Source organism: Podarcis vaucheri (assembly GCF_965113315.1).
Source record: "Podarcis vaucheri genome assembly, chromosome: 3".
Lineage (NCBI taxonomy): Eukaryota > Metazoa > Chordata > Lepidosauria > Squamata > Lacertidae > Podarcis > Podarcis vaucheri.
In genome coordinates, this window is record NC_138761.1 from 99,779,966 (window position 1) to 99,924,144 (window position 144,179).

At 44.0% G+C, this 144,179-nt stretch overlaps 1 protein-coding gene and 1 long non-coding RNA gene across 7 annotated transcripts; one reads left to right on the plus strand and one right to left on the minus strand.

The window, feature by feature from the left end:
- Window positions 1-35,135: 35,135 nt before the first annotated feature.
- Window positions 35,136-113,489, minus strand: TPO (thyroid peroxidase). 6 transcript variants are annotated; one of them, XM_082215498.1, is made up of 18 exons: window positions 113,313-113,489; window positions 110,337-110,430; window positions 108,379-108,463; window positions 101,680-101,849; window positions 100,786-100,918; window positions 98,401-98,530; window positions 97,040-97,246; window positions 84,816-85,331; window positions 73,729-73,987; window positions 71,955-72,125; window positions 68,965-69,202; window positions 66,797-67,005; window positions 66,069-66,239; window positions 62,587-62,718; window positions 57,409-57,508; window positions 37,992-38,133; window positions 36,845-36,922; window positions 35,136-35,312 (listed from the first exon to the last, which is right to left on the minus strand). In XM_082215498.1, the coding sequence occupies exons 1-17, from the start codon at window positions 113,457-113,459 to the stop codon at window positions 36,887-36,889; spliced, it is 2,940 nt and encodes a 979-aa protein (XP_082071624.1). In that variant the 5' UTR covers window positions 113,460-113,489; the 3' UTR covers window positions 35,136-35,312; window positions 36,845-36,886. The 6 variants fall into 6 exon arrangements, with proteins under 6 accessions (XP_082071624.1, XP_082071627.1, XP_082071625.1 ...); XM_082215497.1 differs by lacking the exon at window positions 35,136-35,312 and having other exon boundaries at window positions 36,457-38,133; XM_082215496.1 differs by lacking the exons at window positions 35,136-35,312; window positions 36,845-36,922 and having other exon boundaries at window positions 38,048-38,385.
- A 9,873-nt stretch (window positions 113,490-123,362) lies between these two features.
- On the plus strand, window positions 123,363-133,455 carry LOC309528365. Its single transcript, XR_014217712.1, has 4 exons — window positions 123,363-123,850; window positions 124,031-124,218; window positions 128,125-128,285; window positions 133,340-133,455. It is a non-coding gene; the product is annotated as an uncharacterized lncRNA (long non-coding RNA).
- The last annotated feature ends 10,724 nt before the right edge of the window (window positions 133,456-144,179 follow it).

A 144,179-nucleotide genomic window follows, 5' to 3' on the forward strand; every position in this document is an offset into this window, starting at 1 on the left:
ACAACTGCTTGCACACATATACTAGGGGCCACTTCTAAATTACAAACAGGAACGCCTGTTTTAACAAGTACCAAAGAGACATACTATGCAACAGAGGGTGTTTTTTTAAAAAAGAATGCAATAAAAATTGAAATACTGGCATACGGTATTTGCTGATAGTGCAACATTTTAATGTTATCTGGGGAACAATGAGGTTTGCTCATTTCCAGATGTTAGGCCAGCTGGTGTGCATCAATGCACCTGCCTGAGCAAGAGTTTGCAACCTTTATACATGTCAAAATTATGTGGAGGATTGAGGCTGAAATCATAGACCCTATTACCTGATGTCAAGCCACAATAAAATGAATGGACTTTACTTCTGAGTAGATAAGTATAGAGCTGCACTGGAAGTCACTTGGCATCTAAAAGCAGATCCATCCCACTGCATTTTAATCCTTTATGGATTATTAGTTTGCCAGATTCTGGCTGTGTTGTATACGGTGGCAAAATGTTTACTAGGGATATTTCTAGACTGACACTATTTTGCAAGTGGGATTCAATCCCATACTGGCAAATTTCAGTTTGTACAATTAAAGTAGATTTTGCACTTTTGCACAACAACCCCTCTTCCTGCTTCAAAAATTTTCATACTAGTAAATTCAGGTGCTGCAAATTCAAACACTGCAGGTAAAAACAGGTTACCTGAAGTCATTGTGGTGTCAGGAGATTCACAAACTTAGCCCTTTGGTGCACGTGGAGATAAGGATTTAGCTTGCCGCTTATATCACTATGATGTGTCCACACTAATACAAACTAACATGAAGAGGAGCTGTAGTTGTTGGCACCTGTCTCAAGACACAATGGAATGTGCCTCTGGGGGTGAAGTCAAACCGCCGCATTAGCAGCACCAAAATGGCCTCCCTGGCTCATAAGCCTAGGCAGTGTGTATGGAGGTCCTGGGTTGCCCAGATGTCAAGTCTCGATGTGGTCCAAAGGAAAGCAGAGCAATAAGTTTGGCATCAGCTTGGCTGCTCAAGTTGCCAGAAGGCAGTGTACAAGGCACCACCCAACCACCGTACAGACTCCACTCCAGATTTGTACAGGGTTCACTCCTTAGCCAGTGTGGTGTAGTGGTGAAGAGCGGTAGACTCGTAATCTGGTGAACCGGGTTCGCTTCCCCGCTCCTCCACATGCAGCTGCTGGGTGACCTTGGGTTAGTCACGCTTCTCTGAAGTCTCTCAGCCTCACTCACCTCACAGAGTGTTTGTTGTGGGGGAGGAAGGGAAAGGAGATTGTTAGCCACTTTGAGACTCCTTAAGGTAGCGATAAAGCAGGATATCAAATCCAAATTACTACTACTACTACTACTACTACTATTCTTCTTCTTCTTCTTCTTTCTCTTCTTCTTTCTTCTTCTTCTTCTGATATCCCACAAGACAGCAGAGGCTTAGGATTAGAATTTTCCTTGGTGGACTACCTTCCCAGGCTGACAAGCCCCATTTGCCCTTCACTTCCCAGAAACCGCCATCTTGACTGTTGGACCCACTGTTGGTCTTGTCTGCGCAATCCACCAGAGTCTGTCTTTGCATGCAGGGGAAGCCCCAAACTCACCAAAGGTTTGAGACCCAGTGGCCACCCTCACCTCGTTTAACTGGATCAGGCATGGCCAAACCCGGCCCTGCAGATGTTTTGGGACTACATTTCTCATCATCCCTAGCTAACAGGACCAGTGGTCAGGAATGATGGGAATTGTAGTCCCAAAACATCTGGAGGGCTAAGTTTGGCCATGCCTGAGCTGAAAGCCATTTCCTGGGTGTGGCTGCTGTCACATGCTGACAGCTTCTAGCAGCCACAGGAGCAAGTTGAGTGTTGGGTGGGACCATAGGTGGACAAAAATACCCAAGAAGGAGCACAGAAGAACATGTCTCCCACCAGGGGTGCTACCCCTCCTCTAACACCCCTGGTTGTTCTTCGTGCTTGGCTCATTAATACACTCTTTTCCTTCTAGAAAGAGGGAAATGTGACTTTCCAAAACTGGTGCATGTACCTTCCAGCACTGTGGGGTAGCACTCGTTTGACACACCATCACATTACCTCCTCACTAAAAAAAAAATATCAAAACGAATGCTTATTAAATAGCCAAAGTGGTCAAAAATTCATGAAAATGTGTGTGAGCAAATCAGAATGAACACTCAGTAAACAAATTGTCTGGAAGCAACCTTTGTTTAATAGCAGAAGCAGACATTCTGACAGGGATTATATCTGCCTCTGAAACGTTTTTACTTCAGTTTGACTTTCATAGTAAGGACTTTAATGTGTCACTTTTGAAAGTGTATGTTTGTTAAACTGTATCTTTTACTGAGAAGGCTGGGGAAAAAAGCCTGACCCGAAACACTCCTCATTAAGGGTTTGTAGCCTTCCTTTGCAGTAGCATCCATTTGCAAAAAATGGGCCTCTTCTGTTCGTCATTTCCTTATTGCTTTGAACTAGGAATTTATTACCCTGAGACAGAGTGTGATCAAAGTAATTTCATGTTGGGATGATGTCTGCAAAGTTTACAGGGAATGGCTCCATCATTACTATGGCATAGTCATCAAATAGCACTATGTCCTGGATATCTGTGAAGCAAGACTCATTGTTGCTATTGCATTTTCCATTTTTGTCCCAAGCTCCATTTCAGTGGGCTGAATCCAAAAGGCAGAAACCCGCTTGTGCAAGCAGGGTCTTCTTATCTAGTGATTCCAGTTGCAGCTCTGTGTCCCAAACCATTCCAGTGGGTTGCCTGATCCAACAGGAGTCACTTTTTGGGGTGGCTACAGCAGGATGCGGGTGGCACTGTGGGTTAAACCACAGAGCCTAGGACTTGCCAATCAGAAGGTCGGCGGTTCAAATCCCCACGGCGGGGTGAGCTCCTGTTGCTCGGTCCCTGCTCCTGCCAACCTAGCAGTTCGAAAGCACATCAAAATGCAAGTAGATAAATAGGTACCACTCCGGTGGGAAGGTAAACGGTGTTTCCGTGTGCTGCTCTGGTTCACCAGAAGCGGCTTAGTCATGCTGGCCACATGACCCGGAAGCTGTATGCCAGCTCCCTCGGCCAATAAAACGAGATAAGCGCCACAACCCCAGAGTCAGCCACGACTGGACCTAATGGTCAGGGGTCCCTTTACCTTTACCTTACAGCAGGGCTGAAGTGAAAAAGTCACATTTCACAAGACAAGCTCTATTCATAGTTCATAGACTCCAATCCAGTAGCCTTCCTATAGGATTACTCTTTCCCATGCTACATTTCAAAAATGAACTTTCTAAAACTCTCTCAAAGTTGACACTATTGCTTGCACAGACAAAAGGCACAATGCCATCCAAGTGAAACCTTGTGAAATAAATGAAAGTGAGGCAGCAATCTTATTTAGCTGGGAGCAAGTCTCACTGAACACAAGGGATGGACCAATCTATAAATTTCAGTTTCTCTCTGTTTCTCATTTCCCCCCATCTTAAGTAGAATGTAGAATATAATGTTGTGTGTACACAACTGTAGTTCTAAAATCTCTAAGAGGAGAGTTCCAGCCCTTTACTAGACTGTACAGTGGTACCTCTGGTTAAGTACTTAATTCATTCCGGAGGCCCGTTCTTAACCTGAAACTGTTCTTAACCTGAAGCACCACTTTAGCTAATGGGGCCTCCTGCTGCCACTGTGCCGCCAGAGCACGATTTCTGTTCTCATCCTGAAGCAAAGTTCTTAACCTGAGGTACTATTTCTAGGTTAGTGGAGTGTGTAACCTGAAGCGTATGTAACCTGAGGTACCACTGTAGTTCATAGAATTCATATAAACTCAACCTTGATAATGGAAGGGGAAATAGTTATACAAGGTGCCTGCAATTCTACAGTATCTTGTTTTTAATACTTTTTAAAGGAGATGCTGATTTTTGGGGTCCATCTGTATTTCCTGCCTCCATTTATGCTTCCTCCAGCAGGTTTATTGTTTCAGAAATATTTTCCTGCAGCATGTTGATTTAGATGATTTGACAGCATTGTATCTGGTAGTTAAAGAAGATATGTGGATTTTATGACAAGAGTGCGTCGCGTCGCTGAGCTCCTTTTACAGATGTGGTCATGTCTTGCTACTAATGCTTGTTCCATTATCAGATGCCTTGGAAGTCTGGGAATTTTCAGCTCAGTTGGTTTGGGAACTAGCAAACCTTGGAGCATTGTAAATCATTGCTGCTGAAATCCTCTTGTCTCTCCATTCTAATCACTACCAGCAGGAGAGCCTTCTAGATGTTCAGCCAGTTGGCTGCAGTGATATTTAACCATATCATCAGCCACCTGGCAATGTGTGTCACAAGGATAGACTGACAAAGCAGATACATTAATAAAGTATCTACCAAATACCCGAAATGAGCCGGGCCTTCAAACACCTGGTTTGAGTGGCAACCCTATTTTCCTACTTAAATAGCCTATACTGTATCTCTGTTTTCTCACATCCAGCAATACAGGGAAGTTTGGGAGCATAACCAGCAACAATTGTGGGGACGGGGTGAGGGTGTGGGTTGAAGATTAAAATCTCGAGAAGTATTAATGGTATCTTTATAACTGATTACCAGTGTATCCAGATTTGTCTCTATAAGCTTCAAAATACAGTGAACTGGACCATATGTCTATGTCCTGGGGACTGTTCCATTTGTTACTGACTAAGAGCATGGTGATTCATTCAGAAGATCTTGCCAAAACATTGAGTCAGCATACATGGAGTTATTCCACTTTAAAGGAGGTACTAGAGGGCAGACACACACCATACATTTGAAACAAAGCCAACATTCCTTTTGAAACACATGACTTCCCTGTACCCCACAAATCCTGGGGGTGGCAGTTTCCCCCTAACAAAGCTGCAGTACCCAGCATCCTTAACAAACCACATTTCTCAAGATTTGGCTCATTCAAGACTAGGCCTGGGGGCAATCATGGCTCTGACCCCAGGTCTGCTGTGTCTAGTCCAACACCCCATTGCCTCTGCCACATCGCCTCTGTTATGAAAGCAACAATGTCACTAGAGCAATTTTTTTGTTCAAATAAACTGAAAAAAATTATTTGCTCAAATAAAGTCACAAACTGAACGGCCCTTGCTATGCAAGTTATAAAATCTTGTCTCTCTTGACGACATGAGAATAGTGCTGTTGATAAATGTGGGGTTGACTTTTGAGCAAATTGAGAGGGCTGCTGTCCAGACTTTTTCTGCAAAACAATGTCACCAAGAGGTGTTCACGGGACGGAGGTCAAAGTAGAAAGAGTACTAAAATTTCAGTGTGCAGTTCCCAATATTTTAATGAGTGGGCTTATAATCATGGCAAACCACTGGCTCCAACTTTCTTTGACCTTTCCTGTTTTGCTCTGGAATGTTGCCCCTGCACTGCTTGGATAATGGGATAAACTTGCCAGATGGTCCGCATAAGAAGCAACTTCCTGTTTGGGGAGTTCTTGCCTTTGCGTGCAAGCGAATGAGAGAATGTACCTTTGTTTTACAATTAAAGCCTGTATTTTAACAAGACAGGACTTCTGTCAAGTGCAGCTGCAGCAGTGTTAAGACCCGCAGAAGCAGTTAACTTTCAGACTGGCATCCTTCAAGTATGACCCTTCTGTATCCTAATCATCTCTCCCTTGAGGGCAGGACTGGGGAATCCAGTGGTCATTGGACTACAACTCTCATAATCCCTGACCTTTGACCATCTTGGGAGTTGTGGTCCCACAATGTCTGGAGGAACAGGTTCCCCAACTGTACCATAGAGGGAAAGGAGTCAATTCTGCTTTTCTGTGATTTGCGGAGTACAACCTCAGAATCACATATAAACAACTAACCGTCACTGTAGTGTATAGAGCTAGTCAATATTTATTTAGGCACAGTTCATCCCCCCCCCCCCAGTTTATCAACTTGAAGGCACCTACCAAATGTTTGCATGTTGATTTTTAAATGAACATTCCGATTCACACTAGTAATTGTTCCATTGCTCTTGGTTCATAGGATGAGGGTCATAAAATTATTGCCTTTTTAAAAAAGACTTGACGATGAAGCGAATTGCAACTGTCATTCTTGTATGAGGCACAGCACCAAAAAAGGGGGTTGAAAGGTGTTTAAAGAAACAGGTGTTTTAACATCAGAATTTGGCCTCTTGCTGTTGTCAGTCTGCCAAATGGTTGGACTAGAATATCTTGTGTTTTTCAAACATGACGTCTTGTATCTCAGTGCTGCCTCTTGGCAGGCTGCCACGTTTGCAAAACAATTTGGATGGCTACGTATTAATGGTGGACATAAAGTCTCACCAACTTAACACGATGCACATCAAGATGCCAAGATGACAGTACAAGCACTGAAAATTGGGGTGAGGGGAACTCAGATGGCGCAGCCAATATGTTATGCTACTTGGAAAAAAAGTCTTTTTTTCACTATCTGTGTGATCCATAGGGACTAAATATTGATAGCTCAGCAAATGTGCTTCAAAAGAAGATAAAACTTAATTCATTTTGTAATAATAATAATAATAATAATTTATTATTTATACCCCGCCCATCTGGCTGGGCCTCCCCAGCCACTCTGGGCGGCTTCCATAAAAACCAAAAATACAATAAAATATCACACGTTAAAAACTTCCCTGAACAGGGCTGCCTTAAGATGTCTCCTGAATGTCAGGTAGTTGTTTATCGCCTTGACATCTGCTGGAAGGGTGTTCCACAGGGCGGGCGCCACTACCGAGAAGGCCCTCTGCCTGGTTCCCTGTAGCTTTGCTTCTCGCAATGAGGGAACCGCCAGAAGGCCCTCGGCGCTGGACCTCAGCGTCCGGGCAGAATGATGGGGGTGGAGACGCTCCTTCAGGTATACTGGACCGAGGCCGTTTAGGGCTTTAAAGGTCAGCACCAACACTTTGAATTGTGCTCGGAAACGTACTGGGAGCCAATGCAGGTCTTTCAAGACCGGTGTTATATGGTCTCGGCGGCCGCTCCCAGTCACCAGTCTAGCTGCCGCATTCTGGATTAGTTGTAGTTTCCGAGTCACCTTCAAAGGTAGCCCCACGTAGAGTGCATTGCAGTAGTCCAAGCGGGAGATAACCAGAGCATGCACCACTCTCGCGAGACAGTCCGCAGGCAGATAGGGTCTCAGCCTACGTACCAGATGGAGCTGGTAAACAGCTGCCCTGGACACAGATTTGACCTGTGCCTCCATGGACAGCTGTGAGTCCAAAATGACTCCCAGGCTGCGCACCTGGTCCTTCAGGGGCACAGTTACCCCATTCAGGACCAGGGAATCCTCCACACCTGCCCGCCTTCTGTCCCCCAAGAACAGTACTTCTGTCTTGTCAGGATTCAACCTCAATCTGTTAGCCGCCATCCATCCTCCAACCGCCTCCAGACACTCACACAGGACCTTCACCGCCTTCACTGGTTCTGATTTAAAAGAGAGGTAGAGCTGGGTATCATCCGCATACTGATGAACACCCAGCCCAAACCTCCTGATGATCTCTCCCAGCGGCCGCATGTAGATGTTGAAAAGCATGGGGGAGAGGACAGAACCCTGAGGCACCCCACAAGTGAGAGCCCAGGGGTCTGAACACTCATCCCCCACCACCACTTTCTGAACACGGCCCAGGAGGAAGGAGCGGAACCACTGTATAACAGTGCCCCCAGCTCCCAGCCCCTCAAGACGGTCCAGAAGGATGCTATGGTCGATGGTATCGAACGCCGCTGAGAGATCCAGCAGAACTAGGAAACAGCTCTCACCTTTGTCCCTAGCCCGCCGGAGATCATCAACCAGTGCGACCAAGGCAGTTTCAGTCCCATGATGAGGCCTGAATCCCGACTGGAAGGGATCCAAATGGTCCGCTTCTTCCAGGCGTGCCTGGAGTTGTTCGGCAACCGCTCGCTCAATCACCTTGCCCAGGAATGGAAGATTTGAGACTGGGCGATACTTGGCCATCGTGGCCGCATCTAGAGATGGTTTTTTAAGAAGCGGTTTAATAACCGCCTCTTTCAGCGGGTCTGGGAAGGCCCCCTCACGGAGGGAAGCATTCACCACCCCACGAAGCCCATCGCCCAGCCCTTCCCGGCTTGCTTTTATTAGCCAGGATGGGCAAGGATCCAGGAGACAGGTGGTTGGTTTCACTCGTCCAAGCAGCCTGTCCACATCCTCGGAGGCAACAGATTGGAATTGATCCCACTCAACTTGACCAGACAGAACTCTTGCACTCTCCCGCCCCGGCCCTGCTCCCACGGTGGAGTCTACTTCTTCCCGAATCTGAGCGGTTTTATCTGCAAAAAACTTTGCAAAATCATTGCAGGAGAACATGTGGCCCGTACTGGGCCCCGATGTTGCAGGTGGTTCCGCTAAATTGTGAACCACCTGAAAAAGTCTCCTGCTGCTGTTTTCTGCAGATGCAATAGAGGCGGTGAAGAAATTCTTCTTCGCCGTCGCTATCACCACTTGGTAGGCTCGACGTTGAGCTCTAACCAGTGTCCGGTCAGATTCGGAATGAGTTCTCCGCCACCGGCACTCTAGCCGTCTCAACGATTGTTTCATTGCCCTCAGATCCGTGGAAAACCACGGGGCTGTCCGGGCTCCATGCAATCGGAGAGGGCGCTTCGGAGCCAAACAGTCAATAGCCCCGGTTAACTCCACATTCCAGCGGGCCACCAGGGAATCAGCTGAAAGGCCATCAACATGGGATAAAGCATCCCCTACCACTCTCTGGAAACCATTTGGATCCATTAAGTGGCGGGGGCGGACCATCCGAATTGGTCCCACCTCCCTGCAGAGGGGATGGGTCGCAGAGAAGTCCAGTTGCACCAGGAAGTGATCTGACCATGGCACTTCTTTCATTTCGCTTTTACTTAGTGTCAGATCACCAACATCCATAGAGGTAAACACCAGGTCCAAGGCATGTCCACGGCTATGGGTTGGGCCAGACTTATTCAGGGACAGCCCCATGGAGGCCATGCTTTCCACGAAGTCCCGAGCGGCCCCTTGTAAGGTCGTGTCGGCATGGATGTTAAAATCCCCTAGGACGACCAAGCTAGGTGTCTCCAGGAGAACATCCGCCACGACCTGAAGCAGCTCGGGCAGGGAATCCTTGGCGCAGCGGGGAGGTCGGTACACCAAAAGGAATCCTGTACTGCCCCTATTGCCCAACTTCCAGAACATGCACTCAGAAAACTGGGTCTTCCCAATAGGACGCCTGGTGCAAACTAATGACTTCCTAAAAATCACTGCAACCCCCCCTCCCCGCCCACATGACCTGGGTTGCTGTGCGTAAGAGAAACCTGGTGGACAAGCAGCGGCAAGAACAGGCCCATCTGCTTCATCCAACCAAGTCTCTGTTACACATGCCAGGTCAAATCCTCCATCCATGATCAAGTCATGGATGGCAGTGGTCTTCTGAATCATTGACCTGGCATTGCACAGCAGCACCTTCAGGCTATGTGGGTATCCCTTGCTGATTCTAGTATCCGTCCGGACAGGACCAGACCCGGAGGCAGGGATAGTCCTCAGACAACGACTAAACCTGCCTCCTCTGTAATGACATGGTCTGGTCTTAGCGTAACTCCTCCTCCTACCCGTGATCACTGAGATCGGTTGTCCCAGTGCATCCCCCCCTGTGGAACATGCCCCAGCCATTTTGTGGGCTGGGGCCCACTCCCCGGCAGCAAGGTAAAGGTAAAGGTAATGACAATCCACTACTGTATAAAAAAGTGTAAATAATATCAGTGTTCGCATCCTAACAAATTAAGCTCTGAGTTGGATTTTGCAATTTTTCCACATTTCTCTCCTGAAAGCCAGTAGTATGTCCAGAGATTTGTGGTTAAGAGGGAATTGAAATCACTTCCCAGATGTTGTAATCTTTAAAAATGCCTAGACAGACCCATGCAGAAAGCTAATTTTGTCTGGAAAACATTTTCTACACATTAGGAGCATATTTCTAACTTCTTGTGAACTGCACGTCGGAGGCACATTAAACCAATACTTAATAGTGTTCCTTGACTTAGAACGAAAAGTTCAGATCTTGTCTTGTATAATAATAGTGTGGATGGAATTGAGGGGCTTGCATAAGGATTGTCTAAATGGATATAGGTTGAGGTTACTTGATAGATAAGAGATTTTAAGAGTTCCATGGGAATTTTAAAGAAAAAACTGAATGTTTTTTTTTTTAAAGCTGTTGTAGCTCAGCTACTTTGAACCTAAGGCAATGTGAAAGATATGGATGTATTTCCCCCCCTCTATTTTATTTTTAGAAATATTTGTGTACCACTTAATCACAAAACTCTCTAACACTGTTGAGAAAACACAACTAGATGTCATGAAACTGATTTTTAAAAAACCAAGTTAATTCTCAATAAAACACAGTTGATAGAGTGTTTTTAAAACAAACCTAGGGAACCTAAATAGGTCTGGGTAGGCTTGCTGAAATTAAGTTTCCAGCAAGTCTCTAAAACCATGTAGTTAGGACACATGGCTTCTACCATGCCAGTCAAAAAGAGTCCCAGCAGCATGAATGCAGTAGATTTACTGATCTCACGGTGAGCTGTTCCCCACATACACCTGGCCAGTTGTGTGCCCCAGTCTCCCTGAACATGGCAGGCTCTGAGGCGTAGGGATCCGTTGGCATTTTACAGTTTTATTCTCAAAAATCTGTTTTATATGAAGCACATTATTATGTGAAACACTTTGAGAGGTTTTTCACAGGAGTGAAAAGTGCTGTGTGAACTTTGTAATAGATAAATAAATTTGAAGGCCTGTGATGAGAGGACAGGAGCAGGGGGTGGGGGTGGGAATTTGCTTTTGACCGCCACAGAGTCTGTGAAATGCTGGAGAATTGAAGGGTTCCAGGTCATGAAGAATGAGCAAAATCAGTGAAGCTGAGAATTCCTGGACAGGGTTTAAGACACACAACCTTGATAAAGCTAAGCAGGTCTGGGTCTAGACCTAATTTGAGAGCCTTTGTCTCATATGTGTAACCTTCTGGAGATATGTTGGTGGCAGTGCCGGATTTACATATAAGCTAAACAAGCTATAGCTTAGGGCCCCACTCTCTTGGGGGCCCCAAAAAAATTTAAAGGAAAAAACAACACTGGATGTACATTTCCAAAATATAGGATAAAAAACAAATAAAATAAAATAAAACCTCCATACAGCAACAGTGTTTGTGTTGTGTAGGCTCCTATGATGTAAGTAATGGGCCCCGCCTGCTAGCCTGCTCCCTAAAATATCACTGGTTTGCTCATTTCTATATAAAGGGTGCCTACATTCTGCATGGACTGCTTGCATGGAAACATGTTAGCATGCAGCTGCAGACTGCAGTGCAGCACAGTTGAATGTAGGTCAAGCTGTTGTACCTGTTATCTAATATTAAAATACATATTTTGTTATGTGCAAATAGCTTTAGATGCCTATTAGGTCCATAAATTACCATATAGCCTATATTCAACACAAAAACAGTGACAATTTGTTGTTTACAAAGAACAGCTGGACATATAAAGGGCCCCATTACCTTCAGTAGCTTAGGCCTCATCAAACCTAAATCTAGCCCTGGTTGGTGGTTGAATAGGCCAGAGGCAAAAGTGGCAGTAGACACTAGCACAGTGCCATGAACTGGCAGGACAATGGGGAAAAGGAAGAGGATCCCAGCAAGGAATGTAGTGGGACTGGGACACAGTGGGACTATGGGACGCAAGCTGGGGTTGGGGAGGGAGAGGTTGGTGAAGGAAGTACTCACGGGGTGATGGAGGATGATGAGGAGATGGGGGTCAGGGCATAGGAACCAAGGTAGCAGGACCCATCACAGAGAGACCCCAGTCTCCCTGAACATGGCAAGCTCTGAGGTGTAGGGAGCAGTGGAAAGGATACTCTCTAGAAGGACCCACAGCCTAGCTTACTAGCTGGCCAGGTGGGGCTCGCTAGCTCTGGGAGGAGATGTGGAGGAGGATTGGAACAGGTGAGGGTCACTTGGCTCATCAAGCCCAGATGCTGCAATCAGCAGGCAAAGTACAAAAGAGCAGCAGAGCTGAGGTGCTATGTCTGCTCAACTGCCCGTGTTGGTGGGCCTCAGCTTGGATGCTCCAGGATCTCTGCAGGACTTTGGACTTGCGGATTGACCCTGGACTGGGGACTTGACATACCCACTTGCTGCCAGGTAGGCACACAGTTCAAGAACACTTTCCAGCTAGGCAAGAGCACTCAAGGAGTGCAGGAAGCAGGGCAGGTGAGAGTTGTTTGGCCTACGTCTTGGTAAAGAATTTTCAGCCAGTGAGTGGCTCCTTCAGCTGTATTCAGAAAGAGTGTAAGAGTATGGTTTGTGACCACTTCAAATCTGTGGACAATTAAGGAAAATGGGCTCCTGGGAATTATTGAATTGATGGTCAGCCTTTTATTCCATTTGCTTATTGAGTCATAGACCAGAGATCCTAAGAGACATCAGCTCTTGAGGCATAAACAGTTGTCATCTCTACATTCTCTGTGGTACCAGGTCCATTATAAGCATTGCATCAGGGTTAATCCGTAGCAATCCTGTGAGCCCTTCAGCTAAAGAATATATGCTGTGGTGCACTGTATTACATGGAGACTTTTGAGGTTCTGTTTTCGCAGAAGTAAACACTTCTGTAATTCTTCTGCTGATGCTGGTTTCCAAACTCCCTTTATTGCTACTGTCAAGTTTTGTTCCATTTTCCCAGAAAGCTTCTGTGCAAACAGAATAACAGCATCTCTTTGTTTGCCTTATCGGACAAAACGGCTGTGCTGTTAGTCCCAGGAGAAACCATTCTGTTAGAGATGGAAAACCTCACAGGATAAACAGACAAAATGAATATCAATTTTTTTTGCAGACGAGGCGGAGAAGTCCTAGGAAAATGATTTGGGAAAGCCAAGAATTTGCTGTTTTGGATCTCAATGTTCCTTAGCCTCAATGCCATTCTCTTTGCATTTGCTGCTGTCAGACAGCATTAGAAATCTGCTTCCCTTTTGTGATGTGTTAGGCGGAATCTTTCCAATTCCTGGAGTTCCATTCCTGAAGTTGCCTTCTGCTACTGATTAGCCCATTATCTCTAATTAGCAGGACAGATACCAAGAGTCCCAGCTGTAACTTGCAGTTCCATACTGTCATATTTGGTCATGTTTTCCTTTCAAAATCATGTGTTAACATGTATTTGGGTAGCAGTGAAGTGGAATGGGGCAGGTGAAGAATGTAGCTGCATTCTCCCAGGTTTACTAAACTGATGACCTGAGGACTTGAAGACCATAGCTGTCAACCGTCCCTTATTTAGCGGGAAAGTCCCTTATCCCAGCGCCGTGTCCCGCTGCTGTCCCTTATTGATGATGTCCCTTAAATTTCCCGGGTTTCAAAGGAAGCAGCTCCTCTCCCTCCCTCCCTGCCAGCCAGGGAGGAGGGAGGCTCCAGCTGTGATGCTTGGCTGCGTTGCTCACCCAATAAGGAGTCTACGAACGACTGGGGGGTGGAGCTTGCATGCCTTGTGCTGATCAAATCGGCCACGTTGCCTGGGGACTCGCCTTTGCTCAGCGCTTTGCAGTGGAGAGGTGATGGTGGTTTTCTTTGCTGCAGCCCCTTTGCTGGGTTGTTATGCTGTGGGAACCACTGCTTGAGGCTTTGTTTGGCTGCTGGCTGGGCTTTCTGCCTTTGGCTTGGAGGGGCTCAGAAGCTGAACATACCTGTGCTAGGAAAATCCCTTATGTTGGCTGCTGATCCCTTATTTTCGAGGCTGCTGGTCCCTTATTTTCGAATCTGTAAGTTGACAACTATGCTTGGAGACTATTCCTCCTTGTGGAATTACCTGTGTTCTGTTAGTTTACACCAGGGGTCTGCAACCTTTAAGACAAAAAGAGCCACTTGGACCCATTTCCGAAGGGGAAAAAAAACTGGGAGCCGCAAAACTCATCATTATAAAAATAACTTTTTTGTCACTTTTTATTATTTCTTTGTTTGACCCCTCAGAATTACTCCTCCTCATAGAAATAAATGTTAAATTAACAAGTTACCTTTTTTGTGTGTGTGTGTTCTTCACTCCCCTTCAAAACAGTGACCAGCGTACATGCCCCCTTTCAATGCAGTGACCAGCGTACATGCCCCTTACAATGTAGCGGGCGGGAAGGTGACATCAGGACGGTGCGTGACTAACTCACGCACCTCCCCCATGCGACGTCACAGCCAGTACAGCGCCCGCCACAGTGGGGAGTGTCGGGGCGCACAATGCGCCTCCTCCCCTCGCTAGTATCCGCCCCGGAGCCGCAGCAAAGGTGTAAAAGAGCCACATGCGGCTCCGGAGCCGCGGGTTGCAGACCCCTGGTTTACACCATGAGCCTCTCTCCCTCTCACTATTAGAGATGCCATACAATTATCAACCTTAGGGCTTTGGTGATAAAGATCACAGCTGTAGATTGACATATGTGATTTCATATGTTAAGAACATGTCTATTGTTTGATTATAAGGGATGGAATTCACTGAAATTCCTTCCCCCTGGAATTGCTATCCTTTGTTCACTTCATAGGAAAAGAGGAAGCTGCTTATACTGACTGGAGTATAACTAGAATTACATGAACAAGACTTTTTGCCTCAAACTCTGGAGAGCTGCTGCTACTCTTAGCAGATTCTCTTGGAACATAGGAACCTGCTTTATCAAACTATTGGTCCATCCATCTCAGTATTGTCCACACTGATTGGCAGCAGTTCTCCAGGGTTTCCAGCAGAGAGTGTTTCCAAAGCCTACCAGGGATAAACTTGTGACTTACTGCATGCAAAGCAGATGGAAAATTCAGGTGATGTCACTGCCAAGTTGTTGAATTCCAGTGTTTTTTTTTGCTGTCCATTCGTGTTTTTTCAGATCTGTTCTGACATGGTTGTGGCAGAGGGGATCCCAATGCAATCATAGCACCAGCCTGTTCAGAATAGACAGGCAAAGTGTTGCTGAGGCTTTTAAGAGCTCGTGTCCATTTAAATTAATATCTTCCTGTTTGCCCATTCAGCCTGCTTTGTGGCTTCCTGTTCAGCGTGACTGAGGGATTAGTGATAAATTGCTTCTGAGCTGCTCCTTCATCAATCAACTTCTGTTGCTTATGTGGCTAAAACCCAAGTGTGGGAGGACCAGTTACCTAAACCAGCACATGGCTGATTAAACCCTAATACTTTGGATTCTGAATTTATTTTACTTTATGGGAAGAAGGATGTTGTCTCAAAGGTGGACGGTTCTGACAATTACAGTGATTGAAGAATAGATGGAAGTAAATACCTGATTGTCTGGAGATATATCTGGGTGTGTAATTTCTTAAACCTGTGGGAACCAACTTGGGATTTCTCGTGCACCAACTGCAAAAGACTTCTGAACTGAGCAGTGTGGGCTGGTATTTTTAGGCTGAAATACAAGAGCAGGAGTTTGGTAGTTCTGCTGAAAACAGACATGTGACTGAAGCATAATTTGGAGTCTGAGACCTAAAAGAACTGACTATAGACTGGTTTCTCAAATTAGTAGTGCTTTCAGGTTATTGACTTTAACAGTAATTGGATTTAGACTGCATAATCTAGAAGCTGATATTATATGCACTGATTGCCAAGGGCATTATTTGCCTACCATTTATTGCTGGGGTTCAACCTGCCTCTGCATTATGCCTCATACTTGCACCCATGATTTCTTGATTTGTTTGTGCTTTTTCTGTGCACTTTATTATTATTATTATTATAAAATTTCTATATCAGACCCTCCAAGTGTCCCTATTTTTCAGGGACATCCTTGATTTAGAGAAGCCATCCTGGTTTCTGATTTGATCCCAGAATGTCCCACTTTTCCTTAGGATATCCCTATTTTCATTGGAGAAATATTGGAGGGTATGGAGTTATCCGGCTCCTCAAGCCATCTGAAGGCAATCCTGTATAGGAAAGGTATTTTAAATGTTTTATTATGTTTTTTATATACATTGGAAGTTGCCCAGAGTGGTTGGAGCAACCCAGTAAGATGTGTGGGGTATAAATAGTAAAATTATCAATATGGAATGGGGCGCTCCTATTTTCATCAGAGAAATGTTGAAGGGTATGGTATAAGCCTTTTATTTGAGGATCACAGGGAAGTTTACAATATAAAAACACAGAAATACATACCATAATAACAAACAAACATTAGCCAAAGGCCTGGGAGAAGAGGAATGTTTTTGCCTAGTGCCTAAATATATGTAATGAAGGTGCCAGGTGAGCCTTCCTGGGGAGAGCATTCCACAAGTGGGGAGCCACTGCAGTAAAGGCCTGTTCTTGTGTTACCACCCTCTGGACCTCTTATGGAAGAGGCACACAAAGATGGTCCTCAGATGATGATCGCAGAGTCCGGGGCAGTTCACATGGGGAGGGGTGGTCCATGAGGTATTGCGGTCCTGAGCTGTTAATGGTTCAAAACAAGCACTTTGAATTGGGCCCAGAATCTAATTGGTAGCCAGAGCAGTCAGACCAGGATCAGTGTAATATGCTCAAACCATCCTGCCCCAGTGAGCAAAATGGACACTGAACTTTCACCAGCTGAAGTTTCCATACGATCTTCAAAGGCAGCTCCATGTACAATTCATTGCAGTAATCTAGTGATAGGGACGCGGGTGGTGCTATGGGTTAAACCACAGAGCCTAGGGCTTGCCGATCAGAAGGTCGGCGGTTCAAATCCCTGTGACGGGGTGAGCTCCCGTTGCTCAGTCCCAGCTCCTGCCAACCTAGCAGTTCAAAAGCATGTCAAAGTGCAAGTACATAAATAGGTACCGCTATTTCCGTGTGCTGCTCTGGTTTGCCAGAAGCGGCTTAGTCATGCTGGCCACATGACCCGGAAGCTGTACTCTGGCTCCCTCGGCCAATAAAGTGAGATGAGCGCTGTAACCCCAGAGTTGGTCACGACTGGATCTAATGGTCAGGGGTCCCTTTACCTTTACCTTTTAATCTAGTGATAGAGAGATGTAAGGAACCAGTTCCATGTTGCCTAAGTAATACATCAGTTGCTGCTGTTTCCTAGCATTTTGGAGCTTGACGGATTGTGGAAAACACTTTACACAACATCTTAAACACAAAAGGTTTTTGTTTTTTTGTGAATTGAATGTGCATGTGTTTCCTGCTTACAAATTGAGAAATCCTGTTTGCAGACATAAGTAGGTATTTTGGCAACATCGTAGGAGCTGATTAGAAAACATGACTAATGCTGCAAATGTGTTAATGCTCCCACTTTGATGAGATTTTACAAAGAGCAAATGTTTTGGATTTGTGCGAGAGACAGCATCTTTTGTGATGAGCAATGCTTTTCTTTGCTAATGTTTTAATCAGTCTCCCTCTCTGCCCCTCACTCAATCCAGCTTGGTGTTTTGACAGCCTCCTGAAACATGCCCTTATCACTGAGCAATGCTTCCATACGCCAACAAATGGTATGGGAAACATTCTAATATACACTGCGTCGAGTCGTGCATCTGCAAGAGTCAGCAAAATCTTCTCATTCATAGTTTCCCACACAACCCCTCCGCCCCAAGCCCTCCCAGTTCCCCTCTTCAGCTTTCTCAAAAATTGGCACAGTGTTTACTATGTATAATGAACTAGTTCATTGTCAGTGATTAAATACAATGTCTGGCAAGACTTGTGGGAATCCTTCAATCCCAGAGCAAGCCATCCACCACATGACTTTGAAAGCCTATTAGGATGGCCTTTCTATAGTGTCCTGGGATGGTGATTCACTCTGTCATTTGAAAGGTGGAAACTCCTGATGTGAAGAATCAAATGGTATGTTTATATACAGAATATTTGAAAAAAGCAGGGTATAGGGGAACTTCAGTGAACTGTCATAAAGCCGGTAAGGTTAAACCTGTTGCCCTAATTATCCTGGCTGCTAGAGGGACAGTTAAGCCAAGGAAAATACAGAGGTTCGGAAAAGGAGTCGTTCAAACAAAATTCCTTTTGTAAGAAGAGAGTCTTTGTCAGGGGAGGACCAGGGCATTTTGTTGCCTGAGGTGGAGGACAAGATGGGGCAACCTTCCAATTCCACATACAGAAGCCAGCCGGACTGAGGCCACACAAACATTAAACATACTACTTTAACAGCCATGGCTTCCCCCAAAGCATGCTGGGAAGTGTAGTTTGTTAAGGGTGCCGAGCTCTGTTTGGACACTCCAGTTCCCCTCACAAAGCTACAACTGCCAGAGTTCCCCGGGATTTAACTGCCAGAGTTAAATCATTCTGGGAACTGTGTATATGTAAGTGGTGGTGGGGACAGATGTCTCCTAACAGCACTTTCTAGCTGATGCTAGTGTGGAGAAAACAATTTAGGGAGAGATTCAGCAAAGGACTTCCGCTTGCACAATAGGGCTTCCCCCTCCCACCCATGTGTCCTTGCACCCCCAAAATTAGCTGAGGAGGTAGACAAAACCCCTGGAACAACACACAGAGGGCGGAGGGAAAGGGGAAACTGCTCCATTTGGCAGACTAAAATGCTTGCCCTGCTGAAATGATTGCCATAGCACAATACTAAATGTAGCATTTCCCCTTAAAAAGCTGCACAGATTTGGCATGAAATGTTCTTTTCAGTCTTTAGACATCTTTAACTTTCTTGTTGTCCAGCCATCCATTTCCTGAAGGAGGCTTCTTTCTAGTATCTCGGTAGACATCCCACGTAAAATCAAAAAAAACTGGCTTCACAATCTTGGCCTAAACACACTGGATTGTCAAAGCATAACTCCCTGTTCAAACATTGCGCCCACACATGGATGTCTGGTGACCGCCAAAGAGGGACTGGTGTGCAAGGAACACAATGTTGCTGCTGACCCCACCATGGGAGAACAGATTGGGAAACCACCCACCCAAACAGATGACAACAAACTACTGGAATGTATTTATGCCCCCAGACCTCCTCATACATGTATTCTCTTTGACACCAGAGAACACAACAATTTTGAAAACCAGGGGAACTCCAACTCCAAAACGCAGCATTGTTTTTGGGTACAATCCTTTAGAAATGGTCACTCTCAAGCACCATAGAAATGAATGAAACAACTCTTGGGCTTTTGTAAATTTCCTATCCATTGCAGTAGAATTAAGTAGGAGAACTTTCTAGTGGGATTTTCCTTTGAGTAGACTGTGGGAGGGAGGGAACTGAACATGAATTGATAGTTCATAGTTTTAACAGTTTCATCAGTACAGTATATATATATTTCTTCTTTTTCTTGGGTTACAATCCCACTACCACCTCCACTAATAATATTAATAATAATGAAAGAACAGTTGTAACTTGGTTCTCCAATGGCTTAGTTGCTGAACAAATTGGCTCCCAAATGCCGCAAACCTAGAAGTGTTCCGGTTAGCAACGTTTTTCAGAAGCGTGGCTTCTGCTCAAGTGCAGGAAGCTTCTGCAGCCAATTGGAAGCAGCTCCTTGCTTTTCGAACTGTTTTGGGAGATGAATGGAATGGATTAAGTTTGAGAACCAAGGTACCACTATATAGCAAAAGGAATAGTGTAACACTACCGCCTTGTGGTCAGGAAAAAAAATGTACATCAAGGTGGTGCTGTTGCTCCTGCAAAAAAAAATTCTCACCAAAGCAGTGTTTGGGATTTCTGAGTCTTGCAATAACCATCACATGGAGTGGGGCTACACCTATTGGACCCACCCATGGTATGACACCTCCTGTTGGTGTACACACGAAAACTGTCCCTGCATTAGAGGAAGGTCTGTGAACCTGCTATGTGTGTCTAGGCTCACCCCTACCCCCATGAATTGGTACCCAGTATGATGAAAGGAGTCTAGACCTATAAAGCAGACCTTCCTCCAATCACTGGATGGCAAGGCTGACAAAGACATGATGGTGGAGACCAGGTCTGCAGCAGGCAACTCTAGTTGTGTGATTCAGAACAGCCATATGAGGCTCAGAACAAGCAAATTAAATAATGGGGTTAGATAGGGCAGTTGGTAAGAATAGATTTGGTGGGGATGGAAAAGCACACAAGACCTTACCAATACCATACCCTCCAACATGTCTCTGATGAAAATAGGGACATCCTATTTAATAATAATAATAATAATAATAATAGTACAGTGGTACCTCGGGTTAAGTACTTAATTCGTTCTGGAGGTCCGTCCTTAACCTGAAACTGTTCTTAACCTGAAGCACCACTTTAGCTAATGGGGCCTCCTGCTGCCACCACGCGATTTCTGTTCTCATCCTGAAGCAAAGTTCTTAACCCAAGGTACTATTTCTGGGTTAGCAGAGTCTGTAACCTGAAGCATATGTAACCCGAGGTAGTACTGTAATAGATAATCTGAATGGGTTGCCATAGCCACTCTGAGTGGCTTCCAATATACATAAAAACATTAAACATTAAACAAATAAAAATAAAAAAGCTTTCCCTATACAGGGCTGCTTTCAGATGTCTTCTAAAGGTTGTATAGTTACTTATCTCCTTGGCTCGGGGGTCACATAACTCCATACCTTCCAACATTTCTCCAAGGAAAATAAGGCTGTAGAACTCTGTGATGTCATACGCCTGAGGCAGTTATTTCAGTTGGTTCAGTTATGGCAGTTATTAACAGTCTTAACAGTTAGAGCAGCAGGTATTTTCTGTCACACTGCTGTCTGCCTCAGAGTTAGTCAGTCTGTAACAGCATTTATCTTAAATACAGATCTATGCAAAGTGTATTAGCAACATAAACACCTACCTGCATTGTATATATTTTAAACTGCAGGTGCAAGTACACTAAGTTAAAGTGATTTGTTATTTAAACTTTAAAAGAGTGTCTTGCACAGTTCTATAGAAACTAGTTCTATAGGGAACTAATTCAAATGACCATAACTCTATAAATGGGAACTAGAATTTAATTCCCACACAGAGTACATACCCTCCAACATTTCTCTGGGGCAGTTCACAACATAAAATTACAATATAAAAAACCCCAATATACATAATGAAAATAAGAACAAAAACAAACCAACAAACCCTACAAATTAAAATGTTACTATAACATTTTGTTATAGTATACTCTCTTATTGTGTGTGAATGTGGAGACAGGTGAAAGAGGATTGTGGCCACACTCAACCAACATGCATTTCTCTGAGGTCTACATGCATGCAAATACTTACCTTTGTGTGATTGGGGGCCCTCCTTTTCCAAGATTCCCAATTATGTGGAAAGAGGTTTACTTTTGTACAATTATAACCTGTGTTTGGTCCTGTAGGGCGTGGACCCCCAAGCTTTTCAGGCCCGTTTGAAAAAATGTGTTGGGTACCACAAAATACCCATTTCACAGCAATGAGAACTGGCGATGCCCAATGAAACACACACACCAACCAACAAGACAAGGAAATAAAACAGTAGGCGAAACACATGCACTCAAACTAAGCAAAGCACCCCTCCAGCAACATAAAAAATGGGTAAAACTAAACATGCACAAACACCCAAGCCATGTAAATCACCCTCCAGGAAAGGAAAAGAAAGGAAAGGGAAAAACAAAACTGAAGTCTCAGCAATGCAGAGAAAATAAAAAAGGACAAAAGAACAGGGAAATTAGGAAGCCAAATCTCTCTTTCTAAACACAAGAACACAACGCTGTAAATGAGCCAGAAATTAGATCCTTTTTACCAAAAGAAACAATTCCATTGAGAGAGCCTGTTTTAAACAATTCTCGCTCTCTGGCGCCATCTGGTGTTGCATGTTTAAAACGCATTCAAGTCGCATTATTGTGACAAATGTAGCTGAGTCTTCTCTCTCTCTCTCTCTCTCTCTCTCTCTCTCTCTCTCTCTCTCTCTCTCTGTGTGTGTGTGTGTGTGTGTGTGTGTTCTCCTATCCTGTAAATCAGGGGTCAGCAAACTTTTTCAGCAGGGGGCCGGTCAACTATCCCTCAGACCTTGTGGGGGGCCGGACTATATTTTGGAAAAAAATAATGAACGAATTCCTGTGCCCCACAAATAACCCGGAGATGCATTTTAAATAAAAGGACACATTTTACTCATGTAAAATGGTGCTGATTCCCGGATTTAGGCTGGATTTAGAAGGCCATTGGGCCAGATTCGGCCCCCGCACCTTAGTTTGCCTGCCCATGCTGTAAATGTAATGAGGAAGCACCTGAATTTTCAGCAGGAGGCTTCATGGCAAAGTGCAGACCTCCAAGCAGACTTGCTCTCTTCCTTTCCAATTCTGAGCCAAGCAAAAGAAGAGAGCAAGGCAGCTGGAGGCCTTCCCTTTGCTTTCTAGCCAGTACTCAGGATAAAAAGAGAGAGACAAGAAAATGCCCTAATTAGCTATAGGGAAGACTATCCCTTGGGAAGTTTGGGAGAGTTTGAGCAGGAAAGCACATATATTTTTATTAAATCCAGCCCCAAGAGGATGTTGTTTTAAAATAATGACACACAGAAAATAAATAACATTAAAAGCAAACTCCGAAAAAAATATATGAAAACTATCCAAATATTTGCTGGAGATGCTAAAAATACAGAAAATGTTGCTATAGTGTATGGTGGGAGCATTGTGCTGTTAAAAAGAAAGAAGGAATATAAAGAGAACTCCCTGCATGCTATGAAGAAAGAGCCAGTGTGGTCATGTGAGTTGGACTGGGATTTCAAAGACCAGGGTTCAAATGCTCACTTGGTCACGTAGCTCCTTGGGTGACCTTGGGCCAGCCTAACCTTCGTTGTCATGATCAGGTGCTGACTTTGGTAATATGACATCCTGAGCGATAACAAAATTTGGTTCTCTTCCTCCCCCCATTGTTGTTTTTGCAATAATTCATTTTGGTGCAGTTGCTTTTTAAATTGCTCTTCTCAGTAGGGACCTATAGAAATAAAGGTATTACTTACTTACTTACTTATTTATGCTATGTAATAAGCTTTATTAATAGTCTTACAATACATTACATATATATAGTACACCTCATAGAGTAAATTGAGATTTCAGTCATATACATGCACACACACACACACACACACACACACACACACACTTGTCTTTTCTTACATAGTTATAAACCTTAAGCTTCAGCTGTGTTTATGCTACTTTTTATGTGGTTATTAACAAAGATTATTAACAAAAGTTATTAACAAAAATATCATAAAAACTTTGGACTTATTTGTTTAATTTCATTTGTACCTTGGTTGTCGAACAGCTTAGTTGCCGAACATTTCGGCTCCTGAACGTCGAAAACCTGGAAGTGAGTGTTCCGGTTTGCAAACGTTTTTTGGAAGCCAAACGTCTGATGTGGCTTCCACGGCTTCAGATCGAGCACAGGAAGCTCCTGTACTCAATCGTATGCCGCACCTTGGTTTTCGAATGGTTCTGGGAGTTGCACAGACTCCCGGAACAGATTAAGTTTGACAACCAAAGTACAACTGTGTTGTTATTAGGGGAACTGCCTGCAACTCTCTAAATCCAGCACTCTTGTGAGGATAACATGGGGGGGGGGTTATCCTCACAAGAGAGCCAGTGTGGTGTAGTGGTTAAGAGCGGTATTCTCGTAATCTGGGAAACCGGGTTCGCGTCTCCGCTCCTCCACATGCAGCTGCTGGGTGACCTTGGGCCAGTCACACTTCTTTGAAGTCTCTCAGCCCCACTCACCTCACAGAGTGTTTGTTGTGGGGGAGGAAGGGAAAGGAGATTGTTAGCCGCTTTGAGACTCCTTAAAGAGAGTGAAAGGCGGGATATCAAATCCAAACTCTTCTTCTCTTCTTCCTAAACATAAATCTCACCTTGAGCTCCTTAGGAAAGTTGGGATATCAATGCAATAATAATAATAATAATAATATAAAAATAGGCAAGGATACTCTACACCAGTGTTTCACAAAGCTTATCACATATATCCGTGTGTGTGTGTGTGTGTGTGTGTGTGTGTACGTGAAAGGGCATTTTGCTTAGCCCACAGTGTGATTGTACAGAGTAGACAGAAAACTGTGTCCAAGGTGCCTGATTTCTCACATTAAGCACCCTGAGAAACCCTGGTAGGTTCCAGGGAATTGAGAGTGGCAGTGTGGCAGGTCCCAGCTGCTCATGGGGACACCAAAAGATGTCATCGGAGGGGCATCAAAGTCTGAATTTTGGACTAGTCTTAGGGGTGCAGGAATGAGGCATTATATTCGGAAGCAACTTGTGCTTCTCCTGCATTCCAGACTGAAACCGGGAGGATTCACTCATCACCATTGCCGGAAGATTTCAGTGATAGTGTCACGAGAGAGAAAGAGATGTCATACCTGGAAATGTTTTTGTATGTTTACGGTAAATCAGTGACAATAGTTCTTTGGGAGCGGGCAATAAATTACATGGAAATGGGATTGTTTTTCCATTAACCAGATTCATTGCCACACCTACCCTGTAGTCAGTGCTTTACCCAGCGGTGTAGTGTGGGGCTGGGCTACAAGGGCAATTACCCGGGCACATTTTCCTGGGGGGCGCACAGCTCATGCCGCCCTCCCCAAGTCAACTCTGTGTCACTTTGCTGATCAGATCCCAGCCTCACAAAGCGGCTTGAAGCTGGTGTTGTGTTGGCAGCGAGTGCACATGGTGGGCTCCTTTCGCCCTCTATGCCACCCCCCAGTGTGTGTGCATGTACCCCCCCCGGCACAATTAAAGCATGCTCTGTGGTTCCACTCACTTCCCCATCCAGGAATCTTGTTTTGGGAGAATTGTCTTTTTAATTTGTGACGTGACAGACCATGACAGCGTGTTTTAAGAACAGGAGCAATTTAAGAATAGGAGTCTGAGAAATTGGGCGAATAAGGCAGGGAAAATGCTCGACAAAAGCCTTATTTGGAAGAACCTTGCTCACTCAAGACTTTCCCTGCCTGAGGGTGGATTTTTCGTGATCACAATCACCCTATAATTACTTAAGAGATGGGGGGGGGCAGCCTGTATAATAACATCTGAAGAGTTAAATCTCAGAACTTTGTATTATGAGCTAAATTTTGGCTCCATCTCTTGACCTCTCCTTTGCTCTGCTTTTCAGTTTTGATCTCGGTTGCATTCTCTACACAGCAGACAACCAAGAAGCTTGTTTGTTTGCCTGCAGTAAGTTTTTAATGGGAGTAGAGCAGGGTTGGGTGTATTTTGCTGAAAAATATGTATTTTGAAGCTCCCGTTCAGAAAGCTTTCATGCATGTTTATCAAGCATTTTTAATAGTTTACGAAAGGAAGTCTATTAGGCAGTAAACGTTTTACAAAATTAAGGAGCCAGTCTTATTGACTTCGACAAGAAAGTTATGCATGCGAGTGTCAGCCCTTCTCTCCCTAAATGATTGACTGTGGTTGCCTTGTAATGTGCTCCTACTCTGTTTCTAAACCTGTTGTTTTTGTTGGGAAAGATGGAGGGCACAAGGAGAAGGGGACGACAGAGAATGAGATGGTTGGATGGTGTTCTTGAAGCTACTAGCATGAGTTTGATCAAACTGCGGGAGGCAGTGGAGGACAGAAGTGCCTGGCGTGCTCTGGTCCATGGGGTCACGAAAAGTCGGACACGACTAAACGACTAAACAACAACAACAACATTGGCGTTGTCATGATACACAATTAAAACCAAACTTTGAAGTGAACAGGTCCGCTCACCTTCTCAGTGTGGTGGCATCGCGGGATTGTAGGCCAGCGGCTACTCTCGCAGGAGTTCTGGGTGCTGGAAGTCTATCTGAGCAAGCGAGGGGAGTGTAATGCCCCCTCTGTCTGTCAGGTGCTGGATCCAAGCCTGCTGGCCTGATTAGCCAGTGGTAGGCAGGCTTAGACAGAGGGCTGATATTTGGGACAGGACTGATGTTCCCTCAAGTCTGTCAGGTAGAATCATAGAATAGAATCATAGAATCATAGAGTTGGAAAGAGACCACAAGGGCCATCGAGTCCAACCCCCTGCCAAGCAGGAAACACCATCAGAGCACTCCTGACATATGGTTGTCAAGCCTCTGCTTAAAGACCTCCAAAGAAGGAGACTCCACCACACTCCTTGGCAGCAAATTCCACTGTCGAACAGCTCTTACTGTCAGGAAGTTCTTCCTAATGTTTAGGTGGAATCTTCTTTCTTGTAGTTTGGATCCATTGCTCCGTGTCCGCTTCTCTGGAGCAGCAGAAAACAACCTTTCTCCCTCCTCTATGTGACATCCTTTTATATATTTGAACATGGCTATCATATCACCCCTTAACCTCCTCTTCTCCAGGCTAAACATGCCCAGCTCCCTTAGCCGTTCCTCATAAGGCATCGTTTCCAGGCCTTTGACCATTTTGGTGCTGGATCCAAGCCTGCTGGCCTGATTAGCCAGTGGTAGGCAGGCTTAGACAGAGGGCTGATATTTGGGACAGGACTGATGTTCCCTCAAGTTTGCTCCCAGTGCCCCATCCTCGTTTTTTACTTCTTAGTTACAGCATAAACTGTTTTCTTTGCTTGATAGGATGTGAGGGGAGGGGTAGTACCTTGGGTGGGGGACATGTTGTGCTCATTCTGGGGGTAGTTTGTCCACCTTTGATCCCACCCTGCACTCAGCTCTCACCTGTGGTTGCTAGATGCTGTCAGCATGCGACAGTGGCCATATCCCAGAAAATGGCTTTGACTGGCTGGATAAAACAGGGGATAGTAGCTGATGGGTCTCAAACCTTCAGTGAGTTAAGGACTTCCCCTGAGTGTGAAGACTCTGGTTGGTGGAACAGACAAGACTTATCAGTAGGCTCAACAGTCAAGGAGGTGTTGGCTCTGCCTGTCATTGCTTCCAGCTCCACCTAGTGTTGGTGTCTGTGCCTTCAGTCCTGGAGGGCTCTTGCCATCAGTGATAAATACTAAAACAAAAATAGCATGTGTATGTGTGTGAAGTCATCCTAGTACATGAATCAGATGGAAAGATGAGTGGAATTGTGTTAATCGAATGCTGAAATAAAACAGACTTGCAAAACACCCCCCTTGTTTTTGCCTCACCTGAAAGAAATAGAAAATTGTATATGGCAGAGACCTGCTGAACCCAGCTGCAGAAAGTTAAACACGTGCTAAGCTTGACACTGCAGTTTTAAAAAGTTATTAACTTTGTTTGAGTTGCATCATTAGTGTGTGATCCTTCAAAAAAAATTTATTAAGAAAATAAAGCAGCTGAAACTTCATAGCCAAGCACATTCACGCTTTGACGGAGTTTTAATGACATGCTTGCACTTCTCAGTTTTCACAGAAGGTGGTACTGTTGGACAAATAATGACCTTTTCCTTTTTTGTGAGATGCCAAAATCATGCATTCACTTGGACGAATAACATCACAGTGAAAAGAAAATAGAGGCAAACTGATGCACATTCATATGCACACGTGCAAGCACACACACAAATTACGTCAGAATTCAGTTTTGACACATCACACCCCTGGTTTTGTATTGATACAACACTTCAGGATATGTAAATTCAGTAAATGAGGCCAAACATTGAGCAAGAGGCTGATTTTCACTCTGCAGAAACGAGTGAGTTTTGCCATCTGTTGAACCTGCTACAGGACAAGTTGTGAATTCATTTCTGGAAGTTGTTTTAAGGAAATATATACGGGCTGGATGTTGTTTTCACTACTACAACTACTATCTATGTATGCTACGTATACAGTGTTTCATACATTACTGGTTGTGTGGTTGCTTTCTTGCAATGTCTCCAGCAGTTACAGTGCAGTTACACCATTGCTTCATGAGCTTAAAGCTCTCATTTTAGCGTGGTCAGCTTTGCATCTCTCCCTTTTTTAATTCCCAGAGATCAGTTTTGTTTCTTATAGAGTACAGTCCTTTATGATGGCTTTTCTGTTTTCTTCATCATTGCTATGGAAATAATCAACAGAACACTCAAAGCTGCCACCCAAGTGAAGTCCCATCGCAATCAAAGGTACTTAAGTGTGCTTAATCTTATCTGGATGACACTCGAAATTTGCATTTATTCATGCACCTGCCTTATTGCCATGACTAGTAATTACCACATCTTGCTCTGATTTCTATAGTCATATGAATCTTAGTGTTTGGCTATCCCCATCTCTGAAACAGCTGAAATCAGGATGGAGTTTATTTCCATAGGCAGTATACCACGCACAACATGGGTGACAGAAAAGAATGAATAAAACATTCCAACAGATCGCTTGCTAGTTTAACACCCAGATGTAACAGCATTCTGGTTAACACAAGCATTACTAACCTTATCTGAAACTATGTTGATCCAGTGAACTAATCCATGCCTTCCCATGTAGGATGATACATGAACATATTCCATAAAGAACAATGGGCTTTTTTAAACTACTTCATTAATTAAGACAAGAATCAATGGCATAACAGGGCTATTTCAGTAGAGCAGTTTCTAGCTCAGATTAGTTCTCTGCTTAAAAGTACAATATTAGTAAGATGTGTGTGTGTGTGTGTGTGTGTGTGTGTGTGTTTTGGCATATTGAGGGAGAGAATGTCTAAAGATGCAAAGGTTATTCCCAATTCGGTTGTTTAGAAACTTAGTTTTTTAAATCATTTGTTATTGTTAGTTACAATAGCATCCATGCATATGGTGCTTTATGGACTTGTAGTTTCCTGGGAAGCTTTTAAGTGTTCTTCATACTAAGTTCATAGGGCCCTCGAGAGAGTGTTCCTTAACTATATGTCCCACAGAACTCGTATAACTTAATTCTCTTCTGAGTAGGCATAATTGTATTTGTAAGGGAAGTGTTTCCTGGTTTCTTTCTCTTGATAAGTTTTAAAAGCAAGAAAAAGTGAGTTGTGATGTAGGTGGCATTTCATCTGTGGATGCTTGAGTAGTTTCCAGCGAATCCAAGGCAGGATCCATTGACAGTAGGAACTGAGCTGGCTTCTGAAAGTCCTTTGCCTTCACTCCTTTGACTGAGTGATGGTGGAGGTATTGCCAGGGCTGGTCCAATGCATTTTGCTGCCTAAGGCAAAGGACAAGATGGCGCCTTCCTCATTCTATATGCAGAAGCCAGTAAGACTGTCATTGCCAGCATGGTGTGTGCTGCCTGATTGGGTTCCTTTGTTGTCCCTTGTAAAGCTTCTGCAAGCCCCAGATAAATGATTGATATTTGTGCATGAACAGAATTTCAGGCATCCAAGAGAATCAATGTTCACAGTTCAGCTCCATATGGACCCAATGCTGTTCTAGGATTAAGTGGAAAATAAGAATCAGTGTGCATTATCTCTTTGGTGATAAGGCTTACTTGTGGCATGTTAGAATCCAAACAGCCAGAAATTAATTTCCAACCAACTGTGACCTGCTATAGCCCTTGCTAGGTGAAGGTACCTTAAGATGGGTCAGTTGCTACTTCCCAAAGCTTGTTCATCTCGAGAGCATCCTGGTTTGGGTTTGATTCCAGTAATGTCAGCCCATTCCTTTGCCTTCCTCTCTCCCCCCAAGAATTAGGATGACACAGGAAGCTTTCTGCAGGACATTAGCATTAGATTGCAGTTTTACTTTGAATGGGACTCATTTCTGAGTAAACAGGATTGGACTTGCACAGCAGGACAGAGGAATGAGGGTTTTTGGAGAGCTGGTGATATATTTGGGGCTAGGTTTTGCTGGGCTCTGAGTGGATGGCCCCAGGTAGTGGAAACCTTGGCTGGGTTGATGGCTTCCTGAGTAATTTAGAGTAACTCACCTCTCCCCCAGCCTATCTGTGTTGGCTGCAGCCACGGGGAGAATTTCAGTGCCTGAGGCACCCACACTAGTAAGACATATTTTTAAAGGGAGCTGGGAGAGGCATATTAGCAGATTACATTAGGCTATAAATTTGAGTCCAGAGTGGAGCCCCTCCTCATCCCATCACCTCTATTTGTGTGAGAGGAAAAGTGGGTAGAAAAAGTCAGCCGGCTTTAGATAAGCACTGGTACTAAACCACTAATAATATACCTTCATATATAAAGAAGAAAAGTGTTCTTTGGTGAAATAGATAATGCATCAAGATAAGTTGGAGTGCTCCAGCACCACGTATAAAAATGCATTTGGTTCTGGCGCTCTTGCTTATTTATAGCAGAAACATTGCCTTCATAAAACGGGGCAGTTTGGATTTATCTGAGATTAGCTCTAAGCTCTGCAAATTCATAAACCACCAAAATCTCTAAGGGGAAATGAAGTTAATTATTGTCTTGTTGCGGACGGTGATGGCTTACTTTGTTGTACATCCTTGTGTATATATTTTTGGGAAGGTGGGCAGTGCCGGGCCCGTTACATTTTTCTTCCTCAGCCAGGAAGGGACATTTGTTATTTTAAAGGGTTTAACTGTTGCGAGCACCAGGGAGCGTTCATAAATTAGTATTGCCACACAGTATGTTATGTGGCCTTTTTTTATATTGGAGTGGAGCTGGAGATAATCATTGCTCAACTCCCCCCCCCAAAAAAAAACCCCAGGCTTGTGAAATAGTAAGAAAAAGTGGGACGATTGAAGGTGGTGGTGGTGGTGGGGACTTGTTTCTCCTCCAGTTTTACACGTACCATGGCAAAGCTGGTAATACTGACTCCCACTCCTGTCCCCAGTCATTCCTCCGGTGAAACACAAAATCTGTTTTCCTTCTGGTAGCTTGTGATCCCCCCCCCCCGTTTTCAACATTGCCATTATTAGAAAGACGTAAGTGGAGCTAATTTCTCCCAACCCACATGTAGAGGCTGGGAGTACTTCTGCCTAGTATTACAATTTAATCTGGTTAAAGGAAGCCGCTTGAGAACAGAGTTTAGCACTCCTTTAAAAGCAACGGCTCTGCTTTCTACCAGTTGACAAAAACATGTTCCCTCTCAGACACTTCCATATGGAACAGTTAATTCTACTGCTTACAGCTATTTGTGCATAGGTGTTGGAAAAGTTTTTCAGTCTCCACTTCACGTGCTGTAATGGTTCTAGGGGTTACTCGTGCGTCAATCGGCACCACCACTGGCTGGGTTACCTGGGTGAACTCTCACTGTCTGGACAGCCATTCACCCGTGGCTGTCTCAATCGCTGGCAGAATCCGTCAGTGGGCGTTTCTTGAACTTCTTCCGGCATAAAAGTTCTTTGACGCCCAGTCTCCTCCTACTCTCCCTGCACGGAAGCCTTCTGCGCAGGGAGGGTGTGGGCAGCGGAGGGCCAGTGCTCTACCCGCTGGTCTCCGGCGAAGAGTCATGGAGCCACCTCGCCGATTCCCCCATCTGCCCCCCTTCTCCACTGGTGCTACGCTGATTTCCTTCCCCATAAGATGGGCTGCTTCTCTCCCTCCCGGGACGCTCTCCGGAATCCCTCTGGACTCCTCCCTCTCCCTCTGGCTCCGATGGCAGTTCCCTGACACGTGCTTTAAGGCTTTTGGGGATAGGGTGGCCAGTTGTCCTGCTTCAGTCCTCTGTTCAAAGTGCTGTCAGATCCTGACACACGGCTAGTCACCCCAGTAAGCCCTCAGCTGCTACTTCTACAGCTCTTCAGCCTGAGGACATAGTTCTCCCATCTTCTTCTGATTCTGAGATGACTTTTCTTCTTGCAGGTTTGATCCCCATAAGGGACAGCTGCGTTTCAGGGGGATGGACTAGATGCTCCTCAGTGTCCCTTCCAACTCTGATTCTATGACTCAGTCCAAACCTTTGCAGAGACATTTTTCTGCAACTGAAGTAGTTGGCCTCACTTGGAGCTATCCATGGTCCTGATCAATGCTCATCAGAATCTGCTGCGACTTGTCTTGCCTTGACCTGACTAAACAAACCTTGGCTTATCTCAATCAGGCTGACTTTGACCTGAGCTATTTAACCAGATGTTGCTTACCATAACTTGACCCACCATGACATGTCTATTTTTCCTGACTTTACCATTGCTTGCCCTACTTGAGTGAACCGGATATATTTCCACCTGATTCTGCCCTATTCAACACAAACCTTTATTTGGCAGCCCTAAGGCCCCACCAAAACATGATAAAGGGAAATGCAAGGCATTCTATCCAGAATGAAGTACTATCAAGCTCATTCTTTCAATTGATAACCAGCTTATTAAATTATAAGACACAAAGAAACAACTCATGGCTTGCAACCCTCCGCTGACCTCTGTGTAGCCGGCAAGTGCCATCCCTAGTGGATTCCCTGCCCTCACTGCCCACCTGATCAGCACTGGGAATGGCTGAAAGCTTTGATAAGAACTCTCCAAAGCTGTTCCCAGTGCTAATGAGATGGGCAATAGGGAGGAGGAAGTCAGTTGGGGAGCAGGGAGATCAACTGAAAAGGATAGACCTCAGCTGGCAGTAAACATTCCTTCTAGAGTAAGCAGGTGTCAATACCATTTTCTTCAGGAAGCAGTAAATGTTCAACTCCATTGTCCCCTTATGTTGAGCAAAGACTTCTTCCTTCCCAACTCCATCTTCAGTTAAAATTTGACATGGTGGGAAGGGTGTGAAACCACCTTAACAGCTCCATTTGTGGTGGCCAAAGTCTGTGTCCCTGAGCAGGCTGTGTGTGGATGCGAATGAAAGGGGGAGGGGGAACCCAACCAACCGCTGGCTTGGACTCCACCCAGTTGCCAGATGTGGTCTCTGGTCTACTATCTTTTACTGCTCTTGGCAACCCTGTTATAGGTGGTATGGGGGGAAGAATGAGGAGCTCATTTTTTAAAATATTAAAATAAAAATCTGTTCCAGATAAAACAGAGACATAAGGTAGAGAATTGCACTATCAGAGATCCCTCAAGTTATCTGACATTGATAGATCTCACCACTAAAACATGCAACACTTCTGATCAAGTACTCACAACCAATTGCTTACACTTTTGTTGGTTTGCTTCTGTATGCATGAAGATGTCCAAGCTGGCTGAATTTTTCTTAGACCCATTTTTTCCCTCCTGCCTTCATGATGGAATATTCTCAAAAGAACTACTCAGGATAGTTAAAAAAACCAAACAGAACCTTCTGAAAAGAGGCCTGTCAAGCCAATTTTTGTTTTGAGTTTTTAAACATGCATGCACACTTTGCTGAATTTTGCTCCTGTAAAAGCAGATGTAACTGAGGTGATGCAGTTTTGTATTACCTCACCCTGTATGTGTTGGGTGTGTTCTTTTATTGCCATTAGCTTTGAGTTATTAATAACATTTTCCAGTTTTTTGGTTGGAAATAAACGAGACTTAAAATTATTTTGTTTGGCTGGATGGTGCTCCTGTTTATTGTGAACACTTTAAAATGTAATGTAAGCATGTGCCTGGAAATGTGTACATGAAGTACACCAGAGATCCAACGCTGGCTTTATCTTCATCCTTTATGGACATACTAACTGGGTAGAATTAACAGGGTATGGAGCCTGGCATCATGTGTTTATTTTAATATCTGAAGTGAACCTCTGTGTATATGTGGATAGACTCATTTCAGATGCTCCATGAATGCACAAAGATCAGAGAGCAACTCTACTGATGCATTGTCATCCCTTGAGATTGATAGTGTGCAAAGATGCTCCCCTCTTAAATATGCACACATTTGGAAACCAGTCTGTTGCAGTGCAGTGTTTAAAATAAGCCTTACTGGAGATGCCATCCTTTTGGAACAGCATGCAGCACTGAGCTGTCAACCATGTTAAAATATCCCACACATAGTAACTGTTGATCTGATTACAGGAAAGATTAAAAGACCTTCTGGAAATGTAGGGTTAGGGCCTAGGTTTCAAAATGGAGACAAGTAATTAGAAATGCCTGTGTATTGTGCTATGTGTGGACTTTTTGTTCTGTTTTTTATTTTTGCTTTGCAATACTGTGTGCACTTCTAGGTTTCATTTAAGGTCCTAGATCATGGGTAGGTCAACTAAGGCCTGGGGGCTGGATCCGGCCTTATCGCCTTCTAAATCCAGCCCATGGACGGTCCAGGAATCAGCATGTTTTACATGTGTAGAATGTGTCCTTTTATTTAAAATGCATCTCTGGGTTATTTGTGGGGCATAGGAATTCGTTCACTCCCCAATATAGTCCGGCCCCCCACAAGGTCTGAGGGACAGTGGACCAGCCCCCTGCTGAAAGTTTGCTGACCCCTGGCCCTAGATATGCTCTTGTTCACTCAGTGCTCATTCCAGATAGCAGCACTTTTTGGACACAAAATTGTTTTATTAGGCCACATATAATATTCATTCTGATGAGTAGTTTGGGGACAGAATACTGTTTGAAGTGGGTGGGTCAATGGCTAGACATGAAGCATTTAAAAGTAGGAGTAAGATGAAAAAATAGAAGGCACTACTAATAGCCTTGCTTGCACACAAAGCATTCCACCTTTGCAGATGATGAACTTAGCCATGGATTTTAAACAGTGTACTTCTACTGATTTTTGCTGGTTTTCAGTTGCTGGGTTTGAAATGCAAATCAGTTCAGTCTGCAGTGCTCCAGTGTAGTATGAACTGAGACTCATTTCCTCAAGACCACCATTTTCGGTTCAGAATGTAACATGCTATTCTGCGCATGAGTGCTTAGTATTCAGTCTGACCAAGCTGCTTTGTAGCTGCATCTGTAAAAGTTCTGTAAGGTTAACCACTTACTCGAACAATCATAACTATAGAAAGCTGGCGTAACGTATGCCGGCTTAGTTGCTCCTATTCCAAAATCCATTCAGGAGGAATTTGACTTACATCACCCTTACTGCCAGCTAAATTCCACTGGATTCCTCACATGGCTGAGCTAAAAGAACTGTAAATCTCTCCTTGCCACCACCACATCCCCATTTGGAGCCTTAAGTTCTCCTGGCTAAGCCTTGGCCAGTCAGGGTGGGGGACGCAGGTTTGCATAGGCCTCACTGAGCTCGGGCTCAACCAGCAAAGCCTAGGATTTACCAAATCCAAACTTAGTGAAACTATCCTTGAAACTTGGACTGACTGTCCCAAGACAATATGGAACGCACAGCAAGCTCTAGGTACAAGCACCAAGTAAAAGTACTTTATGCTAGCTTAATTTAACCCGGCGTAATTTATGCTCTTTTCCCTTCCTTAATGATTGTTCGCTTAATGATGAGGACCTTCCTGGAATTATGAGGGTTTTGCAATCCCCTTCTCTTCTCTATATCTGTTGAAATGTCCTGCTGCAAGAAAGTAGAGATAAAAGGAAGTTCTCTTGGCATTTTGAAAGGCAACTTTCTGAACAGAGAACGGACATGTAAATTTGTTTTGAGACACTGATAGATTGAAGCAGAACATTATCGGAAACTGTGCGATAATGGCAACTTCAAAACGAATGAAGAAAGATTACGGTTGTTGTGGGATCTTTACTAAGGGCAGAGACGCCTGGCAACGATATATCTTTAGATCATTTATTCAGTTCTGATTGAAGTTCTCTTTGCTTTCTGTTACAAAGCACAGCCTGATGGGATCTTCTACAAATGTTTCGTAATCATTCATATGCAAAGTAGAATGCTGGGACTACTGGGATGATCCTAAAGGGAAAAAGAAAACAAAGGCACTCATTAATTTCCCATTTAAATCTGGCCCAAATAAGCAAAAACACCAAAATGCATTTGGCTACTAGGCTAAAGCCCTAATGATAATGTTTGTCTGCAGCACCTTGGCTGAGCCATCACTCATCCAGCATAATCATACTCCTCTTACCTCCCCAAATCCAAAGACGCTTTTACACTTTAACTGCTGCTTTGTGATGCCAGGGTGTGTTGATCCAACCCAATTTCATTGTTTGGGCTCATTCATTTTGACAGCATGAGCACAAATAATCCAGATTGTGGACTTGTCTTTGTCCTCATCAGAAACAGTCTGCGATAGCGATCTTTTCTTAATTTATTTATTTAAAAGATTCCCACACCACCCTTCATCCGAGCCTGCTCTAGGATGGCGTGCAATGTACGTGAATAAAACTATTAATACCAGATAGAAATACAACAGATGAAACATTCCTAATGCATTAGCAAAATGAGAAGGAGCAACAGCACTTCCAAACTATTGTGTAGGCTAAACAAATCCATTTAATGTTGCATGGGCAAATAAAAAATGTTCTAACTTGGTGCCAAAAATATTGTAATGTCAGTGTCGGTCATACCTCTGGGGAGAAGGTGTTCCAGAGCTGGGCCATTGCCACAGAAAGGGCCCTCTCCTTTGGAGCTACATAGCACAGCCTCCTTTAGGGATGGGCAGGCAGGGTTGGGAAGGAGTGTGCCTTCCAATACTTGGGTCTCAAGCCATTTAGATCTTTAAAGGTGTGTATCAGCACTAGGAACTGGGCTCAGAAGTAAACAGGCAACCAGTATAGCTCTTTCAGTATGAAGCATGGTGACCAGGTAAGCCTTGTCTGGGAAATGACCACAGCTGGGAAATCAGATGAAGCCAGTAGAAGGCACTCAATGCCACCTCGGCCTCAAATGACAATGTTGTTTCAAGAAGCACCCAGAAGCTGTGTCCTTGATCTTTTAGGGCAGCGGTTCTCAACCTGTGGGTCCCCGGATGTTGTTGGACAACAACTCCCATCATCCCTGAGCCTTGCTAGCTAGGGGTGATGGAAGTAGTTGTTCAACAACATCTGGGGACCCACAGGTTGAGAAAGGCTGTTTTAGGGGGAGTGTAGCCCCATCCAGAACAGGCTGAGCATAATCCCGCCCCCATCTTGTCAGAATTCAACATTATTGATCCTTATCCAGCCTGTTACTGAACTCAGTACATTGGCTCAGCCTCATTTGACCCCGATGACAGAGAGAAAGAGCTGGATGCCTGGAGTATGATACGGTATCTTACTCCAAACTGCTATATCACACACCTTCTGGGGTCATGTGGGTGGTGTTCATATAATATTCAAGAAATTTGGGGATACAATGGAACTTATATAAGCCCTATAATGTAAGAGACATGGGGTCAAACAGAACCCACCCATGCTACTTTCTGAAACTGCCCCTGCAGGTAAAAATGGAGCTACTGCATGACTGTGCCCCCTACACCCAACCTGCAGAGGCATCCCATAAGATACCATGGGTGATGCTATCAAAAGCCACTGAAAGGTCAAGCAGAGTCAACATGGTCTCACTTCGCCTGTCTCACCACATCCCTGCAAAAAAATTAAAAAAGTACATCTATCAGGACAACAAAGGACTGCATTCATAAGTATGGATTTGTCTGATCATCAATTAACGGCGCCAACAAAAACAAAATGGGCATAACTCACAAGGCCATTATGCTATGAATATAGTTTCCCTTTCTTCATAGCAGTTGCTCTGTAGTGTTAAAATGAGCTCAAAACTGGTTGCAACTAACACAAGGAAGCTTTGCAGCAGAGCACTAGAGCTGCTAGAGAGCTTAGCCATAGAGAAAAATGGGCAATGCCATGGGTGTTGTGTTCAAAGGTATTGGCAAGAAGGCCATCATCGTGTGTTGGAAATGGCAAGATATCCTGGTGTTCTGCCAGGAATGGAAATCTTACTAATAAAACAAGTGGCTTCTGTTAAGAGAAAAAGCTGGACCATATTAAAAAATTAAGCACCAACCCTGGTTTCTCTCCCCCCGCCCCATGAATCTGAATTGGATACGTCCTGAAATATCTAGGTGCTTTTCAAAAATTCAGTATATTGCAGCTTTATTTCTAGGTTCCTGGGCATGACATGAAGCCATGTGCTGTAGCAACCTTCTTCATGCTAAGATGTCTGGCTTTTGGGGATGAGAGTCAGGATTTCCAAGTATGCCATCTTGGCTCTCATGTAAGAAAAGTGGGGGATAAATGTAATAATGAAATCAGATAAATATTTTAAAAGCTAATAACTGTGACTATCCAGTAGTGTTGTTCTGCAGCATTCTGGGTCTGTTATCCACAATACAGTATTTTGATGAGACAGTTCACATCACCTTCTTCTTTTAAAACCCTTTCTATTGTTTACTTTCCGATATTCCTGCTCATCTTGTGTTTTCATTATTTCTTACTGAATAATTTCCCATTACAATAACCCTGCTGAAGCTGTGCCTAGTAAAGACTTTCTGCATTACTATATGCATGATCAGTCCCATTAGGAACAAATATTTTGGAGTTGTCTAGCTGAACTACAAAGCTAAATATGCTGCTGGGTGAAAAATACTTGTACTAATTTAAAGGACAATATTCCAGAAGCTTTTAAGGCACGCCATACCTTATCAACTGCTTTAACTAGTATATTTGACTGTGTTTGTGATATATTCATTTCATAGCTGTTTTGGCAGTTTTCTTCAGGAGACAGATTCTTTCCATCATTTAACACCTGTGAATTAACTGAGCCTCTAGCCGAGCAGGACCTATTAAATACAAACAGTCATCACCCACCTGTCAAATGAACATGCACATTTGCTGTATGTGGAGTTATGCTATTGATCTTTCTAGCAGAGTACTGCTTAGTCCGCTTTGACTGACATTGGCTTTCTGAGGACTCACGACTTTCCTGGAACTGCCCCCAATATCCTCTTAACTGGAGAGGCCAGGGATTGAACCTGAGACTTGTTCGTGTTAAACATGTGCGATACCATTGAGTTATGAGCCCATGAAGTGACCTAAAATTTAAAGCATGACTGGGATGGTCAGATGCAAAAGTGGGGTCCTTTAAACAGTTGTGCTGAATAGAGAATTTATCAGGTGTAGCCTAAAAGGTGTAGCTTTCAGAAGGTGACAAACTTTCATCTTTCGCACTACTTTAGCAATGCCTTAAAACTGAGAATAGTGTTTGGGGTGATGTCCTGCTTTGTTGCTAGGGATGCAAGAAGGCAGCAATTTCGTCTCCAACCTGTATACCAGGGGTCTGCAACCTTTAAGACAAAAAGAGCCACTTGGACCCGTTTCCGAAGAAAAAACAACAACTGGGAGCCGCAAAACCATTGCGACATTTAAAACAAATATATCTCCGGAGCCACGATCTGACAGCGGGCGGGAAGGTGATGTCGGGACGGTGCGTGACTAACGCACGCACCGCCCCCATGCGACGTCACAGCCAGTACAGCGCCCACCACAGTGAGGAGTGTTGGGGCGCACAATGCGCCTCCTCCCCTCGCTAGTATCCGCCCCGGAGCCGCAGCAAAGATGTAAAAGAGCCACATGCGGCTCCGGAGCCGTGGGTTGCAGACCCCTGCTGTATACATCACAGTTGATGTAGTTTCCATTCTGTTGCAGTTTGGTTTCTGCCAAGTTCTATGCTATTTGCCTCCCTGTCTGCTATTTAACTTTTAAGATATGTAACTTACATAATTGACATTCATTTCACTGTAAAAGAAGCATTAAAATAATGTTTAAGAAGCTATTATGTTATCAATTGTGGACTAAAACACAATAACGATGTGAAGAAATACCAATCATAGTCGGTTAACTGTTGCTGCCTAGAAACATGTAAACTGCAGCAATTTCTGCTTCATTTTCCAGTTTTTGTCAGAATTCTCTGACATCCCTAATTGTTTTTCACACTACATAGATAAATTTTATTGTATGTTTATTTAATGTGGCAGTTGAAACTGTAAGAAAGTGTAAATTATTCCTTAAGAAAGTCATGAAGGTGGTTGAGTTCACATGTAACACCATGTCATGGTTTATAAACCATAGTTTAGTAAACCATAGGTTGACTGTCTATATCTGACCTGCAGTTTAACTATACTGTATTAGCCATAAGCAAACCACACTCATAAGCCATGGTTGGTTGGTTGGTTGTTTACCAACCTTGGTTTATGCTAACCATTGTTGGCATTATGTGCAAACCTGGACCTCGTCCTTAACTATGTATTAGAACTCAGACTCGCCTAAAAGCCATAGAGCCGTGAGTAAAGAGCAGCTCTAAAATGAAACTTTTAAGATGGCTTAGTGGAATTTAATATATTGCCTGTACACTGCAAGCCAATACATGTTTACTCAGAAGTAAGCCTCATTTATTTTAGCAAGGCTTACTTCCAAGTAAGTGGATATAGGACTGCAATCTAATTAGTGTGAGTACTGACAAAGCCTTGCTAATTCATTGCTTGCCCAGCTTTGAGACTGCAATGATGTTATTAATCATTGTGCTCAGGTACAGAGGCCAAACATATAAATTAGTTCAAGATAGGTGTTTCCTTGTTTTTTCCCCTCAGAACTCTCCCAATAGAGATAAGTTTTAGACTATCCACAGGGCAACAGATAGATTTTAGTCTCAGGAAAGTTTCACTGATTACATATTATTTGACAGGTGCAATAATATAATGAACCTCAATCAGGCAGCGCACACTTAGCAGAGGACGTTAAAGAGATTCATTTAGTAGTCATGCCATGTGATGTATTCACATTAGATGGGATAGGAGCAGATGCAAGGTTAAAATCACTCCCCCCTCCAACGGCACGTTCACACACAAAAAGTACATCACTATGTCCCCGAGACGGACGCTGAGCATGACAGCTGTTTTCACCTTTATGTGTGAGCCATCTCAAGTGACTCAAGACATCAAAATCAATTTAGCGCAACTGTATTCTGCAAATGCCCTTTTTCTCCTCCAAAGAACGTGCTGCTTCACAGAAGCATAATAGGAGCCTATTTCTTGCTTATGGACTTTGTTCAGTTTCTGTGGGTAACAGATCAGATGGAGGACTGCACATGATCCTCATTCGTGCAAGTTAGAAGAAGGAAGGTAGGTAATTGGGGGGAGGTAAACACCTCAAATATTTCTTCACTTACACAAACTAGAGCCCAACTCCATGGACATTTACTCTGAGTTCAATGGGGCTTACGTCCAAGTAGATGTCACAGAATTGCAGCCCTCAACCTCATACCAGGAAGGTCCTGGTTTCAGAATGATTCTCTATGCTATATTGCAGATCTTCAAAGGAAAAGGAATACACACAGTTGCCTGCATATGGCAAAAGGTGGGCATGATTTCTGAAGGGCATCAAGACCAAGGTTACTGTGGTCTTTAAGAGTTGACATTCTGCCACTTTACAGAACAAAGGTTTGTGCACCCAATGACTGGGTGAAGCCTTTCTAATCACTTGGTGGCAGGATTTTCTAAAGGCAGAACCTCTTTTAAAGAGAACAAAAATGCCAGTTCCCCACCCACTCTAGGTTTATATTATCAAAACGGGTGTTAGAAACTGAGATATGAAAGCTAGGAGCTAAATGGCATGTCTAGGTGCGCTTTTTTTTATTTAACAATAATACAAAGCGGAAAATGAATGAACTGCAGCTAAAATGTTATGTTCATTTGTCACATGGTCTAATCTTTCCCTTGCCCTACCCCCCTAATATGCTTAAGAGGGTCTCTTCTCCAGTCTTCAGAAAGTAGCTGGAAGTGGGGAGGCAGGAAAAAAGCCCTCCTTTCCTTCCACTCTGCAGTTTTAATCTGAAATCATGGGTGCAGTATTGCGCCCAGAGCTCAGAAGCTGCTTGCGCTAATGAAATTCCTTGTCGCAAAATGTGCCTATAACAGTGGGAGTTTCGAACACTGATCAAAACACCCTGGCCTCTGTTTCACATCCAAATTACCCGTCAAAACTCATTTTCTGTTTTATTTCTAACTTTTGTTATCGTATTACCCCATGGAGAATGCAATCTTCTTGCATATCATTTAACCAAACCTGAGCATATGCATCTTTCTTTTTCGTTCCCTGGTAACTTACGTACTTAACCCCTTTCCTATGAAGTCTGCCAAAACAACATTAAAAATAGATTGCTCCCCCCCCAAAACCCCCCTGCATGTAGTGCTTCAGTTACAGTGATTTATTATACATGAAAAATACAACAACCACCCCTTCAAAGGTGAATATTTTTTTTCCTTCCTTTGGTAGTGTTCAGATGACTATATATTTGAAATGCAGCTGTAGGCACAAAGACTTGTATTGGTACGAAAGTTAACAGGGAAATCAAACTTCATTCAGCCCCAGCTGCCCAGCCTTGCTCAACATTCATTTTCAGAGCTACTTTCGGGCGTTCAAAAGGCTTTCATGGCTGCTGTGTAAGAAAAAAGATGGTTTGTACAATAGCTGGAGGAGAATGAGGTCGGGAAGGTGATTACAGGCAGAAATGGCACAAGTTGATTCAGTGAAAAAAGAATAAGAAAAGTAATCTTGTAGCCTTGGCAGCTTTTGCTTATTGCACCGGTAGTCTGACGGCTGTAGGGTGTTAGCCATGTGATACTGGCCTTGGCCTCTCCTCATTGCAAAGGAAATCGCCATCACTGAGTCCTTTGACAATTCTCAATCCTTTCATTTAATGTATACTCAACAGGCATCTGTTTTGATTGCCAAATAGATGAATTGAGTGGTGTGTCATGAACACAGAACAGACAATATGTCTGCATGCCTACTCTATGTGACTTCTTGTTATGTAAGTGAGATGATGCAAGAAAAATAGTATCAGGTGACTTTTCAATGTATTGCAATAAGTTCCTAGGTCTGTCTGTCCTTTGGATTATGGGCAGTATTCTACCAATGAGTCCCGTCACTTGCACAGTGAGATTTCTCCCTCTCTCTTTCCTCTGCATTTGCCCCACACCCTCTCCAAATCTGCTGCTGAGGGTTAGAGGAACGCTTAGATTGAGAGCGAAATGTGGGGCAGGGGAAGGGAGGGGGATAGCATTCCATTGTACAAGCAGAGATCCTTGCCCTGATGGAACATTTGCTACGTTGGGATTCCACTCTGCTCCTAAAATGGAGATCAAGTGTAGATAGCCTCATGGACTGCTTATCATGAAACTGGTCTACAGTGGTACCTTGGTTCTCAAACTTAATCGGTTCCAGAAGTCCGTTCCAAAACCAAGGCAGGCTTTCCCATAGAAAGTAATGCAAAATGGATTAATCCATTCCAGACTTTTGAAAACAACCCCTAAAACAGCAATTTAACATGAATTTTACTATCTAACAAGACCATTGATCCATAAAATGAAAGCAATGAACAGTATACTGCAGTCACACAATCAATCAATCAATCAATCAATCAGTAGCTGAACTGGGTTCCACACAGTCACAAAAACAAAACAAAAAAAATGCCACAAAAATGCAAAATAAAGAACAAAACAGACAGACCTCAGCGTAAAACTCAAATCAGGAAGCGTAACCATCAAAACCGAGCACGTTCAGCTTCCGAAAAAAGTTCACAAACTGGAACACTTCCTTCCCGGTTTGCGGTGTTTGGGTTCCAAGTTGTTTGAGTACCTAACCAATGCACAGGGGGAGGTAGTCCCCTTCGCGATTTTCCAGAAAATAACAATTTACTTTTATGTCTAATTGAGGAAGAAATTCTGCAACTTTCCTTCAGGCTGCACATGTGAGTATAGACAACTCCTCATTTACACACAGGGCCAGATACCTGAAAGTGGTACCCGGAAAGGGAGAATCCACCTGGCTCAGAAGGAGACCCTCTCTGGAGCCCAAAGAGGACATCCTCTTCAGGCTCCATGTGAAACATGAATAAAATTTGAGGGGAATGAGGAAAGAGAAGCCTTAGAATGCATATAACCTTGCATGAGAGAAATCTGCCCCTCTCAGTCAGATTTCATTTGTCGAATTCCCTCCTGACTATTGACTTTGGCTTTAAGAAAGAAATCAAGCTCCCTTCTCTTGTAAAAGCAGATGGAATTGCGAGATCTGGAACTCAAAGACCTTTAGGCCATTAGAGTGGTAGTTAAGGGCATTGTGCAACCGTTTTCTGGGGAAGACATTTCCATACCTCAGCACTATAGAGGGAAAGCTCTTATGTGAATTTCAGGAGTCATGGTAAGTGAAGGGGTATAATGAAACCAGGCAAGCAGTCCTTCTGCCTGATTTTAAAATTTAATGGAATGTCTTCTCATTCTCTCATTAACATTATTATGTCAATTATTCTGTTCTCCTGAAAAGCAAGATTTCAGTTTGACTTGGACCAGCCAACGTAGCGGTGTGCTTCAGGGTATTAATCAAAGTAAATTTTTGTAGCCTTTGTGTGTTAATCTAACTGGGTGTTTTGATCTCTATTATCTGAATTTCAGTAGTCTTAAGAGGTCAACAGCATGGAGCTCTGGTGGTCTATGCTATTTAAAGTCTATTTAGAGAGTTCAGAAAGGCAATTTTAATAACCCAAGGCAATGAGCTAGGCATCTGAGTGGAGGTGGGTGTGGGTGGGAACTTGAAGGACAAAACCAGAGCTATTCTATCGCTTAATCTTAACAATGCAATCCCATCCACAGCCATACATGTTCATAGGGATGTCTTTCCAGGTCAGCGTGTATAGGATTGCAGCTTAACCCATTTGTATAGAAATAAATTAACATTGATTCCAATGAACTTTATGTTGTTGTTTAGTCGTCTAGTCGTGTCCGACTCTTCGTGACCCCATGGACCAGAGCACGCCAGGCACTCCTGTCTTCCACTGCCTCCCGCAGTTTGGTCAGACTCATATTTGTAGCTTCGAGAACACTGTCCAACCATCTTGTCCTCTGTCGTCCCCTTCTCCTTGTGCCCTCCATCTTTCCCAACATCAGGGTCTTTTCCGGGGAGTCTTCTCTTCTCATGAGGTGGCCAAAGTATTGGAGCCTCAGCTTCACGATCTGTCCTTCCAGTGAGCACTCAGGGTTGATTTCCTTAAGAATGGATACGTTTGATCTTCTTGCAGTCCATGGGACTCTCAAGAGTCTCCTCCAGCACCATAATTCAAAAGCATCAATTCTTCGGCGATCGGCCCTCTTTATGGTCCAGCTCTCACTTCCATACATCACTACTGGGAAAACCATGGCTTTAACTATACGGACCTTTGTTGGTAAGGTGATGTCTCTACTTTTTAAGATGTTGTCTAGATTTGCCATCGCCTTTCTCCTAAGGAGCAGGCTTCTTTTAATTTCGTGACTGCTGTCACCATCTGCAGTGATCATGGAGCCCAAGAAAGTAAAATCTCTCACTGCCTCCATTTCTTCCTCTTCTATTTGCCAGGAGGTGATGGGACCAGTGGCCATGATCTTCGTTTTTTCTGATGTTGAGCTTCAGACCATATTTTGCGCTCTCCTCTTTCACCCTCATTAAAAGGTTTTTTAATTCCTCCTCACTTTCTGCCATCAAGGTTGTGTCATCTGCATATCTGAGGTTGTTGATATTTCTTCCGGCGATCTTAATTCTGGCTTGGGATTCATCCAGCCCAGCCTTGCACATGATCAATTCTGCATATAAGTTAAATAAGCAGGGGGACAATATACAGCCTTGCCGTACTCCTTTCCCAATTTTGAACCAATCAGTTGTTCCATATCCAGTTCTAACTGTAGCTTCTTGTCCCACATAGAGATTTCTCAGGAGCATTCTTTGGCACTTCCCTTCTTTGGGATTGGGATGTAGACTGATCTTCTTCAATCCTCTGGCCACTGCTGAGTCTTCCAAATTTGCTGGCATATTGAGTGTAGCACCTTAACAGCATCATCTTTTAAAATTTTAAATAGTTCAGCTGGAATATCATCACTTCCACTGGCCTTGTTATTAGCAATGCTTTCTAAGGCCCATTTGACTTCACTTTCCAGGATGTCTGGCTCAAGGTCAGCAACCACACTACCAGGGGTGTACGAGCCATCCATATCTTTCTGGTATAGTTCCTCTGTGTATTCTTGCCATCTCTTCTTGATGTCTTCTGCTTCTGTTAGGTCCTTTCCACTTTTGTCTTTTATTATGGAAATCTTTGTACAAAATGTTCCTTTCATATCTCCAATTTTCTTGATCAGATCTCTGGTTTTTCCCATTCTATTGTTTTCTTCTATTTCTTTGCATTGCTCGTTTAAGAAGGCCTTCTTGTCTCTCCTTGCTATTTTTTGGAAATCTGCATTCAATTTCCTGTATCTTTCACTATCTCCCTCGCATTTTGCTTGCCTTCTCTCCCCCGCTATTTGTAAGGCCTCGTTGGACAGCCACTTTGCTTTCTTGCATTTCCTTTTCATTGGGATGGTTTTAGTTGCTGCCTCTTGTATAATGTTACGAGCCTCCATCCATAGTTCTTCAGGCACCCTGTTCACCAAATCTAAATCCTTAAACCTGTTCCTCACTTCCACTGTGTATTCATAAGGGATTTGACTTAGATTGTATCTTACCGGCCCAGTGGTTTTTCCTACTTTCTTCAGTTTAAGCTTGAATTTTGCTATAAGAAGCTGATGATCTGAGCCACAGTCAGCTCCAGGTCTTGTTTTTGCTGACTGTATAGAGCTTCTCCATCTTTGGCTGCAGAGAATATAATCAATCTGATTTCGATGCTGCCCATCTGGTGATGTCCATGTGTAGAGTCATCTCTTGTGTTGTTGGAAAAGAGTGTTTGTGATGACCAGTTTGTTCTCTTGACAAAACTCTATTAGCCTTTGCCCTGCTTCGTTTTGAACTCCAAGGCCAAACTTGCCAGTTGTTCCTTTTATCTCTTGACTCCCTACTTTAGCATTCCAATCCCCTATAATGAGAAGAACATCCTTCTTTGGTGTCATTGCTATAAGGTGTTGTAAGTCTTCATAGAATTGGTCAATTTCAGTTTCTTCAGCACCAGTGGTTGGTGCATAAACTTGGATTACTGTGATGTTAAAAGGTTTGCCTTGGAGTTGTATCAAGATCATTCTATCATTTTTGAGATTGCATCCCAGTACAGCTTTTGCCACTCTTTTGTTGACTATGAGGACCACTCCATTTCTTTTACGGGATTCTTGCCCACAGTAGTAGATGTGAAGGTCATCCAAACCGAATTCGCCCATTCCCATCCATTTTAGTTCACTGATGCCCAGGATGTCAATATTTATTCTTGCCATCTCATTTTTGACCACATCCAACTTACCAAGGTTCATGGTTCTTACATTCCAGGTTCCTATGCAATATTGTTCTTTACAGCATTGGACTTTCCTTTCACTTCCAGGCATATCCGCAACTGAGCGTCCTTTCGGATTTGGCCCAGCCGCTTCATCAGCTCCGAATCTACTTGTACTTGTCCTCCGCTCTTCCTCAGTAGCATGTTGGACGCCTTCCGACCTGAGGGGCTCATCTTCCAGCGTCATAACTTTTATATGCCTGTTGTCTTTGTCCATGGAGTTTTCTTGGCAGGGATACTGGAGTGGCTTGCCGGTTCCTGCTCCAGGTGGATCACGTTTGGTCAAAACTCTCCACTATGACCTGGTCCATCTTGGGTGGCCCTGCACGGCATAGCTCATAGCTTCTCTGAGTTATTCAAGCCCCTTCGCCATGGCAAGGCAGTGATCCATGAAGGGGAATGAACGTTATACTAAGTAATATATCTTATTAAAGACACCCTCTTCAAAATATCCTAAAGCTATCTAAGCATTTTCATTTTTTTTCTATAGCAAAGGTGGCAAGGAAATTATAGAAAATAATGTTTGGAAAGCATTGGTTTAAAGTACATATTCCTTGTCAACGTATATTCTTGGTGTGCTGTTTACTGGATTATTTATAAAGGTTACAATTTAAGCATTACATGTTAATTTGATTTTAATAGGATCATTAACACACTTGCATTATAATTAATGGATCATACATTTTAAACATGCTTGACTTTGGCTGGATTCTGCCCTTAGATTCCACCCCTCCCTGCCCCACCAAACTTCTCCTGAAGGTTCAGTATAAATAATAGTGATTTTAAATCTTAAAAACCTACACAAATTCTTAAAGCTAAAACCATAAAACAACAATCTTTATGGTTAAATCCATCCATTAGCTTAATCATGGCCACAAAGTGGTGGTCTAGTATGAAGACCTTTAGGGAACCACCAGAAGATGCTTCTCCATTAGGGTTTTTGGTTGCAAGATATTGCAAGGACCAAAGACTAATGGTTGCATCATTATTCTTCAATATATAATTCAATAGCAGTTATGGATAAAACAGGCAGCACCAAGCAGAATAAAATATGAAGCCATGATGATGATAATAATAACAACAACAACAACAACAACAACAACAACAATAATAATAATAATAATAATAATAATAATTTTATTATTTATACCCCGCCCATTTGACTGGGTTTCCCCAGACACTCTGGGCGGCTCCCAACAGAAAATTAAAAGCACAATAAAACGTCAAACATTAAAAACTCCCCTAAACAGGGCTGCCTTCAGATGTCTTCTAAAAGTCAGATATAGTGGTACCTCGGGTTAAGTACTTAATTTGTTCCGGAGGTCCGTTCTTAACCTGAAACTGCTCTTAACCTGAAGCACCACTTTAGCTAATGGGGCTTCCTGCTGCTGCTGCACCGCCAGAGCACAATTTCTGTTCTCATCCTGAAGCAAAGTTCTTAACCCGAGGTAATTTTTCTGGGTTAGCGGAGTCTGTAACCTGAAGCGTATATAACCCGAGGTACCCCTGTAGTTGTTTATTTCCTTGACATCTGACAGGAGGGTGTTCCACAGGGTAGGTGCCACCACCAAGAAGGCCCTCTGCCTTGTTCCCTGTAACCTCACTTCTCACAGGGAGGGAACCGCCAGAAGGCCCTCGGTGCTGGACTTCAGTGTCTGGGTTGAATGATGGGGGTGGAGACGCTCCTTCAGGCATGCATTTCATCCCTCCGCAAAGGCCTGAGGAAAGAGGTATGTCTTTGCCTGCCATAAGAATGAAAACAGGGTAGGGGCATGACACATCTTGCGGGGAGATATTGTGTGGCCATCACAATGGAAGTCCTACCTCACCTCCCTGCCCTTGCAAGCCTTGCTCAGCAAGTGTATCACCAATATGATTTCCTCTGCAGATCTTAATGTGTTCTTTCAGATGCTTAGCCTCCAAGTCTTTTAGGGCTTTGTCACCATAACCATCATAACTTCCTGTAATGGCTCAGTTGTACCAGATGGCTTGAGTTGTACCAGACCCAGAAGACCACTGACAACCATACAACTCTTAGAATTTGTGTTATTTCCGAATAAACAGGAGCACCCATTTGCACCCTGGCTATGGCATTTTGCAAAAGTTGTAACTCCCTGAGTGAGTGCTTGAGGGCCCTGCTCTTGCCACTTACCATCTGGCTTGGGGCGGGGCCTGGGGCCTCATAAGGACTGCGTGCGGCTTGCTGCCTGCTGCCCAGGAGGACTCCCCTGAGTGAGTGCTTGAGGGCCCTGCTCTTGCCACTTACCATCTGGCCTGGGGCGGGGCCTGGGGCCTCATAAGGACTGCGTGCGGCTTGCTGCCTGCTGCCCAGGAAGACTCCCTGAGTGAGTGCTTGAGGGCCCTGCTCTTGCCACTTACCATCTGGCTTGGGGCGGGGCCTGGGGCCTCATAAGGACTGCGTGCGGCTTGCTGCCTGCTGCCCAGGAAGACTCCCTGAGTGAGTGCTTGAGGGCCCTGCTCTTGCCACTTACCATCTGGCTTGGGGCGGGGCCTGGGGCCTCATAAGGACTGCGTGCGGCTTGCTGCCTGCTGCCCAGGAAGACTCCCTGAGTGAGTGCTTGAGGGCCCTGCTCCTCCCTGCCACTTACCATCTGGCCTGGGGCGGGGCCTGGGGCCTCACAAGGACTGTGTGCTGCTTGCGGCCTGCTGCCCAGGAGGACTCCCCTGAGTGAGTGCCTGAGGGCCTTGCTCCTCCCTGCTACTTACCACCTGGCCCAGGGCGGGGCCTGACAGGCCTCACTAGGACAGTTGTTACTGCCGGAGAGGCACAGAGTGTTTTTAAATTAAAAAAAAAAAAATCTGGATTTTTTTGTATGTGGGGGGTGGGGGTGGGATTGATGTTTGGTTGGGCTTGGGGAATTATTATTTTTTTATTTTGATGTTTTTGTAATTTTTACTGTTTCTTGTTTGTATTGTTTTATTGCCAGTGAGTCTTGGGGAGGACCGCTCCCCCTGCAAGCCCATTCTCCACCTTGGGCCTGGGGGTGGCCCCCATACTCACCACCGCCACAGCTCTAAGGACACTGCTGCTGTGGCAGCAAATGTTTAAGCGTGTTATATATTTTAAAATGTTTTAAAGGTGTTTTTACTTTTTATTTTGTTGTACCACCAGAAACGGTGGTTTTTTATCCATGTATTTTTATTTTGTTTTGTTTTATTTTGGGTTGGGGTGGGATGGTTTGTTGAGTGGGGTGGGGATTGGTTTTGTTTCGGTGTATTTTTTGTTTGCTTTTATATTCTGTAAATGGAGGCGAGTATGAGGCTTGGGATTCCTACTGTGAAGGGGCGAGGGAGGTATGGCGGTGGGGGCAGATGGCATAGGCGAAGGGGATCGAGATACGGATATGCTCGTACCCCTTCCAATCTGCGCCCCATCCCGAGAGACGAGGGTAGGGTGAGAAAGGATTACTCACCTCCGTCACTGGTGTTGTGCAATGCCAGGTCTATAGGCAACAAAACCGCCACCCTGCGAGATTTCATCATCTCGCAGGGGGTCGACCTGGCTTGTGTGACGGAGACCTGGGTGCGCGAAAGGGTAACTGTTACCTTACGAGAGATGGCGCCCCCGGGTTTCTCCGTCCTCCACCAGTCACGGACTGTGGGCCGGGGGGGAGGGGTGGCATTATTAATCCGGGAAGATTGTTCTTTCAGGGCTCTACCACCGCCATTGATCCCCGGCATTGAATGTGTTGGCCTAGTGTGGGGCTCCGAGGTGAGCTTGGCTGTCTGGCTGGTGTACCGGCCACCTAGCGCACCAGCAGCCACCCTGTCAGGCCTGCTGGAGGCGGTGGCCGGCTGGGCCTTGGAGTTCCCTAACCTATTGGTATTGGGGGACTTCAACATCCATGCTGATGCCACTCCCTCCTCACAGGCTCTGGACCTGGTGTCTTCCATGGCGACACTAGGGCTCTCCCAGTTTGTTTCGGGCCCCACACATCAAGCAGGCCACACGCTGGATCTGATCTTTGGCGCTGGTATAGATGTGATCATGTTTCCTTCGATGAAGGTGCCATGGTCTGATCACTATGCTATGAAAGCCAGGATTGATGTTCCACCCCCACCCTGCTTAGGTGGTGAGCCGATTTGGGCTCGCCCGCGGAGGCTGATGGACCCTGATAGATTCCGCCAAGCCTTGCGGGACCTTTCTCCCCCTGGCGACTCATTGACTGAGCTTGTTGAGGGCTGGAATACCCAGCTCCTGGCAGCCATCAATGAGATCGCACCTAAGCGCCCTCTGCGACCCCGCAGAAACCGGGCTCCCTGGTTTACTGAGGAGCTCCGGAAAATGAAGCGGGACCTCAGACGGCTAGAGCGAGTATGGCGGGGTGCCCGTGACGGAGCCTCAAGAACATCTTATAGGGTTTTTATGAAAACCTACGAGATGGCAGTGAAGGCCGCTAAGAAGTCCTACTTCTCGGCCTCCATTGCATCCGCTAGCTCTCTAATATTTAGTATAATTCGGTCTTTAACGTCCCTCGAAGGACAGCCAAATTTAAATAACAATTCGACATACAGCTGTGAGGCATTTGCGAGCTTTTTTGCGGAGAAGGTCCTGTCGCTCCGCTTGACCTCCCTGCCAATTTGGATACAATAAAGGAACTGGAGGCCCCTCGACTGTCCTCGGGTCCAGTACTGGACCACTTTGACCGGATATCCCCAGCCGATGTGGACAGACTCCTCCGAGCTGGAAAGCCCACCACTTGTCCTCTCGACCCGTGCCCGTCTTGGCTGATTAGAGCATGTCCAGACGAGGTGCGGGCCCCCCTGGGGGATATCATCAATTTGTCCCTTGGCACCGGGACATTCCCAGGGGAACTGAAGGAGGCAGTGGTGCGTCCGCTCTTAAAGAAAACATCATTAGATCCCTTAGATCTATCCAATTACCGCCCAGTTTCGAATCTTCCATTCCTGGGTAAGGTGATTGAGAGAGCGGTTGCTGAACAGCTTGGTAGGTTTCTGGATGAAACATCGGCTCTGGATCCATTCCAGTCCGGCTTCCGCGCTGGTCATGGGACCGAGACGGCTCTGGTCGCCCTAACAGATGATCTTCGTAGACAGCTGGATCGAGGCGGGCCGGGGCTGCTGATTCTTCTAGATCTGTCAGCAGCTTTCGACATGGTCGATCATGAACTTCTGGACCACCGCCTCGCCGACGTGGGGATCCAGGGCACAGTCCTTCAATGGCTGCGCTCGTTTCTCTCTGGTCGGGGACAGAGGGTGGCGCTTGGGGGGGAACTGTCATCCCGCCACTCCTTGGTGTGTGGAGTGCCTCAGGGTGCGATTCTCTCCCCGATGCTTTTTAACATCTTTATGCGCCCCCTTGCCCAGCTTGTCCGGAGTTTTGGGCTGGGCTGCCATCAGTATGCTGATGACACCCAACTCTATCTGTTGATGGATGGCCATCCTGACTCGGCCCCAGACACACTGATCAGATGCTTGGAAGCTGTGGCTGGATGGTTACGTGGGAGCCGGTTGAAGTTAAATCCTTCGAAGACAGAGGTCCTCTGGCTGGGACGGGACGATATGGGATTGAGGGGGCAACTCCCATCTCTTGCGGGGGTGCAATTAGTGCCAGCACCGTCCGTCAAGAGTTTGGGTGTAATCTTCGATACCTCCCTCTCTATGGAGGCGCAGATTACAGCTATAACAAAGGCGGCATTTTTTCATCTCCGCCAAGCTAAGCAGTTGGCCCCTTACCTCTCTCGCCCTGACCTAGCCACTGTGATCCATGCGACGGTCACCTCCAGACTGGATTATTGTAACTCGCTCTACGTGGGGCTGCCCTTGAGACTGACCCAGAAACTCCAGCGGGTGCAGAATGCAGCAGCGAGACTCCTTACGGGGTCCTCGCTGCGAGATCACATTCATCCGGTGCTATACCAGCTGCACTGGCTCCCGGTGGAGTACAGGATCAGGTTTAAGGTGCTGGTTTTAACCTTCAAAGCCCTATACGGCCTAGGACCCTCGTATCTACGGGACCGCCTCTCCTGGTATGCCCCACAGAGGAACTTACGGTCCTCAAATAAAAACATCTTGAAGGTCCCAGGCCTCAGAGAGGTTAGGCTGGCCTCAACTAGAGCCAGGGCTTTTTCGGCTGCGGCTCCAACCTGGTGGAACGCTCTGTCACAAGAGACAAGGGCCCTGCAGGACTTGACATCTTTCCGCAGGGCCTGCAAGACAGAGCTGTTCCACCAGGCCTTTGGTTGGGGCACAGCCTGACTCCCTCCTTTGGCAATCCTTACAATACTTTAGTTTATGGTTGCCATCAATTCTGATTTTAATTAATTCTTATGATGTTTTTATAATGTTGCACTATTTTAGTGTTGTTAGCCGCCCTGAGCCCGACTTCGGCTGGGGAGGGCGGGATATAAATAAAATTTATTATTATTATTATTATTATTCAGACAGTTCTCAAGGGCCACCCTACACGCCCCACATTACAATAGCCTTATCTGCAGGTTAACAGCCTGGGAAATCTGTGTAACAGAAACACAATTATATTCTCGCAACTTGGCAAAGTTTCCAGTCTTTTCCTACATATCAGAAGCAGCCCTAAAATCAAGCATTGATATAAGCAAATAGCAGAAACACCAAGAAAAATAGTATTAGAAAATAGTTCAGACAGATTTTCGGAGGGAGTGATGTATCAACACCATTTAATATATCCTCTTTTTCAATCTCCAGCTCTTATTTTATGTACTTCATGACCACATTGGTATACGTAAGCTAGCAAAGCTAGCTAATACTTTTTCTTTCTCTCTGTGTGTAATAAATCAGGATAACCAAGTAAGTAAAATGTCAGTGTTTCCATTTCAGCTATTTTTGTTTCCCTTTCCTTTTGTCCCTTAAGCAGCTGGAGTGCTACATCTTTGGCCCAATGCAGATCCTTGTGTAGTGCAGGCTTTCCTGGTGATTTGATGAGTGTCTCAAGATCCAGCATACAACCTGTGGCACGTTCATCATTTAAACTCTGAATTATTTTTCAAAGCCTCTTAGCAGCAACAGCTGCTATGACAGCACAGTGTACCCAGCACACCTGACATCTACATTTGTCTATGCTTTGCTTCACCACATACTAACAGATTTCCCTCAAGCCTCCAACACACTGCTCTTTTTGGCCAGTGCTTGGCAGCCTCTCTGTTGCTGCTTTCATTGCTACTATTTATGAAGTTTGCTTAAATAACTTTCATAAAGGAAACTAGAAGAGACAAGTTGCTTTCCATATGGTGCTAGAAGGACCCAGGGCATTTTGCTGCTTGAGTTGGAGTCCAAATGGTGCTTCTCCTCCTTCTAAGGCCCAATGCCTAAAAAATCTTGCTGCTGCATGCAGACACAAATGCCTGCCTTCATCTATACTCCTGCACCAGAGCTGGTCCGGTTTCCATTGCTTCCTGTAATGGCTCAGTTGGTTAGAGCATGGTGCTGATAACACCAAGGTTGTAGGTTCGATCCCTGTATGGGACAGCTACATATTCCTGCATTGCAGGGGGGGTGGATAGATGGGTCCCTTCCAACTCTAGAATTCTATGATTTTATGGAATCATAACATAAGCTTCAATGGTTCAGTTGTCCTCAATATCCTAGAACACTGATGGGGAACTGTGGCCCTCTAAGTGGCCTTGAACTACAACTTCCATAATCCCTGACCCTTGACCATGATGGGGGGTGGCAAAGGGGGGCATTATGGGAAGTGTCTCTGGGATCTGATGGATCCTAAGTCTTTCCCAGTGCCCCATCACAACCCCAAACATGCCCCAGGTGAGCGGATATTACATGAGTGACTACTTTTGGATACAGTGGTACCTCAGGTTACAGACGCTTCAGGTTACAGACACTTCAGGTTACAGACTCTGCTAACCCAGAAATAGTACCTCAGGTTAAGAACTTTGCTTCAGGATGAGAACAGAAATCGTGCGGCGGTGGTGGCAGGAGGCCCCATTAGCTAAAGTGGTACCTCAGGTTAAGAACAGTTTCAGGTTAAGAATGGACCTCCAGAACAAATTAAGTTCTTAACTCAAGGTACCACTGTATAAGGTTTCTCTGTCAAGCATTGTATGCAAGTTTTGTTTGTTGAACTCAAACCATAAAGACCTGCCTCCTTATAGGGGAGAGTAGCAGATGTTACTGAGACTGCACTGATTTGATCTTTTGTGGCAGGGCAGTATTGGTGCCAAGACCCTCCCCTGTTATAAAGTTTCAAGAGGCCCCTGTCCCTCTCCCCTAGTGGAGCTTCACAGTGCAGGTAATTCCAACAATGATTTTCTGTCACCATCGCACAAACAGATAGGGGTCTGTGGAATCCTCAACATGTCCAAATCCTCATTTCTCCTAGAGAACTGGAAAGCTATGCCTGCTGTTCCCACGAAGCATTTAGCAGGACTGCTAACTTTAAAGCTGGATATTTGTAGTTTCCTTGATAGTTGTGTCAAAAGCCAGGCTGTGTGTCCTCTCCAGTTAACTGGCTTTCCAACACTGGCAGGGCACAGAGTCAAGACATCATAATAGTGGCTAAGCTAGCCACCTGCTGTGATAAGTCAGTACTGTGGGTAATGCACTCCTTGCCATGTTCCACTCGCTGTGCTCACAGAGAAAATCCTCCCCCCCCCCACCTTTTACAGCAGCTTTTAAAGAACTGTATGATCAGCCTTTAAGGTCCTTTGACATAACATTAAAAGCAACAGGGAGCCACCAGAATAGCATTTCCCCGGCTGAGATATTGACGTGAACCAGAAAAGTCCTGCTGAGCTAAAGGAAAGCATTTTGGGGTCTTTGAATGGCCTACAACAAGGTGCATCTAAATGCTAGGGTCTCAAGTAAGCAAGCCACATGCTCTTTGGCCAGTCCTGAATTACTTTCATAGACTTCAGTGAGACTCCTTTGTGAGAATTACTCCAAAATAAATGGTTTGGGGTTGCAGCTTAATAGCCTGTTCCACAGCTCAGTTGTGCTGAAGCACTTGGTTTTAGGACTTGGCCCTACTGAAGTCAGTAAGACTAAATTGGTTTTAATACAAGCATTTTACATGGCCCACATTCTCCACCATTTGTGCAATAGCCTGCTGTCCTATATCTTTCAAGTGCGGACAGTCTTGCCAATGCCACTAGCTTTGTCTGAAGTGGTTCCAAAAGTTAATAATTTCTCTTCTACCCTGAATTAGAAACTACAGTGTCAGTATGTTTTCCTTAGGCACCTTTTGCAATCTGTCCAGATGTGCAGAAGTCCAGTTACTTGCTGAATTATGTCTAAAATTTGGGTTGTAATCATTTTGGGTTGGATTTTCAGACTTGTGTTGCTATCATTCAAAAAGCTAGCCAGTGTGGTTGAAGACTCCTAAAACAGCTGTGAATTCTTTTTTGTAGTTGGACCTAACCACCTAGTAGGGAGCTTAATATAGTAGTTTATTCCATTTCCCCTATTTATTTATTTGGATTTTGATTCCTTTGGGAATTCATCTCCCCTTACCAGAAGAGATACTAAGAGAGAGAGAAACTGAGATTGGCTGGCCCAAAGTCAATGAACTTCATGGTTGAGTAGGGATTTGAACCAGGGTGTGTTCAGCACACCAATCCTAGTTTTGATTTACAATTTTCTAATTTGCAGGGCCAAAGCTCAGTAGTAGAGCACATGCTTTGCAAACAAAAGGTTCAGTCCCCAGAGTTCTTGCCCAACTCTGGGAAGTTGCTGCCAAACAGTATAGACCTGTTCTCTCCAATCTGTTGTCCTCCATAGCTAGATGGACTAATGATTTGACTCAGAATAAGTCAGCTTCCTATACTACCCACAGACTCTCCCTAGAGCAGCACCAAAGGGAAGAGGCCTCTATGTTAATGAGTTGGGGTAGCCATTGTGATGCCTTCCATATGTTTTGGATGACAACCCTCATCCTTTCAGATCCTTGTATTATTTGCAGCTATTGAGAATTGTAGTCCACAGCATATGGAGGGTACTGTATCGGCTACCCTTGCTGATGGGCAGGTTTAAGTGAAGGCAGGATACATGCTCTTACTTTTCAACATTTGTCTAACTTTGGATAAGGCAGGGGGTGTGAAAGTAGTCCAGAGCCTTAATTCTGTTCTTGGGTGTACTTGCAGTACGAGTACAGAGAACAGCAGGAAGCATGGAAAATCTTCTCTCGAAAGCTATTGGTATTTGGGTACACATTTTATGTCTCCTCTTTTTCTTATCTTGGCCAAACATTTCTACTGTCCATGAAATAGCAAGTGCATTGATTTAAATTTAAAATAACAAAGCACAAGATATCAGCCAATCTTGTTCAAAGTGTTTTAGTCTAAGTTTTAAAACATTTCTGGCTGGTACCTCTTTTTCTAGAAAAATAGCACTGTTGATATTTAAATACAGGTCAAGATTTTATACCTATATATGTATAAAATCTTGAGCTATATACACACATCACCTAAATATCACCTAAAATAGAAGCCCTTTTCAGAGTACATTTGTGGAGATTATGAACAGCAGGTGGAGAAGAGAGTATTGTAGTGGCAAGCTCTGCCTTCAGCCTATACATGTTCATTTGATGATACAGCTAGGTCAAAGGTGCACACATCTGTTCAAACATTGGGACATCTTTACTTGAATGGGATCCTGGGTCCATCTCCTATGCATGTTCATTCTTCTCCCCTCCATGTTGTACAAAAAGGACTTTGGTCATTAGGCAGAAAGCACGTCTTATGGAAAATTCTATGAAGGAAGGAGTGGGGGAAAGCCCAACTAGGTAGAAAGGCCATAAGCAGTTGATACTTACCACCGGCAAACCACAAACCAGCTTGATACTGCCAAACAACTGAACACAATTACACCTAAAATGATGGAGACTAGAGAACCCTTGGAAAGCCTTCCAGAATCTGAAACAATGAAATGTTAAATTATACTTCTTAACTAGGCGGGTAGGTAGTTTTATGCTTCCAATGAGACTTCAGAGGTCTGCTGTCATCACACAACTCATCTTATAATTCTCCTCTGCCACTGTTACCAATGGAAATACTATTTTGGATTTAGGTAGCAATGGCTGGTGGCAAAGCTACAGAACTGTCCTATCTGCAGTGTATATGATCTCCAACTTATGCAGGCTGAGGGTCTCGCCTTCCTTCAATCTGCACCATGTAACAACGCTAGTCTTTCTTTCTTTCTTTCTTTCTTTCTTTCTTTCTTTCTTTCTTTCTTTCTTTCTTTCTTTCTTTTGTATATAATATTTTCAAAGGCTATCTATATTTGACACCAGAATATTTTATGCCTTGAAAATTGAAAGACAACCCCCCACAAGCAATGGAATTCACTTGCAAAGTGTATCACTCCTCCTGCAAATGAGATTTTCTTTTCATATTTCATTAAATAATATAAAGATCAAATACAGAGTTATATGACTGAGACTGAGAGTGTTTGTTGCAGCTATTGTCTGTAAAAAATGTTCTATCACCCCTCTCTCGATCCAGGGTCTCAGCCAAGCTATTGGTCTGCCTTGCTAGGGTGTGGGAGGAGAGGAGGAGAGTAGTGAATGGGTGAAAATACTTATTTTATTACATTTATATTTTGCCTTTCCTCCCAAAGAAGCCCAATATGTGGATTCAATTTGTAGGTCAAACCACAGGAAAATAACAGCAGATCAATCTCAAGTCTTGCTTGCTAACCTTTTGACAACTAAAGACCAGTTGATGTTGTCAATTTGACAATGATGTGGAAGCAACTTCCATCATAATCCAACATTCCACAGAAACAGACATTGGCTTGTACTTGTAACACTCCTGTTCACATGGCAAGGATCATTGCCTGAGGACTACACGCACACACGCACACACACACACACACACACACACACACACACACACTTAATTGTAGGCTTCACCTCTGCCATGTCCATTAAATTGAGCACTTCAGCTCCTTTTCTGCATAGACAGAAAGAGTGTCTGAAACCAGAATAATTACACTGCTTGTCTTCCCAAAGTTTCTACAAAAGATAAGAAGGAGACTGTGACATACCAGGGACAGGTACTAGAAACCAAGGACTCTTGGAGCACATGTTTCCAGGGATCAGATCTTCTGCTACACCAGTATGGGGACCAGCCCTACCATTAGGCAAAGTGACAGGTGGGGAAGCTGGGCAGTGAAATGTTGGGAGCACACAGTTACACGTCGTCTGCCCTGCACCTCCTAAGTTAAACTGTTCTTTCAGGTGCGATGGATTGTGCTGTCCCATTGCCAATGTTGAAGTATAATCTAATTGCCAATCCAGTTGGCTTCTGTGCACGGAATGGGAAAGGGCACCATCCCTAGCCTTCATCTCATGTAGCAAAATATATTGGGCTGGCTCTGACCAGTACATAGGAGCCACAGGAGGTGGGCAGGTCACATGGTCCAATAATGGTAGTGCATATTATGGGTACAGAGTGGGACCAAACATCACAGAAGCAGGGTGTTTTTTTATGTTGGTGCACCTTGAGGAAATCATTCCTTCTAATACTGATCCAAGTCTGCCCATCCATGTGCTTATGTAGCCAGAACAGCAAAGGAATCAGCATACTTAGGGTGACCCAGAGATATATGCATGTGTGCAGAAAAATTGCAATGAGAAGAACTAAGGGTGGAGGGGAAACTCTAAAACATAAGAACTCAATGACAATGAATGTTGAAAGATTGCAGCTCCCTTCATAGGAACTTAAGATCAGCCTCCTGAATCAAGTCAACAGCCCATCTAGTCCAACACCCTGTTTTCACAGTGGCTGACCAGATGCCTGCAAGCAGGACATGAGAAGAAGAAGAGTTTGGATTTGATATCCCGCTTTATCACTACCCGAAGGAGTCTCCAAGCGGCTAACATTCTCCTTTCCCTTCCTCCCCCACAGCAAACACTCTGTGAGGTGAGTAGGGCTGAGAGACTTCAAAGAAGTGTGACTAGCCCAAGGTCACCCAGCAGCTGCATGTGGAGGAGCGGAGACGCGAACCTGGTTCACCAGATTACAAGACTACCACTCTTAACCACTACACCATGCTGGCAACAGCACCCTGCCCACCTGTGATCATGGCAATTGGTATTAAAAGGCAAGATGTCGTTGATAGCCTTGTCATCCATGAATGTGTCCAATCCTCTTTTAAAGCCATCCAAGCTGATGGTCATACATTATTCCCATGTACAGGGCAAGTGTGGGCTGCCCTCAAAGTCACACTTCTGTTCCTGTCCCCACCATTGCCAAAGTTGAGAATAATTTCTGCCTTGTTTAGCTGTGGAGATCCTCGGATAAACAACCCCTCAGCCTTAGGCTTGCCAGGAATACACTGCAACATTTTGATGCAGGGCCCTGCTTGTTGGCCTATCAAGATTCTTTCAAAGATCAGTGAAATGAACAGTCTATATTGTAAATGAAAATACCCATGCAAAAGTGCTGGTATTATAACAATAATTAAAAGCAAAGCAAAATTCAATCAAGAGGTTTTTCCCTCCCTAGAAGAAGACGATTAAGGAGATTAATCCCCAAACAAATGTTAGGAACAGAGTCATCTGAGGAACAGAACTGCAAGCTATCTGTTACAGGTTGAATGGTTATTAGGCACATTAGACAAATGAAGTAAGGAATAATTAAAACAGTGCCATCAAAAGGTTTTTAACAACTTAATGGAAAAAGCAACTATCATGCTTCAAACCAAGGACAAAAGAAACAAGACACCAAAAAGACCCAACGATTTCTACTTCACATTTTCTGTACAGCAATAGGCTTATTTTTGACAGATTAGCAGAGTTGTTGCCTTCAGACAACAAACTTCACAGGTTTGCAGTAGCCTCCCTCCTACTCCAGCTTCCACACGTTCCATTTAATTTGGAACAGGAATCCAGGAACAGGTGTGTGAGGTAAAGCATTCCTCCTAGGGCAAACTGGGTTGAAACAAAACTATGATACAGTATGCCTTAGTCAAAAGTGTCAGTTTCAGAATGATTAAAAACAAAATCCAAGCATGAGGGACAGTCTGCAGGAGTGGTCTCAATGTTAGATGTGGACCAAATAGTACTGGTTTCTAAACTCATTTGGCCATAAAGCTTGTTAGATAGCTTTGGACAATCTCAGACCTACTTCACAAAGGGTAGTTGTGATGGGAAGAGACCAATGTCAGCTGCCCTGAGTTGCCTGGAGAAAGCAGCATTCAAGTGTAACAAATAAGAATAATTTAAGACATCCTAGCATGTCCCAAGTATGAATGGAGGTTATATGAGTGCACAGCATAAAATATTATTAGACCTCTTACAGATGTTAAGAGCACTTTAGTTAGAAGTCTGAAGTCGCTGGAATAATGTAATTCAAGCTAATCATTTTTCAATTGCTCTACAACACCACCGTACCAATCATTTGCAACTTGGGATGCTCTTCTGGGCTAACAAGCAAATCACAGGCAGCTCAAGGTTTGCTTTAGTTATCTCATCCAGACTGCCTTCACAGTTCTGTATTTTTATTATGGCAACTGCTGGTGATTCCCCAAGTTTACTTGGAGAGAAAGGCTGGTGAACGTGACTTATCTGCTTATGATGCAGACCTGTATAGCTTGTGGCCCACCAGGATGAATGCAGCTCAGACAGACATGTTGAATACAGCTTGATCCCTGTGACCTTTCTTATAAATGCCTGCTTAGAATTCAAACCTAAGGCCTGCCATAACCCTGGAGCCAGAGCCCTTCACTTCAAGAAATGAGAATAAAGACTCTGAAGCGGAAGAGGGAGAGCATGTAGGGTCAGCCCCAGAAGCACTTCCAGCAGACATGCCTGGGGTGTGGTGTCCGTGCTCCTCTGGCCTGAGGATTCTGCATTGCCACCCTAAGTCTCCCTCCCTGACAATTATGTTTATTGATTTTCCAAATTATTACAAATCGTTCTCTCAAGGAAATAACATTTGACACTCTTCCTTTGAAGAGAACCACAGGAGTGTTGCTCCACACACCAGCTCTCTGTGGGCCAGATTGCAGTCATCTTGTAGGCAGACAGTTCTTTTCAGAGACCTCTAATGGGCATGGCAGTTATGTTTATCAGACACCCAAACTTCTTTAACTTCAGTTTAGAACCATAATAACTGCCTGGGCCTAAACCCTTCCCCTTTTAGTGTAGAAATAAATAAATAACTAGCTGTTTATTGATTGGAAAAGCTAAGACCGAGGCATTTAATCAAGCACAAAAGGATTTATGGCATGTAAAGGAACATAAATGCAGCCTGGCTGTGCGGGCCACCCGCTGGTTCAAAAATTGTTATTATCTATCCAAGGATTATACTGAATTTCATATGGTAGCACAAGTCCTGGAATTACCATACGTACATGACATAAAAGGGAATGAGGAAGTTTCTCTAATCCCACCAGTGAGAGTTATTGCTGTTGCTGCTGTTCAGAAGAAGAAAACGTCAGACATGTTTTCCCACACCTTTGTTCATAGGAGCCAACTCCTAGTGGCTGAGGTCCCTTCACCCCTCACAAAAAATATTTGAGGGCCCCCCAAGTTAATGGACATGGGTTTGGTGCCGTGTCATGTAATCAATTATGTGGGGTAGGGCTCACTTGGGCCCCTCCAATATTTTATCGGCACCCCTGCCTTTGTTACACTATCCAAAACTACGAAGACTGCCTCCTTGGACTCTCAACACCTGAGTTCTTGCTTCTACTTAGCCAGGAAGCAGACTTAAGCCAGTCTCTCTCTCTCTCTCTCTCTCTCTCTCTCTCTCTCTCTCTCTCTCTCTCTCTCTCCCCTACCACAGTGGTTGGTTTGTGTTCTTTACAGTGACCCTTACATTTAGAAGTCTGATGTGATCATTCAGTGTTGATAAGTATGAAACAGCGGAAGATAATTAGAATGGTTCTCACATAAATGACTACAGCATGTGTGAATGACAGAGAATGACTTTGAGATTGCCTCATTGTTTTATGTTGCTAAGTTTTAACCAGCAAAGCACCTCACCTTTGCATGTTTTCCCATCTTCTGCCAGTTCATAGGGATCTGTGCAAAGACACTGGAATGAGCCTTGGGTATTGACACATTGAGCAGAGGAGTGGCATGGGGGATTGGTTTTATTTTCACATTCGTTGATGTCTAAAGAGAAACACAAACGTTAAAACAAAGTTATAAACTCAAAGTGTATTTCTAGAAGGCGGATCCTAAAATATGCTGCATTTGCACAAAAAGATAAGCTATTAATTCTGGCTTAATAAACCCAGATATGCATGGGCAGTCTGCACTAGCACCAAGAGAGTTCTGATGGAAATAGAAACAGTATTAGAAACTGCTGTTGTTTGCTTATTTTTCCAGAACAGAACCTCCTTTTTTGGGTGTTTTGCCTCTTTCTTAGGTAGGGGAAACTGAGTTCTTGAGTTTCTTACATTTCAAAGGGGCCATCAAGCCTAAAAGGGTTTGGGAGCTGCTGTTGTAAAGCATTTGAAAAAAAACCAAGATTTGTTCAACCAGATACTTTTTTATTAATTTATTCATAATTTGCTTCACTGTGGCTGGATCTAGACACATGAAAGAAATGTTTCAGTTTAAAGTGTTGTAAACTTGAACAGGGAAAACAGGTAGAGAAAAATGGGGCTCCATGTCACCACCTGATGGCACAATGTTATATTGCACATAGAACGCATATAAATCACATTTTCTTCACCATTCTGGCTGAGTCCTAGCTGAGCCCTGTGTGTGCAATACATTGTATAAACACACATGGAGCAAAGGAAGAGCTAGCTGAACTAACAGCCATGCAAGCAGCCTCGGATTGTGTTTTTCTTTTGACTTAGTGCACTTCCCATTCTACTGCTTGTTTCCATAGCCTGCCGTACATAGTTTAACATATTAACCACCTATTGGAGAATAAACAACTGGTTCACGCAAGTTTTTCCATTCAGCTTGTTGCCAGAATATTAATCTGCTAGGGGGCAAAATATTATTCTAATTCATCTCTTTCTTTGCTTCGCAACTAGGTGGAAAAAATTCAGGGGACTCACAGGATGTGACTAAAAGAGAGAGTTACAATTCCCTATCCCTATTTCATTTCAAGTGTACCATTATCTGAATCACTGTCTCTTCCAAGCAATGTTGATAAGCGGGCCTAACTGAGTACCAACTGTAGCTCCTGCATGCAAATGAATTCACCTGTTGTAATGCCTTCCTCAGTATGAGCTTGTTAAATTTCTCTCTCTCTCCTGATGCTTTCCTCCCCCTTAATGAAGGTTGAATATGCATGTGCACAGACATGCTGGGAAATGCTACGTACGGTGACTTGTAGAAATGTAATGTAAGTGAGAGCGAAGTCCTAAATTGATGCAATGCATTGAAATGAACTCATGCAGTTCTTCACTTTCAAGGCATTGGAAGGGGGATTGAGTGCCTGTGGTGCTTGATTTACTGGATCCAGTAGGAAGCCATCTGTGCTAATAGTTTTTATAATGTGAAGGAGGGGATCATGATAGTAACTCAAAGAAGAAGACAATCTCTCTTTCTGGGCCTTCCTAGTGTTAAAGATGGGGGAAAATTTGTTCAGCTCACATTTTAAGGCATTCTATCTCCTTCACAGTTCCGAAACCAGACTTGATCATGTCCTTTCCTTCTCCATGTACAGAAGTCAATTGGATTGGTCTTTGGATTGCACTGGCAATAGGAAATAATTTCCTACCACATCTGAAAGAGCAGGTGCGGTGCAAGCCACAGGACACAGGCAGCGGTTGTTAGTATTTATATTGTATTTGAGTTATAAATGTATTTCACAAAGAATAAATGGTATTGGGGAAATTAGGGCGCTGGCAGTTGGTTGGTTATTTTCTTGGTTGATTCTTTGATTATGAACATTGAGTGGTGACTTCAAGCTGATGCTGTCTGGAGGAGTTTGTGAGAAAAGGCAAGCTATGGATTAATAACTTATGCGCTGCTATGAAGAAGTTTTGAAAACAAAAGGGACTAAACCCTCTCTTGGGCTCAAGGGAGAGAAATGAATTTCAAGTCTTGCGTAAGGCTTCCTTTTTAAAAATCACAAATATCTAACAGCCGTGTCCTCCAACATTTCACTGCAACAGCTTCCCCACCCAAGGATCAGTCACCTGGGAGGGCCTCCTCACTGCCTAATTGTGGGACAAGTGCCCCTGCCCCCAAAATACTGGTGGTGTAAAATATCTGACCACCTGGAAGCATATACAGTGGTGCCCTGCAAGACGAATGCCTCGCAAGATGGAAAACTCACTAGATGAAAGAGTTTTCCGTTTTGGAGGTGCTTCGCAAAACGAATCTCCTATGGGCTTGCTTTGCAAGACGAAAATGTCTTGAGAGTTCCTGCGGGTTTTTTCCCCTTCCCCCCTTTTTCTAAGCCGCTAAGCCGCTTATCAGCTGATCCGATAAGCTGATAAGCCGCTAAAAGCCGCTAACAGCCGCTAACAGCCGCTAATCCGCCAATGGGCTTGCTTCGCAAAACGAAAAAACCGCTAGACGAAGAGAATCACAGAACGGATTCTTTTCGTCTTGCGAGGCACCACTGTACTTTTCAATTTGAGCACTACTTTTTTTGTTTGTTTGTTTCCCCAACTGTGGCAATGAAGAGACAAATAATATTATAGTTTCTTTGCGGAAAGAACCCCCACATCCCTGGGCATGCCTCAATGCATTTTGTTCTATATTTTTGGTGCAACCAAATAATAATGCAGCAATATATGTTTGAAAAAGGTGCTAGCAGCAGAAAGCTTTTTCTTCCCGTAGGAGAGAACAAGCTGATCAGATGCAGTCTTATTTTATTTCTCAGGCAAAAGACTTGGATATGGATATGGATATCCTGGCTAAACCCTGTTAATGTCTGCTGCTAATTAAATCCTACAAGCTTTTTAGTTTTTCAAAATGCACACAGGCCCTCCATGGGCATTAAAGCATCCTATGATTCTGTGAATCCTACTGCTTCCTTTTGATCTGTATTCCTTTACACTGAGAGCAAGAAAGAGCATGGTCAGGCAAGCTGCCCAGTTTGGGTTATGTTTTAGTTGCATTCTGGGAGACTTGGCTCAGTCTGTTGCTTAACTCACAAATATATGGAGCAGAGTAATGGTTTGTGAGGATGATCACGTCTTCTTAAAATAAGGGACCAAGGATGATTTGTGAGATCAGAGTAAAGCGAAGAAAGAAGAGTACGCTTATATCTTTTCAAATCTCTTTGCAATTTGTTTCACATTTTTGTCTCAGTAAGCCCTGGAACGTGTGAATTCTCAGGCTCTACAGCTAGAAACTGTAAGTAAGCTGACAAAGAAATTTATTGATGGCAGCATCAAGAGTGACCTCAGAAGATAAATGAATTTTCACAATAGACTACAGGATCCAAGTTTATTCAGCCCTCTAAAATTATTCATGTTTAAACATTACAATGTGGCAATGCCATTCTTCCTAGAAGATATCAGACAAAACTTAAAAATCATAGGCACCTTGGCAGACCGGTGCTTTCAAATTCCATTTCCCCTGTATACAGGACAATTGTTCTTCTCCTAATAGCTCATATCCTTGGTGGCATGAGTAGGTAACAACGAGTTTCCCTGCCTCTGAACAATGGACAAAGTCACCATGTTCCACTCTTGTTGGGAAAGCACAATTCAACTCTAGAAGCAAAAACACAACATTTTAAAAAAGTAAACATAATACATTAGTGCACATTATTCAAAACTGCACATACTGTTTTTGTTAAGATAAATTCGCACTAAAATGGTGATAAATTTTCGTGAGAATTGAAACACAAATTGTGGAGTACTAAATTTAAGTGTGGGAAAATGAGCAACTCAGAGAACTGAAATTACTAATCTTGAGTGAAGATATTCTACGACCACTCCTGGTCAGCAGTTATGGGAGCTGGACCCCGCTGTAGGACAGGGTAGAAATAATAAGATTATTATCATTATAAGTCCAGCCACATTTGGAGAGCTGCAGCTTTTCTATCCCTGTTCAAAGGCCTCAGATGATGAATACAGAGTCTGGGCGATTCTACCCTCTCATACCCTTTCATTCCTTTTGCCAAATGCAGGAATGAAACACAGCTTTGCCTGGTGGCAAGAAGATACTCAGACCATTTCACCCCAGCTGTCAAAACCTCCAGCACATTCCTCATTTCTAAACATTCCAAATATTTGACAAAAGCGAGGATATTCATTTTTTGAATTACCTGGGTGAAACGTCTCCTGCCAAGCTCCTAAATGAATGCTGGGTATATTTTCACAAGGCTTAAAATCTTTAGGAAATTTCCCAAGTATGAAGGCATCAAGGGGCACTTCAGTGAGACCTGTGTTATCACAGATTAATCTGGATAAGGAATATTTTCTGAGTTCTCGCCTTTGATCTTCAGTGAAAACATTGTTGTTTTCCCACCAAAATCTATGTAGAAACAAGACCAAAAATATTGTAAGACAGGAGTAAAGGCCACAGTGTATTATGTTCCACCACTTGGCCCCACCTAGATATCAAACTTCTGAAACAATTGGCAATCCTGTTTCAAAGTTTGTTTTTTTACCAAATCCAGTTTAATAAATATCCTTTTCAGGTATTCTAATCCCCTGTGTGATTAGAATTGCATGAGGGACAGCAAAGACAAGTGTGTTAGCTGCCATCCTCAAATTAGCTCATCAAATTTACAGATGACACTGAACTGGGAGAGGCAGCTAATGCTGCAGAAGCAAGAATCAGGATTCAAGATGACCTTAACAGATTGGAGAACTGGGCCAAATGAATTTCAATAGGGACAAATGTAAGGTTCTACACTTAGGCAGAAAAAACCAGTGGCATAAATATAAGACAATGACAAGGATCTAAGAGTCTTAGTAGACCACAAGCTTATCATGAGTCAGCTGTGTGATGCAGTAGCATAAAAAGCTAATGCTGTTCTAGGATGCATCAACAGAAATATAATGTCCCAATCAAGGGAAGTAATAGTTCCTCTCTATTCTGACTTGGTCAGAGCACACCTGGAGTACTGTGTCCATTTCTGGGCACTACAATTTAAGAAGGATATTGACAAGCTGGAATGTGTGCAGAGGAGGGAGACCAAAATGATCAAGGGTCTGGAAACCAAGCCTTATGAGGAACAGTTGAGGGAATTGGGTACGTTTGGCCTGGAAAAGCAGAGACAGAGAGCAGCTATGGTAGGCATCTTCAAATATCTAAAGCGCTGTCACATGGAGAATGGAGCAAGCTTGTTTTCTCCTGCTCCAGAGGATAAGACTCAAACCAATGGCTTCAAGTTACAAGAAATGAGATTCCAAGAAAACATCAGGAAGAACTTTCTCACAGTTAGAGCTGTTCAACAGTGGAACAAACTCTCTTGGAAGATGGTAGACTCTCTTCCATTAGAGGTTTTTAACCAGAAGTTGGATCTGTTAGCAGCAAATGAAGTACACAAACAGCTCACTCCATCAGCTAATATGCTTTACTGAAGCATTTCAATAAGCATAGTGGTTACAAGTCCTCAGCCAAATCCCTGGCTGGGTGCATAGATTCAAAAAACAGTTACAGAGAGACGCCGGTGAACTGCATAGCTTTAGAAAGAAAGAAAGAAAGAAAGAAAAAGACTCTCACACCTGCATGCAGCCATATAAGGAGGCCTCAAACAGCCTGGAACCTTCTGATCAACAATAAATACTAATGAGAAAGGATTACTGAGTCACTACAGACTGCTGAGTCAGTATAGTATATCTATGAAACACTCTATGTCATTTTTAGGCCATGACAGGATCTGTAATGTATGAACTAGTTGAAGTTCTGGCATTGCAGGGCTGCAGGGACCCTCGGAGGTCCCTTCCAGTTCTACAACTCTATGATTTTATGAGTCATCACCTTCCATGAGTTGGAGGCAGATGTTTCAAGCACAGTCCCTACTCTACTCATGTAGGTGCCCTGCATGATTTAGAGCCCAGGAAGAAGAGCAGGTTTGTAACATTGTGCTGGAAGCCTACATGAATGAAAATAAAACCCTCCCTCCTTCAGAAATTAACCTCTTTACTCATGGAGGTTGACAGGGACAGGAGGGTGGTGGTGGAAGGGACAGAGACAGCTCACTCTCCCTCATCATGTGATGGCGAATACAGTGGTACCTCAGGTTAAGTACTTAATTTGTTCCGGAGGTCCGTTCTTAACCTGAAGCACCACTTTAGCTAATGGGGCCTCCTGCTTCCACCGTGCTGCCACCGCACGATTTCTGTTCTCATCCTGAAGCAAAGTTCTTAACCCGAGGTACAATTTCTGGGTTAGCGGAGTCTGTAACCTGAAGCGTCTGTAACCTGAGGTACCACTGTAATGCCTAAGCAGGGCTAATAAAAGGAACAATACAAGTAAACTTACCGATCACCATCTCTCAATGCTTTCATTTGTTTTCCAATTATGCATGCAAACAGTGGACCTGTTCTGGCATCTGGAAGCATGCTTTCTACTATGCCCGCTAGCCACAAATCCATGTTGTCAGGGTTTTTGTACAGTCCCATGATTTTTTCCACGGTCTTCCTGTTCTGTATCGCTTTTGTCAGGTCGCTTTCCGTCCTTAGCCTCGGCAGGTCACAGAATTCTCGCCAGTCATTGTAGCCTACAAATACGGCATTCGTAGAACAAATCAAACAAGGTTTCCCAACAGGAGCCCTGATGGCTTCCTGTGACAGCTCTGCCCAATTCCTAAAGTGCTTGATGCAAGCCTACCTGCAGTGATACTCTTGAACCTGGAATCCCTTCACTCTGATCTGAGTGCATGATCCTTAGAGGTAAATGGGGACAGTGTGGAGGAATGGTTAGAGTTCTGGACTAGTACCTGAGAGGGAGTAACTGCGAGCCATGAAGCCTGTGGGGTGACTTTGGACCATAGCCATTGCCTCTCAGCCTAACCTACTTCAAAGGGTTGTTGTGAAGATAAGCTGGAGGGGGGGGGAGAAGGGTTTATGACACCTTGAGCTCTTTGGGGAAACAAGAAATGTAATAGCAAATAATAAAATAAATTATTACTAGTGGTCTGCTGGCCTCCTGAAAAATGTATTTGTCACATTAATATTCCACCCATCTTTTCAGGGTGCTTATCGAATGCAATCTTCATAACAACTTTGTAAGTAGACTAGGTTGAGAGACAATGATTTGTTGCAGGCGGGGGTGAGGGAAATCATGAAATGTGCTTATTATTTATTATTATTAATACCCCACCCATCTGACTGGGTTTCCGCAGCCACTCTGGACAGCTTACAGAACATACATTTAAACATCAGACATTTTAAATTTCCCATTACAGGGGCTGCCTTCAGGTGTATTCTAAAAGTCAGATAGTTGTTTATTTCCTTGACATCTGATGGGAGGGCGTTCTACTACCAAGAAGGCCATTAATGGCTGAGTGGGGATTTGAGACAGGTCTCCCAAATCCAAGTCCAGTGCCCTATCCACACACCCACACCAGACTGGTGTTTTGCTTCAAATTAAGCTTTGAGGCAGTAAGTGGATGCTTTATATAGGGTGTATTTTATGCTTGCACCAGTACAACATTATGATATACCAGCATTGCATACATGTGATTCTGGTACCATAGGAAAATATAATAAGACAAATGTAGATACAGGTTGTAATTCTTGAGTACTGGGATTTGTACTAAATCTGCTTTGGTGTTATTCAGTCCAATGCTCAAACCAGTGAATAGATCTGTTCTAGCTCTTTTCTGGAATGGGTGGCTGATGATGAGAAGCTCTCTGTGGACAATTTGTGCCCGTTTTAAGGACTAAATGTAGCCTGGCTTGAAGTGGGAGAACAGGCTGTGTTTGTTGCGAATTCCTTGTGGCGCTTTTAGCAGAAACGCTCAGAGTCCCAGGTTTCTTTCCAGTGCAGTCTTTTTAATGTGAGCTATATACAGGTATTTACAAAAACAGTCCATACAGAGTACCTGCTCCTTAAGGCAAACAAATACTCTCTACCACAGCACCACCACACCAGTGGCGTAGCGTGGGTTGTCAGCACCCGGGGCAAGGCAAGTAATTTGCGCCCCCTAACCCTAACCCCCAGATGTTGCGCCCGGTGCGGCCGGCCCCCCTGCACCCCCCACGCTACGCCACTGCACCACACCACAGCACAACAACCACAGTTACTGTTGAACAGGCTTTCCTTTTTAAAACAGGTGATAGCCAATCACATTAATCACACTCCTGCTGAGTCACTCTGACCCAGCACTTCACAGAGTATTGCATCATCCTGTTGAAGCCTGCAGACTTACTCATCATCCTGAGAATCCCAACAGTGTTCTCCTAATTAAGATAACAACGTATACCATGTTAATAACATAACATACATAGTTTGTAAGGAGGTGTGGAAGCTGCTGATAAAGACAAACTGAAGTTGTAGATCAAAATGTTCTTAAAGGCTTTAACTAAGCAGGAAAGAGTGTGCGAAAGTAAAACTATGCTCAGCTGCTAATACAATAATATTACATTCCAGTAAATTCATTGGGTTGTATCCAATGGTGCCTTAGAGGACACCACTTCCATTTTTAGAAGTCAGGCCACCTAATTTTGGCTGAAAACCCCAACCATTTACTGTCGCCCTCTGCACCACATCCCATTCTGTTCCAGAGGGTCCCAGACCCCTCAAGAACAGCTGGTGGGGTGATTAAGAAGGTAAGAGGGATCAACAAAATCGGGGCTTTGCTTTGCACACACAGAAGTCTCTTCTATTAATCTGGCTAGGCTTCCCACTTTGGCTAGTGAGGCTGTTTCGAACAATCCACACCCACCTGCTCTACACCTGATATCATATATGATGGGGGGGCTTGGCCAAAAGGGGCTTTGCAGGGACTTCAAATCAGCACTGCCTGCAAAGCCCTATTGCCCAGTGCTATAATATGTTATGGGACGCGGGTGGCGCTGTGGGTAAAACCTCAGCGCCTAGGACTTGCCAATCGCATGGTCGGCGGTTCGAATCCCCACGGCAGGGTGAGCTCCCGTCGTTCGGTCCCAGCTCCTGCCCACCTAGCAGTTCGAAAGCACCCTTAAGTGCAAGTAGATAAATAGGTACCGCTGTATAGTGGGAAGGTAAACGGTGTTTCCGTGTGCTGCTCTGGTGCCGGTTCGCCGGAGCAGCTTCGTCACACTGGCCACATGACCTGGAAGTGTCTGCGGACAGCGCTGGCTCCCGGCCTCTAGAGTGAGATGAGCACACAACCCTAGAGTCTGTCAAGACTGGCCCGTATGGGCAGGGGTACCTTTACCTTTACTATAATATGTTATAAGTCACCTAGAGGCTTTGGCATAGGCAACACACAAATCCTGCTGCTGCTACTACTACGACAAGATGTATTTTTAAAGAACGCAGTATACCTGGGAGTCCATGATCACGTCCCCGCTGTAAATCTAATGATGCTAAATCCAAAGAGCCATTATGAGACAACACCAATAGCTTCTTCGTTAGCTCCTCATTCAGCAGCTGATCCTGTACCTGAAGTTTTGCAGCAGTTGCCAAAGTTCCTCTTAGCAGGGGATCCAACCCACCTAAGAGTACAAAGAGAAGGTTACAAAGAGAAGGTAGGAGAGGGGAAGGGGTGGGCCTCTCCATCACCTCTGCTGAAAGACCAACAGCTTTTGGGTTCCTGCTGCCCTTGAAATATTTCCATCCCAGCTGGTTGTTACAAAACCTCTGTCAAAAATCTACCTCCCTCCCAGTCCATTTTTGTGTGTGTCACGTACGGGATTTTAGATTGCAGGCCTCAGAGCAAGGACTGTCTTATCACTGACATTTGAAAGCGTCTGTCTTATCATGGGCATTTTGGAGTGAGAAACAGGATAAAAATGCTTTAAATAAATGTATGCAGCCACAAATCCAGCACTGTCTTAAGTGCAAAAGTCCTTGATTTTCATCCAGCCGGCTAAGGACCCTTCACTAACTATGAATTGTGCTTTAACAGCTTTGCATGCATTTTTCTTCTAGTTTTTTTTTAAAAAACCCAAGCAACAATGATTTAAAGATATTAACATCTTCCACTGAGTATTGTTAGGCAAATAATATCAGTATTATTTCCATTATTTTTCTTTATTAAATGTATAAATAAGTTAACTATAATTCTCTAGAGAAAGACAAATACTATTTATAACATGTTTTTTAAACTTGAATTTTTAAAAAATATTTTTTATTAAAGTTTTCAGGTTTTCATTTCCACATTAGCATATTTTATTATACCCATACATTCAACGACTTCCCTCCTTCCCCTTCCAAGGTTCTTTTAATTTACCCATAATTCCTGCATATTCTTGTATATTCATCTAAATTTTCTCCATCCTCATTTTACACCCTTTTAGATATGTAATACTGTTGCAGTTACCTTAATACTGCCAGAGTTTTCAACTGTGTACAATTTTTAATGGGTTGCAGCCAATTAAGCCCTACTCAGAGTAGACCCTCTGGACTGAATGGACAAGTTAGATGTGATTAATTTAAGTCCAGCAGCAGGTTTACTTTGATCTTGGTTTGATTGGATGCAATCATATGGAAACTCTTTATTAAGATAAGGTTGCAAACTTATATTTATCTGGGAGTAAGACTCATTTAATAGTGCTTATTTCTGACCAAATATACATAGTATTGAGCTGTAAAGCTAATAATAACAACAACAGGGCTCATTGCACCCTCCCATCAGATTTCAGAGTCAAACAATTTTATGACCTTTCATAGACATCTGAAGGCAACCCTGTTTCGAGAAGCTTTTAATGTTTGATGTTTTGCTCCTTTATATTTTGTTGGAAGCTGCCCAAAGAGGCTGGGGAAACCGAGTCAGATGTGTGGGGTACAATAATTATAATTATTAAAACAGTAAGGCTACACAAACCTTTCACTCTTCTTCCTCCAAGCTGTAATTCATTCCACAAGCCTAGTTTATCCACACAGATAAAATAACTGAATATTTCAATTTATTTTGTTTTTGTTTTTATATGACTTTGGAAATGCTAGTCAAGAAGAGAAAAACACCTCAGCACTAGCTCTTAATGGTCTGTTTAACAGTCTGAACAATGATGAAATCAAGACAAAATCTCCCTGTTTTACAAGTAGCTAATAACTTTGCAGTAATGCAAGAAGATGTGATAGTATTAAACAAAGTACCTTCTTTAATAAGTCTCCACGGGGTAAAAAAAGCTTCGTGCAATTGAAGATTAGGAAGATTTGGATCATTCTGATACTGGACGTCGAGTCTCTTTATGACTGGATGAATTGCAGCATGGCCAAAGCGAAAAGCTGCCGTAGTAAATACATTGGATACTGAAGGATTAATTGTGGGAACAAAGCCTTTATAAGCACCAACGTATTGGTTAAAAGCATCTGGTCCAATGATTTTTGGTATGTAGTCTCTTAGGGTAATAATCTGGGGGGGGGGGAATAAGGGAAACCAGAATATTTGAGTTAATAACAATGTTGTAGGAAGCCTATTGTGTGTTTGAACAAGACAAAGCCTTGCCAGATGTTGGCCTGGACTCTTTAGATATAGGGACATTCACTAGCAACAAAAGCCAAAGTCATATTTATATAAGCTAGGTGCCAAATGGCTCCTTAAACCAGGGTTATAATCACCAAAATGGAATGCCTAGATGCCATTTTTGGACCAGACAGCATGCACCTCCAGATGGTAGAGACGTCAGACGTCATCCTGGCACCTGGACATCTTCACTTGGTCACAAGTGGCCGATAGCCAGGTGCAAAATCCGCCTGGTGAGTTTTGAAGGTTGATTGGGGATTGGTGGGGCATTAATATCAGTGCCCCTTCCCTACCATGGATAATTGTGGGAGTGGTTTCCCCAGATCAAGATTAGTTCAGCTGGAACTTTTCTAATAGGACAGGGAAATTAAGCCACAGCCAACCTGGACCGGAGGTGTTCAGTAGTCTCAGAATGTTAAGGGTGTTTCACAGCATTCTTTACTGGCAATGAAATAATATTGTCTCCATGCTGATGGATCATCCAACAAAGATATAACTGTCTTTCTGTTTTGTTACAGCCTGCTAGCTGACATTAAACAGAAAGTGTTCTATTATTGACCTAATGGTCCATCAGACTAACCTTTTGCAATGACCTTTATATAACGATATCCGAATCCACCTCTCTGTGTAGGCTAAGAGCTTAAGTCTGCAATCCCACATACACTGACCTGAGAGTAAGCTCCCTTGAACTTAATGGGACTTGCTTTTGGATTCTGCTGCAAGGGAACTGTTTCTGCCATTTGAAAGTGACAAGGGAAAGACACAAACTTTTGAAGCTGCCTAACAAAGCCCTTAGGGATGCGGGTGGCACTGTGGTTTAAACCACAGAGCCTAGGACTTGCCGATCAGAAGGTCGGCGGTTCGAATCCCCGTGACGGGGTGAGCTCCCATTGCTCAGTCCCTGCTCCTGCTATCCTAACAGTTCGAAAGCACGTCAAAGTGCAAGTAGATAAATAGGTAACGCTCCGGCGGGAAGGTAAACGGCTTTTCTGTGCGCTGCTGTGGTTCGCCAGAAGTGGCTTAGTCATGCTGGCCACATGACCCGGAAGTTGTATGCTGGCTCCCTCGGCCAATAAAGTGAGATGAGCACCGCAACCCCACGACTGGAGTTAATGGTCAGGGGTCCCTTTACCTTTAACAAAGCCCTTGGGGAAACGTGTCTGTTCCTCTGGGTGGCTGGTGCTACTGTGGGAGGAGAAGTGACTACTAATGAGCCTTCTTGCTCCCCAGGATCAGTGCTAGAGTAGCACAAACTGAGAAACTTGTCTCAGGTGGCAGGTATTAGCATGGCAGTGAATTGGGACCCACATCCTCAGATGCCATATTTGTTTGTCTCGCTATCGCCTGGCTGTCATTATTGCTGCTAACACTGGCCATCTACCTGCAGCTTCTAAATTATCTCTGCTTTGGTCTGGGGAAGGGGCAAGGGGGGTCCTTCCTCAGAATGAGGCATTCTGGGTGATGTGACCAGAACAGCAGATGCTGTGATTTGCTGCAGTAGCAGCACAAGCACTCTCCCGGCCATGACAAAAGGGGAGGGGCAGGCTGAGAATCCGCCAGTGCTTTTAATGCAGCGGCAAAACATTGGGGGGGGGGACTAAATACGGGGGGAAAGGGGGAAGAGCAAAGGGGTGGCAGCAACCAGGAGATAAAGGAGGAGGAGTTAGCAATGGCAGGGGGAAACAGCAGTGGGCGGTCGGTGAGTGTAGGGTGCCCTAATTCTTGTGCCAGTCCTGTTGCTCCCTGCATGCTCATTCTGTATGTAGTTGAATATAAAGAGATACAGTGGTACCTTGGGTTACATGCACTTCAGGTTACAGGCGCTTCAGGTTACAGACTCCGCTAACCCAGAAATAGTACCTCGGGTTAAGAACTTTGCTTCAGGATGAGAACAGGAATCTTGCTCCGGCGGCATGGCGGCAGTGGGAGGCCCCATTAGCTAAAGTGGAGTCTCAGGTTAAGAATACTTTCAGGTTAAGAACAGACCTCCAGAATGAATTAAGTTCTTAACCCGAGGTACCAATGTATTATGAAAATATGAAAACTCGGTACAGGACAGTGGTACCTCAGGTTAAGAAATTAATTCGTTCTGGGGGTCCATTCTTAGGCTTAGGAAAACAGGTCCCAAAAATGTGACTGGCTGTTTCTCTCCCCCAACGCACCCCATTTCCCGCTCTGTAGCTTAATTGCTGTACAGGCCAAGGAATACTCATGCTTTAAACAGATCTATTTGTTCATAGGAATCTTCTTTCCTGTATATAACACTGTCCATGTCTTAAAGACTATTTGGTCACAAAATCCATTTGATAGGTCTAAATGGGTCTATCAGCAGACAATTCATAGTTATCTTCAAAAAAACAACAACCCAAAAACCATACAGTTTGTTATAGAAATGCTGATAAGCGTTCCCCTGGCAAATTCTTTTGATAATGTAATAGGCTTATTGAAGCATATAGAAAAAAAGCTTATAAGAAACACTGATCAAAAGAGAGGAAATGATACATTGCGATGGAAAATATGAAAACTGCATTGCAGATTTAAGATTACATTGGACTTAATAAAGCATAATGGGATGAATATGAAGTATAGAGAACTAATAAAATACATGATAGGTTTGATATAATATGCAATAAACTGAATGGACAAATGCACCCAGTGCTTTGATACAGTGCATATTGAAAAATTCAGGCAGGGATAACGTAGTTTCATCAGATAATGTGTTTCACTCTTTTGGGGGGGTGGCGGGGGGTTATTTTATTTTTTAACACTGAAAAGGCAAGTTCAGACAAACTACAAAAAGATGTGGCTCTTTCCAAGCCCTCGGTGTTCGCTCCAGAGCAGTTAAGCTTGGCTTCCTTGCCTCATTACTTTAGCTTTCAGTTATGCTCTTTGCAAATTAACAGTGCTCAGACAGCAAAGCCTGAAATATGATAGATTATTAAGAGGCTGCCCATTGGATTTTAAGGTTCGGCTTTCCTACACAATGCCTGCCAGGTCATTAGTCCTGCTGGAAGGTAGGAGCATAGATGTCACAGAGACTCATTTGCGGAGGGCAATCCAACACATTGTTGCTGGTCCTGTTGCTATGATGCATTCTGTTTCCCAGCAATATTTCGAATGCATTGAAATTTCCCCAGCAGTCCTATGGTTTTTGACAGCCAATGTGCATCCTCAGTTGGGTACCTTCATTTCTTATCTATCAGATGCCACCTGAAGCAGCTCACTTCACCCTGATCCATGGCAGGTTCAGCCCTGCATGATCTCATGTTGTCCTAGTGCTTATGGAAAGGCTAATAGCCTACTACATTCGGTATAAATTCATTCCAAATGTTATTGCATTTATCCATACAGAGCCTGCGCCTGTTCATAAATTGCCAATGATGTCAGTCCATTGATTGAAGGGTATCATATCTTTATTTTTCCAATTCCTCTTGGCCACCATTAGGGCACGGAATATATCCACTTCCGTTGCCCCTTTGATAATTTCCATGCTGCAGGTATATAGTTCAATAAAATATTATCCGCCTAAAGATTTAACTTTTTCTGCACAGTCATAGTTAACAAGTTTTGGGAGAAAGTGCTGGACTGTGTTAAGTAAAGAACAAGGTACAAAGATGTGTTTCAGAGAGGCATTGTCCTTGCCACATCCCCAACACGGAGCTGTCTTAGCTAACCCCTTTTTTATACAATCGTAAAGGGGTCCAATAAACTCTAAATATTATTTACTGTTGTATTGGCCTTATATCAAATGACAGCTTAGGTATTGAAGCCAATACAGTGGTACCTCGGGTTACATACGCTTCAGGTCACATATGCTTCAGGTTACAGACTCTGCTAACCCAGAAATAGTACCTTGGGTTCAGAACTTTGCTTCAGGATGAGAAGAGAAATTGTGCTCCAGCAGCGTGGTGCCAGCGGGAGGCCCCATTAGCTAAAGTGGTGCTTCAAGTTAAGAACAGTTTCAGGTTAAGAACGGACCTCCGGAACGTATTAAGTACTTAACACGAGGTACCACTGTACAGTTTCCCACTGTCTGGGTAATAACAAACTTGTCAAAAACTTAACGGGGGGGGGAATGTTTGCCATTATTTTAAGTTGCTGGTGCAGGCTACAATCCACCCCCACCTTTGCTGGGCTGTAGGTGGTTTGGGTTGAGTCAAGGAGCCCCTCCACTTGCTTTCAGCAGCTCAGCCAGCATACCCCTGCCCACCACCAATGGATTGATGCCTGCATCACTCTTCTGCCCGCAGCATGTACAAGTGGAAGGAAGGCTTACACTGGTCTCCGCATTGGTAAAACCAAGCAGACAGTCCTGTAATGAGGCATTCCAAGGTGGGGCAGGGCTGAGCCAGCCTGGGATCCACTAGATCCTGAGCAGCTCACACAGTTGGCGCTGGCTGGCAACCGGCCTGATCCGAGCCCAGCCGCAGCGTAATCTGAGGCTGGTACAGGGATCAGGACCCATCTTCCTGCCCCCGCCCCTTACACCACTGCCACGAGTGCCCTTGGCAGCAGCAGGTTTAGATTGCAGTCCTACTTGCAAATAGTACATGGGCACGTTCTCCTTCCAGGAGCTCATCAATGATATTTAACGAACTGGTAATATTTAACACTTATGAATTGTATCTAACTGGAGTAGCAATTGGTTCAATCCCCAGGCTGCTGTCCCATCAGAAACCCTGGTAATCTGCTGTTATTTTAAAAGCAGGATTCAAACTAATTAGAGCAGAATGACCTGCCTTCAATTCTGGGCACCTTCCATATCCCACATATAATAACTTTCTGCGGCTTGAAATAAGGCTTCAAATACTGATGGGGTAATCACGATCATATATGGCACCAGTTGCTCCTGGCGTGGCAGGAAATTGAACAACTGGATGCATCACTAGCATGATCTCGCTGTCCCTTTAAATTAGATGTCTGCGTTTCAACACGAGATCCCCCAGAGTCCCTACAGTGCAGAGCTACCCGCACTGGGCACAATTTAAGACTGTGCCTTACTACCAAAGGGAAGGAAAAGGACACATCTGTATTCGGCCAGCCTTTGTTGCGAGAAATGGTCTGTATTGTGCAGTGGAGACATTCAGTCCAGCTAAGAAAAATAAAATGAAACACACAACTTTCACCTTAACAATATAGCTTTGTGACCTGAATTGAGCAGATCTACTGAAAAGAAGACAAAAGGAATAGAAATTGAAAGTCTACAAGCAGCCACCCCTCCGCTTCAAGGGGTATCATCTGTGGAAGTGCCTTGGAAGTTAAATATGTCTGAGCAGGAAGAGCAAACAGAGGACTGGTTTGGAGTTGTGTTTTTTTAAAAAAGAAATGAGATACGAGAATGAAGCTAAGATTGCATCTGCAGTAGATGTCTTTCCTGATGGAAATGAATAAACTAAGTTTGAGCTCCATGCAATGAAAACGGAGTGCTAGGAACATCGGCATCAGTGCAGTCCTCAAGAGCTCAATGCAGATACAGGCCTCCAAGGAAACACCAAGCCCAAGAGGATGCCATCGTGGTTAGTGAGCAGAGGCAAGGAAGCTTTTAGAGGCAAGGTGGCTTCCTTCAGGAACTGGAAGCCTTGTGCAAATGAGAATAAAAAGGAACACAAAAGAAATGCAAGCAGACAATAAGGTTACTGCCTAAAGTCTGGGACACAGAGTGGGGAGACCTGGATTCAAATCCTTTCTTTGATTCTTTAGAGGTGCTTTAGCAGTGAATGCCCTGCACTGGTAGTGGGCTGGACTCGATGACCTTTGAGGTCCCTTCCAGCTCTGTGATTCACTTTTCTGATTTTAGGTTGCCTGTCTTAACAGCATGGGGAGTGTCTAACTGGGTGTGACACAGAGATCTGGGCACTTGCTATCTTTCCATTTTAATGTCCCCATATAGAAAATAGTGATATTGCCTTCACAAGGTATTTTGTTTATGTGTGGGTGTATGGATGGGAAAAAACAATAGTGCTGCATAAATCCTTGCTAATGATATTTTCCCAGAGTAAAACATTATTTTCAATTGCTTTTAAAAAGTCTACAAAAGTTCACTGTTAAAGCTTTGACTTTCCAGTTTTGCATATTTTTGTTGTTTAGTCGTGTCTGACTCTTCATGACCCCATGGACCAGAGCATGCCAGGCACTCCTGTCTTCCACTGCCTCCCACAGTTTGGTCAAACTCATGCTGGTAACTTTGAGAACACTGTCCAACCATCTCGTCCTCTGTCGTCCCCTTCCCCTTCTTTCCCAACATCAGGGTCTTTTCCAGGGAGTCTTCTCTTCTCATGAGGTGGCCAAAGTATTGGAGCCTCAGCTTCAGGATCTGTCCTTCCAGTGAGCACCCAGGGCTGATTTCCTTAAGAATGGAGAGGTTTGATCTTCTTGCAGTCCATGGGACTCTCAAGAGTCTTCTCCAGACCATAACTCAAAAGCATCAATTCTTCGGCGATCAGCCTTCTTTATGGTCCAGTTCTCACTTCCATACATCACTACTGGGAAAACCATAGTTTTAACTATACGGACCTTTGTTGGCAAGGTGATGTCTCTGCTTTTTAAGATGCTGTCTAGGTTTGTCATTGCTATTCTCCCAAGAAGCAGGCGTATTAGTGTACCAAACAAAACAAGGGCTTTCCTTTTCCTCACCCTTTTGCTATATCTGCTCTCTCTTTCTCAGCCTCCTGCAATATTTCCCCCCCAAGGTTATAGCTGCTCAGAAAGAACTCTTGGAGTGTAAACGCATGGGCAACCTCAACTGTGGAGGCTGCTGACGCTCTAAGTAGCCGAGTTGCATATAGAGTTGGCATGTGTGTCCCTGAACTGACTAAATCCACTCCAAATCATTTCTAATGTGCCACAGGCTGATCTCATTAATCTCTGATACTCAGACAGATGATGAGTAGCCCAGAGTCACACACAGAAAATGCCTTTTGGAAATTATTTTGTCTGAGGGCAGAACGTGTCTGATTCCAAGACACTAACATTTGAGTGCCCAGAAGCCTAGTGTGCATTGGGTTTTTTCTTTTTCTTTCCAGATTTGTTCACTGCTAACTAGTGCCAAAAAGCCATTCTGAGCCTTTCAAGGCAATTATTTTAAAGCAAACAGCACATTTAAGACAGAGGGACTTGCACAGTGCATGCGAGGAAGCTATAAGGAAGACTAATGTTCAGGGTCGTTAAGAGATTTTTATTTAAGATTAAATGAAGTGTGCAATCTTTTTGTATCCTAATTAGAATTCTCACATAGAAATGTGAACAGCTTCATAAAGAGCATAACTTAGACGGTCTGATGCCCAGCTCCAAATGAGAGATGCAGGAATAACTTTTGCTATATATTTTTTTGCCATTAGGTGGCATATTTCTATTCACAAAGGCAACTATAGTCCAGTTGCCCAAAGTCAAAATCTGCTTTTGGGAACATGAATCGGGCTGCCAGAAGGCCTAACCACTCATTCTGATCTTGGACTCAGCTATACAGCAGCAAATAAAACGTTTTAAGTGTGTTGTAAAGTGCATTATACAAATTTGACACTAGATGGCGATGGTGAGCTATGGCAAATTCAATATATATTTTTTCAAACCGTTTTTTTTAAAAAAAAGAATTTCACAATGTTTTTCATATGTGTCTAGATTCCACCCTTCTCTTCCTGTATATCATTGTAAGATGGAAGGAACATTCCTCCTCCTGTTGCAACACTATTTCTTCTCCCACTGTCCCCTATTTGTTGAGGTGCAGAACTTCTGCACTGCAGACCCTTTTCTGCTTGTGGAGGATACCTATGCCATTTACAGCCCTGATCATCTAGCTTAGCCTGCATTGTGTGGAGGACTCCATGAGTGAGTGGTGGTGACAGTGAAATGACGGAGGGGGCAGGTTTTGTGGGCACACCCTGCTCTTCTGAACACTTGAACAGGACCACTGTGTGCTGAACTCGCCATTGGTGAGTATGAGCAGTTTCTCAGAATGGCAGGTATATGCACCTGACCAGTCCATCTAAATGTTGCATGCTGTTATTGGATCAGTAGGCAGACCACTGAACTTCTCGTCTTAGACATAGGAAGCTAATAGAACATTTATTCTTTCTCTCTATATATTATCATATATATATATATATATATATATATATATATATATATATATATATACATGCTAGACTTTGTTTTTTCTTCTTCTCAAGAAATAACTGATCACTTGAAAGCTCTACCAGGATGCTATGTGTGGGTTTGCTTTTATTGATCTATCTGTCCATGTGCCCAGGATGAACTAGTTCTTGTCTATAGATACCCCAGAATAAGTTGATAGATTTCTGAGGTGGAAGCACAACTATTGCTTGGAATTACAGGTGCACAGTCACATGCTCCAATGATCCTCTGTGTAGAAAAAAAAATCTCTACAAATAGAAAACCTTGCTTTCTGATCTGCAAATGAACTTTTCACACTTGAGGTCACCTGAAATACCTCTTCCCTGAAGTGGCACAGTCCTCCCTATCACTTTAAGATTCAACTCCCTCATTTTAGTGCATGTGTAAGCCAGGCCTGAGCATTACCCACTACAGTTGTACCTTGGAAGTCAAACAGGATCCATTCCGGAAATCCATTCGACTTCCAAAACGTTCAGAAACCAAAGTGTGGCTTCTGATTGGCTGCAGGAAGATCCTGCAGCCAATTGGAAGCCGCGGAAGCCCCATTGGATGTTCAGCTTCCAAAAGAATGTCCGAAAACTGGAACACTCACTTCTGGGTTTCAATCGTTCGGGAGCTGATTTGTTCAGGAGCCAAGGCATTTGAGATCCAAGGTATGACTGTATAGGTTTTGTATAAGAGGTAGGGCAGCTACTTGCACATTGCCCCCAAATAGAAAGTTCATTATTAGAAGAGGACAAAATATTAATCAGATTTGCATAAGATTTGCATAGGCTAATTTAGATGTATAGGTGCAAATTTAGAAACAATTATTACGATTTAAATAGAAACACAATCCATCCAAAAATAGTGAAAAAGATTGTGGCCAGGTGACCTGTATCCAGACCACTGTCTAGATGCAAAATGTAGACCATCAACTTCAAGGCCCTGTAAATTGAAGAACTGGATTCCACCCATGTTCTGTACGTTATTCATGCTCCAGGCTAGTGTTGCCATATTCCAAGAAGTAAAATTCCAGACACAAAAGTTGTTCAGCTTTATTGGGGGAAATGAAACTTCCCCCTTGTTGAACAACCCTACTCTAGGCCCATGTAAGTAGCTGGAAAGAAAAATAGGATTCCTTCAGAAAGCGGCATATGTATATGTGTGTAATCTACCCTTATAATTTTTCATCTTGCTTCATGTGGTTAAAGGGCGTTAGAGGCAAAGTGTTTGTGCACCGTAAATCTCTAATCTCTTTCAAGGAGTGCAGTTACATGCCTACAAAATGCAATTTTGCAAACCATGCCCCCAAAGAACTGTAAGGAAGAACTATAAAGTGGAACTATAAAGAGAAGTTATCCAGGATAAAACACACAGGGCAGCAGAACTTGCCAGAAAAGAATGAGAGGAAAAATGAAAGCATAGACTTAAGAGATGAAACAAGCTAAGTACTCCCCACCCCTCTTCAAATAGTTGGAAACTCTGTAGACAAGGAGGATAAAGCTCATGGACAATTTGCCTGCTAGACATAATAAAGATAAAGGGACCCCTGACCATTAGGTCCAGTCGTGACCGACTCTGGGGTTGCGGTGCTCATCTGGCTTTATTGGCCGAGGGAGCCGGCATACAGCATCTGGGTCATGTGGCCAGCATGACTAAGCCGCCTCTGGCGAACCAGAGCAGTGCACAGAAACGCCATTACTTTCCCACCGGAGTGGTACCTATTTATCTACTTGCACTTTGATGTGCTTTCGAACTGCTAGGTTGGCAGGAGCTGGGACCAAACAACGGGAGCTCACCCCGTCACGGGGATTTGAACCACTGACCTTCTGATCGGCAAGCCCTAGGCTCTGTGGTTTAACCCACAGCACCACCCACGCTAGCTAGGTTCTATTTCCAGAGTTGAAGTTAGTGCAGGCCTCTGAATGCCAGCTGTTGTGCTCAGGTGCTGCTTTTGGGTTTCCCAGAAGTATCTAAGTGGCCACTGTGAGAACAGGGTGCTATATTAGAATAGACTTTGACCTGAATCATCATGTGTCTTCTTACATAAAAGGGGAAAGGGTCACAATGCAGTTGGAAGAATCATTATGCATACAAGTTGTCCGTGTGGAGGGCAGAGTTGCCAACTTGAATAAAATATTGGAGGTGCCTTGTATCGGCCTTGTATCGATCACACGCAGAAACTATTTGAATGACAATGCACATTAACTTTGGGGGTCTGGCCCCCTCAAATATTTTACTGTGGGGCCTGAAGGGACCTTGCCCCTAGGAGTTGGCCAATAGAGTGCAGGGTGTGTGTGTGCAGAGTGACTTGGGATAACAGGCAGCTTGCAGATAGAGAGGGCGCAGTGATGGGATCAATGCCTACTGGTCCAAATCCATGTCAACCCATGTCTTTTGTGCATAGGCTCAGTGCTCTGGGGCCCTGAAAAGAGCAGTTGATATGCATGGCCCAACTTGCATCTCCAATTGAACAAGGGCAGGAATAGCGGGTGCAATTCTCACCCCCTCCCATGTTTATTTACCCAAACACACTTTGTTATTTGTATAGCGTCAGAATCAAAAAGTATAACGCGCAACGACATGCAGGTAAGTGTCAGCTTACCTGATGCAGCGCGCCAACGATTTTGCGGGCCTCTTGATAGACCATTTCAGGACTCCAGTGAGGGTTGACTTCCTTCAGCGCTTTTGCCAGGCGGTTGTGCTCTCGCAACCAAAGTGTATGCATAGCTGCCAGTGAAGGGACTTCACTAGCTCGACTGTCTCCCGCCATGAAGCATTCAATCCTTTCTTCCTTGTCTGCCTTGGGGTCTTGGGCACAAAGGGAAGGCACCTGGGCCACAAAAGGAAGGTATTCGCGGCCATTGTCAAAATACTGCGTGTTGATTCTCAGGAGGCCCTCTTCGCTTGTCAGGTTCCTCAGTTTGTTCTCTACTGTGGGCGTGCTGCCATAAACCGTCGATGCGTCAAGGAAGGAGGTGAGGCTATTAATCTGTTGCCTTGGATTTAAGACAGAGAGGTTTCCTATGAGAAATCCTTGGTGGCCAGTGGCACATGCAGGGGATGAGCGGTAAAATGGCAGGCAGCTCAGGCTCGTAGAGAATGTATCATTGGCAAAAACCTGCGGATTAGGTAAAATACCTTTTGTTAGGGAACATACTGCACAACTATGACACAACTCTTGCTGATGCACATGTGGCTGAACTCTTAGGGCTGCTTCTTATGGTGTATTATGCACACAGTGGATTAGTGGAAAACATCAGTTGTCAAGGGAACAGGGGCATGTGCACAAATCACACCTTTCCCCTTGCACTTGGCATAAAGCAGTTTAATGCCCTTGTTTAGAAAGGACAAATCCTTTTTTTGTTACTGTTAAACAGTTGGGAATCAGAAACCCCTGCCAATCTACGGAGGCTCTATAGGCAAATTAAAGGAATATATTGATAATTTTTTTTGCCGTTTTGCTGGTTTGATTGTGTTCCATTTTACAGTTCCAGGTATTTATTTGAAATTTATTCAGTGGAAAATCTGCAGAGTTTCAATTAGGCATCAATTAATACGCCATCAATACATAATCACTCAGATATCAGATATCATTTGCAGTTTCACAACATATGGGCTCCGTTTTTAAAAACTGTTTTTTGTGGGGTGAAGGGGAAGAGTTAAAATATGAGAATACATAGCGTGTTGGTCTTGTAAATACATGTATTACTCATGTGAATGACAAAGTGGTTAAACAGGCATAATTGGGATAAGGCGGCCCTTCAAGTAAACTGTTCCTAAGCTGCTAAGGGCTTTATAGTAACACTTTGAATTTGGCCCAGTAACAGATTGACAGCCAGTGTCGATCTCTGAGCAGAGGTGCACTATGCTGACACCTGTCTCGGCTACCTAGGTCTCCAGGGACGAAGCTGGAACCAGAAGGCAGATTGCATTCCTGCTCCTTCAGAGGAAGTGCAATCCTGTCCAGGGCTGGCAATTGGCCAGTTTCTCAGATATTTGTAAGAATGATGGGAGGTTTTCAGTAGCCCACCAGAATAAAGGTATATGTGTGCGTGTGTATGTGCAGTATTTGAAAATAAAGGATGCACAAAATCCACTTACACATTTTTTTACCTGACATACCTACAAGAAAATACGACTTAGAAATAAGTTTCTCCGCCAGGCCAGGGCCTATGATTAGACAAAACGAGGGTCAGCTGGCTTAGCAGATGAGCTTAGCAGGGAGAGAATGAAAGCCAGGTATTGGGAGGGTAGACCTGTGTGTCCACATGGCCGTCCTACAACCCCTAAGCTAACCTGGTGCCCTCAGCTGCAGGGAAGGTTGTTGTTCTGCTACCGGTATTGAAGTAGGCTTCTGTGCACAGAATGGGAGATGATGGAACTCCATCTTGTCTTTTGCCTACAAAGGAATCAAATCGTCTTTGGGAGACCCTGCTGCCCCTACCCACTTTGTCTGAAGTTTAGCAACACATCACCTAAGAGCCAGTGTGGTGTAGTGGTTAAGAGCGGTAGTCACGTAATCTGGGGAACAGGGTTCGCTTCCCCACTTCTCCACCTGCAGCTGCTGGGTGACCTTGGGCTAGTCACACTTCTTTGAAGCCTCTCAGCCCCACTCACCTCACAGAGTGTTTGTTGTGGGGGAGGAAGGGAAAGGAGAATGTTAGCCGCTTTGAGACTCCTTAAAGGGAGTGAAAGGCGGGATATCAAATCCAAACTCTTCTTCTTCTTCTTCTTCTTCTTCTTCTTCTTCTTCTGATGGCAGGATAAGAAAAACGGGCCGTTCCCTCATGGGGCAGTCCTCAGTGAGAACTCTCAGTTGTGAATTTCAAAAGATAACCAAACTTTGGAAAGAGAACAATTTTTCTCTGCCATTATGTACGATTGTTAAGGAAGGGCTGGTACTTTTCAATACAGTTTGCTAAAATAACCCCTCAAGGGAAACCTCTGCAGTGCTTTGATAAAGGAAAAGAGCACCAGCTTTGTAGAGATTGCTGACCTAATCCACCTTTTCTTCTGTTTGCTGTTGAGAGTAGTTCTTTTTTTTTTAAGCATATACTCTAGAAGTCAAGATAAGCTCTATAAACCCCTATATTAATCTTGCAGGTATCATATATTACATTATAAATGCATCAAATCTGCTCCATGTTCAAGGTGCTATTAACAAACAAAAAGGGGATTTTTAAATTTGTGTTAATGCAGGTGGAGAAAAAAAACAGACTGAATGGGGGAAATGCCAGGCACACAGAGAGGAAATCTGAGATTTAAATGAGATGATGAGGGCTGAAGGATACTTGTAATGGAGCTTTAAAATCTGTGGCTTAATGACATTTCCCCCCCACATTATTCAATAGGCCGTGTTGGTTTTTTTTTTCTAAAATAGCACTGAAAACTCATTACTGTGGGGAATGCTATCAAGGAGGCTATTATGTTAAATACTTGCTTATCTTCTAAGCTGATTAAAACTTGTTTGATTAATAAATGCTCCCACTTCTTTGCTCATTAGTTTAGTGGAAACTGTTCCAAGGAGTGATCCTTTATTTTGACAATGAATATTTCTCTGGTTAATCGTGGCCTTTATTGCCTCTGTTGTGTAATCAAGTGTTTTCTTTGCTTGATGTTCCCCTGATGCAGTGTTTGCCTCCTTTATTAATTTGGTCGTTTAGATGCATCTTATTTTCCCTTTCAATTGAAGGGAAGGAATTTTTAGGATCCAATGTTCCTCCATTCCCCCAGCTGAAAATAAGCCTAAACCCAGGTAACTCCCATTGCTCATATCCACCCCTCTTTCATTCTTCTCTTCCTTTCCTCTCTTGCCTTTCCCAATTTAAACTGTAAATTCCTCAGAGCCAGAGCACCAAGTGAATCTATGGCAACACTGTTCCTACTGTTGCTTGGTATGACAATACTGGATCCTAGATTCTTTTGAAACGCTGTTTGTGAAGTAGAATCTGAATAAATTCACTAGGCATTTAATTACTTAGTGAACTAAGGTGAAAAGGTTCTTGCAACACACCAAGCGGTGGCAGGGTAGGAATCTGTCAGTTTTTGTTTCTCCCCATTTCTCATTTCCCCATTCTTAAGTTCTTTACATTTTTAAAAGTCCACCTGAAAGCTCACCAGCAATTTAGTGCGGATTTCTCCTAATGTACATACTTCGGTATGCAATTTTGCCTCAAATACACATTTCTGCAAAGCAATTTCCCCTAATGCAATGCATTTTGCATGTTATTGCCCCTTCATTATTTTAATGTATTTGTTTATGTCCTTACTATGTTCCTTTTTAAGTGACATCAAACATGCCTCATGTTTTCTTGTTCTTGCAACCTATAACATCTTACTGTAGTGTATTTACATGAAGCCATTTCCTTTGCACAGTACCATGCCAGAAGGAAAGTTCAGCTTGTCTATTACAAGGGGGAAATATAGGGGCATAATTTTATACCTGAAAGTTTTCCCTTCTGTGGCTCATTGCAGTTCATTGGGCAAATTGGGTTAGAGATGGTGCATTGGAGCCAAAACATAGATGCCTTCTTCTCCCCACCCTCAATGATCCTGACCCTCCCCTGGATACTCCCCTGGATACTTCTTTTTTTCTAGGAAAGAAAAACAGATGTGGCGTTCCAATCACAGAACCACTGTGAAACATCATGCTACATAGACCCCAAATCCTATGTGATCTGTAAGGGTAACACCAATGCTTGCAACAATCATATGTGCTCTTTTATAATACCTAGGAGTCATCATCAATTCTCCAAAAAATGTGCTCTGAGAAATTACAGGACCAAAATGAACTGGGCTCCTTCTTTGTAGTTTACCTCATTTCCCAGCACTAACTCAGAAGAAAAGCTCTGCTGGATAAGATTAAATGAATTTAAAGACTTCGATGCACGTGGAAAGGAGTATCAGGCTATATTTTCAACCTGCATAGTTTCATCTGAATACCTGAACAGAGCCCTAATACATATACCGTATTTTTCGCTCTATAACACGCACCTGACCATAACACGCACATCGTTTTTAGAGGAGGAAAACAAGGGAAAAAACATTCTGAATGAAACCGTGGATGTATCATTTTTGTGCTTCATGCTGTGGCCACAGACATGTGATCTGATGGTGAATTTGGGGTGACCCAATGCAAAAATCCTGAGAATTCCTGTGGATCCATGCTTTGTAACCACGTTTTTGCACCATTGCAGCCCCAGGCAACAGTGGGTGCGTGATTTTTTTGGTGCAGGCTGTAGCCATGGACATGCTATGTGATCTGATGGTGAATTTGGGGTGACCCAATGCAAAGATCCTGGGAATCCCTGTGAATCCATGCTTTGTAACCACATTTTTGCACCATTGCAGCCCCAGGCAACAGTGGGTGCGTGATTTTTTTGGTGCAGGCTGTAGCCATGGACATGCTATGTGATCTGATGGTGAATTTGGGGTGACCCAATGCAAAGATCCTGAGAATCCCTGTGGATCCATGCTTTGTAACCACATTTTAAGTGGGGAGCGAAGGAAAAACAAAGAAGGGACATGAGAGGGGTGTGCAGAGAAGCAGCTGGCTAAGAATGCAGGAGAGGGATTTAACGGGAGGGAGGAAAGAAAGGCAAAAGTTTCTCCCCACCCAAGCCAGCCATCTCTCTCTCTCTCTCTCTCCCTCCCCCTCTCCCTCTCTCTCTCCCTCTCCCCCAGCAGCACCGTAGCACAGAGAGGAATTTGGAGCACAGAGAGGAATTAGAAGGAACGACACTCTGCTTTCCCCTCTGCTTGCCTGGAGGGGAGGGGCTTTCCCTGCTCTTTGTTCCGTTTCAGCAAACACAGCAACGAAACAGAGGAGGGTGGGCAGTAAGACCCTGAGGCAGAATGCAGGAAAGCAGTCGCTTCCTCTTTTCAGGTTTCCCTTCTCTGTGAAGCGCGATTTGATTTTTGCCTGATTTTTCGGCTCCAGGGACCACACATTCGCTCAATAACACGCACAGACATTTCCCCTTCCTTTTTAGGAGAAAAAATTTGCGTGTTATAGAGGGGAAAATACGGTAACTATACACATGGGGGCTCTGTCCACACAATTGTCATTGAGAACACAAAGTTACCAATTGTGTAGACCAGAGATGGGCTATCTGTGGCCCTCCAGATTTTGCTGGACTTCTAAGTCATCCCTGTCAGGGGCTGATGGGAGTTGGAGCCTGACAATACGTGGAAGGCTACAGGTTCCCCATCCTGGGCAAGTACAGCTGTATGCAAGAGGACCTCTGCAGACACTCACATGATCTATGGATCCTAGGGCAGTACCTTGCCTAAACTAGTGACCTTCTAAGTGCCTCCTGCCTCCTCCTTTGGCAGGAAGATCACAACCCACCTCAGTTATATGATGAAGTCTATCAATAAAGAAATACTTCTAGAACAGGATTCTAGCTCTGCTAAAAACGACCCACCTGACCTTAGCTTTTCACATTGAAGAGTTAGAGAGCAGATCCTCTGCTTAAAATTAGAGGCACAGGAAGTTTCATTCTGAATCATTAGAAGAAAATATTTCCAGCTATTTAATTGTATTTATCATGAAGGCTATTTTAAATAAAATATAATTACGATGCTGACTTTTTTTTATTAATTACTGCAGAGGCCATCAAATAGCTACCAGCTATTAAAATCTCTCTCTGAATTGTAATTATCATACTCAAGAGGGTTCTTCTATTTTGAGAAAAGAAATCCGTTGCTCAGAGGGATGTTTCTTATTTTCAATCCTTAAGAAAGGAACGTAAATAAATCGAGGTTGAAAAACAAACCCTAAAACACAAATTGTTCAAAGGGGCAGATAATCCATTTAATTGCATTGGGCACATTTAATAGAACTGGCTGGTTTCTTGTGATGTGAATCATATGTTTTAATGCAAATAATTAAATAAATAAATAAATAAATAAATAAATAGATAGATAGATAGATAGATAGATAGATAGATAGAATAGAATAGAATAGAATATTTTTTAATAAGGTAAGTTGCCTTGGGACAGTTGCAGCTTTGAAAAGTGGCTTAGGTCACATCCACACCAAACATTTAAAGCAGTCTTGTACCAATTTAACAGTCATAAGTTTCTCCAAATCAGACATCCCCAAACTCGGACCTCCAGATGTTTTGGCACTGCAACCCCCATCATCCCTAGCTAACAGGACCTGTGGTCAGGGATGATGAGAACTGTTGTCCCAAAACATCTGCAGGGCCGAGTTTGGGGATGCCTGCTCCAAATAATCCCAGGAACTATAGTTTGTTAAGGGTGCTGGGAATTGTAGCTCTAAGAGGGTTAAACAACAGTTCTGAGGATTCTCTGTTATAAACAAATAAATAAATTGTCACCACATCTGATAGATGAATGTTCATAGAACAATAGAATCATAGAATTGGAGAGTTGGAAGGGACACATCTAGTCATCTAGTTCAGGGTCATCTAGTTCAGGCATCCCCAAACTCGGCCCTCCAGATGTTTTGGGACTACAATTCCCATCATCCCATACCACTGGTCCTGTTAGCTAGGGATGATGGTAGTTGTAGTCCCAAAACATCTGGAGGGCTGAGTTTGGGGATGCCTGATCTAGTCCAATCACCTGTATTGAAGGAATCTCAACTAGATCACACATGACAGATGACCATTTGTATGTTTGCCGTCTGCTGTCCTTAATTCTGTGGCTCTTCGCCCTCAGAGCTCATCTCCTCTGTCCTGAAAACATAGTTCAAATCCACCTGCTCCTTCCTCAAGCAATGTCCCATCATGCTTTGCTCAGATGAGTGCCTGATGTAGCATTGGCTCAGCTTTCAAGTTCAGAGAGAGTGAAAACTGCTTCTGCCTGCTTGTTCACTCTCATTATCATATCAAAAATCTTCCCCCTTCAGGATTTTTGCAAGACACAAAGGGGCCAGCGTGGGGCTCATTTCCCTCCCAAGAACTGGAGAGCTGGAATGGAGGTCAAAGGTCATCCAGCTCCCTCACAGCACAGAAAAGCCACTACAACATCATCCCTGATAGGTGGCTATCTAACTTCTGCTTAAAAACTTCCCACAGAGTCCACCACCTTCTAGGATAGTCCCCTCCACTTCGAAACACCTTGTAACTTTGTAAGTTATTTCCATCTTAACTAGGACAGCATTAAAAAATCCATCTTTTAATTAGTGTACCAAGTGTCTTTCAGGACACTAGCAAAAACTAGCTTGACCTAAGATACAAAGGATTCTTGTGAACGTCCTGTGGCACAATTGCTCCACAAAGTTTCATAAATACACATTCCTATACACTTTTTCCATTGCAATAGGTTCATCTAACTTTCTCTGCCTTTGTTTTAGAAGCTGTGTTTCGTATTAAAAGCAGCCAGAATTTGCAGTCAATATTATTATGCCGACGACAGTCACAATACACAACTGAGAATGGTCACGTGCATTTCGCCCCCCCCACCCAACAGGATAGCACACTGCCTATAAAATGTTTTAGAAAAAATTTTCTGGGTGCTCCTATTGGACAGGTGGCAGCACAATGAGAAGCCTCTTTTGTTAGCTAAGCTAGCCTTGGAGTCAAGTCTTCCTTGTGCAAAGTAGGGGGCATATAAGCTAAAGATACATGACCACCAGCAACAGCTTTTGTAATTTTCTTGCACAGTACAGTTGCTACATTTTACACAGAGGAAGCTCACACCCATCAGACTTCGTATGAGCCTATTTAAATGGACAGTAATTTTGTAATACTCAATCTCGCAACATACTGAAGGTAGGAGAATAATTCATGCAGCGATTTCTTAAATGAGTGATATTCATGTGTGTGCTACCTGCTTCTTCCCACAAAGAAGAGTCCATCACCTTCTAGGACAGTCCCTTCTACTTTGAAACACCTTATAACCATCAATAAGTTATTTCCATCTTTACTGGGACTGCATTAAAAAATCCATCTTTGGATTTTTGAAAGCTGTGCTTTGAAAGGAATCCATGCAGCTATTTCTTAAATGAGTGATATTCATTTATGTGCTACCTGCTTTGAAAGGAATGGGACAACCTATATGTGCAGGAGATCCTTATATGCTTGGGAGAAATAATTTATAGTTTGTGGTGCAATTAGACGTGATATTTCTTTTAAAAATCAACAACACCTTAATGTACAGTGGTACCTCACGTTAAGTACTTAATTCGTTCCGGAGGTCCGTTCTTAACCTGAAACTGTTCTTAACCTGAAGCACCACTTTAGCTAATGGAGCCTCCAGCTGCCGCTGCGCTGCCGGAGCACAATTTCTGTTCTCATCCTGAAGCAAAGTTCTTAACCTGAGGTACTATTTCTGGGTTAGCGGAGTCTGTAACCTGAAGCGTATGTAACCTGAAGCGTATTTAACCCAAGGTACCACTGTATAATAATAATAATAATAATAATAATAATAATAATAATAATCTGGCATAGACTCCTCCCTAAGCTATCTGGCATAGTAAAGTTTTTTTACCAGCATTAAACATTCTCACTATACTTACAAAAAAAGTATTAAAACAACTGTTTAAAAATTGGAAATGGGAAACAACAGTAGATTCTCAAAATGCATAGGCAATCAAAGTTTTCAGGCAATTTTAAAACCTAAGATGAAAGGAAGAAAGACAAATATCAGGACGGCGAGGGTGCCACACCTGACACCAGCAGAAGCACCATCAATTGCTGACTGCCATCCCTGTGGAAGGAACCTCAAACAGTGAGTTTTGCCTGACTGCAAAAAGCCCTCAGGGTGAGCTTCCAGGAGCGAGTCTTGTGTATTACTGTAGCCAACTATAACCTAGGAATTCCCCCCCCATCTGTTTTAAATAAATGTTTGTTTGCTACTTTTTGAAGGGTGAAAAGGGCAACACTTTGGTTTGGAAGAATGCCCATTTTCCAGCTCCATAATTTCACAGCGTCCACTGATGGGGGAAACAAGTACAAAACAAAACAATCTTTAGATATTCTGAAACTGTACCGTTAACAGGATGCAGTTCTGTAGCTCATTTCCCAAGTGGAGCGCTTGACGTGGTACTTTCATCTGCCAGAATGTGTGCTATGGAAGAGCATGATGATATTCCACAGGAAGAAGTAAGTCCAGGATAATAAAAAATATCTCTCTATGGAGCCCTCTTGTTTGAAGAAGCAGCAAAACAAAACCTAGCCAGGATAACTCTCTCCTTGACAATTCTTATTCTGCAAAATACCCTCGGTGGCATTTCAAAAACATGGCCAGAGAAGCACATTGCAAATAAGTACTTATTTACCAATTTGCAAGAAGATTGCCAGATAATATCACCTTAATTCCACACACGCCTTTAGCTCAATCGAATGAATGAAACAAAGATCTAGATCAGAAATGTCAGAGTAACTCCAAGTGTGAGAGTTTGCATTTTTGTCTGGTCCATCCCTGCCGTCGCAGTAAAACCTAGGTCTGATCAAAATGTTCTTAAAAAGTATTCAGTTTCAACTAAAAGTAAACTAAGCAAACTAAATGGCTCAGTTCATAAGGCTACAGCTCAAGTCATCCCTGGCCACTTGCCATAGGAAAGGAGGACCTCATATTGACCACCACTACATCGTGTTCTTTCAACAGTTAATTCCAGTTCATATGAACATAAGAAGACACCTGCTGGATCAGGCCAAAGGCCCATTAGTTTAAAATCCTGTTCTCACAGTGGCCAACCAGATGCTTACGAGAGAGGAACCCCCAAGCAGGACCCGACTTGTGATTCCCAGGTGGTACATAGTTGCTATTGAAAGCCTCCTTGAAATTGTCTAATCCTCTTTCAAAGCCTCCTTGAATTTGTCTAGTGGCCATCACCTCCTCTTGTGGAAGCAAACTCCACACAGATTGCTGTTGGCTCGCTGCACAGCGTTTAAGATTTCACAGAGTGATTTTGGATTGGAAGGGAAAACTAGCCCATGCTCCTAGCTGTTAGGTGCAATGGGATAAGAGATGGAGAAGCAACTGTCACCTTCCTACCCCTGTTCCCAATAGAAATCCTGAACTGTAGAAGCAACTTTGCTTGTAGGTTGTAAAGGCTGGGACCCTAACTGCTATGCCAGATCTGTTGAGTATGTTCACGTTCTTCGCAAGGGCCCATGGTACGTCCAGGGTAGGTTTCTTGTCCATCCTAAGCAGTATCAGGTTTCTGTTGCTTCTGAAATAGCTGTATAAATGGGAGTCTCAGTTGGTGCACCTCCTGGTTCAAAGGGATTATAATTTGGCCTTTAAATTTAGGCAATATTCTGTGTTGTTCTTGATTTGCATTATACAGAAGGGGAAATTTAAAATGGAGTAAGAATTTTAATTAATGGGAAAGACTTCATGTCAAAACAAACAATGACTAGCAGGAATGAATAATCTGGCAATGGGGAGGCTTGCTATAGTGAAGGCACTGTAAGGGGACTGTTAAGCGAAGGAGTAACTGAACACTGAATTCTTTGCTTAAGAGCTTTTGTATTCTTCAGGGGAAGGTGCTAATCAGTAGAAAGTATCTTCCAAAGGTGCCTTCTGCTTTTCAAGCAGTTTTTTGCCAGGAGAAGGAGGAGAAGGAGGAAAAAAATCTCCCACAGAACAGCAGATTATTGCATTCATTAATTCTAGGTATCATACTGCTTTTGACAAACACACATTTTCAAGGATAGAAAGCTCATTCTAAAAACATGCAGCAGAATTACAGACTCATATATATTCTCACATATATCCTCAGAGAAGGGCCATATAGCTCAGGGGTAGAGTACCGTACTTTTCCGTGCCTAACACCCCCCCTCCCCGTGTATAAAATGCCCCTATTTTGGGGGACAAAAAAATAAGAAAATGGGGGAGATTGCCTAGGGTTGTTGAGCTTTGGGGGGGGGTTGCCAAAAAACATTCACCTGCCAGACCTACTCTAACACTCGTGCGTGTCGCAACAGCCTGCTAACATCTGTCCCCTCACTGGTAGAAGCAGCCAATTGCCCACCCAATTACTGCAGCAACAGCCAATCAACACCACCCCTTGATGCAGCCACCAATAACACGCTGCTGACAACCTCCGGCTTGCAGCATTAACCAATCCCACGTCGCCCCTATGCACTATCTGTGTATAATTTGAACATAATTTTAGAGTATTAAAACCTAGTCTTATACAAGGAAAAGTACGGTATCTGCTTTCCATGCATAATGTCTCATGTTCAGTCCCTGGCATCTCCAGGCAGTGCCCGAAACACTGGAAAGTCACTGGTCCACAGTCACTCTAAAATAATAATAATAATAGCCCTTCATAGCAATACATATGGACATAAGGATGTTTTTCTTAGAGCACAACAAGTATCAAGCTGTGGCTCAGTGGTAGAAGCATCATCTTTGCATGCAGGAAGTCCCACTTTCAATTCCCAGCATCTCCAGGGAGGGATGGTCAAGAACCACTGTCTAAAATCTTGGAGGCCTACTGCCAGTCGGTGTATACAATAGTGACTTCATTATTGGGTTTGTTCCTATGGAATAGCGTACCTGTAATGCTAAATTATTGTGGCCAACAAAAACTAATTGAAAAAGGAACTCAAAGTTTGGGAATTTGAAAGTTCTGTGAAATAATGGCTTTCTAGATTTTGTGTTTCGCTGTCTTTGCCCTCATAGGAAAATTTAAACTGCATGACACCTTTAAAACAGAATTATTTGTTTCTATTTTCCTTACTGGAATGAAAAACTTGATGCAGAAGACCATAGTAATCCCCCCCCATCCTGATAAAACTCTTGGTTTAGCAACAAAATATAAGCATGGCCTTATTTATTCTCTCATATTTTAACTACTTTTATCAACCATTATATTTTAAAGAAAACAAACCGAAAGGATACCTGTATTGGAAAACATGGACTCCTGTTTTCACAGGTCCATTGGCAGTCTGCTTCTCCCAGAAAGGAAAGTCGATTTACACTCTGTGGCGTAAATGCAAGGTCATGACTTATGTATTGCCCCCACACAGTGATCATATCAGAATGTCGCTCATCTTCAGTAACAGCCTCATTAGATACCTCGATAATGTTTCTTGTCACTTCACGCACCTGGAGAAAAAGAGTTAACTGAGTTGGCACGTGAGACACTATTTACTTTTCATTCAATAGCCAAAGGAGGTGAAAGCAACCAAGAACGTACCACTTTAGCCAAAATAATGTAAGTCACAAAGTTGTTCTATTTTTAAAAACATATTTCAGTTGTATTAAATTGTTAAACATGTACAACTTAAACAAACTTAACACACACACACCCTCTCTTTCTTAGCAAAGTTGTTTTGAGGCAGGGATAGGGAAACTGCGGCTCTCTGTATTGTTGGAAACCAATCAGCCTCAGTCAGCCTAGTCAACGGTGTGGAATGATGGGAGTTATAGTTCAGTAATATCTGAAGAGCCATAGGTTTCTCAGTCCTGCTCTAAGCGGTAAATGAGAAACCATAGGTGCCAATTCCCTGGGGCCCTGGGTGCTCGAGCGCCCACAAATTCCCCATGAAGGGGCCAGGCACCCACAAACTTCACTGCCAGGGCCACACATGCTGCACGGCACCCGCAGCCACGGTCACAGGGCCAAGCTGCCACAAGAAGCTTGTCTCTAATCATTTTTAGGTAAAGGGACCCCTGACCATTAGGTCCAGTCGCAGACGACTCTGGGGTTGCGCGCTCATCTCGCTCTATAGGCCGAGGGAGCCGACGTTTGTCTGCAGACAGCTTCTGGGTCATGTGGCCAGCATGACTAAGCCATTTATGGCGAACCAGAGCAATGCATGGAAACACCGTTTACCTTCCCGACGGAGTGGTACCTATTTGTCTACTTGCACTTTCACGTGCTTTTGAACTACTTGGTGGGCAGGAGCTGGGACCGAACAATGGGAGCTCACCTCGTCACGGGGATTCGAACTGCCGACCTTCCGATCAGCAAGCCCTAGGCTCTGTGGTTTACACCACAGCACCACCCGCATCCTCCTAATCATCTTTAGGCAGAAACAAAGGACCTTATTGTGTGGTAGCTACGTTAGTGCTGCTATCCTGTGCGAGTCTGCTAAGAAGCAAGTCTCATTTGTTACTGTTTAGTGGGTAGGTTTTATTTTTTCCTTCATCACATTCTCTCTTGTGCTGTTGCTCTATGCCTGGAACCTTTGTTGATGCACGGTATAGAAATCTCTTATTAAAAAATACACATTTTAATGATTTCACAGAGTACCAACCGATGGCAATGGAAATCCATTATGTAGGAAACCGTAATTCCATCCTTTAGGCTGACTTAGTCCATCTTCATAAACTGGAGGAAGCCATCTAGCCAGAGCTGTGTTGGAGGCTCCCCATCTAGGATGCTCCCTATGCAATTGAAATGTTTTAGAATACATTTTGATATAACCAGCAACATTAACTGCAGCAGGCATGTGGGCAAATATTCAAAATCTACGAGTTCAATTCAGTGACAGACTTATGAAAAGCAATCATATGCAACTCCTCAAGCTTGAGATAAGTATGGAACAAGTTTAAGGTCAGCTATCCCCTGCAAAACCTTTTATAGCTGGAGGCTGTGGCCATGGAACAAATTCCACTTTCTCAATGGAGCTTTGAACTTGTGGGTATCAAACAGGCAACACTCCATACCACGCAATATACCTCTCTTGAATCTGGAGGGGATTTTCAAAGGAATTTGCAGCATGGGATAAGGAAAGGGGAAGGGGAGAAGTCAAACATTTTGCTTGGCATGCCCAAGTCCTTCGACACTCCTGAAGTAGTAACTCTTTGGATCCTGGCCTGTAAGCACAACTCATGTTATTATGACCTCTTAGAATGTGGCTCAAGAGCAAGAAAGAAAACTAAGATCTCAAGGAAATCACCCAAAGCCATGTGATTATTGGGAATAAGGAAGGAAAGAGGTTGAAAAAGATGAGAAGTTTTCATGTTGAATGTTGGGCAATTTCATGTCCGTGCACCGTGGGTTTAGTGGGCTATGGCAAGCCCTTTGCTATTTTCAGAGCTCCCAAACCCGGGGGCAATTGAGTCTTTCTTTGTGCAAAAAGCACAGGTGAAAGCACAAAGTCCCAAGTAAGCTTCTCTGAGTGCCCCAAACAGCTTTCTCAATCTCTTTCTCTCCAGATGTTTTGTAGTAGAGCTGTCACAATCCCGTGCCACTGCCCATGCTAGCTGTGGCAGATGGGAGTGGCAGACCAACAACTTCTGGAGCTTCGGAAGGCTGCTCTAAAGAATGAGCAAGGAATGATGATGATAGGAAGAAGAACAGATATTTACTGGAGCACCAAACAAAAAAGACTGTTCCTTCCATATAGGAGTCCCTGCAAGGTGCAACTGTACAGAAAGACACAGATGATCTACACGAAGTTAGTCATACACTTATGTTTCTGTAGGGACACTTAACAGGAACAATTATTTTAGTAATACTTCATTGATCTTCAGTATACAAAGGGGCTCAATTTGCAAAGCAATGTGGGACAGTAATACATTTAATTAACTGCGATAATTCACATTTGAAGGTTGACGTACGCCTTAATAAAGCATTCAGATTAGTTACAGCTGATTTGTCTTTATTGAAATGGCCTAAAATACTGCACATAGTGCTATTTCACTCAATTAAAAGTAATGATATGTTAATTTAACAGCTTAACCAGTGATTTTCTTCCTGATTGCTTTAATATTTTAGCAGATCACTGGAATGTTACTGGGGTAAGAAACCTTTCTTTTCAAAAGCGGTGGGGAGGCAAACAGAACTGAAAGCACATTCTGTGTCCTTGTGGATTTGTTCCCTCAGCTGAAATAAATGGGAAAACCCGAATCTTCAGCAACATGAGCAAGAGTGCTGTGTTCAAGGAAGAATGCACAGAAATATCCATAGTGAAGTGTAGGGTACATTTTTTTGACACAGTCCATCATCTGCCAAGGGCAACCTGTGTTCATATAAAGCTCTGGTTCACAGCGTGAATGCAAATCTACACTTTATATATTTCTTTATATGCAAGGTTGCTTAATCTAACTACAGTGGTACCTTGGTTTACGAACTTAATCCATTCTGGAAGTCCGTTCTTAAACCAAAGAGTGCTTTCCCATAGCAGCAGGGGACTCAATTTACACTCAACAGGAAGTGGAACATGTTCTGCTTCCAAGGCAAAGTTCACAAACCAAAACACCTACTTCCGGGTTTGCAGCATTCTTAATCCAAGTTGTTCATAAACTAAGCTGTTCTTAAACCAAAGTACTGCTGTATATCTTAATACCGAGTTGCCAGATTCAATATACATGTAACATTAAAGCACTTACTGGGGCTCCCCAAAGATGGTTCAGGGTTTAAATGATACTGCACATTCCCACAAACATCTACAGCCAACAGATGCATCCATAATGGGCTAAACAGCAAACATTTATCCATAATCACAAGTAACTGCTACAACTACATTTTTCAAACGAGCTTGTAAAAAATTCTAAGGCTTCGCAAATGAAGCAAATCCAGAGAGTTTCAATGTGAAACTAGGTATGGAAGCCCGAGGAAAAACAAGGGAGGCCAGCCTGTTTTGCACTACAAGGGGGAGCGTCAACATAATTATACTTCTTGCTGTAAGATTTACCTGTTTTGGCAAGCTCCGGTGATATGTCTGTATTTCCTGGTCATACAATTGTCTGGGCATTTTGGTGGCAGCATGTAAGGCAGACATCCAGATACATTGGTAATCATCATGAGAACATCAGCAGGTAACACATCTGCAAATTAAAAACACGGCTTCACTCTTTGTGCACAGCATTTGACAACCATTCATTATCTGTGGAATGCTCTCCCCAGCAATACCTGCCTGGCACCTTCTTTGACATATTTTCGTTGCCACAGAAAATCTAATCTTTTCCCCAATGTTTTTGATAGACTACATTGTTTTGTTGCTAGTATGCTGCCTAAACTTCCTGTGTCTGTTTTGGAAGTTGTTTTATTCTCTTTTTAATGGTAGAATATTAATGTTTTAAAATGTTGTCTCTCGAAAGGCTTTGGGTAACAACACAAATTAATAATACTGCAATTACTGGTGCAGCACCATTCAAAATACTGATGCAAGAATCACAGTACACACCCACCCACAGAGTTTGAATGCCAGTTGCATGCTTGCAATAAAATGCAAATATTTTTCTTAAGTGCTTATTGTTTTTTTTAAAATGTCCAGAAACATTAGTAAACTGTATACTCAAGCCAAACAAAAATAAACATTTTAAAGCATTCCTGAGATGAACTTCGCATCAGGATCTCAGACATTGATACAAGTGTTCTTTGTTATTTGGAGTATCTGAATTTCTTCCCCGAAGCACAAAAAGCGGCCTCTTTTCAATTGTGTTCAATTGTGTGCACAGCCCAGATATGAATTTAAGTTCTACCTGCAGCAAAATAAGACTAGAATGAAGTCAATACTGCTTTAATCTAAGAAGCATAACCCTTAAGCAGCCACAAGGGATCCTTGTGAGCATCTGCCTGTGCTTACCACTTGGAAGCAATGAACGTTTATGCTTCTGGTGAAGTTTTCCTTTCAAAACCTGCATCGAAGCTTCCATGCTTTCGGCCGCTTGAGAGATAGCTTGAGTCTCTTGAAATGAATATTTGGAAAATGCCAAAAACTGTGAAGGAGCCATTGTATCATGTCTTTCGAGAAGCCTACACAAGAAAGAAATAATGGTGATTAAAAAAACCCTTTAATTATGCTGTCATCTCTTAGGATTTTCATGGGTGTGCTTACTTCTCCATCATTGTTTCTCTTTGTGGGTATTTTAAATATATATTTTTCTCTCTGTTCAAGCACATTCCTGGCCTTTTAGATTCAAGAGTTCTATTTCTACTTCAGTCTGTGCTTCCTATCATAGACTGCAAAAGCTGTTCATGGTATATTTATTGTACGCATTTATTATACTCTGTTTAACATACATAATCCAAGAACTCACAAATGGTGGAAAATGTTTTAATTTGCTGGAAGCCACCAAGAGCAGCTGGGGCAACCCAGTGAGATGGATAGCAAAAATCTATTTATTATTATTATGAAATCCACAATTTGGTTCAATTAATTAAATCTGAGAACAGTTAGATATGCGAGACACTGGACATTACATAGAAACAGTATTTCTAGAGGGACTTTTGTGCCAGTAATGATTGGCAGTGTTAATGTTAATTGTAAACAAATGTGTTTCAACCCCTTTTACATTGGGGGGGACGGGACCCAGTAAAAATAATGCAATCTGAAAGGAAGAAAAACTACAAAAGAAATCTATTTCCCTATTAGGATTCAAGTTCAAGCTGAGGTCACAAATGAAACTTGTTCACTCAGTGCAAGTTCTTCCAAAACTTAGTTCATTAAATCAGCAAACATAACCCTGAAATCCTTTCTGTGGAATGATTAAGAGCTTCCCAATCTGAAACTGGATGAGAAACTGCCTCTTCAACCCAGGAGTGCTTTTTCATCCTCAAGGGCAGTGCTGAAACTAATTTGTATTGTACTGCCTCTTGCTTCAGTTATTTGCGAGCTAAACATTTGGGTTTTCACAGTGCTGTGCACCCTGTTACTTTCTGAAGATCAAATCTGAAATATGCACTTTCTCCTTCCTTCATTGTTTCCCACTCTGCCGCCCCCCACCCTTTCATAGTTTCAAAGTTCTTGGTCTCAATGCACCACTGATGCTTCAAAATCAAGGATTACTAAACTTTAGTAAAGAACACCCCTTCAGGGCACGAATTAACATTGTTCAGCATTCTCTCCCCAAACATTGCTGAGAATTTGGAACACACTCTCAGGTTACAAAATTAATGATTTGTAGATTACTTAAAACAGTGCAAATTTCTATTTTCATTCACGCAATTTAGTGAATGTTCAGTGCAATGTTTTTTGCTGCTCCCACACAGCTGCGATATTAAGTTTACACCTGTACATACCTCTGTTAGAAAAATTTCAAGGTGCATACACATAGCAGACACACTCTCCACAGAAAACCAACCCTTCATCCTTCAAATTTTAGGAAATATTCCTTGAGAAAATTACACATTATTTTAGCGCACACAACAATCCCAAAAGCAACCTTGGCCCTTCTAATTACTCAAGTATTTCCTCTGCAGAAGGAAATATCTTGGAGAAACCTTTCTCAGTAGGTCTTTTCACTTACAAATCCTGTCCATAGGCGCCGACTCCATGGGGCTTGAGGGGGCTCGAGCCCCCTCAAAAAATTTTTTGGGGGGGCTCAGCCCCCCCAATAATCTCGGGCGCCCTTCCAGAGCGCCGCTGCCGTCCCCCGCCTCCTCCCCACCTGCTCCTTCGCCAGCCAGCCAGCCGCGCGCCCTAATCGGAGAGCCCCGGCCGTCCCCCGCGAGATTAGGGAATCCCCGGGGGCGGGGGCTCCTGCCTTGCTGCTTCGCAGCACCACCGCCACTGCCAAGGCACTGCCGGAAATCCCGCGAGAACAGGGGAATCCCGACTGGCCACACCTCCCAGCCAGCCAATCGGCTGGCTGGGGGGCGTGGCTTGCCCTATTTAGGGCCGGAGCCACTTTATTTGCATATTCATGAGCTTATTTATTATTCATGAGCTTTCCCGGGCCCCCCCAATATTTTTTATAAGTCCGCGTCCCTGATCCTGTCTTAAGGGCACATTTTGTGTATGAATAAGGTGTGCCTGCAAGAACTACAGTATTTACCATCTCAAAAGAATGGCCAGGCTGCCCAGGTAATGCAATCAGCAAAACATTATTAGGTACCTTGACAGACAGGAGAGAGCCACTCTCAAATTTTTGTTGTAGACCACTTACTTATGTGATCTATTTCACTCAATGGATCATCACCTTGTTGTGGTGAGTGGGTTTGCACATTCCTATGACCCTCGTGAGGGTCATGGGTGGCGCTGTGGTCTAAACCACTGAGTCTAGGGCTTGCTGATTGGAAGGTCAGTGGTTTGAATCCCCGCGATGGGGTGAATTCCCGTTGCTCGGTCCCAGATTCTGCCAGCCTAGAGTTAGAAAGCACGTCAAAGTGCAAGTAGATAAATACGTACCACTCCGGCGGGAAGGTAAACGGCGTTTCCATGCGCTGCTCTGGTTTTGCCAGAAGCGGCTTAGTCATGCTGGCCACATGACCCGGGAAAACTGCAGACAAATGTCGGCTCCCTCAGCCAGTAAAGCGAGATGAGTGCTGCAACCCCAGAGTCTTCTGCTGCTGGACTTAACTGTCAGGGGTCCTTTACCTTTACCTTTTATGACCCTTGTGAGTGAAGCCATTGGGAGTCTCATACTCCCAACAGGGTCACCCAAGGCAGTAAGGTCATAGGGGAGGAAGCTAGGCAAAGAATGGTCCAAAAAGTCCTCAACGGCAGAACAGGTGGAAAATAACAAGCGGTATGTTACGACGGCTATGAAGGCAGATGAAGGATGCAGCAGATAAGAATCCACCGGTTGTCATGATACTCATGCCATTGGAATAGAGCTTTACTGCTTATGAAAAGCTTGGCCTATCGCTCAACATTCCAAAAACCAAAGTGTTGCACCAAAAAGCACAAAACAACCTTTCTGCAATGCCATAAATCCAGTTCAATGGTGTAACGTTGGAAAGTGTCAATCACTTCTCCTACCTGGGCAGTTATATTTCCACAAGAGCCGCCATTGATGCTGAAATCCAGCATCGCCTGAGATCTGCAACTGCAGCTTTCTCCTGACTGAAGTGCAGAGTGTTTGAGGACTGGGACATTTGCAGGGGAGCCAAAATGCTTGTTTACAAGGCTATTGTCCTACCAGCCTTACAGTATGCCTGTGAAACATGGACCACTTATAAATACCATCTTCAACTCCTTGAAAGATTCCATCAATGGAACTTCCGGGGTTGGCGCGATCTGGGAATGGCGGATTCCCTCCGAGCTCCGGAGGGAATCGGCTCAGCGGGGGACGGGTCTTTGCCGTGCCGGCGACACGGGGACCCTTAAAACCGCAGGCACGAAAGCCTGCGGACTGAAGACTCGGTGGGTGCCTTAAGCGCCCCCCCTGATTCGCAAAGAGCCTTTTTAAAGGCTGCGGAGGGGATACGGGGGGTGGCGTGGCACCGAGAGTCCATCGCTACCTCTGCTGAGCGAAGCCGCGAGCCATGACCGGAGAGCGCTGACTTCCTTCCTTGAAATTCGGCTGAGAAAAAGAACCCGTGAGTTAATTGAATTTGGATTCTAAGAATTTCACCTATTGAATTTGAGACGATCGGGGGATGTGTTAAAAGGAAGTCTGCACCCCCCCCTTGCAGACGATTCAGAGCAACGATAAAAGAACTAAGCTGGAGTGCCTACCCTGTAAAGGGTGAGTTTAAAAAGACAGTAACTTCCAAGATTTGGAAAAGGAATCTTTTTTTGAGCAGGAGAGAGGAGTGTTGGAAGGGGTATATTTCTGTTGTAAGCAACCCCCCCTCCCGGGCTCGGGAGTGTCCTACTTTGGAGCTGGTATAAGAAGAGCAGAGTTTGACAGCTGTTAAAGCTGTCAAACGGACTGTTAATAGTAGAAAAATTGCTACTTAAGACCCCTCTGGATTAAAAGGAGTTACAATTGAACTAAAATTGTTGGAAACAAAGAATCAATAATAAGACAGAGGACTGTTGGAGAAAAGAACACTAAGTAACCAGATTCCCTCTAGGGGGAAATCTGTGGAATTACAATGGCTGTGGATGGAAAGATACTGGGAGAAATCGAAAGGATGTTTTATTTGGTTGGAATCTTACAGGAACAGACTACGGCTATGAGTGAACAATTGATGACCTTGAATCCTGAAATAAGTAGTTCTGTTCAATGTAATGAGAACCTGGCTGAGAAAGAATCCACAGCTGAGCCGGAAATGATAACCAAAGAAGAGGAGAAGACAAAACAAGAAAGAGAAGAACTGAAATGGGAAAATATTGTCCAGAAGCTGACATCTGTGGAATATAAACAAGGAGACTATTGGACTGAACCTACTACAAATCTACGAAAGATCCAGAAGATGAAAGTGGAGGCCCTGGGAATTTATGAAATCAAGGAATTTAAAATAAAGAAGTATAATTGGGGCCTCCACATAGACTCTGACTTTGATTATGTTCAAAATTCATGCCTTGTGGAAATTCCTCAGCAGTTGCTTGCAAATATGGGAAGAGATTTTGGACTGATTGTGAAAGAACTCTTTCGAGACGTGAAGACCGACATAAAGGATTGCCAACTAGACCGGCGGAGAGGGACTGAAAGAGATTTGAGAGCCTCGGACGTAAGGAATCCGGGCTAATAATTGCTATTTTGGACATGTTTTCGGAAGGGACACAAACCGGGGAAGGGAGGGAGGGAAGAATCTAGTTTCAACAACACTTAAGACCATGGGATTTAGCTAACAAGATTATTATTTAAGACAAAATGGGAAATCGTTGGAAGGGAACTGAGGTCCAACTTAGAATAAATTTAATTTTGCTTTTTATATATATATATATATATATATATATATATAAAGGACTAATATTAAGATGGATAAGGAAATGCCAATTTGCTGATACAAATTTGGGAATAGGGATGCAAGGGAGGGGGTGGGGGGGAAGTCAATGACCAGGGTTAGAAAATAAGTTTTTTCTGGAAACTATATATGTTTGTTGTTTTACTTTTCTGTTTGTTTGTTTTTATGTTTTTTGTGTTTTTGTCTTTGTCTTTGTCTATATAAAATGTGAAAACCCAATAAAAATTTTATAAAAAAAAAAAAAAAGAAAGATTCCATCAATGGTGTCCCCCAAAAATGTTACACATCACTTGGGAAGACAGGTGAACTAATGCCAGTGTACTGGAAGAAGCAAAGATCACCGGAGTTGAAGAAATGATTCTTCAACATCGACTTAGTTGGACTGGTCATGTTGTTTGGATGCCTGATTGTCTTCCAAAGCAACTACTCTATTCTGAACTTAAACATGGAAAGCTGGTGGTCAGCAAGAGGTTTAAAGACTCTCTCAAGGCAAATCTTTAAAAATGTAGTATGAACACTGACAATTGGGAAACAATGGCCTGCAAGTGCTCCAACTGGAGAACAGCCTTTACCAAAGGTGTCATGGACTTTGAAGACACTCAAACTCAGGACAAAAGGGAGAAACGTGCCAAGAGGAAGGCACATTTGGAAGGCAAACCCTCACCAAGAACAACTCCCACCCAGAAACCTATGTCCCCACTGTGGAAGGATGTGTGGATCCAGAATTGGCCTCTACAGTCACTTAAGGACTCACTGTTAAGACCATGTTCATGGAAGACAATCTCACTCAGCTACGAGTGATTGCCCAAGACGTTGTGATGTATGTATGATGCTTTTAGGGTGGTCTTTGACCAAGGGGTTGGGCAACATATACAGTCTTTAAAGGGGCTTGTACAATTTTGTTCTGCTTCTGTCTTACCTCCTTGCAAGGAGGGGGGACTCTGTTGCAACAGAAAAATAAAGATCTGTCTTGCTTTTCACTGGAGCTTGCCTCTATCCATTCTTCTCTGACTGATCATGGACTGAGGGGACCCAGAGTCCCTTGGGGAGCTGGGCAGCAAAAGCCCACCCCCAATTTTTCTATACCTCCTCTGAGTGTACAAATAATACGTTGATCCCATTTATTTATATATTGCCTTTAAACCCTGCTTTTCTTCCAGGCATCTCAGTTGGCATGTGTGGTTCTCAACTCTTTTATCCTCACAATGGGATAGGCTAGGCTAAGAAACAGGTACTGGCCCAAGATCATCCAATGAGCTTTAGGCTTTGTACCTGGGCTTCCTCCAGCTCTCCTCTGGAACCCCAACCACAACACAGTTTAATAGTTTGTTATAAGTTATGTGGGCCTTGTTTTGCTTCAAGTTGCAGTTACAAAGTTGGAAGAAGAATTAGAATACTTAACAGAATTTCTAGCCACGAGCATAGATTCTAATCATCCATAAGTTGCTCATTTTCTACCACCCTTGTGGTTTCTGTGCCTGCATGATCTGGAATCAGTGCTTTAATCAGTATAAATCTTTTTCTCCACTTTAAGCCTATTATTGTAATCCAGAGTCCCATATGTAAATTATGATGTGCAGAAGGCTTTTCATTATTATTCTGTCCTGCCTTGATGCAATTGTAAGGTGAATGTAGACAGGAAATTCTGTAAGCAGGACCTGCAAGAGATCACTGAGGAAGGCCAGGTATGAGGCTGCTATCTCACCTTTCTCTTCTTCTGGTTGTTTCTTCATCTTGGATGGAAGTTGTTTCCTGCAGAGTTCTCCTAATTCCATGCTCTTTTGCTTTTCCTATACATGTTTAAAAGAGAGTCACCACAGGACCAAAGCATAATTTGACATAATTTGTAATAGCAATACACAAAAGCATGCAACATGCCATAAATGGGACAGAGAAGACATCCCCTCTCTTCATTTGAGCTATACAACATGCAGGCTCACTTTTGTGAGCTACATCAGGGAACAATGCCTCTTCTGCTTTCCCTTCATGAGGTCATCACCAAAATACAGTACAATGTCCCATTTCAAAATTTACACTGGTTACTGTCAGCAGAGATACCACCACCAGCAGCTTCTTCCCATTAGTTTGTGGGCGGCCCACCTTTTCTGTAGTGGCTCCCCATTTGCGTGTTTAGACCTTTAAACCTCCCCCTTAAATAAATTCAGATGAGACTCAAATTTTGGTTTGGTTTTTGGCAGAATTTAGGCCACAACTTTATTGATTACAGAAAAGTGAGTGGTTGCATAGGCTCTGGTTCTACTAGCACCCTGTACCCTTGCAGGCAGTGCTGACCCAGGGCACCAGCAGAGGTCAGCCTAGGGTGAACACCTGGATAAGTGGTAAGTCAGGAACAGGCTATCTCCACCACCCAAATCTCCCCCCGGACTCTGGCACGGGCACAACCCACTCTTGGGGTTGACCAAACCATTGAGTCCCTGGATTCCTTTAACGGAATACCCTTCACATAGGGATGGCGAGGGTGTTCTCCCATCCCTATCACCTGAACCAGAGCCTATCCACAACCTTACAAGTTGTGACAATTTGCTACACGGCAGGCGAAACCCAAATGACACCAGCCAACCAGCCAAGTGGGGAAAATTCCTGCTGTCAATGACAGATGACACACGATGGCATAGCAAGGTCAAGCGCACAAGCCCTAAAAGTAGGGAGAGGTGGGTGGGTGTTCCAAATGCATAAGCCGAAAGAGGAAGCTCTGGGTCATGTGCATGGGCATAAATAGGTCCCTTGATCCATTTAGCTTGCGTCCCATTGGCCTGATCAAACCCAGCATCAAGGAACCTACCAATTGGGTGTTGTGGCTACCCAATCATACCCACCCACAACACAGGGTTAGGATGCCAGGTCTCACCGCAACACGTGCCCTCTTTAAGGGAGGACCCGGTTTGTGGAATGCGCTCTCCAGGGAAGTTCACATGGAGCCTTCATTATATATTTTTAGGCACTAATCAAAAATGTTCTTCTGCAACCAGGCCTTTGGCTGATTAGTACCTTACAGATTGGGGTGGTGTGTATTTTGTTTTTTGTTTTTGCTGGATACAGTAGGGACTTTTGCAGCAATGGAAACTCCCTAACAGCAGAGCCAGCAATGAGGATCTAGGGCAGGTACCCCCAACCTTTGGCCCTCCAGATGTTTTGGACTACAATTCCCATCATCCCTGACCACTGGTCCTGATAGCTAGGGATCATAGGAATTGTAGGCCTAAACATCTGGAGGGCCGAAGGTTGGGGGTGCCTGATCTAGGGTTTGGAACGTTTTGTAAGACTCCTAACTGCTGCAACTAGTGGACCATAATCAATACACAATTAGGAATGGGACCCTGATGTTAAGGCTTTCTAAAGATGGAAGTAATAAATGAAGTGCGAATTCCCAAAAAATAGCATGCCATGAGATACAATATAATTTAAAACTACACATTCAGAACTTTATGGGGACAGAAAAGGTGAATGACTTTTCTTTACCCCAAACAGGGGAATAAAATCCTATAAAAATTCTCAATAAAGTAAACCAAGAGGTTGTTTTTTTTTTTTAAAAAAAACCAATATTAGGGTTCCCCCCCCTCCAAATACATCAAATGATACTTAGGGCATTATGTGTGCCCCTCTTCCCCCTGTATTGTAAAGAATGTTTTCATTTTTACTTACTGAATAAGTCATTCCTGCCCCATTGGACCAAAGCAAGGAAAACAGCCACACTGACCATTGTTATTAAAATTATGAAGAAAATGAATACTCTCATCTGAAAAATAATGAAAGCAGTACAGTGAATGAAACTAGGACTACAGTTTATAAAAGGAGCATATACAGTACATTAGTTTTCTAGCTGTGCACAATTTTATCCTATTTCAGTCTCTTTAAAGATTCAAATAATCAAAAGTTTAACCTTCACCATCCAATCTATGTAAAAATAAATAAAATGAGATACAAAAGTTGAAACAAACTGATTAAAGGTTTTCTTTCAATCAAGTGACATATTTTTTGTTAAATTAATAAACAACTTATTTTGCATAGAGTTTAATTAACAAAGGAAAACGGGCACAGAGTGAAAGGAGATAGCAGAGGTTTGCTTAAAATAAACATTTCAAATAAAATGCCTCCCATATTCCAATTAAACTTCAAAACAGTACACATAATTACATTATTATGTTTTATTTGCTTAAAAAAAAACCTTGAAAACTTTCTAGATTGAAATCACTGTAATTCAGAAGAATCACATTAAAGCCAATGCATGTTGTTTGTAGGAAGTTGGTTGTTGGTTGCAGCTGGAGGGGGGAAATGCATATTTTATAGATGAACATAATTTACACTACATAATTAGACCTAAAGGCACATGCTTTTGGAACAGAGCTTAACCGTGGTTCATATATGCCCTTTCATCATTTGATAACTGCAACATCAACCTCCATATCAGCCTCAACATCAACTTCTACATATGTCTCTGCTATCAGTGATCTAGTACCAAAGACAAAATTTCAAGATCACCTCAATGCTTTTCAGTGGAGCACTCCTATGCCATTATACATCAACAAGTCTATGGTAACCAGTTCAGGAGTAGAGGAACTACTCAACCCATCTTAAAAGTTTGGTTTTACCTTTGCAATACGCTGATGAAAAATCCTGCATGCTTATTTAATTGTCACACTGCTTGTGTGTGTATGATTCGAAAATCCCTGCATGAAATAGTGCCCACAAAAAACACACAACAAAGGCAAGTGTTTTTACGTATTTCAAGCTAAAAGCATGGGCTCCAAGAAACAAAAGTTTTAGAATCTGACCTTTTTTTCCGCTGAAGTTCTGCAGCTGTGTTGTTTATCACTGGCACCAACTCTCCTGAAACACTACAGTGAAATGCTTTCCAAGGCTCCAGCCTTCAGTATAAACTTGCTCTATGCACGAATAAGCCTGCCAGTCTTCAGTATGAACTAGCTGTATACTTCTGCTCGAGTCCTGCTTTGTAGGCTTTTCATGGGTATCTGGTTTGGCCACTGGGAGAACTGGATGCTGGACTACATCACTCTTGGCTTGGTGCAGAAGGGCTATTCTTATGTTCTTACTGAAAGTGATTTGATGCACTGCCATTGGCCCATCTTTTTTTTATTTTTGCGCCTATAAAGCAGCATTTCATCTTCATGGTTTGCGATCCAATAATGGGTTTATTCTACTCCAGTAATATTGCATGGCCCACTTCCTTTTAGTTTGGAATTCCGGAGTTTCAGATTTTTGGACTACATTTTAACCTGAGATGTATTTGCAGAGGAGCAGGCAAGGTGGTTGGCTCAGGGCCACAAGTACTGAGAGTGGCATTTGCATCACCGTTGGTTGGGTGCCCCATGTGCCATCTATTATGTACTGATGTTCTCACCATGGGCCAGCAGGGGGATACTGTAGATAGTTTTCACTCAGGTCCACATATGCAAATAAGGAATTGAAAGTGATGTTCAGTGATTGGATAGTTACAGAAAGTTGTTACTGTTGCATTGTAGTGGCAACAGGCTGGCTGAACCCGTCAGTTCAGTACTGTTCTGGCCTGTGAATAAACAAGAGCTGTTTGAAGAATCGCTGTGATATGTTCACCCACAACTTAACACCACCCACAGTAGCTGCCCCAATGTGAGCTGTGTGAAGGGGGCCTCTGCATGGCAGCAGTGAAGGAATTCCCTCCATCCCACAGGACGATTAAACCCTCCTGCTCCTGGTTGGGCACTAGAGAGGGAGGAGATGCAGCATTTAACATCCTGACCGGATGTTTAATTAGAGTTTAGCCCTGCCCTACAAGCTGATGAAGGACTGGATCTGGGGTAGGGCAGTGGTTACCAAGTCAGCCTGGATTCTGTTGGGGGAGGATGGGAGAGGATGTGCATATGAGTGTGTGAATAGCAAACTGCTGCAGGAACGTGGAGAAGTGAATTACAAATTGGAAACATTGAAAGAAATGGAATTGCTAGGTCCTTCTATCCCTATCTAGAAGCCCATGGCAAATGATACTATGCAGCATAAAGCGATTGGATGCACAAAAGCTTACTCCTTTTGGAATAAAAAAATTGTCCAGACCCATAATTCTGATTCAAAGATTTAACAAGAAGACCTTCTTCAAAACAGGTACAAAAATAGTCAATGATACATCCTGAATAATTCCAGGATAAAGCATATGCTTTATCCAAGCATAGATTCTTCTTCTTAAATATATAACAAAATTAGAATCAGAGGAAAAAAGCAAAGTGTGCTGTGAACCACGGGGTACCTGGTGGCAAGTCCAGCTGGTGTACACAATCCCAAGGTGGATACTAGTGTGTAATCCAGCAGGTCAACGGGTCCAAAGTCCAGTCAGGTCAGATCCCTGCCTTTACAGCCAATCCAGGGGTCAGGGCACCTGGAAGTCAGTCCCGCACAAGCACAGTTTCCAAGAGCTCCCCGGAGCAGCCAAGCCATGGTTCAACCAATATAGGAAGTTGAGCAGACCCAGCACTTCACCTCCGCTCCCCTTTTACACCTTGCATGCTAATTGCAGAATCTGGGCTTGACGAGGCAGGTGACCCTCACCTGTCCTGAGCATACTCCAGCTGACGAATCACACACCTCCTTCCTGAGCTAACGAGCTCCACCTGAGCTGAGGGCCCTTACCTGCCTCAGCCTCCTACAGCATATCTCCCGCTGCTCCTTACATCTCAGAGCCAGCCATGTTTGTGGAGACAGGGGCTCCTCAGGCTCTGGTGAATGGGTCCTGCAGCTCTGGCTACTGTGCACCAATCTCCATCCCCTCACCATCATCTGTCATCATCATCTTTCTCCTCCTCGTTGTCCTGCTAGTTTATGACACTGGGGAGGAGAAAGCAGGAACCTTCAGTGGCAGAGGTAGTGCTGGTTGGCTGCCATAGCGGTCGCTTGGCAACAGGTCATGAAGCCTGACAGGGATGTATTTTAGGAGGCGAGTTCAGGAGCTGAGGTAGGGAAATGGTTCCCAAATCAGCCTAGATTAGGTTGGGGCAGAGTGGGGGAAATTATGCATAGGCTTAAAAATAATGCAATGCATTGTATTATGGCGGATTCCTTGAATAACTGTGTACATTAATCAAAACTGCTGATGAGTATGTATGCCTGTATCACAAATTGCTGCAGAAATGTGGAGAACTGAATTTCAAATTGGGGAAAAAAATGAGCAAATGAAATAACTGAAATTGACAGGCCCTTCCCAGAAGCCCATGGCAGATTGTGCAGCATGAAGCAATTGGATGCATAAAAGCTGACTCCTTTTGGAACAATAATTGCCCAGACCCATAATTATGATTTAAAACTGTACTAACCAGAACTTCTTCAAAATAGGTACAAAAACAATCAATGATACAGCCAGAATAATTCCATAAAGCATATGCTTATCCAAGCATAGGGTCGTCTTCTTAAATATATAACCTAACTACAATATGAGCAAAAAACAAAGCTTTGTCTCTCCCTTAGCCTGCATCCAGCCTAAGGCTACACAGCTCCTGAAGAGGTGCCATTATCACATCCTTCTCCCAGTGTGCCTGGGAACAAAGAACGAATGAAGATTTGCAAATTAACTCCTTAATCTAAGGCTGCCACATGTTTGGAATTTCCTGGACATATCCAGGATATGTCCATTGGAAATAGTGTCCGGGAGGTTAAAATGTCTGGGGAAACCCGGGTGTATGGCAACCCATTTTGGAAGTGTTGAATTTTTTTTTTGCTGAATTTCCTTAAAAAAAAATCTCGAAATCTCTATTTTTCTGAGATTTTGCAACAAACCAACCCTACCTTTATCGCATGATCAAACTCAAACGAGAGCTAGCAGAGAACACCAACAGTTAATCATTCAGCCAGCTAAAAGCTCAGAAAGCTCTTTCTAGTTTAGTATACGCCAGTGGAATTTTCCAGTGATAAACCCTTAGCAACATACAGGCATTCTCTATTTCAGTGTGCAATTAAACAATTATACATAGCAAAGCCACAGAGCAATGATTCTTTTTAGCTTTTAGGTGCATAGCTGCTCCATTCTTTGCAGACACTTTTCCCACTGGGAAATGGACAATCACCCCAAGACACCTTTGATGTTGCAGACCAATATCTAATTTCCTGTTGAGAAGGGTGCCTAGAAGAGATAGCGGAGGGCGAGTCCTTTGTGTTGCTTTGCTGCTAGCTCCCTCTTGCATTGAAAAACGGGAGTCTAGCCCAGCATGCTGGCTCAGTGATGGATCTTCTGCCAGACTGGGCCTTAAAATGCTGACCCCTTACATTGGTTCTGGAAGGGAAAGTAGTTCAGGCATTGCAACCTAATACTTTGTCAGAGTTGAAGTGAGAGGCCTGGGGCAAGTAAACCTATTTCCCTCCCTTGATAAAGGAGATGGCATAAGGCAAGAATACATCAGGCAAATGTTTCAGAAAGCCATGCTTGTCAGCTGTTTCTGCTTCTTGGACCCATCCCTGGATATTATAGTTCAACAGGCTAGCTTTATCAGAAGTAAACATTAGATAGATGAATGTGCTTCTCCTCTAGATGAACAAAATAGGGAAAGCAGTTTCATTTCAGCTAACTCATTAAATAAAAGGCTTTAACGATGCATTCTCAAATAGGTTGTAAGCACTGTTATATACTTATAAGGCTTTAGCTGTTCTTGCATTTTCAGTGAGGGCTGAAACATGTCAAATATACTTTTGTTGGACTCTTAAAAAGGCAACCTCCCATCTATAGTTGCCCCCAAAAGAAAGAAAACCTCTCCTCAAAGCTGCATCAAAGCATTCCCATTAAGCTAAAGGAGAATTTCCCCTGTGTCAACATTTTTGTTTACAAAGCACCTCAACCTCTTCAGTGTTTGAGGCTGAAGTGTTTATCAGTTCAAACAGCATCCAAGAGGGGAGTTTTGACTTGACAGCCATCTGTACCTGTTTTTAATTAATTTTGACAAACAGAAAGCCTTTTCCCCAACCCCACATTTAGTTTCTACTGAAAGCCAAACCTAGGCTGAGCACAGGTTTAGGCCTGCTTCAAAATGGAAAGGCTGTCTGGGAGAACTTGACCCTAGCTGCTCATTTTCAAATATTAGGACCTTTCAGAGAGAAGTCGTGAAACAATTTATCATTTAACAAATTTCAGTAGATGCAAACCCTGCCATGTCTCTGAATGCCTTCAGACTGTCAGTATTATGTGGGAGGGATCATTCATGTGCATACTAATAAATTTAGGTTGTGCAATTAAAAGGATTTAAAGCACTCTTGTCACCCTGGCACAACAAATCCACTTAGAAAGAAATGGGGAAATGCATCAAAAAGTGTGAGATGAAGAGATGACCAAATACAATCTTGGGATGGATGCACCTGTCCATGTATGTTTCTCTTAGTTTCTCGTTTTTCCAGTCTTAAATGTGAACACATGAGCACTCACAGCAGAAATTTCAACCACTTCACTCCTTCCCCAGCCCTCCTCCTGCTGCACTACCATGGTTTGGCTTGGCATCATGTCTAAATCCAGACACACCAGAAGCTGTAGTCAAGGTTTGCTTTTGGCTTACCAGTTGTGGTTTGTCTGAGGGAGACAAACCATGAGCCCAGGGTTGGACACAATGCCAATATAAACAATAGCTTAGCTCCAGGTAGCGTGGTAGCAGGATGACCAGGGGAGGAGTGAAATGGCAGTGATTTCTGCTGTGAGACTCCAGCGTTTGTGCTTAACCATGGTTTGGCTTGGTGGTATGTAGAAACTGGGCTTCTATAAACTGTGGAAGGCTAGTTTTGTTCTCACTGCTGTTCTCCCAAGCATAGAGCTCTGCTTTCCCCTGCAGCACTGAATGTCAAGCCACTCATTTATTTGGGAGAAAGTCAATATGTGGATTCACGAACACCACTGGGGCAGCAGCTACAACTACTCCTCTATGCCGGGTGACTCCAGCCATAACCTACAGAGTGTGACAGAATACTATCAGCTGTCTTTCATATGTAGATACTATCACTATAAGTTAAATGCCAGGGTTAGCGTTAGGAAATTCAAGGTTAGAAGATGCTTGAATATATGGGAGGAAAGGGATGAGGGCTTGTAAAAAAAAAAAAAAAAACCACCACCTCCTGATCATTGCCATTTTAGCCAAATCATGCCCCCCCAGTAGCTAAGGGGAGGTGGTCATATTGGCACTCTACTAGCTTTTGTCTCTATCTCCAACATTTAGAAGCTGTTAAGCATTGGTGAAAAGCTGTTTTTACTACTTAGGTTTTACTTTTCCTTCCCACTCTCTGTTATTTTGTGTGGCTGTGGTGTTATTTTTCTTGCAGACCTTCTATGGCTGGATGAGAAATCGCATTTTGCAAATTATCTGATTTATAGCTGCGTTTCCCCCGCTTGGTTTGCATTAGAAGCGTGGCAGACTGAAAGAACCTGAAACTTCTCAACATATAATTGCTTTTAAAAAAACAAAAACCCAAAGCCATGGAGTTTCTTAAGAATTGAGATTTCCCTTATGTAGGTTAAGTAATTTCTTTTGCTCTGCTAATGACTCAATTTAGTTTGGAGCCCTTTGTTTTTCTTTTTAACAACATCACTTTTCTTCTGCACTTTGTGCTTTAATTGAAAGGCATTGATTCACAAAGCACAAACTCTTGCAGCTTTTCTTCAGCGGAAAGTTTGTGGGGAGGAGAAGCCTCCTATGTAAATCAATACCACATTGCCTAAAGACTAAAAAAAACACAAAAGGGGCCCATCTGTCCCATTCATGTAGAGCATTCTTGTGCCACTTTTTATTTATGGCTATTTTTAAAATGTATAGAGACTTATACAACCCAAATGGCTTGTGAGTGGATTTAGCGACCATGACTTCCTCCCATGTAAGGCTTGGTTTCCAGACCCTTGATGATCTTGGTTGCCTTCCTCTGCACATGTTCCTGCTTACCAACATCCTTCTTAAATTGCGGTGCCCAGAATTGGACACAGTATTCCAGGTGTGGTCTGACCAAGGCAGAATAGAGTGGTACTGTTGCATGCTCATGAAAGCTCATACCAATGACAAACTTAGTTGTTGGGAAACTGCCAGGGAGATAACGTCCATCATGGCCCCCAAGCCGGAGTTCGGAGATTCCATCGGCCTCCCGTAGTCACGCAGATCCAACAGTTAGGGGCACAAAGCCTTAGAAATTCCTAGCCACATTCCAGGGCTTGGTGCACCCTCTTTCAGCAGAAAGCACAGTCAAAAGCTTGCACCGCAGAAGAGCATAAGAGCATATTTACAGACTTTATTTAGAACATGAACAGAACAAAAGAAAACACGTCCATTCTGTCAGCGTCTCTGACCGTCTGAAAATGAAAAGAATACAAGAACATAAACATCCTGTCAACAGGACATGCGCAGACTCTGTGACTCCCCAAAGCCTGCTCCCTTTTAAGGTGGAACGGAAATATCCTAACACTCTAAGGTGCTATTCAGATGGTCTGACTGAGGCCTTTGCGCTCTGGTAGTCTGCTGTGTCATCACTGTCACTGACATCAGCAGCAGCAGCAGCGCCGCCCACTGAACTGGAATCCGAACTCTGATCATCATCATCATCAGCCTCATCCTCATCCTCATCATCAGCAGCAGCTTCCTCAGCTTTAGCTGCTTGCTTGACATCACTTTCATCCTCCTCTGGGTAACTCTGGAAAATTCCCACATTTTCCCCCCACTTAGGATTGTACTCAACACTCCTTGTGAACTTAATGGACTTAGAGTCAGTCATCCATACCCTGTATGCACCTTTTTCGTACCCCATGAACAAACCATGTGCCCCACGCTTCCCAAGCTTGTTGGTTTGTTGTGTGTGTACCCACATGTCCGAACCAAATATTTTCATGTGTTTGGTGTTGGGTTTCTTGCCAAACATCTTCTCATAGGGGGTACAACCAATGGGTGATGACAATCTGCGATTATAGGAGTAAACCAAATTCCCCAGAGCCTCCCCCCAAAACTTATCAGGGAGATTGGCATCATGCAACAAGGTTTTGATTCCTTGCAGCAATGTCTGATTTGCTCTCTCCGCAAGACCATTCATCCATGGCGATCTGGGCGTTGACATGTCATGCTGGATTACCTTCTCAGTCAGGAAAGCTTCAAATTGCTGAGAAGTAAACTCCCCGCCCCGATCAGTAAATAAACAAGAAATACGTTTACCGTGCACATTCTCCAACCAAGCACAGAATGCCTTAAACTTCGGAAACGCTTGCGATTTCTGTTCGAGCAAAAACACATGAATGAACCTGGAAAAAGAATCAATCAGAATCATGAAGTACCTTGCTCCTCCTAAAGAGGGCGCAAGCGGCCCAACCAGGTCCGCATGCACTAGCTGGTAGGGTTTGGAAGCCTGCCTGCTAGACTCCTTGCCTTTTGGAGCAACCTTCACCTTGTTCTCTGCACAAGATACACATTTCATGTGAAATTTACAGGGTTTGATGTTCAAACCCTCAACCACCTCTGGCATCTTGGCCAGTGCCTTCCAAGAGAGGTGACAAAACCTTCGATGTGCATCGTGAATGCAACCTGCATGAAGAACTTTGTTAGTTTGTGCAACACAACAAGAATCAGCATTTGACACAACAGCAGTGTCCTCATAAGTTATATGGAACAAACCATACATAAACTTTGCATGCAAATAGTCCTCTTTGCCTTTACTGATGACACAGACGCTCCTCTTGAAGGAAATCTGAAAACCACGCCCAGTAAGCTGTGGGACGCTCAACAAGTTGCTTGCAGCGCCTGGAACATACAGTACACCACTGATGGTTGTGTGCAAACTTGCAAGTTTCACAGTCCCTTCTCCTGCAATTTGCAACGTCCTTCCATCAGCCAGGTGGATCTCACCTTCCTGAGGCTTGAAGGAGATAAAGAGATGCCGATCCTTCGAGATGTGGCGCGTACAGCCTGAATCAACAACAAAACTGCCTTTGGCTGTTGGAGCAGTCTTTACAGCAAGCAAACCCTTGTTTTGCAGTGGTGTGGGCTTTTGCAGCTTGCCCCCCTGCTGCTCCTGGCCATCAGACGTGCCTTTAGCCTTTGGTGAAGCAGTGCCAGCAAGCATCGCTTTGTTTTTCCCTTGCGCGGGCTCTTCACCCTCCCTCTGCTCCTGGCCATCTGCTGGTGTCTGCCCGTGTTTACCTTTGCCTTTCCGGCCTCTGCAAAGGCGATGACCTTGGTTCTCACGAGAACCAGAGCTCTCAGCTGCCGACTCCTTGGCTCCCCCTGGAGGCTGGTATGCTGCCTGGGATGACGTGACGGTCAGCTCCCCCTGCAGCTTGCAACCGGTGCCCTCAGCATCCCTGCACTCAATCACATTCTGGGAAACCGCTAGGACCTCCGATGCAGTCAAACTCTGGGCTGGAATTATTGGCTTGTGAGCTTTTGTCAAAGCAGTCCACATTCCACGTGCAGTGGTGTTGCCAGCCAGCGTCTTAATTTCCTCAAGAGATACGGATAGGGCTATTACGTCAATCGCTTTCGAATCATGCGATTTCCATTTCTCTGTCAGAGGAACTGGGGGGGGGGGGGCTTCAGAAACGACATGCCATACCCCAAACTGACGCAACAAACTCTCACACCATTTTGCCCAGGTTTCATAATTCTGCCCATCCAACTTAGGACACTGAGCAGTTTCTGAAGTCTGTAAGAGATCCATCTCAGCTTTTTACTTGAGCCGTGAGCCCTTATGCCTTCAAAGACTCGTTATCTTGGCAGCCATTAATCACGAAGCCTCTTTGGCTCGGCTCCCAGGCCAATTAATCTGCCGGAGATCAAAGACTCTTTGCGAGGTAAAACAGAAAAGCGTCCCTTTGCTTTCGCTTCCCCCCCCCTTCATACCTCTCAAAAGCAGTCTGTTGCAGCTTTACTCTCCTGTAGGTGCCGTGAATCTGGGCCCGAAACCTTGTTGTTGGGAAACTGCCAGGGAGATAACGTCCATCATGGCCCCCAAGCCGGAGTTCGGAGATTCCATCGGCCTCCCGTAGTCACGCAGATCCAACAGTTAGGGGCACAAAGCCTTAGAAATTCCTAGCCACATTCCAGGGCTTGGTGCACCCTCTTTCAGCAGAAAGCACAGTCAAAAGCTTGCACCGCAGAAGAGCATAAGAGCATATTTACAGACTTTATTTAGAACATGAACAGAACAAAAGAAAACACGTCCATTCTGTCAGCGTCTCTGACCATCTGAAAATGAAAAGAATACAAGAACATAAACATCCTGTCAACAGGACATGCGCAGACTCTGTGACTCTGCTCCCTTTTAAGGTGGAACGGAAATATCCTAACACTCTAAGGTGCTATTTAGGGACGCGGGTGGCGCTGTGGATTAAACCACAGAGCCTAGGACTTGCCAATCAGAAGGTCGGTGGTTCGAATCCCCGTGACGTGGTGAGCTCCCGTTGCTCAGTCCCTGCTCTTGCCAACCTAGCAGTTCGAAAGCACGTCAAAGTGCAAGTAGATAAATAGGTACCACTCCGGCGGGAAGGTAAACGGTGTTTCCATGCGCTGCTCTGGTTCGCCAGAAGCAGCTTAGTCATGCTGGCCACATGACCCAGACGCTGTATGCCGGCTCCCTCAGCCAATAAAGCAAGATGAGTGCCACAATCCCAAAGTCGGTCACGACTGGACCTAATGGTCAGGGTTCCCTTTATCTTTACCTTAAGGTGCTACTGGAAGGAATTTTTTTATTTTGTTTCGACTATGGCAGACCAACACAGCTACCTACCTGTAACTGTTGCTTCCCTTGTTCAGCAGCTCCTTCCCACATCATGAACAGGGCCACATGGACTTAGCTCCTGCAGTGGTCTCTGTGACAATGCCGGTATGTGCACATCCCATCTAGCCTTTGGTAGATGGTATTTGCTTTGTGGTGCAGGGAGCTTTGCTGCTGGTGGTGCTGCTGCAAAGAGGCCCTCAGTGTGCAAAACAGAAACAAACAAAACCATGAAACCTATTCATCCTTCAATGCGAGTACATTTTAAAACAGGAGCTGTATTTTGGTATTTAATGAGAGACTGGCATCTTAAAGAGGTCAGTCAATATAAAGTGTAGAAGTTAAAGTCTGAATTCATATCCAGGTTTTCCAAAGTCTCTTGCTTTGAGGCAGACCCGCAGTTTGAGAATTAAGCTTTAAATCCAATCACACCCCATTACAATATTAGGCAGGGATTCAGCAGTTGCCGTAGATGTTAGACATAATATGTAGGCTGATCCCTGATAATCTCCTTGCCTCGGGGGTTTTTGTACTGTCTGTTCAAGGTTCCAGGGGATAGGGAGTCGTACAAAAGCCAGGTGAAAGTGAACATTTGTGCATAATCCTCTTTCAGTCGAAAGGCTTTGTAGTACTATAACTGAATAAAGATGCTGGATTGCTTCTTCAGAGGAAAGCCAAGTAACCCTGTCGTTAACCTTTCTGCAATCTTGTTCTGTCAGATTTACTATATAAGGCTGCAAGGGATCTATAAAAGATGAGGCCACAGTCCGAAGTGCAATGACTTGGAGGAAAACTCTGTTTAAATCAATGGAATGCCCACCTGCGTTATTGGTCTCGTCTAGCACACAGTAAAGTGTGCTTTGGACAGTACAACTTGAACACACTTACTGAGGTGTTTGGAAGCAAAGTGGAAACGTAACAGTATTCTCATGCTTAGGACAGTACATCACTGGCAGTGTTTGGAACACTAACTGCTAGAGTGGCCTTTCGGATAGAGTAAACAAAATAGTTTGGATAATTGACGTCATGAACATCTCCAAAATCCAGGATTATTGCTTTAATGCTCTGCTGGGTTTGAAATCCTTGCTGCTTCTAGTCTCCCACTGTGAATAAGTGGTAGTAGTTTGTCTGACATGTTGTTCTTTTTATTTTAAAAATATGAAAATGATTTACCACACAGAGCAAAACTATTAACAAAAAAAGTATAAAGAACATGATAAGAACCTATTCTAGAGGACAGTAAACAAGTGGTAGATGTTTTGACTAGAATAATAAAATAATTAAACAAGGAAGGTGGTTTGTAAAGGTTTCCTATCACAGCCCAACTTCAGAAACCTGAGGACATTTTTTTCAAGAAGATGATTTATATTTGTGGTTCTTCATTGTTTTGAATCCCCTCACACTTCCCATTTTGGGGTTTGTTGTGGTGTCATTTGGTAGACAATGTGAGGTGAGTCCTGGTCTGGCCAGGCCACAGGGAGGCAAGTGAGGTATTTTGTAAACAAGGACCTTGTAAATTCTATGCGGGCAGTTTATATATTTAAAAACCGAGGAGTCGTATCAAACCTGAATGTTTCATGTTATTCTAACTTGAAAAGAAACAAAGCCATTACTTAGAAGTCTGAGTTAAACCTCGGTTGGTGTAAAAATCTCTCCCCCATTGCCCCCAAAACTTTTTTCAGGTTACTGATTTTGAATGAGTCAGCTGAAAGAAAAGAAAAGAAAGATTTAGATAGAAATAGGTAGATTTAGATAGAAAAGCACAGCAAGAGAGAGGTTGGGGATGCCTGGGGTAGTGGCTTTATTTTACTGTCAACACGATATTTCTTAACACCTCGTTGCACCTTTTAGTGTCAAAAGATAGTAATAATAGTGATGCGCATACTGCATTCTCTGTCCGTTTCCCTTCCCACAACAACTTTGTGTGCAGGTTGTAGACTTCTTTGGTCACCTATCCATCATCTTCCAAAAGACGGATAAAATAGGACACAGGAAAATGCTAATTTAGATATAGTAAATTATAATTATAGTAATTATAACCTAACGGCATGCCTGTCAACTAAGCTTTCACTTGGCAGGTACGTATTTAAATTAAATCCTGTGAAATGGATTTGAGTCCATGAAGACTGCTACTGTTAATTACCCATCCTTCACCTTAAGGTCCCAGAGCAGGTGACAACATTGAAACACAATATTATAAACAGCTTAAAAACAATAATAGAAATAAAGTGGGTCCTAAAACTGTACACCTCAAGTGCCAAAAGCCAGGGTAAAGAGGTGCATCCTCAACATTTGCTGTATAATGAAGGTGCCAGATGCATTTTGGGAGGGAGTTCTACAATTTAGGGTGCTACCATAGAGAATGCCCTCTTCCCCACCCAGCTTCTGAGGGCAGAGAACTACCAAGAGGACCCAGGAATTTAGGGGCCCATGGCACCCACATACCCACAAAAAACAATATATTTGTAAGGATTGTATGGCCAGCTAACATTTACTCAGAGGAAACCCATTGAAATGAATAGCCACAACTAATTTAACTCCCTTAATTTCTGTGAGGTCTGTTTTGAGGCAAAGTTCCTTTAAAAGCCACTTAGAGATCTTTGAAATATTAATTAAATATGACTGTGGCTTTGTTTTGTTTTCAGATAACCCGGGTGCTGCCAACTGTTGATGGGCAGCTTCAAGGCCTCCTCTGCTCTCCTGCGTGATGCTTCTTTATCTTGAAACTGGGCTTGGATCAGACGGCCTTTCAAATAATAGAGGACAGTCCTTCAAACAGAAATCTACCTCTGGGCAGGACACACGATCACCGTAGTTGTATTGCAACCCAATGGTATGAATGACCTTATCACTTAAGACACACAGACCAAGAACATATAAATGATGTTTCATTTTCCCCCCTCAAGCTACAAGTATATTTAACCTTTTTTTAAAAGACTGAACTAGAATAATTTCCGTTATCCCTGATCCTCCTAAACAAGCAAAAAAGTCAAATAGTTTGACACGCTGCCCATTTGCGCAGCTTTAAGCCCCTGGCTTTCGTGCCGTATTCTAGGGTGCTTTAACAATTTTGAAAAAGTACCCCCTGGCATTTTTAAAAAGTGCTCTGATTATGGGTTAAATTTGATTTAGTTCTATGAATATGCTTTTCTGCCCCTCTCCATAATTTATGCCCAGTGTGACTTGGCATTCAGCTGCATATTAAAGAAAACAGTGTTTAGAAAGAAGAATCTACGGCAGAACAATTACTACATTGGTGGTTGCTTTGGAGCAACATTGGTTTAGGCCACAAGGCATGTATAATAGAAATCCACATCCTATTTAAAACGAAGGCTTCTACCACCTGCTTTTTCCCCACCGCCTATTTCAGCTTGAATTAAAATGTGCCGGTAGCTATGGATATACTTCCTAGCTTTCAAAGCCTTTCATCTGTTCGGTGTGCTTTTTATGCCATTCATCAGGCCTCAAACATTCTTCCCCTCTCCCCCTTTTTTTACTTGAGACAAACACTCAATTCCCTCTTTCTCATTTCCCCCACAAAGTTGCTTTTCCAGCTTGCGTTTTGTTGAAAGCCGCCCACCCGTACTCTTTCTGAATCGTTTAGTCCTTTAATTAAGTTTATATTTACTGGCTGAAGGAGGCACCTGCTTGAATTAACTCCAGACAACCGTGTTTACCGCCCAGCCGCTTCTTCTCATGAGGCACTTGAATAAAATAGCTTAGAAGCTTGTGGTGTGTTTTATTATGATGTTTTATTGAACATTTCTTCTTTACCTTATGTTGGGTCAATAATGTATAAATCAAACTTTGGATTTATTATTGTTATTATTTTAAATGATAGGTTGTGAGAGCAAGAAGGGCTGGCCTTAACTAGGATTTTTTCAGCCGGAACTTGCCGAAACTCAGTTCTGGCACCTTTCAGGTGGCGCCATTGCCATTCTAAGAGAGTTCCGGCACTTCTTTTTCTAGAAATATAGCACTGGGCTTAACAGTTTGGCCCTGTGCTACCAGGCCACTCTGATTGTCTTATTAAAGCAGGTGTCAATCCCCCACCCCCAGCCTTAATTCCAATATTGGGACTGGGGATAGCTTGATGGACTGACTCCCAGGACCAATTCCCACCCACTTCTGTAGCTCCAAGGCTGGAAGGAAATCTGGTTGCTTGCCAGAAGGCAAATGAGTACTTGCCACAGCTAGCATGATGAACAGAAATGTAGAAGCCTGGTTATTTTATTTGTTTAGTGCATTGACGTCCCACTTTTTGCTCCAAGGAGCTTGGGGTAGCGTACATGGTTCTCCCCTGCCTCATTTAATCTCCACAACAACTCTGTGAGGTGGGTTAGACTGAGAGGCAGTGACTGGCCCAAGTGAGCTTCATGGCCAAGTGGGGACTTGAACCCTGGTCTCCCAGGTCTTAGTTCAATACTCTACACAACACTGACTCTCCTAATTATGACAATTACTGTAGAAAGGATAGGCGTAACTAAGGGGAAACGAGGGTTGCTCGCACACTACACTGAGCATAGGTATAAGCTGTCCCTACACATGCAGAATTGTTTGTGTGAAAGATTGCACATTTGTTCACTTGTACAACTGAACTATAGTGCACATGGATACAGATTGTACGTAACATATGGACTGTAGCGTACATGGGTACTATTTGTATGCACATATTGTATACTCGTTGGATGTAATGTGTGAACATCCCAAAGGATAGATTCCTTTCTACACTGCTAGTATTCAGCATGGTTAATTCCATGATCTTCCATAGTTGCCATCATCACAGTCAAAACATGTATCGTATTTTCAAAACCACAAGCTGCTGAGAAGCCAGGGCATTGTTGGTCTGTTTGATCAACCAGGGCCAACCTGGTGAAAACAGCCTTGATAGCTGTTGTAAAAAAAAGAAGTGGGGGAGTGCATGGCCAAATACAGATCCTCTCTCTTCAGTAGACCTGCCCTCTTTACCCTTTGAGTTACTAAGCATCAGTTTGAGAGAATAACTTTTGGTTATGGCTCAGGAAGATTGAGCTGGGCCTTTAGTGAATCACTAGTTTGGATGGGTGAGTCAGAGAGAATGAGGAAGAGAGGGAAGGAGAGACTGAAACAGTGGCTCACAGGAAGAGAATGAGGGCTCTAGACTTGCTTTCTCAGACTCCTTCCAGACGTTTTGGACTACAATTACTATCAGATTGGGTGAGGCTGTTGTAGATTAGAGGTCTGTTCCTTGCCCTGATTCAAGAAGGATAAGTTGAGAGACCCACAACATTGTCAACTAGTGTCAAACCCAAGGAGTGCATACGTAGTCTCATAGCTTTGCTGGCTGCTTTTTGCTTTTATTTTTGTGTGCTGTTCTTTTCTGCTTGTGTGGAACCATGAATTCTAATATGATGAAGGTTAGAACATAGATGTTAAAAGACAAATATAAGGGCTTGCCTATCTGTTGTGCGTTATAAGGCAGGAGATCGCCGGAATGACTTATACAGTGGTACCTCGGGTTACATACGCTTCAGGTTACAGACTCCGCTAACCCAGAAATAGTACCTCGGGTTAAGTACTTTGCTTCAGGATGAGAACAGAAATCGTGCAGTGGCAGCAGGAGGCCCCATTAGCTAAAGTGGTGCTTCAGGTTAAGAACAGTTTCAGGTTAAGAACGGACCTCCGGAACGAATTAAGTACTTAACCTGAGGTACCACTGTAGTTAACATAGGGTGAGGAACCTGTGGGCTGTATTTTTTGAGGATTTTTTTTTTGGGGGGGGGAATGATCTGTTGAGCGCTATATGCTGATGCTGGGCAGAATGCAGCCAAAGTGGGTGAAGGTACCCCCTTTCTCATTTTTTATCCCTCCTTGCCAACCACATGAAATTAAACTGATGGTCACATGAAATCAGGCTATGCTGCCCACACCTGCCCTGATACATAATGCTGGTGTCCGCATATCCAGCTGCCTCTTCTTCCCATGGATGTTAATAGTTTTGGCATTGCTGTGTCAGCAGTGTGATAAAGAACTGTGAAGCCATGTGTGTGCGTGTGTGTTTTAGTAATAAGTATACAGATACCATTCTCCATGGCCTCCATGTATTAAACATAGTGGTCACACATGCTGAAGTCTGCCAACCTCAATCATTTTAATCTTGTATAATTCTTGGCCCCATCTCACATTGTCTTGGTGGCCTGGAAACTGCTCAGTAGATCTCTTCCCATGCTTCTCAACTAATGCCCAATGGCCCAGGCAGTGTGAGGGACATGGGCTGCAGATCAGCCAAGGATAGCGTGAAACCTCCAGAAGTGTTGGCAATGCTGACATTACGAAGGTTGTGCAGTGTGTTATCCTCCCGTGTGGACAGGGTCTTCTAACAGCATCACTTTTGGGCCAAGTGTAGAAGCTGCTGTTTCACAGCCTCCCACACCATTAAAGGGGCCCTGTGTTGGATTTTGAAAAGGTTGCAGATTGCTCTGAGCAAACAAGCTCAAGATCTGCTGTTGCTTAGCTTTCACCTCAGAACTCGCCTTTCAATCTCTGTCCCCATTTCAGAGATTTGGAGCCCAATGGCCAGCTTATCTGTTCCTTTTTCCATTTATGATTCTCTCTGCAGGTGGTCTGTTATACCTTATTCATGAATTCAGAGTTTAACTGAAGAAGTTGAAAAATCAATTTCCTTAGAAAATGCATGAGCGATGCACTTTCTTTCAAAAAGTTATATTCTGTTCAGTTTGCGGTGTCTTCTTTTTCCCAGGGTTTCTGCACTTCAACGAGGCAGCACCTTGTTTTCTTTAATTATGGCAGTAGATGAGGCCATGCAGTGAATCACCTTACCTTTTCCACTCCAGGAGATTTGCTAATCACATCTACCTCCTGTTCAGCTCATCTTCCTAGTGTGCTCATCCATGCAGCCAAGTAAGTGAATTTGCCCTTTAAGAAATTTACCTGTTTTTTTACCTGCTCTGAATTTATGTGGGAGGATTATTTACTGAAGCATATGTGCCTTAAATAAAGAAACCAAGGACACTGCCAGGCATATATAATACATATCAAGTACCCTATATGGTCAGGGGTTCATTTACCTTTACCTTACCCTATATGTACTTGTCTGAATTGCACATCTAATATCTACATGTAGTACAGCTACATATGGCTACCACATGGTCAGTATTACATTACAGTTGCTGGCCATTTCATGTGGGGGGTTCCATTTTGGGTCCCGCTCCCATTTCAGCCCGGTTCCGTCCTTTTAATGATGCATTGTGTAACGTTTTCAGGTTGGCACCGTGCGTGTGTGCATGACTGCGTGACTTTCAAACACGCATTAATTGGTCTTATCCCAAAACCCAGAGATCTTCTAGTAAGTGGAATCCTAGACATACCTACCTGGAAGTAATGTCCATTGATTTCAGTGAGACTTACTCCCAGGTAAATGGGTATAGGGTTGCAGGCTTTATTTCTGCCATGCTGCATTGCAAACTGTCTTTGTAATACAGTGGTACCTCGGGTTACATACGCTTCAGGTTACATACGCTTCAGGTTACAGACTCCGCTAACCCAGAAATAGTACCTCAGGTTAAGTACTTTGCTTCAGGATGAGAACAGAAATCGTGCTCCGGAGGTGCAGCGGCAGCAGGAGGCCCCATTAGCTAAAGTGGTGCTTCAGGTTAAGAACAGTTTCAGGTTAAGAACGGACCTCCAGAACGAATTAAGTACTTAACCCGAGGCACCACTGTACACTGAGTTTCAAAACGTGTTTGTTACATAGCACGATCGGGCTGCTGCCTGCCCCCCAGCCCAAAGTACTGTTGGGTAGGCAAAGCTAAATCACTTTTGTAAAGAATATAGGTGTGTATGGAAATAAAGAAACCAAACACAAATATATAGAGGCTTGGATTCAGTTCAACAATTCAGCACAACAAATCCCGCTAGCAATGGAGCTTTCCCCTTGTCCTGCCCCCTATGCCCCCATCAAATGGGAACTGGGAGAACCCTCAGAACAGCACACAGAGGGAGGAGAGGGACAGTCATTCCGTCTGAGAAGCCAAAATGCTTGCACTGATGGAATAATCATAATAGCACAATGGTGAATCCCTTGCACAATGACTTAACATGGGGTAGGAAATTATGTTGCCAGTTGCTGTAATGGGACATCATAGGTTTTCAATTCAAACATCAATATGAACACAGTGAAGAACTGGTGCCTGACTGGGGAACCTTGTGGCCCTCTAGAGGTTATTGGACTCCAACTCCAATCAGTCCCAACCGGCATGGCAAATGGCCAGGGATGATGGGAATTGTTCAATAGCATCTGCAGGAACTCATCTCTGATTTAGTGGCTGATTTGGTACCAAGATGAACTGGTTTCATTGACTTTTCTTTGATGATATCTGAAACCATTCTCAATGTCAAACACTTATCCTCCACAGCCATTACGAACTTCTTGCGAATGTGCTTCCCAAACTGTATTTTGGTCTTTTATATTCCATTCCTACCAGTTTATTAGCACCTTGTTACATAGTATACTGGGTGTCTTTCAATTGCACGAGATATTTGAATCACTCGTGTCCGACTGAGTCATTGACTAACATGGCTCAATCATGTTAGAGGAGAAATGTGTCTTGAAAATCTGAAACCAGCTTGGAGGCTACATGTGATTTTGGTTCCTGATATAGCGATGAGAGTCATACATGAAGCGTTGGATGGGGTAACTGGACACAGGAACCATGTCTGTGGGTGCACTTTTGGACCCAAGCAGGGGATGCTTGTACAGGTGCCTGCTTTCATCTGCACCTGACTCTTGATGAACTGAGATGCTGATAAAATGGGACTGGGAGTGTAGTGTGCATGAATGCAGATCGTGGAAGTATATGAATTTTGTCTTTGGATATGTTATAATGTTAATTAAAGAGGTGTGAGAAAGTTTGGAATCTCCTTTGAACAAAGGGCACCGAAATGCTTTATTATGTCATTTATTTCGGGATATAAGTAGCAAAAGTTAAGTTATCCCCTGAGTTATAAAGGAAAAGGCAGTCCACGTGAATTCTTCTTAAAAAACTCTAATAAATAATTTTCAGCACTTCATAGTAGATTATTTGAAAGTAGGCCAGGGGCACTCTTTCCCCCTCCCTCTTTGTCTTCTTCACTAGGCTAAATGACAAAATAAAAAGGGCACCCAATGACACACTAATCAATATTCTGTTGGTCCATTTTATTTTTAGAGTTCCTTTGGAATGGGCAATCTTTCTTTCTTATAGCAACATTACTGTCATACCCTTTTATGCTAACTAGGTATATGAGAATGTTCTGCTTTCTTTCATTCAATAGTATTGACTGAGTCATGGAAAATAAGTAGCCTTTTAAAAAAAGCAACAGAGAGATGATATAAACACCCAATCTAATGCAATTGCCCTTCCATTTAGACTGTAAATTTTAGAGAGTCATCACCCAACCTCCCCAATCAACCCATACTTCCCTGGAGTGTTGTACTCTCTCTTCCTCTCTTTACTTATCCACTTTCTTCACACTAAAGGAAATCTATGGGATAATAAAATATGTTTTACAGCAGACCAATCACTGACACACTGTGGCCATTGCCACCCTCCATCTGTCATAAATTGCAAGAGTCAACACACCATAGATTATAATTGTCACGGGTTCAGGCTGTTTCTCAGTTTTGTAATTCGATAGTCCACATCTGGAGACATTGACCAAAATCCAGGGAGCCACACAGAACTTTGTTTATCTAAAGGTGCTTTTCACTTTTAAAGAGCACTTTCTTATCTCTACTTCCCTGTGGGCCTGAGTAAGCAGCTTGTGCATTCATTTGCAATGTTATGGGCTTTTAAAAGAACAAAAGGGTTAATGTTCTCACTGGCCAGGCCTAAAAGAACTGTCTTGTTCATAGCTTTACTTACCAGTGATGACTCAAGCGAGAGATGGATTTAAATTTTGTAAATTTCACGCTGAAATGACCTTGCTTCGCCTTTTCTGAACTTTGGATCAGATGTCTGCTGGCTTCTGCACTTCTCTGAAAAACATACCTACCTAACACAGTGGTTCTCAGACTGTGTCCTCCAAGGAACACTTGAAAATTGCTGAGGGCTTGGGGAACCACTTAATGATTTTTCTGCCTATTGTACCCATGGTAATACAGTGTGCTAGATGCTGTGTGGCTTTTAATTGTATTTTAATTGCTTCTTCTATCTCTTCTATTGTATGTATTGTATTGTATTGCATTGCAATAAAATAAAATAAAGTACAATATAAGAAATAAAAGAAGCAATATAAATACAATTTAAAATCAAAACAGCAGATCTTCTGAATGAAGCTTGTCTCAGCAGGAGGGGGAGACCCCCTGGCTTCTTCAGCAGCTTCCCTCACCTCTGCCTCTTGGTCCCCCTTCTCTCCAGCCTCCTCTTATGCCTCTGGTTCTGGACTGCTCTCTGCCACAACCTCTTCGTGCTCACTAAGCCCTGTTACCTCTTCAGTTTATGACACCTCCTCTTCCCAATCTTCTCCCTCTGACCACTCATCATCATCCCACCACCAATCCCCTGGCTCCCTTCATCTCTCTGCATCCAGCCATTCCAAGACAATATATCAGAAGTGCCACAGTGGATGTTGCTATCTCATGTTGGCAAGCTGTTCCGGATGCCACTACAATTTTGCATAGCTAGCTGTAGGACAGTACAGTGGTACCTTGGGTTACATACGCTTCAGGTTACAGACTCCGTTAACCCAGAAATAGTACCTCAGGTTAAGAACTTTGCTTCAGGATGAGAACAGAAATCGTTCTCCAGCGGCGCGGCGGCAGTGGGAGGCCCCATTAGCTAAAGTGGTGCTTCAGGTTAAGAACAGTTTCAGGTTAAGAACGGACCTCCAGAACGAATTAAGTACTTAACCCGAGGTACCACTGTAGTATAATTTAGTATCCGAAACAAAATCCCTTCCTGCTTTTTCTTTCTCTTTAGAAGGATTTGGACTGGTATTTAATCATGAAAAGATTCATCTGTATACTACCCCGCCCCCCCCCCAACAGTACAACAAGACTACAATTGATCTTCTAGTCTAATCTTGCACAAAAGTCTCCATCCATTGCTGAAAGCAGTTGCACTTTTGTGAGTTGAGCTGCAAACTGGTGTTATTTCACCAGCAGTTCCAAATCAAATGAAAATGTAATCCCCAGGGCCAGACTATGTTTGTGTATGTTACAAATCTTGTTCTGCGCCCTAAACGCCAAGTTCCTTTACAGCACCATTACACAGCTGTAGCACAGTGGCAGAGCCAATGCTTTGCTCACAAAAGCTCCCAGGTTTAATCCCTGGTGTTGCCAGGCAGGGCTAGGAAAGATTCCTGCCTTGAAACCCTGGAGAGTCAGTGCCAACCAACTTAGACCAGACTAAGCTAGATAGATCAATGGTCTGAGTTGGCAGCTTCTTGTGTTCCCCTATAGCCAGCTGACTGTTGTGACCGAAAAGCAGCTGTCCTGATAGGATGGAGATTGCCGCCAAACTACTTGAGCGTCTAGCGGATAAATCAAGCACTCATCAGTTCATTGGCAGTTCATAACAGATGTCCAGCTCCAACATTAACCTTTCTACCTTGGTCCAGATCCTTCGCCTCTTCCCCATTTTTTCAGACATATAATGAAGGTGACCACCAATGAAGCAGGTGGAGTTGGTGGGTCCAGGCACCAGCTCAGGATTTAGACCAGGGATAGGCAACCTAAGGCCCAGGGGCCTGATGCGGCCCAATCGCCTTCTAAATCCGGGCTGCAGACAGTCCGGGAATCAGTGTGTTTTTACATGAGTAGAATGTGTCCTTTTATTGTAAATGCATCTCTGGGTTATTTGTGGGGCATAGGAATTCGTTCTTTTCCCCCACCCAAAAAATAATAATAATAATAAATAGTCTGAGGGATGGTGGACTGGCTCATGGCTGAAAAAGGTTGCTGACCGCTGATTTAGACCCTAAATGCTGCTACAGCCAGGCCTGTGGATCAGGGCAAATATCTTGTTTCAGGAAGGCTGTGTAAGAATTCATGCAAGCAATTGCTCATATGGACTGGATTCCCACCCCTCCTTCTGGCAGTTCTAGTGCTGAATTCTTAGCTACATTTGACACATTGGCAAGTTTTAATATTAGTTTTGGGATGGAGGGAGTTGCCAGAAGGGAAACTAAGAAAAATAATAATGCAATGTGTAAAAATGATCCATGTGCCTCTGGATGGTCATACATAACTGCACAATTATTTTTGGCAGGATCCTGCGCTAACTTAGGACTGTGTGTGCAGAATATGACATATGCCCTTCAATAATACCGATACCAGGGCAAGGTAAAACATAAAATAATGCTTCTTTTATGTATTGGGCTAGGATCAGGGCGACCAGGGCTCAAATTTCCACTTTTGTGAACTTGGGTCAGTCACTGCCTCTCAGTTTAACCTACATCTCAGGGTTGGTGTGAGGATTAAATGAGGAGGGGAAGAACCATGAAAGCCGCCTTGAGCTCCTTCAGAGAAGAAGGTGGAATATCAATGCAATTGATTGATTGATTGATTGATTGATTGATTGATTACTGGCCTTAAAACATCAGCAACCAAAATTAAAAATGGCTAAAGAGGGGACACATAGAAGAGAACGCCTTCACCCCAGTATGGCTCCCCCTTTGTCACATACACAGCCCAACAAGACAACAACAAGAATCCACCAACAGCTTACAAATCAATCTGTCTTACTTGACCCAACAAGCCTTTCGCCCACCCTCCACAAATGCAAACAAACCCCACTGCAGCCAACCACAGACAACCAACCATAGCCTGGGCCCTCAATTCTCTCACTCCCAAGGAAATGTGACAAGCGAATAGAAAGAGAACCTATCTAGTTGACGCTGACACAAAATCCCACACATACACTGTAAAAAACCCCCACATATTTCACCACCACACCTCCTCTCCCTGCCTTCTTCTTCCTGACTTCATACTGTACTCCACACTAATGTCTCATAACAAATATAACTGATCTGTATAAAAGACTGTAAAACTTGAAAAAGCAGATAAGACATGTACTTTTGTAAACCAAGAAAATATTTTTTTTAAAAAAAACCAGCTAAAGAGAAAAGGCTAAAATAGTCTCTCATTAGAATCCTATAAAGCCTGATTAAACAAACGTCTTTTCCTGCTGCCAAAAAACAACAAAGCAACTGTGGTACCTAATGCTCACCTGTTGTCTATGTCCATGGAGTTTTTGAGAATTGATGCTTTTGAATTATGGTGCTGGAGGAGACTCTTGAGAGTCCCAGGGACTGCAAGAAGGTCAAACCTATCCATTCTGAAGGAAATCAGCCCTGAGTGCTCACTGGAAGGACAGATCGTGAAGCTGAGGCTCCAATACTTTGGCCACCTCATGAGAAGAGAAGACTCCCTGGAAAAGACCCTGATGCTGGGAAAGATGGAGGGCACAAGGAGAAGGGGATGACAGAGGATGAGATGGTTTGACAGTGTTCTCGAAGCTATGAACATGAGTTTGACCAAACTGCGGGAGGCAGTGGAAGACAGGAGTGCCTGGCGTGCTCTGGTCCATGGGGTCATGAAGAGTCAGACATGACTAAACGACTAAACAACAACAATGCTCACCTGTAAGAGGAGAACATTCCACAAATGTGACATTGCCACAGAGAAGTCTCTTTCCTGTATCACCACTGAATAAGCCTCCCCTAGCAGTGGAACATGAAGAAGCCCCCTCCTTCTGATCTTAAAAACAGGGTAGACTGATATAAGAGACATGTTCCCAAACCATTTACGGATTCAAAGGTGAGCAATCAGCATGATGAATGGGGCTCAGAAGTGAATAGGCGACCAACGCACTGCTTGAAGACTGGTGGAATTTAGGGCTCCTTCAGAAAACTTGCTTATTCACTTGCACAAAGTTGCAGAGGTTATATGAGCCATTCATTGTGATTTGTCTGCTGTGAGGTTATAGGAGACTCAAGTATTTATCTTGATTTGCTTGCATGGAGGTTTATAAGACTTCTTGTCAATCTATTGTTATCCCACACTTTCAGTACATTTCCTCATCACCTTCCTAACACAAAAGCCCTCCCTTTTTTTTAAAAAAAGTTGTTTTTTGTTGCACCAGAGTGCTTTAGCACACTTCCTTTGTGCAAACCTAAATTTCTGGCATGTTGTTGAATACTTCCCACAAAATACTGGCCATCTAGGGGTGACCATGATCTCTCCTTGCTTTACCAGTCAGCATTCTGGCATCTGCATTCTGCACCAATTGAAGCTTCTGAATTATCTTCAAGGGCAACTTCATATACGATGCATTACAATAATATGAACAAGAGGTTACCAGAGCACGGCCCACAGCTCTTATCAATAAACAGTTGTAACTGGGCAGACCAGCTGAAAGTAGAAAGAAGGTACTCATCACCACCACTTAGTTTCAAGTGAAAATTGTGAATCTCCCAATACCCCCATACTATGTTACCTGCTCCTTCAAGGGGAGTGTATTCTCATCCAGAACAGCCTCTTCACAGTATCTCCATCTTGCTAGAATTCAGTCGCAGTCTTTTGGCCAATATATAGCCCATTACTTATAGTAATTGTTGAAATCCTAAGTATTTCACATTAGATATTGTCCAATAAAATAATGTTGATAGAACTGAAGCGAATACATTTACTGGAGGCAGGGGGCGGCATCGTTAACCCAATCAATTAACAATAGAAGACCAGACTTGCATAGATGGAACATATCCTGGTGTTTTGTGCAAAAACATATTGGCGTTTTTATTTGCTTTCAATATACAAAAGTTCTTTATTAGTAAACAATGTTACAGGATTTTCTGCAGATACCGGAGAAACAATAAAAGATAGCCAATTACAACAAATGGGGGGGGGGAATCAATATTTTAAATGAGCCAGAAATAGGAAAGATATTCCGTGTGAATTTTTTTAAAAAAATACATTGCATTTCGAACCTTACTGGTAAGACCGTGTAGAAAAGGGCTCTTAAGATGAAAAGCAGGTTAAACATTGAATCTGTGTTTGGAGGGCCTCATTGCACAGATGCTTACACATAGACGTTGAGTGCTAGAATGAGCCTTTCCTCACCAAAAAGCAATCAGCACTGTTGGACCAGGCAATGCGGATCATCTCTTTGGTGGTGCTGGTGAGGTGCAAGAGCATCTTCCACTCCACACCCCTGGGTCGGATGAAGGGCTTTCCATTCCCTGACACATGCATCTGTGCACAGGGAGGTCTCCAGATGGGTGATATGTATGGGTATTTCTTGATGGATGAGGACAAATACATGATTTTCCAGATGATGGCTTGGTTGCACAATGATCACTGCGGCCAAAATTACAGAAAAGAAGTATAGTATAAACACTGATGGCAGGATCCCTGAAGGGAAGAGAACTTGCTGTGCAGTTCCCTTGCAGATGTGTGAGCATTTTTGTTTTGTTTCGCCAATTCTTATACCGCTTAATTGCAGTCATCTCTAAGCCATGTACAAGTAATTCAATGCAATAAGAATGAAAACCAGTTGAAGCGAAGACATCAGAATTCAGTCTAAATGCTTGCTGAATTTAACAAGCTTTCAGTAGATTCTGGAAGATCAACAGGGTTTGCACAAGTTTATTTCATTAGCTGCTAAGCAAATGCCACATGTGGAAGAAGATACTGGGATCTCGTAGCCCAATTCTTCAGGCAAGATCTAAAAGAAAAACCAGTTTAAAACCATTTGTCCCCTTACTTGCACTTAATTATTCCACTAGGGTTTTATAAAGCTCTATGCGGCCTAGGACCCATGTACCTACGGGACTGCCTCTCCTGGTATGCCCCGCAAAGGACCTTAAGGTCCACAAATGACAATATTTTGGAGATCCCAAGTCACAAGGCAGTTAGGTTGGTCTCAACTAGAGCCAGGGTCTTTTCTGTACTGGCCCCAACTTGGTGGAACGCTCTGTCACAAGAGATTAGGGCCCTGCAGGACTTGACATCTTTCTGCAGGGCCTGCAAGGCAGAGCTGTTCTGCCTGGCCTTTGCTTTGGAACCCAGTCTGACCCTTATGTTTCCCTCCCCTTATAGTTTTGACTTTTAAAATGAGGCTGCATTTTAAATTGCATTTTAACCTGTATTTTAAATTGTGTTTTTTTTCTTTCTTTTTTTCTTCTTATTATGTTTTCACTGAAATTTTATTGGTGTAAGCCGCCCTGAGCCCGGCTCTGGCCGGGGAGGGCGGGGTATAAATAAAATTTATTATATTATTATTATAGGCATAAATGTTAATGAGGGATGGGAGATTTAATTCTAGAGGCCAAATGCTTGACATATTTTGCTTTATTCTTCTTGCCAAGCAGCACAGAACTTTTCTCTGTTTTAATTTTGAAGGTTAAAAACAAGAACTTCCATGCTATATTAGGAACTGGATGGGGCTTCCTTGCTAAATGAGGAAACACATGTACAAGCTGTGAATTCATTGAGCTTGCCTGTCCCAGGTGAGCATATAGAGAAAGAAGTTTAAAAATGAAGATAAGCAGTGATCAGCCAGTCTGTCAGTGGGGAGCTAGGAGTCTCCCTGCCTGACACTGCTTCTTTCTTCCCAAGCAATAAATCAGCACAATCAGGGGTGCCAACTTGATTAAAATATTGGGGGGCCCAGATAAGCCCTGTCCTGCATAATCGACCCCATGATGCAGTGCACACACACCATTTGAATGGCAATGTCCATCAACTGGGGGTGGGTGGTGGTGTGGGGTGGTGCCTCAAATATTTTAGGACTTTGCTCCTATGAGCACAGTTACTGCTTTGTTAGGAAGGCTTTAGCTCCAGGTGGGTGTTATAGTATGGCCAAACAACACATAATGCTAATGACTCCAAAATGCAAAAGAAAAAACATATTCAGGCCATTGCTCATAGTCAGAAGATTTGTGGTTGTGGATCAAGTTATCCATGATGCTAAACACACAAATCCTGCTGGTAGCAATGGGAGCTTCCTTTCTTGGATAGCAGTAGCTGGACAGGATGTCAATTGAGTCTGTAGTGGGGAAGAAGAGAGTTAACCCCCATGTACCACAGTTCATATTCTCATTGGAGCTCCCAGCAGATTCTATTTAACATTTAAAATACCTTTTGCATCTTATGTAGTTTGATCCACAGTCACAAATCTGCTGACTCTACGTACTCACCTGTTACATGTGGAAACCCTAGAATTTGTGCTAGTGCTTAACTCGTTGTATGAAAGGAAGTGCAGTGTAAAGAAGTTTAGATCTGCCTTTCAAATAATAGGAATTATGCTTACCTGGTAAAAGCCCCATTCAACAGTAATGCTTTAGCGTTAAGCAACAAGAACATTCCAGGTTTCCCCAGTGCAATTCTGTTGTTTTGGAAGAAGTTGCAATCTGCATGGGTCATTGGTACTCTTGTCGTAGCAGACTGGGACTGTGAATGAAGCCTCTCATAGGAATTGTAAGTGTTAAGCAGTATAGGTGAGGAACAGGGGTGTTTTGATTAATATTACAGGTGAATTAGGTGTGGTGGTCCCTCAATATTTTGCCCCATCCTTGCAGCTATCTCTAATGAGCAGGGCCATCTTGGAGCCCCTCTGCCGCAAAATGGCTTTGACCATATCATGAATGCTCTTTGAAGATAGTATGATTGGCAAATACCTGAAGTGTAGATCTTAGGTTGCGGTTGGGACCTGCCCTAATTGGTGAGCTCTGATATGTCCCAATCTAGAGATCCCATGATGCCAGTAGTACGTTACTGTCAGGGGTTCAGGAGCAGAGGCAAGGGCAAGGGAGGAAACAGAGAGCGAGGGGGAGGAGGCAGAAGAAAGGATGAGTGATGACGACGACCCGAGATCTCCGAGTCTTTCCAGTGAATCGGAAGATTCACAGAAAGGAGCACCAGTGGCCAGGGCAAGGGGGGAGCCTAGGGGGACACCCCAGGAGGAAAGGGCCAGAGGGAGCTCAGAGGGGAGCAGTTGGAAATCGGGACCAGCGTCACCAACAGAGAGCAGGGGAGAGAAAGGGAGTCAGGTATCAAGCGCTGGCAGCTCACAACAGGAGGGAGGGCACGAGTCAGGAGTGGCCACACCTCCATCAGGGAACGAAGAAACGGTCAGACGGAAAGTGGAAGGTTGGGCGCGCGCGCCAAGTTCAAATGCACAGGAAGGTGGCGCAGTAAGCAGCCCGGAAAGGGAGCCAGGTCCTAAAGCCCGGCGCAAGGAGACAGAAGGGTCCGGGGGGTCAGCGTCAGAAGAGTCCCGGAAGGAAGAGACCCCGGGGGGCAGAGGGACCCAGAGAAGAACAGTCAGGCGGAAAAGGTGGAGTAAGGCTAGGATATTAAGTTGGTGTACAGGAGGCGGGGACCCAGACAGAGCTTCGCCGATCTAACCATAAGACGTAGAGTTCCACGCAGCAGCTTGAGAATGGGAACTGTAACTCAATAAAGACTTTTACTAAATGATCGCTGGCTAGCGTGATCCTCGGTGAGCTAGGATCGGGGAGCAACTCTGACAGTAAGCTCTGTCCCTTAAATTGTGGGCATCTACGGCCTCACGGAGAGGAGAGAAAGCGGGTGCCTACTAGCGAGCTCACGAACGGCAGACAACATGACGGCTGAACAGCAGATAGCGGAACTCAGAGAGGCAGTGACACGACTGAATGCCGAGGCACTTGCATCCAGGAAGAGAGAGGAGGACGCAGCTGCCGCCTACAGGGATCTCCAGGTCAGGTTGGAAGTGCTTACGAAGCAAGGGGAACTGACACCCAGACGGGAGGGGATTGGATTGGGAAGAAGAACAGGTGGTCTGGTCTCTCACTTCGATGGGAATCTGCAACAGTACCCCAACTTTAGAGCAGATGTAATGTGTGCACTGCAACTGCTGAACAAAGACTTTAGAGATGAGCAAGAGAAAGTGGGGTTCATCATGTCCCATTTGCATGGAGATGCTAAAGCATGGCTGCGCAATTTGTGGAGGGATAAGGATCCGGCGCTCCAAAATGCGGATGCCTTTATTAAAGCGATGGATGGGTGTTTTTTATCAAGCATTGACGTGGATCTTGCTCGGCAGCAGATACATGGACTGAAGCAAGGGAGGGCCAGCGTAAGGCAGTACCATGCCCGCTTTTTCGCTTTGGTCAGTGCCCTGGAATGGGACAGAGATTCGGCTCCTGTAAGAGACCTGTTTTGGGAGGGATTGCACGGCTCGGTTAAAGATGAAATTGCGAGGGGGGAGAGACCCCGGACCACGCAGGAGATCGTTCAGAGGGCGCTGGCGGTGGGGGTGCGGCTGGAAGAACGTCCGTGGAGCAGGGACGAAGGGCGTGGAGGGCGCGAACCAGCCAGGGGCTCCTCCTTCCTTCCCAGAGAAGCAGCGCGTGCGCAATCCACGCCTCCGCCAGGAGGAGGAGCGGAACCTATGGAGGTTGGAGGTGCAAGGGCTCAGTCAGCAGCCAGAGCCCTAGCACCGGGAGCAGTGAAAGCGAAGCCTCCTAGAGGGAACAGGAAGTGTTATATCTGCGATGATCCACAGCATATGGCGAAAGAGTGTCCCCGGGGGCTCCACAAGCACACTGCAGCCTCAGCAATGGTAACTGCAGCAACGCACCAAGGAGAACCACAGCAGGGAAACGACGCAGTCTGGCTGGAGGAAGAGGCACTTGGGCCCAGCCAGACGTGTCAGTGAAGCAGTCCCCAGAGATTTTACAGCCCATGGACCCCCTCCCGCCCAAGCCAGTAGTGAGGCTCACCGCATCGCTCCAGCTGCCCAATGGAATCACCATGGACGTGCCAATTACCATCGACTCAGGCAGCAATGCAGACTTTATAGGGCAGGACTTTGTCGACCGGCACGCCATACAGTTGCTGCCTGCCACGCTGCCCCTGCAGGTTGTCACGGTGGATGGCAGGGAGCTGCTAGGGGGGCAAGTGGTGAAGCAGACGCCACCAATGGTGATGCGACTTGGGAATCACAGGGAAATCATCAGCTTCAACGTCACTCAACTATCGGACATGCCCATTGTATTGGGCATGAGTTGGCTGGACAAGCACAGCCCGACGCTGGCTTGGTACCAGAGGCAGCTGACCTTCGGCTCTTCCTTTTGTGCTGAACACTGCATCGTGCCCCGGCAGGAAGGAGAGGAAGAGGAGTCACAGTTGCAGCTAGGCACGCTGCAAGCGGTTCCCCACAAGTACGCAGAATTTTTGGAGGTTTTCTGCGAGAAGGAGGCAGACAGGCTACCCCCCCACAGACCATATGACTGCACAATTGACCTGCTGCCGGGGGCGGCGCTGCCCAAAGTGAAGCTGTATTCCATGTCTGAGGACGAACTGCAGGAACTCAAAGAGTTCATAGATCATAATTTGGAGCGCGGTTTCATCCGAGAGTCCAAGGCAGCGGGGGGCAGTCCTGTATTCTTTGTTAAGAAGCGGGACACGTCCCAAAAAAGGCTGGTCGTGGACTATCGCATCTTAAACAGTGTGACCAAGCCATCGGACTTCCCCATGCCCCGAATCGACGACCTCCCCGCAAAGGTACGGAAGGGCAGCGTGTTCACCAATTTGGACCTGCGAGGGGCGTACAACCTCATTCGCATGCGGGAAGGAGATGAGTGGAAGACAGCCATGTTCACGCCCCTGGGTACCTACGAATATAGAGTTATGCCTTTTGGATTGCAAAATGGCTCCCACGTGTTTCAAGCGTTCATGCATCACGTGTTGGCGGGGCTCCTCTACAAGACGTGCGTCTGTTTCTTGGATGACATCCTGATCTTTTCGGAATCGCAGCAGGAGCATGACAGACACGTCAAGGAAGTGCTGAGCAGGCTACAGCAGCATAGGCTTTACGCCAAGCTGGAGAAGTGCCAGTTCGACGTGACGGAGGTGGATTTCCTGGGCTACAAGTTGTCTGACAAGGGGCTCGCCATGGACAGCGCCAAGGTTCGAGCAGTGTTGGATTGGAAAAGCCCACGCAACCGGAAGGAGGTCCAACGGTTTGTCGGCTTCGTGAACTTCTATCGCAAGTTTATCAAAGGCTTTGCTATGCAGACGGCGGCCATCACGGACACGCTCAGCTCCAAGAAAAAGAAGTTCATCTGGACAGAGCAGGCGGAGCAGTCCTTTCAGGCACTCAAGCGGCTCTTTGCGTCGGAAGAGCAGCTGCTTCATGTCAACCCCAGCAGGCCGATGAGGGTGGAGACAGACGCCTCGGACAGAGCCGTGGGAGCAGTCCTGCTGCAGAAAGACCCGCAGGGGGCTTGGAGGCCGGGAGCGTTTTACTCCAGGAAGCTCAGCAAGTCCGAACAGAACTACACCATCTGGGACAGGGAGTTGCTGGCCATTCATGCAGCGTTCAAAGCGTGGAGGCACTTCCTGATCGGCGCCAAGCACACGGTGCAGGTCTGCACGGACCACAAGAATCTGGAGCACTGGCGCACGGCACAGTTCCTGAACCAGAGGCAGATACGTTGGGCTGAGTTCTTTGCGAACTTCGACTTCCGAATAGAGTATGTCCCAGGGGACACCAACATCATGGCGGATGCTCTCTCCCGTAAGCCGCAGTATCTGGAGGAGGCAACGCCAGCGGCCGCCATGCACATCTTCGCACCAACAGTGTGGGCATGCGCTGCGGCAACAGTTGACCTGGAGGCGGTGCGACGAGCGTTGCAGGATGACTCCTTCGCACAAGCAAAGATGGCAGAGGTGCACAGGGGCACGGCAGCGACCGACGAGTTCCAGCTGCGAGATGGATTGCTCATCCGTAAAGGGGCCATCTACGTGCCGGGAGACGAACTTCGCGCCAAGGTACTGCAGCAGCTGCACGACGCGCCCACTGCCGGGCACTTTGGCAAGGAGAAGACGATGGAATTAGTCGCCAGAGACTTCTGGTGGCCCGGAATGAGAGGGGAAGTCACGGACTATGTGGCGAGGTGTGACACCTGCCAGAGGGCCAAACCAGTGCACAGACCGCCGGCCGGACTGTTGGAACCGCTGCAAACTCCGTTCGAACCATGGGAGAGAGTGGCCCTGGACTTTGTCACGGATCTGCCCAGCTCAAGGGGCAAGACGGTCGTGCTGGTGGTGGTGGACTTGTTCTCCAAGATGGCACATTTCATTCCGTGTGCTAAGGTGGCCACGGCGGAACAAACCGCCAAACTGTTCATAGACCACGTGTTCAAGGTTCACGGTCTGCCGCGGTCTATTCTGTCCGACCGAGGGCAACAGTTCATCTCGAATTTCTGGCAGAAGCTGATGGGCTTCCTGAACGTCAAGATCAACCTGGCGTCGGCTAGACACCCGCAGACCAACGGGCAAGCGGAGCGGGTCAATGCCATCATGCAGCAGTACCTGAGATGTTATGCGAATCAACAGCCTGCGACGTGGGTGGATTACCTGCCTCTCGCCGAGTTCGCCTACAACAACACGAAGCACGTGTCCACGGGGTTCACGCCGTTCTTCGCCAACAACGGGAGGCACCCCAGAACCTTCCCGGGACTGGAAAGAATGGGGGAGGGGGAGCCGCAGACAGCAGATGTGTTCGCGTCAGAGTTGCAGGAGGTCCACGATCAGCTGCGGCGGCACCTGGAGCTGGCCAAACACGCATACAAGGTACAAGCGGACAAACACAGAAGGGTTGGCGAAGAGATCCATGTGGGAGACTGGGTCTGGTTAGCAGCCCACGCAGTGCCGGCCAGGTCGTTGGCGAAGAAGAAACTAGGGCATAAGCAACTGGGGCCCTACCAAGTCGAAGAGCAGGTCAACCCGGTGGCTTTCAGGCTGGCGCTTCCGGAGGGTTCCAG

Coding starts and splice junctions, on each gene's coding strand:
- TPO (XM_082215496.1), bottom strand. CDS start 113,459: ATGATGGTGAGGGGATGGAGATTGGTGCACAGTAGCCAGAGCTGCAGG. Junction 101,850..108,378: donor ACAACCAGAAGAAGAGAAAG/GTGAGATAGCAG, acceptor TTTCTTGTGTAG/GCTTCTCGAAAGACATGATA. Junction 100,919..101,679: donor ACGTTCATTGCTTCCAAGTG/GTAAGCACAGGC, acceptor TTTAATTTGCAG/ATGTGTTACCTGCTGATGTT.